General features: G+C 39.8%; 5 protein-coding genes across 8 annotated transcripts in view; 3 read left to right on the forward strand and 2 right to left on the reverse strand.

Moving 5' to 3' along the window:
• Nucleotides 1-5,765: 5,765 nt before the first annotated feature.
• On the reverse strand, nt 5,766-48,438 carry LOC130904458 (double-strand-break repair protein rad21 homolog A-like). Of its 3 annotated transcripts, XM_057817224.1 has the most exons (15): nt 48,084-48,438; nt 43,597-43,664; nt 43,211-43,382; nt 43,003-43,129; nt 42,755-42,854; nt 35,402-35,478; nt 30,068-30,157; nt 29,889-29,987; nt 29,053-29,139; nt 27,377-27,594; nt 14,025-14,085; nt 13,837-13,943; nt 13,673-13,768; nt 12,487-12,564; nt 5,766-6,217 (listed from the first exon to the last, which is right to left on the reverse strand). In XM_057817224.1, exons 3-15 carry the CDS (start codon nt 43,358-43,360, stop codon nt 6,032-6,034), a joined length of 1,476 nt encoding a protein of 491 aa, XP_057673207.1. In that variant the 5' UTR covers nt 43,361-43,382; nt 43,597-43,664; nt 48,084-48,438; the 3' UTR covers nt 5,766-6,031. The 3 variants fall into 3 exon arrangements, with proteins under 3 accessions (XP_057673207.1, XP_057673200.1, XP_057673215.1); XM_057817217.1 differs by lacking the exon at nt 43,597-43,664 and having other exon boundaries at nt 48,084-48,435; XM_057817232.1 differs by lacking the exons at nt 12,487-12,564; nt 43,597-43,664 and having other exon boundaries at nt 48,084-48,431.
• LOC130904506 (sterile alpha motif domain-containing protein 10-like) lies at nt 48,156-85,576 on the forward strand. Its single transcript, XM_057817299.1, has 5 exons — nt 48,156-48,205; nt 78,478-78,599; nt 78,670-78,857; nt 82,207-82,375; nt 82,435-85,576. Exons 2-5 carry the CDS (start codon nt 78,587-78,589, stop codon nt 82,737-82,739), a joined length of 675 nt encoding a protein of 224 aa, XP_057673282.1. The 5' UTR covers nt 48,156-48,205; nt 78,478-78,586; the 3' UTR covers nt 82,740-85,576.
• On the reverse strand, nt 60,302-67,055 carry emilin3a (elastin microfibril interfacer 3a). Its single transcript, XM_057817289.1, has 4 exons — nt 66,937-67,055; nt 66,743-66,862; nt 62,180-62,565; nt 60,302-62,037 (listed from the first exon to the last, which is right to left on the reverse strand). Exons 1-4 carry the CDS (start codon nt 67,053-67,055, stop codon nt 60,302-60,304), a joined length of 2,361 nt encoding a protein of 786 aa, XP_057673272.1.
• Nucleotides 85,577-90,032: 4,456 nt separating the features above from the next.
• Nucleotides 90,033-104,921, forward strand: ttpal (tocopherol (alpha) transfer protein-like). Of its 2 annotated transcripts, none has more exons than XM_057817266.1 (5): nt 90,033-90,438; nt 91,663-91,900; nt 100,151-100,344; nt 100,406-100,516; nt 100,854-104,921. In XM_057817266.1, exons 1-5 carry the CDS (start codon nt 90,259-90,261, stop codon nt 101,097-101,099), a joined length of 969 nt encoding a protein of 322 aa, XP_057673249.1. In that variant the 5' UTR covers nt 90,033-90,258; the 3' UTR covers nt 101,100-104,921. The 2 variants fall into 2 exon arrangements, with proteins under 2 accessions (XP_057673249.1, XP_057673240.1); XM_057817257.1 differs by having other exon boundaries at nt 91,657-91,900; nt 100,854-104,919.
• A 4,299-nt stretch (nt 104,922-109,220) lies between these two features.
• The window catches only part of pkig (protein kinase (cAMP-dependent, catalytic) inhibitor gamma), a 36,879-nt gene continuing 1,920 nt past the window's right edge, over nt 109,221-144,179 (forward strand). The window contains exons 1-2 of the mRNA XM_057817277.1: nt 109,221-109,496; nt 142,277-142,446. Of these exons, the coding sequence (XP_057673260.1) occupies nt 142,305-142,446 (142 nt within the window). The 5' untranslated portion in view covers nt 109,221-109,496; nt 142,277-142,304. The remainder of the gene's footprint in view (nt 109,497-142,276; nt 142,447-144,179) is intronic.

The raw sequence follows: 144,179 nt of genomic DNA on the forward strand, positions 1-144,179 counted from the left end.
ATATATATTTATTTTTTTGATTGAAGCAACTTTTTGGGGGACTGAATGATTTAGACACAAATGTACTACCCATAATATGGCCCAAACACAAAAAGGATTGCTACAATCAAAGAAAACTCTTTAAATGAAAGATTAAGTGTCCAAATGCAAATTTTTGAGTCTCAATTATTTTTTTTCGCATTCAAAAACTTTTATTTTATTGAAATGTTTCTTTTTTTGATTGAAGTGATTTCTCTTTTGAAAATATATTTTTTTTGTGTATGAAGCAACTTATTTTTTGATTGATTAATAGACACAAATGTCCTAGCCAAAATGATGCCCAAACAACATTACTTCAAAAAAGTTGCTTAAATCAAAAAAAAAAAAAAAAAAAAGACTTCTATAAAAAAAAAAATTCAAATAAAAATAGCTTTCAAATGCATTTTTTTTTAGTTACAAATTTATTTTTGCATTCAAACACATTTTTTGGATTGAAGTGACTTTTTAATTGAACATATACTGTATATTTTGATCGAAGCAACTTTTTTTGATGGAAGCAACTTTATTTTACATAAGGCTCCGCCCAGGGGATACAATTTTCAACTGAGGTAACTACATTGGCACGACACCAGCGGGCGTACAATATTCAATGGATGATGATCTTGGCGAAAAGTATAGCTGTCCTGCCAGCAGCCTGATTTTGAATTCCCCTCAAGAACGATGGGAAACAAAATAATGCTCATTTTCAACTTATTATAAATATTCTTGTAAGATAATTTTATTGCTGACACTGTGTTTCAGGGTCATCAACATGTTGTACCCCCCCCGCCCTAAAAGTTAAACTCCGCCTATGACTATGAATGGAAAAAAAAAACACTCAGAGTGGAAAGAAGTACCGCAATTTAGTGTTGAAAGTACACTTTAGTGTGTTATTCAAAAACACTGACAGTGTCAAATATTTAACACAAATAATGAGTTAAAATATTAACACTTTCCAAGGTGTAACTTTAACTCAGAATCCGTGAGGATTATATAAACTCAGAAAAAGTGTTGATTTTAACTCCATCTGAGTTAAATTTACAGGCAGGGTTCCAGCTACCCTCCTCAAAGTGAATTAGCGCCGGTGAAAGCGATACAGACCCCTTCAAGATTAAAAAAAAAAAAAAAAAAAAGGTGTCTTTCAACTAGTTGTCAGTCGACATATTATCACAAATGTTATGAAAATATTTTATCGACGTTGAAAAGTTACCTAGTGTTCAGGTCATTTTTGGGGTGTCAAACGAAAGAGCCTGCGTCGTGAAGGAATTCCCAACGTATTGGCGTTTGACCGATGGCAGGTCAAACAGATTTGGCTTGGAAGAAATGCCATTGAGAAAAAACATAGGTCCTTCTCAAAAAATTTGCATCTTGTGATAAAATTCATTATTTTCTGGTTTTTCTTGACTTTTTTTTTTTTTTTTTACCCAAATCATCAATATTAAAACAATGAAAGGCTCGAACCACTTCAGTTCCGTGTAATGAATCTAAAATATTTGAGTCTTATGTTTATCTGTACATTAAAGAAAATAATGAACTTTATCACAATATGCTATTTTTTTAGAAGGACTACTACATTGTATATTTTGCATTTCATTCAAAGCTATAAATGGCATAGACGTATTTGGCATGGATGTGCAATCGTTAGCCAACGAGTTATTAAAGCATAAAAATATAATGAACATGTATTTAAAACAAAAAAGAAAAAAAGGCTATCGGTGCCAACGTGTTTTTGTTTTTATGGTCTGAGGAGCCGCGTGAAAACGCTCGCTCACGCGTGCGGGGAGGGAGAAGGAGGGGTGAATATAGGTCAGCCCTGAAAACAAAAAGCTCGCCGTCCGTCCGTCGTCGTCACATCGCAACACTTTGCCCAATTTTCATTGGCGGCCCTGTCTCCATGGCAACACGCTAACCTCCAGGCTCACTCGCTGGGCAGGAAAGTGAGCGAGCGAGCGCGCATTTGCCTAAACGCGACCCGTCCGCGATTGGCTACCGCCCAGTCCCGGGTCAGCCGGGTTCAGATAAGGCGCAATAAATGCAATTGTCAAATCAAAAGAAGAAAGAACCGGCTTCGCGTTGTGGTTGGGGGAAACGAAAGGGAAATAAGCCTGGTCAACACTGAACCCTGCAGGCCATTAAGTGTATGACAGCAAAGCCTTCTTTCGTGTGGAAAAATTAGAGCAGGAGTGACCAAATGAAATAAAACTAATGTCGGATTCAAATGTCAATATTTCAATACTTAAATATTTATTAGGGCCCGAGCACTAGGCGTTCGAAGGCCCTATTGTTTTGCAAAGGATTATTTATTTATTTATTTATTTTTCAGGGCAAATGAAAACGGCCAATTTGGAGGCCTGAACATGCACGAAAAGTCACCAAAATTTGCACATACGTGCGGAAAATTGTAAATTTTGATAATTTTGCAACATTGAAAAAAAATGTTACAAAATGGCTCAGTGGCGCCCCCTTGAAATTTTTAATTTGGCCTATAACATTAGGGTTTGTCAGCGTAGAGCAATGAAATTTGGGGAGTCTATACCTTGTCTAAAACCGCTCCAAAAAAGCATTTACACCCATATTCCAAACCCAACAGGAAATCGGTTATTTTGGATCGAATATGAAATTTTTATCGATTTACAGGGTGCACATTTCCGACCTTTTCGTCGAGGGAGTTAGTTGGATCATCTTCAAAATTGGTGAGACTGTTCAGGAGACATATGAGATCTTAAGTTTTTTAAATGGTGCGTTTTCATTCACGGGTCTGACCTGGGCGTGGTGCCAAAGTCGGCCATTTTTTCGGCAAAATGACAAATTCAGTAAATGACTAATAGTTCCATGACACAACGTTCAATTTTTTTCATATCTGGCATGTATGTGCGGTATCCCACCCTTAACACGAGTGCATTGAAATATTACCCATTAGGCCTAGCGCCCCCTCGTGAGAACAGGAAATGCCTTTTTTTATGAGACAGGTTCCTCCTCCAAGGGAAAAAAATCTGTTGACCTGAAACCTGCATCAGGGGAGCCTTAAGACCTATGTTCAGGTGCCTGATGAAAAATATTGAGGTTTCGTTGAGGCGGAGGGGGTCCAAACAGGAAAGTGAAAATGATCGTCACCAATTTGTCTCGCAAAAAACTTTGAACAGTCATAACTCAGCAGATATACAACATATCTGCGCCAAACTTCCCGTGCTTGTTGAGAGTCATACCCTGAAGGGTCTTGTAGGGGTCATTTGCATCAACTCTACAGTGCCAACTAGTGGCGACAGAAAGGAGTTTTTAAAAAAGGCCTTTCCTATTGGGTTTTTTCAACGTAAAGCAATGAAATTTGGGGAGTAGATACCTTATGCCTAACTGCTCAAAAAAGCCTCTTGCACCCATATTCCAAATCCAACAGAAAATCGGGTATTTTGGATCGAATGTGAAATTTCTATCCATTTGTAGTACAGTTTACATTTGGAGGCCTGGACATGCATGAAAACTCACCAAATTTTGCACATACATGCGGCTTTGCGTGGACTTTGATAATCTTGCAACGTTACAAAAAAATGTAACAAAATGGCTCAGTGGCGCCCCCTTGAATTTTTCAAAAAGGCGTTTCCTATTAGGTTTTTTTAACGTAGAGCAATGAAATTTGGGGAGTCGATACCTTGTGCAAAACTGCTCCAAAAAGTCTCTTGAACCCATATTCTGAACCCAACAGGAAATCGGGTATTTTGGATCGAATGTGAAATTTTTATCAATTAACAGGGTGCACACTTCAGACCTTGTCACAGAGGGAATTAGTTGGATCATCTTCAAAATTGGTTAGACTATTCAGGAGACATAGGAAATCTAAAATTTTCAAAATAGTGCGTTTTCATTTATGGGTCTGACCTGGGCGTTGTGCCAAAGTCGGCCATTTTTTCGGCAAAATGACAAATTCAGTGGGAACAGGAAATGCCTTTTTTTACGAAACAGGCTCCTCCTCCAAGGGGAAAAAATTTATTCACCTCAAACCTGCATCAGGGGAGCCTTAAGACATATGTTCAGGTGCCTGATGAAAAATTCTTGGGGTTGGTTGAAGCAGAAGGGTCCAACAGGAGAAGTAAAAATGACTGAAGCCATTTCGTCTCACCACAGGTTTTGAACAGTCATAACTTCTACAACATATCTGCGCCAAACATATCGTGCTTGTTGAGTCATAGTCTGAAGAGTCATGTAGGGGTCATTTGCATCAACCCTACAGCGCCAACTAGTGGCAATAGAAAGTCACTCATTTTTTTTTTATATATACAGTGGGGAGAACAAGTATTTGATACACTGCCAACAAGTATTTGATACACTGCCAATGGGAAAACCCATTGGCAGTGTATCAAATACTTGTTCTCCCCACTGTATGTCCAGTTCTTTTCAGGTTGGTCATTGCAGTTTCAAGACCTTTTGTAATACTTATTTTACGGCCCATGTCCACATGTCTCTGTCTGTTGCCATGACGACCCTTAGCCATTAATATATAAACCCCTAGCAACAAAAGTGAGTACACCCCTTAGAAACTACCTTAGTCCCTAAATGTCCAAATTGAGTACTGCTTGTCATTTTCCCTCCAAAATGTCATGTGACTCATTACAGGAGTGCTGTCAGCATTGCTGCAGAGATTGAAGACGTGGGGGGGTCAACCGGAAATACATCTAGCCGACAATAGCACCAACATATTAATAGTAAGTGTAGGCGTTCAATGTTTTTTTGTTGTTGTGTTTCATTTGTTTTTTTTCTCGTGTTTCTTTTTTTCTGTCCCCCCATAACCCCTTCCTGTTCGCTGTCTTGTCATAATAAACGAGATATGTTGAATGAATCACAACGGGAATGTTATAATGTGAAACATTAAAACTGTTCAGACCAACCCGACACTTAGACTTCCATTCGCCGTCTCAAACAGCTGTACAGGACAGGTTAAAAAAAAAAGAAGAAGAGGTGTGGGGTCAGCCTGTTAGTGCTCAGATCATACGCCGCACTCTACATCAAATTGCTGTGCATGGCTGTCACCCCAGGAGGAAGCATCTTCTGAAGACTGTACACAAGAAAGCCCGCAAACAGTTTGCTGAAGACATGTCAAGAAAGCAGATGGATTACTGGAACCATGTCCTATGGTCTGATGAGATGAACAATATTAAGATGCTCAATTTTTAGGTCAAAAATGCCTCTAAAAATAAAGTTTATTAATAAAGTTGGCTTTAGTATATTTTTGAGGGGAAAAAAATCAAATGTTATTTTTTTCAAATTCAAGAAGGTAAATGATAAAAAGTGAAACAGAAAATTAAAAAGATCATTCCCATCTCTGTAATTTTTGTTGTTGTTGTTGTTGTTGTTAAATCATTTTCACTAAAAATAGAATATTTCCTACTATATAAAATAAATATTACAGAATATTTTCTTATGCTTTTTTCAGATTTAAAAATTAAATGGGTAGACAACCTTTAGGTCAGCACAAAAAAAAAAGATATTTACTGTTCCTGTGGGTTTAAAATATCTACTTTTGGAAAGAAATAAAGGAAACTATTGTTTTTTTTTTGTAGAGCACATCTGCTGTTTTATAATATACAGTATGAGGTTAATTTAAAAAACAATGAATTAAAAATTAGAATATATACTATTAGGAGGTTGAAAAAAGAGGACAAGGGACACATTTTTTTGTCAACAATTTATCGCTAAGTCGCTACTCCGCCCCTCTCATTTGAAAAGGATTGGAAGAATAAAAGCGATCACGTCTGAACAATCATTTAATATTTCAACACTTGTATGTACTTTGTGCTTAGAAGGCAACCGTAACAACTTTGAGTTCGGCAAACATGCCAAAGTGACTTTTCCAATAGAATGAATAAATAAATAAATAGATAGGTAGGTAGATAAATAAATAAATATATGAGCTTCTACTGGAAATTGAAGCATAAACTCCTGAAGGCATAACTGACAACAGTGTCATTGAATAGTTAAATTAACTTATAGAATAGTTTTATTTTTCTTACAGCATTCTGGTCTACTGCCAAGTGAAGAAGGTGGGACCGGGTGCGGCAAAGATGTCCTGGTAGGGGGCGCTCTGGCTCAGGGTGACGGCCCCTCGGTTGTGCAGGATCAGGAGGGACTGGAAGGTTCGTGCCACCTGCCAGCGGCTGCTTCCGGAGCACAGCGCGGCCAGAGAGAACGGCGAGTCCCCCTGAAGCTTCTGCGCGACAAAAGGAAAAGCACCGCGCACGCTCGTATTAATTCGCCGGCCGCTGAATGTTCCGTCCTTTTTGAATGATGAATGAACCCTCCAGGTCAAAATTAACTGGACGTCCATTGTCGTCAATGGCACTGAGAGATGAGTATTATTCACAGCCCACTTTACATGAATTGGACATCTACTATTGCCAATGTGGAACAAGGAGTTTGAGACTTTTGACTTTTTGGGGTCACTGAATGATTTTGGACATTCCCGGAGAACTTTCCCGTGATTTTGGGTCGCTATGTCACTTCTTGCTAAAATCGGGTGCCTTTCTGTGCATTTTGGGGCATTCCGGGTTCATTTCCTGTACATTTTGGTACATTTCTTCTACCTTTTTGGGCATTCCGACATCACTTCCTGCACATTTTGGAGCTTTGACGGGTTTTCCCTGTTGAGTTTTGGAGCTTTGACGGGTTTTCCCTGTTGAGTTTGGGTTAGTGAACAGGAAGTGACCTGAGAATTTCCCAAAATGAAGTGACTGACTGTACATATTTGATCCTCCCATGGCGGATTATCAGAAATGAGCGTTTTACTACAGAGCTCGTCTCCCGCGTTGTCTCCGATCAGCCAGCAGCGGGCCTGGCCCCTTCCAACTAAATGCTGACCGACCTGGAGTATATGAAAATGCATAGAGGAAAATTAAACCCCGAAAAGTGAACTGCGTGGTACCCCAAGTCACAGAGACGCTAGACCAGTTTCATTTTGATGACATTTCCGCCTGTCAAAACCAGGCATGAAAATGGGTCAGGGGAACCCTCAATCTCATTTCCCTACGAGGCATGTCTATGTAATAAAATATAAATATTTAAAAAAAAATTTTTTTTTTTAAAAACAGCCTCCCCGGTGGCTTTTAGTTTTAAAGCTTTCTTAATTTCTTTTTCTCTCAATAACGATGGAGGTAGATTTGTGTTTTTGTTATTCAATCAAAAAACAAAGTTACTTCTATCAAAAAACAAAGTTGCTTCAATCAAAATACAGGATATACTTTTAATCCCCAAAAAGTCACTTCAACAAAAAAAATTGTTTTTGATTGCAAAAATAAATTTGAGACAAAAGAAAGCATTTGAAAACTATTGTTCTTGACTGAAACAAATTTTTCCATTGAAGTAATGTTGTTTTGCGTTTGGGCCACATTTTGGCTAGGACATTTGTGTCTTTATTATTCAATCAAATAAGTTGCTTCAAACAAAAATATATATATAAAAAGAAAAACTTTGCACATGTGTCAATCACCGTTTAACAAAGCCTGAGAGGGTTTGAGTAGACTCACTATGAAGCATTTAATAAAGCCAAGCATTTTCTTACAACTTTATTCTTGTTTAAAAAATAATTCGGTGGGGCAGTAACATGTTTAAAACTTATCTTAATTCTTACATTTTGAAGTGCTTGAAACCCATTTATAAATGATACTTTGGTGAAAAAAGTGAAAAAACATGTCTTGTATATATGTATCTTTTTTCCAATGTAAAATCTGAATAAATACATTGAACACGCACAAAAAAATGGGGGGGGGGGGGGCGCTACTTCGCGGTTTTCACTTATTGCGGCGGGTTCTGGTCCCCATTAACCGCGAAAAACGAGGGATCCCTGTATTTCTGAAAAGCTTTAAGAAGCCAGAGTCATTCCCACCACTCGTCGGGCCGGTGTTGTGCCGACACCGGCCGTCAGCTCAAGTCCCAGCCGAAAATAACGTGTCTCTGGCGGACGACGGGAGCGATGCGAGGCGCCCCACTCCATCTGAGAGCATGCCGCTTAATTTGACTCAACAGTGCGTTTCTTCGTTAATATTACCGCTAAATACACGAGCTTGACGCCAATTTAACGGGAGCTATTTTTTCACGGGAGATTTGGCTAGCTCTGGCAGTGTTCAACGCAAGCTGCAACGAATAGCAGTAACTTTATTATATCGCAAAATATGAAAACGATTGAAAGCATTACTCACCAAATTCAATCTGCTGGCAAATACAGCCAAGTGTGTATGCTGCGCTTTTGTCTGCCCCGCTCTGGATTTGCAATGCAACCAAAGGCTCTCCAAGCACTCCATGTACACGTAAAGAGTGCGCGCGATTGGAATAATGGAACGCAGTTTGGGCCGATGATTGGTTCTCGTCAGTGAAGCATCTAGAAGGATTTGCTGTCTGGATTTCTTAAGTGCTCAGTTTACGTACTAAGTTAATCACATGATGATAATAATAATAATAATTAAATAAAACCTCCCTTATACAGCAAAGAGCACTGGAGATTTAAGGAGCTAAGACGAGGAAATATGACAAAGCATATGAAGCGTTCGGCTTTTAGCTTTGACTTTTGTAGGAAACAGGTAAAGAACAGTCTGTTGTTTACTGTGTCTAAAAATATTTGCCGCAGACAGCAGGAAGCCAAATCAACTAAGACATCTCTTAAAGACATTAGATCCAAATCAAACTGATAAGCTGATTGATTTGATTTCACCGAAAACATGCCGAATGTTGTCAGCAATCATCCCGCTTTGTCAGTTTTACAATCTACATCAGTAAACCAGCGAGGATTGTTAGCATCATATAAGGGGACATACCAAGTTGCTCGGTGCAAAATAACCTGACAAAATAGCAAATGACTCCTTTGCTATTTTGTTGCCTTTTGCTCCTCTGAAAGGAGCTGATACTGCCCGTAGCAAAAATATAAACTGTCCCTTTGTCCAATGACACGGTCAAATTGTTTGCCATATTGTCCTCACTTAATGTTGCTAATCATTTTGAATTTATTATTATTTATTGATTTTATTAATTATTATTTTTCAGCATTAAATGATGAAAAATGTACCTTGAGTGTATTATTACAGTTTGGATATGACTTTTGTTATATTAAAGCTTTTTAGTCTTCTCTGTTACAAACAAAACAATGTTAATCAAATTATACTTTGTTGTAAGTTGATCTACATTGCTATTTTTGCCTTCAATATTAAAAAGGTCACAATGTTATGCAGATGTGTACTTATAATAATAATTTGATAGACAAATTGTAAGATAAGCTTGTTTTTGGGTGCCAAATATACAGTATTATGCCAGTTTGCTCTTCCACAGCTATTATACGCGCACTCCCAAGCTATTATGAAGAATACAGTTTTAGCCATCATCATGTGCTTAGAGGTGATTGTTCACATCCTGCTGATGAGTAGATACACACACATATATTGATTCATCACACAACGTCTCAGTACTTTTCCACCAAGCTACAGTACTATGAGTACAAATGTGTGTTTAAAACAATGTTATCTTGCCTGCTCAGGTAATTCAATCAGGAAGTTTTAATCAGGAAGTGTGACTGTTCAATCACTGACTAGAATACTGCCACGCTGGACAACAGCGTTGTAACTGTACTTTGCTCATCAACAAGCCCTCAATAAAAGTTAGCAGCGCGGGAGAGTTCAGAGAGAGACTTACTGACGTTGCAAAGGAAGCGCACAGCACTGTTCAGTTCTCTCCCTGGCGGCCGCCGGTAAAAACATATCTCCGTTTATAGTCTGATCTTCACCTGTCCTTCCCTAGGTCTTTAATTAATTACAAAAGTGAGTTTAGACCTAACACAAGTGATACTATATGCAGTGGCGGCGGAGAGTTGGGGGGATGCACGAAACATTTACGTATTCCTAGCAGGGGCGTAACAGAAAATGATTGGGAAGCACTGCCTTAAATCAACAGGAAAGACCCCAAAAAGACAAGAAATGACACAGAGATGCCCCAAAATGTACAGGAAATGACATAAATGTCCAATATTAACAGGAAGTGACCTGAAATCAACAGTACGTGATCTAGAAATGCCCTTAAAGGGAACCACGGATAGAAAGACATGTAGTCCTTAAAAGATAAATAGAGTTAAAATAATTTGATATTAAAACTGCTCTTAATGTTTTCTTTTTAATAAAATTTGTAAAACATTTTTAACTAGTAGGTCGCCAGTACGTCACATGGCCACACTGATGGATTTCCACTGTGTCACTCTTTAACCATGTATGGTAGTGATTTAAATACGCCACAAGGTGTAAGTGGTGTAAGAAGAGATCAAGTCAATGAGTCGCGCCATTTATTGGCATTAGCTTTGAATAATCCTCCTTCTCAACGTACAATTGAACAAGTATTATACAGTGAAAATACAACAAAAATAATATTCATATCTCTCAAAAAAAATAATGTTCACAAAAAGAAAAGTGCTTCAATCTGTGTTAATGAGTCCCTATTCTCACACAATTAAACAACAATACAAAATGTATTTTACTCGGACTTTGGTCAAATTCTATTTCAACGCTTTAGCAACTTGTTTAGCTCAACAAATACACTGGATGGCAATAGTCACCATCAGAGGGTGCGCTAGACTTTTTCATTATCTGTCATTTTGACTGACAGGGTCATAAAAATCCGGTCATAATCTATTTTTACCCGTCACTTAAATTTTTAAAACGATGATAATGACATTGTGGTGACCCTTTGTTTGGCATAATTCACCTTCCGTACTTGTGTGTCCATTTGGCCGAGCGCGTTACCGGCTACGACAGTCACGTGACAGAGACACTTAAGAGCCGCGCGCGGTCCCCTCGCTAGCCACTCGCTCTCGCTATATGATTGGCCGAAGAGTCGAAATGCTCTCCCGTGAAATGCCTGTTTAAAACTGTTCCCGTTGTTACTTCTTGCGTTCGCTTATAAGTGCCCATTTAAAAAGGAAAAGCGATGGATGATACTACACACAGAGCGTATTATTAACAAATGTTAAAGTTGTATAATCATATAGCGAGAATAGGATAGTGCGCCTACAGCTAACAAGACTCTTAACATTGCATACCGCTTCAACATATTCAATAGTATTTAGTTTTCATTCATTTTAAATTAATATTCTGTCCGAACAAGCTTAACAGAGAATCCACACCGTGCCATCACACATCAAGCAGATGAATATGTAACTTTTTCTCCGCAGTGACAAAAACAGCTGACTGTGGCCCCAGTAGGTAGGTAGCCTACCATATGTAGCATATGGAACAATGAAATTAACAGTTCACCTGCTGTGGCCTGAACGTAGTCTCACACTTTCCTCCTGGTGCGCATGGACTTGAATTGCGTGCCCGCTTGTGCAGTCCCTGTTTTTTCACCTCTTTTATCAACACCATCGTCGTTTTGGGGCTTTTTGAAGAAACTTCGGACACTCAGTTGCCTTGATATTTTTCAGAGTAAGGCCAATGACGTCATGCATCAAGAGAGACAATAGCTAATTAATATGCTCACTCGCCACCCTGTGGTCTGGGGTGTGAATTGCAACCGGTCAAAATGACGGATGGACTTCAGTTTTTTCCGTCACCGTTTTAAAAAATCGGTCAACAACGGAAAATATTCAGTTAACGCGACCCCTGGTCACCATATACATACTATGATGCTGGGAGCCATTATCAGGAGTCTCGTATGTTGTGAAGACAACATACAATTGAACATAAGGCACAATGGACCCACACTAAAAAGGAAACTACAGTGTCAGTCAAGGGACAAAACGCACTTATTGGCTTGATCTCTAATTAATTTATAACTCGCCATGGACACCTTATGGCGTATTTAAATAACAAGCTTACATAGTTAAAGCGTGACATTGTAGAAGTACGGCAGCGTGGCCATGTGACGTCACCGCCCTGCGACGTCAACAACGATGGCGACCTACTAAGTAATTTTTGTTTTAAAATTTTACAAATTTTACTGAAACGAAAACATTAAGAGGGGTTTTGATATCAAATTATTGTAACTCGTACTGACATTTATCCTTTAAGAACTACATGTCTTTCTATCCGTGGTTCCCTTTACATTAACAAGAATTGCCCCAAAATAGGTAAATAACTCAGAAATGCCCCGAAATCAATAGGAAGTGCCCCTAAGACAACAGGAAATGCCTCAAAAAAATGAACAAATGACCCAGAATCCCCCAAAATCAACGAGAAGGGATTCTTAACGCCATGGACGGTGCTAAATGTCCAATTCATTTGAAGTGGGAGCACTGGCGAATGTTCATTCGCTGAGAGCAAGCAAAACCATTGCAATGCAACTCAAATGTTAAACCCAAAGCAAATATAAACACTAACATCAAATGGAATGAGCCAACGAGTGGACTCGTCGCATTGATAATTGGTGATTAATCGACTATCAAATTAATTGTTTGGGGCAGCCCTAACAGTCATACAGCAAAAAAGTAGTATTCACTGATGGCAAGTGTCTTACTTGAAGGCATTTCAGGAGCTCATACGCTTGATTTTTGATTGACGGCTGCTCCGCAGAATTTTGGCTACCCGGGAACGACTGCAAAATTGCAAAGGGAGTGAATGCCTGTCACAATTGTTATGAAGCTGTAAAAAACATCTCGATTGTCAACAAGTACAAAAATGTAGTGTCGTATGCAGAGGTTGCGCTAGACTTTTTCGTTGTCTGTCATTTTGACTGACAGTGTCATAAAAATCCGATCATAATCTATTTTTACCCGTCACTTACATTTTTAAAATGATAATAATGACATATTCAATAGTATTTAGTTTTCATTCATTTTTAATTAATACTCTGTCCGAACAAGCTTAACAAAAGGCAAACAGACAGCGGAGTGCACCAATCAGCGACAGGCAGACGTGCCGTTAGCAAAGCGACGAGGGCAGGACGAGGGACTTGCGCGCGGAAGTAAACATACGAGGAGAACGGAGTTTATTCAACATGGCTAGCGCGAGACAGACTGTTGTCAATGTCTCGTGTCGATGTGTTTTAGCTCATTTAAAACTGAATTTACCGCGGATTGGAGCATATTCTCGGCTCTCCCCTTCGCTATCCATGTTGTGGTAGAGACGACTTTCGGCGCGCAAGAGTGACGTTGCTCGTGAAGAACACGTCACGCAAATAAACAAATCTGATTTGTCAATTGATTTTGTACCTACTCGAGAGGCTGTGTCCCAGACTTTTCTCTCAGTGTTTGAAAAATACAGGGAGAACAGTCTGGCCGTGCCAGGCAAACACTCAGTTGCCTTGACATTTTTCCGAGAAAGGCCAACGACGTCATGCATCAAGAGAGACAATAGCTAATTAATATGCTCACTCGCCACCCTGTAGTCTGGGGTGTGAATTGCAACCTGTCAAAATGACGGATGGACTTCAGTTTTTTCCGTCATCGTTTTAAAAAACCGGTCAACGACGGAAAATATTCGGTTAACGCGACCCCTGCCGCTACGTGTCATTTCGGGATATTTAGCAAAAAGCTGAGGAAATGAGCTATGTCATGTTTCAAGCCATTTCTGACCCTCCAAAAGGTGATTTCAGAACCCTATCCGTCTCATTCATGAGAACGAGGCCTGGATTGATAAACTAGGCATTTTCTCAAAGGGTTCCTTTGAAATCCGGAATAAGGTAGGAAAACATTTTAAGCCACCTGACTGCGTTGCTCCTCGAGAGACGGACAGATAGACACCAAATCCACCGGTGGAAGCTCTGGACTATTGCTAAGGTCCAACGTATGATCCATCACCTATAGGAACAGAGTTGTAAGAGGATTGGGAAGGATGAGGCAAATGACCAGAAATAGTTCGGGCTTACTTGCAGGATCTCCGAGTCGCTCCACTTGTCGCTGGTGTCGGGAATGTCTGCGCGCAGGAGTTCCGGAGACAGATCCGTGAGGCTTTCGGAGCCCACACTGCTGCCGCCTGCCAACGTTGGACACAATAAAAGCTTATGGAAGCCAAACGAAAGCCACTCTTTTATGCATGCAAAAAGACCCTATCTACCTCGGGAATGACCACACCAAATCTCGTCAATCGTCTGCGGGCTAACATCCTTCGGAAAAGCCTGCAATGACATTCAACGAATAGCTTTCAAGTGGCTATTTTGACAACTTAACAGGGAAATAATGGACTGACTGTTCGTGTACTAAATTGGCAGCTAATTTAGCTAATTTACTAAATCCGGGATCAAACAAATCGACAACTAATCTGTTAGCCAATGAGTTGTTCATCGCACAGGTGTCAAACTTCCAGTTGGCTATTTTTATAACTGGACAGTAAAATAAAGCACTCTTTGTTGGTGTACTGTATTTTCTGGACTGTAAATAAAAACACTTTTTTCATACTTTGACCGAGACTTGTACTCACGGGCGACCTTTATTTTTGACGAGTATAAAAATCTAAGTGAAGATGTATTTATTGGATTTGTCCTTGGACGTTATCAATGATACAAATTAATTGACAAATAGTTTGATAGTCAAGGGATCATCAATGACTTAAAAATAGTCCCGATTAGTGCTACAACGATGAATCGATTAACTCGAGTAATTCGATTAGAAAAACGCTTTGAATCAAATTTTAAACCAGCTGGTCCCTGTTAAATAGTAATAAGGTCAGTTTTTGTTTGAGTTATTAAGTTTTCTTATGCATTCGTAATTGAGTTTATAGGTATATTTAGCAGTTTATTGTTGGAATATGCGTTTGAACGATTTGTTAAGAGCATTGTTTAAAAAAAAAAAAAAAAGTTAGTATTTTATAGCATTTAAGCTCGCAGACTTTTGCTATGCAAGTTAGTTAATTGTTCTCTTGTTGTCCTGTGATCCTCATTTATTTTATTTATACCGTTTGAGGCAAAGCTCAAGTATTTTATTTTTAAATGAAAGTGCAATTCTGCACAGTTTGAAGAAACAATCGGGAATTTTATTTTGTTTTGCATTTATTGCTCTTTTGAAAGTGCAATATTGGCAAGCCTTTGTTTTACATCTCCTAAAATGTATTCTGCAACACATTAAACGTTCCTTATCTGATTACTCGATTATTCGAACTAACTAGTTGATAGATTAATCGACCACTAAAATAATCGATAGCTGCATCCCTACTTACATGATTTTCATTAAACATTTACAAGACAAAAATGCGCTGTAGTTTCCATCATGTGATCACAATTTGTGACATTTCCTTATTGTACATGTAGTCAGTCAGCCTGCATCGTGTCACTCATGTGACATGTCCTGCACCCCCACTGGGATGGTTAATTCATTTAACACCAAAGACAATGATGTTCTTCAAGCCAGGCTGTGCTCCTGGCCTGCTTGTTTGTTTTGAGACACATGGTAAGATTTGTTGTCTTATCCTGGCAATGTTGCTTTAGCCTTTTAAGATCTGTGCTGAGTGATCATCGCACACTAAATATAACTCATAGTGTTAGCATAGCATTGAGTATTAGTATTTAACTTTAGCGGACTGGGCGTCCTTTTAAAATAAATGCGCTTCCGGTTGCAAATAAAACCATTGCAAACCCCTCACAGTAAGGCTGCAACAACTAATCGATTAAATTGATTAATAAATTAGTTGTCAATGAATTTGAGCATTGATTTTGGCCGGCAGCTATGAGAACTCCCGTTATGGTCCTTGTATGTGTGTTGAGGTGCAACAATTAATCGATGAGCAAATTAATCGACAACTATTTTGATAACCAATTAATCATTTAGAACCTTCTTTACTTTGTCGAAATGATAACATACATATAAATTTGGAGTTGTAAATATTATTAGTAGGGCTGTCAAACGATTAAAATTTTAAATCGAGTTAATTACAGCTTAAAAATTAGTTAATCGTAATTAATCGCAATTAATCGCAATTCAAACCATCTATAAAATATGCCACATTTTTCTGTAAATTATGTCTATATTCTGTAAAATAAATTGTTGGAATGGAAAGATAAGACACAAGATGGATATATACATTCAACACCGGTACATAAGGACTGTAGTGGGCATTTCACTCTACTGTCATTTAAATCTGTCTATGCTGTCCTCACTCCGAAGCGTCTACTTTTTCCAAAGCTAGACAGCTAGTGAACGACGCCTTAATAATCAGACTTCTTCCTTTTTCATCTGATTTATTAATAAAATGGCCTCAAACCATTGTCCTCTTTAGACTGTCGTAAAACTACAAAAAAAGTACACAAGCATTGCATTAGCAACAATGTTAGCTTAGCACGCTATACAGGTTCACTAAACATAAACATAAAGCGTCTCATACAAAAAATATAACATTTCGCTTACTAACATAATATGTACATTCTTTACAACAACCATACTTACGGACAAATCTTGTCCAAGGATCATACAAGCACAACATTACAACGCAGGCGTCAGCCCAAGACGTCGTGCAGCCATATCTGCTGAGATGTTGGCTATATTGCTTAAATCTAGTCTAGTTAAAGGATTGGAAGTTGGGGATAAACAAATAGTGATCAGTCAGTTGGCGGATGATACAACGCTGTTTTTGAAAAATGAAAGTCAAATTCCATTGGCGTTGCAAATTATTAAATTGTTCTCAATGGCGTCGGGATTAATATTAAATATGAACAAATGTGAATTACTGACTTTGCATGATTGCCCTCTACTAACAATTAATGAAATTGCTGTCAAAACAGAGGTTAAATATTTGGGTCTTGTTGTCACGAAGGATAAAAAGATAATGGAAAGCCAAAATATTGTTAATAACATTGATAAATGCAAACTTATGTTTAATAGATGGCTTCAGAGAGACATTTCTATTTTGGGGCGAGTGCTTTTGTCAAAAACCAAAGGTCTATCTAGGTTGATCTATCCAGCTTTTTCCTTGTCCATTTCACCCAAACGGATTAAACAAATTAATATTGTTAATTTTAAATTCATATGGCGCAATAGGTGCCAGTATATTCGGAAAGTAGACATGGTGAAAAATGTTGAAGAAGGAGGGGTGAATGCTATTGATTTTGAGGTAATGAATGGGGTGTTGAAATTAAAATGGTTGATCAACTTTGTCAAATATGGACAATCCTTTTGGTATATGATTCCTAATGCGATTTTTCAGAAATTGGGGGGAGTAGGATTTTTGTTACGCTGTGACTTTAATGACCGCTCTCTGCCGATAGAATTGTCAGATTTTCATCAACAAGTGCTCCTCTACTGGAAGATGATTTTCAAACATATTTTTTCTCTGCATAATACACCTATATGGAACAACCGGTATATTCAGTGGAAAAGAAAATCGATTTATTTAGAAGAGTGGAATACTAAAGGAGTTTGGGCAATTGCTCATCTTCTGGATGAAAATGGAAATATACTACAGTACGAGGAGTTTTGCACAAAATTTAAAGTTAACTGTTCGATTAGGCAATTTATTAGGATAACAAAAAACGTTCCTTCTCCTTTGATTTCGATGGTCAGGGAAGGTATTTTGCACTCTGATGTCTCCCCTGGGTTGAGACAGCTCCGCATACAAGGTGTTGATTTAAGTGATATTAAATGCAATAAGTTTATAAGGATGCTTTTGTGTCAGGAATTGTTTCCCAGTCCAACAAAAAGACATGTTTTTCTGAGGGACTTCAACAAGGCGGAGATTAAGGACTTCAGGACAAAATATCTTTCATTTCCGATTCCGCCAAAATGTAAAGAAGTACAATTTAAGATCCTAAATGCAATTTATCCCACTAATGACTTTTTGAGACTTAAATTTAATTTTCAGACAAATTGTTGTGTGTTTTGTGAAAATGACATTGAGGATATTGACCATTTGTTTTTTCATTGTGACCTAGTGCAATTGTTCTGGAAGGATCAGGCATGAAAATGGGTCAGGGGTTAAAAAGGTGAGAAAGGTGTGTAGGAAATATGTTCCGGCGTTCTGCCAAAATGTCCGCCGTCGGCAAAACGTCCTACATGTGGCGAATTTGACCATTTTAATTTTTCACATAAGACTTAATATTCGAGTTAACGGGGGTTTAATTAGTTGAAGGAGTTGATTTCAACCACCATTGACTCGCGCTAGCTTAGCCACTCCGGAGCCCTGAAACTAACAAATAACTGTCAAACTGCACAGAATTTGTTCAATCATTTTCAACGACTAATTAAACCCCGGCTAACTCAAAGATTAAGCCTAATGTAAAAAATTCTGAACTTCCCCTTTAAAATAAAGACCATTGAATATGGCCCTTAAAATGTTGTCTATAAAAGTTTTAGAGCAATAAAACAACACAAATGAATAAAATGAACAGGAATCCTTCAAAGTATTTCATAATGGGTCCAAATTATTTTTCGAACAGATCATGTGACTATAGAACCTTAGAGACAGCCGTTTGCATTGCTTAGCCAAAACTACAGCTGAGGAGGCAAGATGGATATTTAGAATTTCTTTAAACCTAAGCTTTCAAAACCCTCAACAACAACTGAGCTTGAACCGAGGATTGAGCACGGGCAGTATCAAAAAGTCCTGGCTGTCGTGTTACCTGTTGTGCTGTAATTCCAAGTGGTGCTTGAATTGGATGCTTATAGCGGTGGACAGTCTTTTTGAGCCAGTGCAAAGTTTGCAGCGCACGGAGATATTTTTGTTATCTTTACTGGACAAAAATGTGAAGTAATGGCTGTGTTTCCAGTGTGCAAATGCAGCCGTTTGTAGTATATTTCATTGCATCCTGGCGAGGTAGCAAGGCTATGTTGTTTTGGCCGCAAACTCCCAGCGCTCACGCATCATGATAATACACATGACCCTTTTTGTTCCATCCCCGATTAAAAAATGTGACATGTGATGTCACTCCCATGACTACAGTATTCTTCATTCTACACACATTATGGGGCAATAACAAAATAGTAACGCACAGGCATCAAGGAAAGTAATTTTACTCAGATTACTGATTTAGAAAAATGAACGCGTTAGATTGTTCTTTACTGAAAGAAAGTAATCAGATTAGTTACGCATTACGATACCGCGTTATTGACAACACTGCTTTTATATTACTGTTAAATACACAAGCTTGACGCTACCTTAACGGGAGCTATTTTTTCACCGGACGCTCCGGCAGTGTTCAACGCAAGCTGCAACGAACGGCAGTAACTTTGTCATATCACAAAATATTAAAACGAAAACCATTACTCACTAAATTCAATATGCTGGCAAATGCATTCATCTAAAAACAATTGGGAGGGATACTTTACCTCCTCCAGCGAATGTGAATTTGTGCTTAGTACAAGATCATCTGTCGCAATTAGCGATCTTTGACGCTCTTTTTTTTTTTTTTCCTCCCCGCATACAAACGTGTTTCTCTCTCAGCGGCTGTGATTAACCTCAATGAAGTTGCTGTCCTAGCTAAGCCTTGCCTATCATTCGTCTTTGTAAGTTTTTAGTAACTTTGTGTATTGAATTTGAAAGGAAAATGTGTGTTTTGTTTTTGACGAACTTTTTCATGAAGCTAAACTGTTGAAGCTACTCACATGTGGAAAAATACGAGTGTACAACGTTTTAAATGTATTCATTTGGTATATTTCAGTTACCACGATTTGAGAGATCAATAAATTGAAGAATTTACGCGTTGCGTTTGGAGTGCTTGTTTTTGGGTTTGCTGGAATAGCGTCACTGACACACGCAGCATCAAACAGGGGAAGGGGTAAGCGCTGCCGCGCCAAGCTAATTCTGGCTGCATTTTCGACACATGAAAAATAACGAATACGTATTGTATGACGGAAAATTTTAGTGGTTTTGTAACCGCGACGTTTTCATAGCATGGTAATCTGTGAAGGCAACTGGCACATGCCTACAAACGACCCCCCCCCCCCTTAAAATTTTTCTCCTCGGATCTACACGATTCACGTAGGTCATCCTTTTTTACTTCAAAACGGCGAATTTCGCCGAAAGGTGAGAGATTTTCATGCCTGAAGGATATGCGGAGCTGGCTTCAGTCCAAACAAATTGATCTTTCAACGTGGACGGTAGAGTCTATCAAGTTTGGTGTGTCTGGCATAAATATGGATTTGGTTTTTGTTGTTAATGTGATTTTACTACTTGGAAAATTCTTTATTCACAAATGCAGGTATTTTAAAACAAGACCTTGTTTTAAACATTGGATGAATGAGTTTCATACATGGTATAGATCTCTGAAATTGATAAAGCAGCAAAAAGCTCTCAATTTGGTTTCATTGTTTGAGAAAGTTAATATTTCTTTGTAAAGCCCTATGTTCGAGTGTGTGTGTGTGTGTGTGTGTATGCTGTGTAGTGACGCGTGTGTATGAATACAAACATGGCAAACAAGTAGAAATGTGTATATTATGATGAAGAGTGTTATTTGTGGTTTCTTGGTAGAATGTTGATCATGTGGGAGCCCGTTTTTGTTTGTAAATGTGTATAAATGTGTAAATAAACAAATAAATTAATTAAAAATTAAAAAAAATTAAAATAAAAAAAACGTCGTGCAGCCATATTGAACTGGCAAGAAAACAATAAACCATGTCGCAAAGCGACCACAAGAGTTCGCCGTTACACAGCACAAAAAGCCTTACTGTAACACTTACCAAAAGGCAGAATACTGCCTGAGCGGGACATGTGCATTAATTGCGTCAAATATTTTAACGTGATTAATTTGAAAAATTAATTACCGCCCGTTAACGTGATAATTTGACAGCCCTAATTCTTAGATTTCTTCATTATATTTTTGTTAAGTCAAAGTAGGACATGAACAAAAATCTGCTTTTGCTTTGGAAAACAACAACTCACAGTTTTGCCAATTTTCAGACATCTTACTGTCTAAACTAGCTTCTTAAAAAGGATGCAAGAACGAAATGATTAAAATCGATTAATAAGTTATCAACAAATTTGATAATCAATACAGTTGTAGACTACAGTTAAGTCAGGAAGCTGTAATAAAATATTTTTGACGGAAATAGTCATCCATTTTGTCTTCATTGTTACTTACAACATGCCTAAAACAACTTTAAGCAGGCATGAAAATCTCTCACCTTTCGGCGAAATTCGCCGTTTTGAAGTCAAAAAGGATGACCTACGTGAATCGTGTAGATCCGAGGAGAAAACCTTTAAGGGGGGTGGGGGGGGGTTCGGGTGTAGGCATGTGCCAGTTACCTTCACGGTTTACCATGCTATGAAAACGTGGCGGTTACAAAACCACTAAAATTTTCCGTCATACAGTAGTACGTATTCCTTATTTTTCATGTGTCGAAAATGCAGCCAGAAGTGGCTTGGCGCGGCAGCACTTACCCCTTCCTCTGTTTGATGGTGCGAGTGTAAGTGACGCTATTCCAGCAAACCCAAAAAGAAACACTCCAAACGCAAGGCGTAAATTCTTCAATTTATTGATCTCTCAAATCGTGGTAACTGAAATATACCAAATGAATACATTTAAAACGTTGTACAATCGTATTTTTCCACGTGTGAGTCGCTTCAACAGTTTAGCTTCATGAAAAAGTTCGCCAAAAACAAAACACACATTTTCCTTTCAAATTCAATACACAAAGTTACTAAAAACTTACAAAGACGAATGATAGGCAAGGCTTAGTTAGGAGAGCAACTTCATTGAGGTTAATCACAGCCACTGAGAGAGAATCAAGTTTGTATGTGGGGAGGAGAAAAAGAGCGTCAAAGATCGCTAATTGCGACAGATGATCTTGTCCTAAGAACAAATTCACGTTCGCTGGACGAGGTGAGGTCTCACTCCCAATTTTTTTTTTTTTTTAGATGAATGCATTCGCCAGCATATTGAATTTGGTGAGTAATGGTTTGAATCGTTTTCATATTTTGCGGTATGACAAAGTTACTGCCGTTTGTCGCAGCTTGCGTTGAACACTGCCAGAGCGTCCGGTGAAAAAATAGCTCCCGTTAAGGTAGCGTCAATCTTGTGTATTTAACGGTAATATAAAAGCAGTGTTGTCACTAACGCGTTATGTGAGTAATGCGTAACTGTAATCTGATTACTTTCTTTCAGTAAAGAACAATCTAACGCGTTCATTTTTCTAAATCAGTAATCTGAGTAAAATTACTTTCCTTGATGCCTGTGCGTTACTATTTTGTTATTGCCCCATAATCTATGTAGAATGAAGAATACTGTAGTCATGGGAGTGACATCACATGTCACATTTTCTAATCAAGGATGGGGAAAAAAAGGGTCACGTGTATTACCATGATGCGTGAGCCGTGAGCGCTGGGAGTTTGCGGCCAAAACAACACAGCCTTGCTTCCCCTCCAGGATGCAATGAAATATACTACAAACGGCTGCATTTGCACACTGGAAACACAGCCATCACGTCACATTTTTGTCCAGTAAAGATGACAAAAATATCTCCGTGCGCTGCTAACTTTGCGCTGGCTCAAAAAGACTGTCGACCGCTATAAGCATCCAATTCAAGCACCACTTGGAATTACAGCACAACAGGTAACACCAAAGCCAGGACTTTTTGATACTGCTCGTGCTCAATCCTCAGTTCAAGCTCAGTAGTTGTTGAAGGTTTTGAAAGCTTAGGTTTAAAGAAATTCTAAATATCCATCTTGCCTCCTCAGCTGTAGTTTTGGCTAAGCAATGCAAACGGCTGTCTCTAAGGTGCTATCGTCACATGATCTGTTAGAAAAATAATTTGGACCCATTATGAAATAGTTTGAAGGATTCTTGTTCATTTCATTCATTTTTGTTGTTTATTTTATTGCTCTAAAACTTTTATAGACAACATTCTAATGGCCATATTCAATGGTCTTTATTTTAAAGGGGAAGCAGAATTTTTTACATTAGGCTTAATCTTTGAGTTAGCCGGGGTTTAATTAGTCGTTGGAGTTGATTTGAACAAATTTTGTGCAGTTTGCCAGTTATTTGTTAGTTTCAGGGGTCCGGAGTGGCTAAGCTAGTGCGAGTCAATGGTGGTTGAAATCAACTCCTTCAACTAATTAAACCCCCGCTCGAATATTAAGCCTTATGTGAAAAATTAAAATGGTCAAATTCGCCACATGTAGGACGTTTCGCCGACACAGGACATTTTGGCAGAACGCCGGAACATATTTCCTCCACACCTTTCTCACCTTTTTAACCCCTGACCCATTTTCATGCCTGTTTAAGGAAAATTGTGAAGATCAATGAAAAAAGTGACATTTATCCGATAAATCAATTAATCGTTTAATTAATCGACCGATTCAATTATCAGAATAATCGTTAGTTGCAGCCATATTTGTGTATAATGTGAAGCTGGTCGCGCACGACAGTGATTAGAGCAAAAGAGAGTTCACTGCTACACTCAGGTTGGATTGCTGCTGAATCAACAATATTACAAAGTGTCAAGAGTTGGGATTGTCTTGTGTGTTGTTGTCAGAGGTAAGTAAATGAAGCTAATTTTATTGTTTGTATTCTTTGTTGTTAAGACGTTACTACTTAGCACGGCGCACTAAGATAGTTAGCGATTATGCTAATCACTGTGTTAAGTGTCCGTTTGTATTGCGTTTTGGAGAAGCATATTAGCACTTGAGTTATTGTTAGATAGTAAAGTTGTCTTATTTCTTTTTATAAAGAAACCACATTCATATAAGAGCTTTCAACACAAACTCCAATTCAAACTGTAAATTGTTTGCCTGGCAGAGCCAGACTATTCTCCCTGTATTTTTCAAACACTATGAGAAATAGTCTGGGACCCAGCGCATTAACGGCCTCTCGAGCAAGGTACAAAATCAATCGTCCAATCAGATTCGTTTATTTGCGTGACGTGTTCTTAACGAGTAACGTCACTCTTGCGAGCCGAAAGTCGTCTCTACAACAACACAGATGGCGAACGCGAGAGCCGAGAATATGTTCCAATCCGCGGTAAAACCAGTCATTGACAACAGTCAACATGGCTCGCACTAGCTCTGTTGAATAAACTTCTCCATTCTCCGCTCACGCTAATTACTTGTCGCTTTAACAACGTCACGTCTGCCAGTCACTGATTGGTCCACTACGCTGTCTGTTTGCTGTGGCTTGCTCCGCCCTCGGAATGTGATCCGCCGGACGGTCGCCAGACTCAATCGCTGGAACAGCAGTGAGTCTAGTGTACCAGGCAAGTAAACTGTCATACAAGAGAGAGTGCTTTGAAATTCGATTTGGATTGTTTTTATAAACAACTGTTTGAAAAAGTAAACAGATTCATTACATTCTGCTTCCTCCCTACTCGATTTTGTTGTTTAGTTTATGTAAAGAAAATAAATGAGACCTTGACACAATTTATATCAGCACTGTGCCCACAAGACAAAAAATGTCAATCAGCAACACTTTTTTTTATTTGAATGAAGAGGACTTTTTGCCTGACTACTGAGAAATTATATTGATGTTTTATCTTCAGAACCTTTATTAAAAACATTTATATACTTAAAACAGTCAGGAAGCTGTAATAAAATATTATTTTTGAACGTAACAGGCATCCATTTTGTTTTCATTGTGACTTACAAAATGCCTAAAACTACTTCAAGTTAAATTGTGAAGGTAAATGAAAAAAAACAGAAATTTATCCAATGAATCGTTTAATTAATCGTCAGATTAATCGATTGTAAAAATAATCATTGAAGCCCCACCTCACAGGGGTGGCATTGTCCTTGTATACGCTACAATATGTACTCGTCTGTCAATGTTCATCCCAAATTGATGGAAACCTTTTTCTTTTTTAATTATTTATTTTTGGAATGAACCCTTTGAATTTCTAGAGACAAAAACATTTTGAGTATTCGTTGACTAAAACTACACTGCTCACAAAAATTAAAGTAAAACTTTGTTCCTTTAATTTTTGTGAGCGGTATAGATGAAGACTTACACATTTTGAAATGATTCAAATTAGAGATGTCCCGATCCGATATCTGGATCGGATCGGACCCGATATAGGCAAAAAAATGCATATCGGTATCAGATCGGCCGACACGGAAAAATTCCGATCCAGACTTCCGATCCAGTTTTTTTTTTTTAAAGTCCGGTCCGGGTTTTCCAGTGTGCCGACTTACATAATCCATTCCAGTTTTTGCTTCGGTTTCCCTAAAATTCAGTCTGCATTTTACGCACACCTTCAACACACTACATTACCGTCTCCCAAATGACTGAGAGACTATCGGTAAAAATGTCAGCTGTGTGGGATTATTTCACTTTAAAGGACGACAAAGACGAAGAGGCAGAGTGCAACATATGCCACAATAAAGTCAAGCGTGGTGGTAAAGCTGTAAGAAGTGTTAATACAACCAAACTAATCAAGCATTTATAGAAATACCACCACAAATAATACAAGGAGTATGAGGAGTATATGAGGAGTATAAGGAGAAAACCGAAGACAGAAAGAAAGGTTATACGCAACCAGAGGTCGCGTTAACCGAATATTTTCCGTCGTTGACCGATTTTTTAAAACGGTGACGGAAAAAACTGAAGTCCAGCTGTCATTTTGACAGGTTGCAATTCATACCCCAGACCACAGGGTGGCGAGTGAGCATATTAATTAGCTATTGTCTCTCTTGATGCATGACGTCGTTGGCCTTACTCTGAAAAATGTCAAGGCAACTGAGTGTCCGAAGTTTCTTCAAAAAGCCCCAAAACGACGATGGTGTTGATAAAAGAGGTGGAAAAACAGGGACTGCACAAGCGGGCACGCAATTCAAGTCCATGCGCACCAGGAGGAAGGTGTAAGACTCCGTTCAGGCCACAGCAGGTTAATTGTGAACTGTTTTTGTCACTGCGGAGAAAAAGTTACATATTCATCTGCTTGATGTGTGATGGCACGGTGTGGATTCTCTGTTAAGCTTGTTCGACAGAATATTAATTTAAAATGAAGGAAAACTAAATACTATTGAATATGTTGAAGCGGTTTGCAATGTTAAGAGTCTTGTTAGCTCGAATTGCTGTGTCCAGCCGCTGTAGCTCTGCTGCTCTCTGTGAACACTCTATTCAAGCCGGAACGCGCGCGGCTCTTAAGTGTCTCTGTCACGTGACTGTGTCGTAGCCGGTAACGCACTCGGCCAAATGGACACACAAGTAAGGAAGGTGAATTATGCCAAACAAAGGGTCACCACAATGTCATTATCATCATTTTAAAAATTTAAGTGACGGGTAAAAATAGATTATGACCGGATTTTTATGACCCTGTCAGTCAAAATAACAGACAACGAAAAAGTCTAGCGCAACCTCTGTACGCAACGAACACTGGCAGAAACTTTTGCTATGTGTGACAAACTGGCACTTGACAGTCCCAAAGCCCAGGGAAGAGTCATTGCCGAAGGAATCATTCTGGATGACGAGCCATTATCTCTCATGAGTAAAGTGGGATTTAGACGCATCGGGCAGACTTTTTTCAAAAAATATATATTCATATATTTATACTAAAACGATGTATGTATGTATGTACTTTTCCAGTGTTATTTCGCTGTGTAAATGCATTTATAATGATAAAAATATGTACAGTATTTAAACATTGAGAAAACGTTTTTTTTTCTGCCAACTCGAGGAGATTAAAATAAATGTCAAATCCACTATCTACCTGTTAGAACACACATGCAAATATAAAATATATAAATGTTTATTGAATATCCATCTTACAGTCTTGTTTAACTGGGAGAATTTGTTACAAAAGACAGGCTATAATTTGTTATCATTATGCATATATGCACTGGCGTCACCAAACGATCACACAAAACGTAACCACGCATCGCTCCTGAGTCCTCAAAAAATAAAGCATAAAATTTTGTTTTTTTCGGGCTCGTGCCTACAAATAAAACATAAAATTTTGGGTTTTTTCGGGCTGGGCAAGCAAATCAAAGGGAGTGTGTAATAGTTAATAGTTTAAGGTTGTTTGTGTGTTTTGCTTTTTTAAGACAGTTTACAATATTATTAGCATGTTTTACTGTCTGAATATGTCATTTCTGTTTGTTATTTATAATGTTTTGTGTTTATCATTTATTAAACAGGTCAGTTACTTGTTACCAACCATTATGTGTCATTCCAACTCACCTAATTCAGCTGGCAAGTTGTTATCAAGACTACTAAAACCCTTTTCAACATGAGTCTGACAACTAAGTAAGGAGGCTAAATAACTTTAAACTTTAATACATGCTCAGAGAGGCCGGTATCGGTATCGGCCAGTATCGGTATCGGATCGGAAGTGCAAAACAATACCGGTATAGGATCGGAAGTGCAAAAACCTGGATCGGGACATCCCTAATTCAAATATGACTAATAAGTATTTTGTCCAAAAGACTAACACGAACATTAAAAGGGCTGCCAAAAACATTGTTCATTCACCTTCTGACCATTATGCTCACAAGGGTCGCGGGCGTGCTGACAGTAGGTGGAGTACACCCTGAATCAGTCGCCAGCCGGATTAGCGTACCTCCAGTATCTCCATGGGTAGAAAATCAGAGCAGGGCCGCGTCAGCAATTTAAACGCAGATGTGTTTTCTTTCCAGTAAGCCAAGCGTCGAATCGGCGGCGAGCCGATGACCAGATCGGAGTCGTCCCGGAGCTGCAGCCGCATGGCTTCGTCCGACAGCGTTGTGATTTGGTCCACGATCAACTTGCATTTGCGCTTTCCTCTCTTATTTGCTCTAACTGAAGGGAAAGATGTGACATCATCTTTCTTACATTAAATATTACAACATACATACTGTACATTAACAATGGCTGCCACCAATCCATGATAGAATCAATCCACATCTATTTTGATAGTCAATAAATCGCTTTGAGGCAGTTGAACTCAAAATGCTCCAAATCCTTTTTCGAGCCTCTAAACAGTAATTATGATCTGAATATTTTTTATTTGATATATTTATATTTTTTAATGAAAATAGAAAGATTAGAAAATGATTTTAAAAAGGTTGAAAACAGTAAACATCTTTGATTTTTAAAAATTTCTATTATTTCTTTTCCATATAAGTATTTTACCTATTATGGGGCACTCATATAATTTTTTTTTTTTTTTTTAAATTTCATTTTTATTTTTAAAGTTAACCGTCATATAAATGCCCCAAAATCAACAGAAAGTGACTTAAAAATGCCCAAAAGTTAACAGTGGATGACTCAAAAATGACATGAAATGGCCCAAAATGTACACATTTCCTGGCATTGGCTACCACTGACGCCCATAGACGTCCAATCCATTTGAATTGGGATTCGCTGCCACTCTGCCAGTTCAAACGGATTGGACGTCTACTAGTGATAAAGTCACTGTTATTCATAGCAGAAGGACGAAAATAGTAGGAGTGTGCCATATTAGGCACCCTACGATTCGATTCGATTACGATTCAGGGTGCTACGATTCGATTATTGAACGATGTTTAAGGTATTGGCGATGATCACGGTTATCACGATTATCGGTGCATCGTACATTACTAATTAATAAAGTAGCCAAACAAATTTATGTCCATTATTTATTTAAAATATCCTAATGATTCAACAGGAACGATGGAAACATGCCCATACAACAAAAAGCTGTCCTTAAGCTGCTTATTTATTTATTTATTTATTTATTTATTGTTTACAAGAAAGTGCAAAAACATTAACCATTTTAAAGGGTATACTTATTTCTCTCAACAATACAATGACATTTACACAGGTGGAATGAATTCCACATTTTCTGGAAACAATTATTTAGAATTAAGACTTCTCTTAACCAATATACTTTGTTTTCACAGATTTCTGTACTATTTCGCATGTTTGTAGTGTTACCACTGTACTTAATCATGGTTTTACACGTTCTGCATATGAAATGCACGTTAGAGAATTAGGTAATTAGCTTAGCGCTTGGCACTTACTATTAACACCTCAAAAACAACAACAATAAAGGCTAAACAGTGCAAGAGGGTTGTTTTTTGTTTATTAGTTGCTTTGTAAAATATCCGAGAAAGATTTCCTGACCAATGCATCAAAAATTGTTGTATTGCCATATCGTGAGCTCATCCTTATCGTGAGCCTTGTATCGCAAATCGTATCGTATCGTGAGCTACCCAGAGGTTCCCACATCTAGTGTAGATATTGTAGTATTGAGTAAAGAAAGATGGTTGTGCATACCCGTGTCAGGCATTGGCGGTAGGACGAAGCTTGGCTGCTGCTGTGGACTCAGGGACTTTTCCTTTTCAATCTCTCTTCTGTTAACATCTGAAGAATAAACAGATGGAATGTCTGAATGTCCTTTTGGTACTACATACTCTCTTGAACATAAAGTCATTGTTATCATGGCTTGGTCAGACACTGCTCAGCTTATTGTCTGCCATTGACGGCGCTAAACGTCCAATACATTTGAAGTAAAAGGGATGAACCAACATTCATTCCCTGCCACCGTCCAGCTTCAAATGGAGTGGACGTCTACTTGTGATGAACTGATTGTAATTCTCAGCAGAAACAAGAAAAAAAAAAAAACTTTCATCGCCCCTACCAAAATGGCCTCAGGGTAGGACAGCCATGTTGGTAGGGGCAACATTTCCATTAAAGTCAATGCATTAAAATTAGTCATAACTAGCTCACACCCATTTTTTAAAAGATTATTTTATCAACGTCAAATAATCTGGTATTTACCCAGTTTGTTCATTCGCTGCCAACCTTTCCAATTCAAATGGATTGGATGTCTACTAGAGTTCAACTCATTTCAATTCACGGCAGGAGCATGAGAAGACCTTGATTTGTCTCTACCAAAATGGCCTTTGGTCGGCCATGTTGTGCAGGGGCCATACTATCATCAAAGTCAATGAATGCAATGACATTGAAGTCAAGTCATTACTAGTTTATTTTATCAATGTTATAGTATCTGCTATTTACTCATAGGTTGCTATTGACAGCAGTGGACGTCCAATGCATTAGTACTCGCCGATACCGCTCATGTTATTTTAGTGCCTTATCAGTAGTTTTACCAGGCTGTTGGTCGAGGGAGGCGTCTTGACCGCACGTTTCGTCAGGATTTTCCATGAGACCTAAGTCCAAATGTTGAACATCAATGTCCGTCAATAAATCTGCGGGATTAAAAAGTGCAAATATTTCTAATCTTGAGGAATATTCACAGGTTGTAGAATTGCAAATGCGGGAAACCCACCCAAAGTGCTTGCCAATCCGGTGCCCTCATCGCCAAAAAAGTCCTGAGGTTGACCCGCACTCTGGAAGATCTCGTTCTGGTATGTATTGTCTGTACCATAATAGAGGGAGAGAGATGCAGAAAGTTGCGAGTTAGTAATGAGGCCATCTTGAATATGATAATACAGTGTATCAGAAAAGTGAGTACACCCCTCGCATTTCTGCAGATACAGTATTTAAGTATATCTTTTCATGGGACAACACTGACAAAATGACACAATGAAAAGTAGTCTGTGTGCAGCTTATATAATTTATTTTCCCCTCAAAATATAGCCATTGACATCTAAACCTAAACAAAATCTAAATCTAAACATACGCCGTACTCTACATCAAATTGGTGTGCATGGCTGTCACCCCAGGATGAAGCCTCTTCTGAAGACTGTACACAAGAAAGCCTGCAAACAGTTTGCTGAAAAAATATTAACAAAGCACACGGATTGCTGGAACCATGTCCTATGGTCTGATGAGACGGGAGTGTATGGCCATCCTTTGTATCCCAAAAGGTTATTGATATGCTCCAATAATCAAAATATGCCTTCAAAATGAGTCACTGTTAAAAAAAAAAAAAAAAAAGAGCCAATAGGTGGCTACCAACATTTACCACTAGACAAGTGTCTCATAACTAAGGGTGTAACGGTACATGTAATAGTATTGAACCGTTTCGGTTCGTGGTGCTCGGTTCGGAACGGACGCGTACCGAACGAGTTTCTGACATAATATAACCCTTACTTTTTGAGGCTGTGAGTCGATCAGGTTACAGTTTCTTTGTGTAGATTATGTTTACTCCGTCTTCTCTACTATAATGAGGACCAACACGGTAGGCCAGTATAACACAGAAACGTTGTGGCGCCGCGAGAACACGGGCGTTAGAGTCAATCAGCCAATGCACACCAGTCGCAGTGCGGCCGCGTGTTAGATGCGTCCCAGAAGCAGCTCAACGCGACGCACGCGAAAAGAACGGCAGAGTTTATTATTTGACGCGAGACGCGGCCCTCCTGCATCAATACTACTACTGGTAGCTAGGATCGGGCCGGAAGTCACTCGTGTAAAAATACAGTGGATCCGGTCGATTTTCAAACTAATATGCAATCGTAACCTACTTTTTGAGTCCATCAGATCTCTTGAGTGGTAGATCGGGGCACAGTTGACTTGTCTTTGTTGATTTACTGCGGTCTTCTCTGCTATAATAATAACCAACACGGCCCCGTGTTCAACACAAAACCCTCCTACCACAACAAAACAAGTAGGAACTATTATTCACATAGGAACTAAAGTTATACAACATTAAATATACAATATAAACAGGGGTGCACATAATTTTTTTGCCCAGGTTCTCAGAGGAGGACCTGGAGATGTGACTTGGTCCTCATTGAGCTTGAGAGCCGACCCGCCTGATGCAATAAATTTATGACAAGCTTTACTTAGAGCCAATTAACTTTAATTAATTACATTAACAATTAATGCTTGATTAACATCAACTGGCACAACAAAATTGCCATTACTTTGAAGTGAAATGTAAAGAAATAAAAAGCACCAATTCAAAATAAAGGGCATTATGCGGCTCCCACATTAACACATTAAGTGGGATGTCCTCCTCATAAGACCTTATTGAACGTGCATGTTTAGCTTTGTAAAATGCGAGCAAAAACACGTTTGTCAGTGCATGTCGCTGTTCATTACCTTTATTCCGCCACTTGTCCATAGGGCGAGCGGGGTCCTGTTTGACATCGATAGTTTGCTTAATAGGGAATGGGACGTACTACGTCATTGTTTGGACCCGCCTCCATGCTGGCAATATAATTCACTTCCGGGCCGGCAGAGTCAATGCGGATTGTAACGTGTGGTAGTGCTAAGCTAACTCTTTCGGTGTTTTAGAAAGAAAATATGGGTGCTTATTGTTGCGTTACCGGGTGCAACAGCGTCTCCTACGACAAAAAAAGGGGTTAGGAAAAATGGACTCACTTTTCACCGTTTTCCTGCATGGAGGACCAAATATCAGATCACGAAGGTACGACGGATGGCTGGATTGCAGCGGTTCGTCGGAAAAGCATTTCTTATGATCATATTTCTGCTGGAATGAGAGTGTATTCCCCTCATCTCTACTCTTGTAAGTTGAACGATTTATCCGTTTTGGTTTCAATACGTTTTTTGTTTTTGTTTTTTTCTTTACTGTTGTGTAAATCTGCCTCGGTAGCAATGCTAACCTACTCCTCCTCATCACCTACCTGTTGTGTTACTAGGAAAACCTGCATATGAAATGCTGACAACACATCCCGATTGGTCACCATATCTCTTCTTGGGTTATTCTGAGGTCAAGCGCACCACATCGGAGCGTTGAGAGGTTGGAAAGGCGAAGAGTGCACGCTGAAACTTCAGTTTGCTCTGCTCTTACAAACACGATCCCAAGTGTTATGAAAAGTCAATAAAATATGAATACCAAAACATGACTTGAACAACTTCTTGACAAACTGTAACTGCTTGTTGTTTACTTCAGGTCTTCATAATAAACAGGTGTAATAATTACAAAGTCAGGTGACTTAATTTTGTTATTCTATTTGGAATATGCATTGACAATTTTTGGACAGTGTTGTAGACAAGAACTGGGACTGATAAGTTGCAATAGATTTATTTCAAGTAATGCAATTTCTCCAATACGATATTTGAATTGACAGTTTAAAATCTTTAAATTAGTGCAAACAAGGCCCACCCTCTGACGGTGGCAGCAAATATTATATAATTATAAGTAATACACAAATACAAGATCACAATAAACGTGTCTTTGTCAAAGCAGTTTAAAACACTATTTACTGGCCTTGGGTAAATTGCCAGACAGGATAAATATGTGCTTTAAAGTTCTTGCATTTCCATTTTAAGTATTGCAAGTACTAGTCTCCAACACAGTATTTGAACTGACAGTTTAAAATCATTTTAGTACAAAATGGCCCACACTCTGGCAGGGGGCAGCAAATATTATAATACATAATACATTATAAAAAGCTATATACTATATAAATACAAGATCACAACAAAACCTGTATTTTTCAAAGCAGTTAAAAAACATCCAGTGGCCTTAGGTAAATAAAGGTGTATAAATATGTACTTTACAGTTCTTGCATTTCTATTTTAGGTATTGCAACTTTTCCAACACTATTTGAATTGACAGTCTAAAGTCTACATAAGTGCAAATAAGAATATTATAATTTAAAAATAATAATAGAATATATAAATTCAACATTACAATGAAAGGTGTCTTTGTCAAAGTGGTTAAAAAAAAAAAAAAAAAAAACGTCACTGGCCATAGTTAAATAGCCAGGCAGAATAAATATGTGCATTAAAGTTCTTGCATTTTCACAAGTTAAAAGCCCGCAGTTCATCGACGAGAAGGGCAGACCCAGATGGCGTCTGCTGCAGGGGCTTGTTTGAGTCCGACACAGGACAAATGGAACCACTCCATTGAACAAATTTTCTTTGTCAAATGATCCAAGAAGAGAGATGGTGACCAATCGGGATGTGTTGTCAGCAGGTTTACCTAGGAACACAACAGGTAGGGGAGTCGTAGTAGGCGAGCATTGCTACCGAGGCAGATTTACACAACGGTGTAAAAAAACAAAAACGTATTGAAACCAAAAGTGGATAAATCGTTCAACTTACAAGAGTAGAGATGACAGGAACACACTCTCATTCCAGCAGAAATATGATCATAAGAAATGCTTTTCCGACGAACCGCTGCAATCCAGCCATCCGTCGTACCTTCGTGATCTGATATTTGGAAAGCAGGAAAACGGTGAAAAGTGAGTCCATTTTTCCTCACCCCTTTTTTTGTCGTAGGAGACGCTGTTGCACCCGGTAACGCAACAATAAAGCACCCATATTTTCTTTCTAAAACACCGAAAGAGTTAGCTTAGCACTATCACACGTTACAATCCGCATTGACTCTGCCGGCCCGGAAGTGAATTATATTGCCAGCATGGAGGCGGGTCCAAACAATGACGTAGTACGTCCCATTCCCTATTGCCACATGCTCTGTTTTTTTCGTGCTTTTCAAAGTTTGGATGGCTGAAATTCTTTGTCCCTACATAAAATGCGCTGCTCTTATCGGCGACATTGGGATTCTCACGGCACATTTTGTACCGCATTTCCGTGCGAGCATCATTTGCTTCTAGCCATGGTACCTCCTACTTTTCAGCAAAAGTCCTTTTTTTCGGTAGCTCCGGTGACGTCTCTGTCGTCTGTCTGTCTTTTGACGGAGGTGGGGGAACACGGAAGTAATTACTCAGTGTGGCCTGCCTCTTTGACATTTTGAGAAGTTATTTTCTCGTGTCCGCCGCAAATACGGTGGTCAGCCATCGGTACGCAAAAGCGTATGGAAGTCGTTGAGGGCCAGCGCGTTTGTCTACGTCCGGTACGCATGCGCGCATGCGGACCAATTATGTGCACCCCTGAATATAAATGAATACTACATCACATTTGTAAAATACAAACGCAAAATAAAATAAATAATAGACCATTTAAATAAAATAAATTGAAATGAGCTAAAACACCTGTAATTAAATAATAAGAATAATACACACATCCTGTTTACACAATTAAATGTATCAATTTCTGTGTGACGCTTTAACCTGAGAAAATCCACCAATAAAGCTTTTGAAAACCGTTCATAAGAAAAAAAAATGTTTCATTGAGGCATTTCATTTGTAAAATACATGTTAAAATCTTTGTCATTGGGATTGCTTTTCTCTTTAGCACAGGACTTTTTTTCTTCTTTCTTTCAGAAAGAAAGCTGACCAATACGCGGTGTCTGAAAGGCAAATTGTTTTTGGATTATCTTTACATACCCGCTACTTTTTGAGTAGAATTCTAGCTTTGTATAGGCTAATGTTCCTATTGTTGAAAGCACAAGTGTAATAAAAAACTAGCACATTTATATTTTGCATTTTGTTTACTTACTGTACCGAAAATGAACCGAACCATGACTTCAAAACCGAGGTACGTACTGAACCGAGATTTTTGTGTACCATTACACCCCTAGTCATAACTCATTGGTTGCCATTGATGGCACTAGACATCCTTTATTTTGATTGGGAGTGGTTGAATGAACATGGGTCACTTCCTTTTCATTTTGGGACATTCCTGAGTCGCTTTCTGTTCAGCAACCCAAAATAACTGATATGGCCAATAAATACCCCACAAATCAACAGGAATTGACCCGGAAATGGCCCAAATTAATAGGAAACGACTAAAAAACAACAAAAATGAACTGAAATGCAAATGATGAAATACAAATGGTTACTTGTACCTGAAAATTCTTTCAGGGTGATATCCTCTGGGCGACTTTGGTTTTGTGAGAAGAAATCCCTAGTTATGTTGTCACTGCTAAAGGAAAAACGGAATGGATAACAATATGTAATAGTAGGGGTGTGTATTGCCTCGTATCCGGCGATATGATTCATATCACCATTCACAGATCACATTCACAGGTCACAATTCGATCCCGATTAAACCCGATCCTACACTTGAAGACTATTATTGTTCCGATATTTGTATTTGACTTTAGAAAAAAAATCAAAATGGACATAAAAGCATAAAGGCGGATTTTGACTTTTGTGTGTGTGGGTGGGTGGGGGGGGGGGGGGGGGGAACATGAAACAAAGAAATTCCAAATATCCATCTTGCCTCCTCAGGTGTAGTTTTGGCAACGGACCGTCTCTAAGGTGCTAGTCACATGATCTGTTTGAAAAATAATTTTGGCCCATTATGAAATACGATGGAGGATTCTTGTTCATTTCATTCATATTTGTTTTTGGTTGCATTGCTTTAACACTTTTATTATTTTACCAGCTAGGTCTTTATTTTAAACTCCTATATAAAGGTTCCCGAATTACGAACAAGTGACGTCACCCGAATCTCAGCGTAAATCGGAAATAATCCTTTAAGTACCCTTAAATCTAAAAAAAAACGATCCGAAAAAACCAAAAATATTGTATTTTGTTTATTGATGGAGGATACCCTCTGGTGGCAGCGTTGGGTCTGGCTGGCCTGTCACCTTGCATGACTGAGGAGCAGACACAGATGACTGACATGGATAAAGGATAGCTGCACTCTGGTTTGGCCAACATAAGGTTGTAAGTTGTTTCAGCTAATACAGTATATGTTTGTGTATGCATTTGTAATTAAGTGTAGAGCAATAGTTTGTGGAGTAATGTGTGAACGATTGGAAATATCCATCCATCCATCCATCCATTATCTTCCGCTTGCTCTGGGGTCGGGTCGCGGGGGCAGCAGCTTTAACAGGGAAGCCCAGACTTCCCTCTCCCCAGCCACTTCAACCAGCTCCTCCGGCGGGATCCCAAGGCGTTCCCTGGCCAGCCGAGAGACATAGTCTCTCCAGCGTGTCCTGGGTCGTCCCCGGGGCCTCCCGCCGGTGGGACATGCCCGGAACACCTCTCCAGGGAGGCGTCCGGGAGGCATCCGAACCAGATGCCCGAGCCACCTCAGCTGGCTCCTCTCTACGCGGAGGAGTAGCGGCTCGACGCCGAGTCCCTCCCGGATGACCGAGCTTCTCACCCTATCTCTTAGGGAGAGCCCGGACACCCTGCGGAGGTAACTCATTTCGGCCGCTTGTATCCGGGATCTTGTTCTTTCGGTCACGACCCAACGCTCGTGACCATAGGTGAGGGTAGGAACGTAGATCGGCTGGTAAATCGAGAGCTTTGCCTTTCGGCTCAGCTCCTTCTTCACCACTACGGACCGGTGCAGAGTCCGCATTACTGCAGACGCTGCACCGATTCGCCTGTCGATCTCCCGCACCCTCCTACCCTCACTCGTGAACAAGACCCCAAGATACTTGAACTTCTCCACTTGGGGCAGGATCTCATCCCCGACCCGGAGAGGGCACTCCACCCTTTTCCGACTGAGGACCATGTTCTCGGATTTGGAGGTGCTGATCTTCATCCCAACCGCTTCACACTCAGCTGCGAACCGCTCCAGTGAGAGTTGGAGGTCACGGCTTGATGAAGCCAGCAGCACTAAATCATCTGCAAAAAGCAGAGATTCAATGCTGAGGTCACCAAACCGGACCCCCTCAACGCTTCGGCTGCGCCTAGAAATTCTGTCCATAAAAATTATGAACAAAATCGGTGACAAAGGGCAGCCTTGGCGGAGTCCAACCCTCACTGGGAACGAAGTCGACTTACTGCCGGCAATGCGGACCAAACTCTGACACCGGTCGTACAGGGACCGAACAGCCCTTACCAAGGGGCTCGGTACCCCGTACTCCCGCAGCACCCCCCACAGGACTCCCCGAGGCACACGGTCGAACGCCTTCTCCAGATCCACAAAACACATGTAGACTGATCGGGCGAACTCCCATGCACCCTCGAGGACCCTGCCGAGGGTGTAGAGCTGGTCCACTGTTCCATGGCCGGGACGAAAACCACACTGCTCCTCCTGAATCCGAGATTCGACTTCTTGGCGGACTCTCCTCTCCAGCACCCCTGAATAGACTTTACCAGGGAGGCTGAGGAGTGAGATCCCTCTATAATTGGAACACACCCTCCGGTCCCCCTTCTTAAAAAGGGGGACCACCACCCCGGTCTGCCAATCTAGAGGCACTGTCCCCGATGTCCACGATTGGAAATATGAATGATATGAAAATTGTAAATATGTTAGCTTTCGTAGCATTTAAGATTGCGGAATTTTGTTCGGCTAATTAGGCTAATTAGACCTATAGTACTAAATGTACATATTGATCAGACTAGATGGATGTTTGAACACCAAATGTTTTGTGTTTTATTGTTAAAATGTGTTTCGTTTTGAACATAAAGGCCATAAAGGCCTTACAGCTTTAAAAATTGTCAAATGTGAAGAAGTAAAAAGTTTCGAAAAGCCCAAATGCCTTGTTTGCCGTCTGTAAAGCTAAACAACTTCACGTTTAGTGAGGACAGAACACGTCATAAATAAAGTAAAAAATAAGATACTGTGAAGTAAAATACAGGCATGAAAATGGGTCAGTGGTTAAAAAGGTGAGAAGGGTGTGGAAGAAATATGTTCCGGCGTTCTGCCAAAATGTTCTTCGTCGGCGAAACGTCTACATGAGGCGAATTTGACCATTTTAATTTTTCACATAAGGCTTAATATTCGAATTAGCGGGGGTTTAATTCGTTGAAGGAGTTGATTTCAACCACCATTGATTCGCGCTAGCTTAGCCACTCTGGATTCTGAACTTCCGAAACTTCTGAAATTCTGAACTTCCCCTTTAAAATAAAGACCATTGAATATGGCCATTAAAATGTTGTCTATAAAAGTTTTAGAGCAATAAAACAAACAACAAAAATGAATGAAATGAACAAGAATCCTTCAAAGTATTTCATAATGGGTCCAAATTATTTTTCGAACAGATCATGTGACTATAGCACCTTAGAGACAGCCGTTTGCTTTGCTTAGCCAAAACTACAGCTGAAGAGGCAAGATGGATATTTAGAATTTCTTTAAACCTAAGCTTTCAAAACCATCAACAACAACTGAGATTGAACCGAGGATTGAGCACGAGCAGTATCAAAAAGTCCTGGCTGTCGTGTTCCCTGTTGTGCTGCAATTCCAAGTGGTGCTTGAATTGGATGCTTATAGCGGTCGACAGTCTTTTTGAGCCAGCGCAAAGTTCGCAGCGCACGGAGATATTTTTGTTATCTTTACTGGACAAAAATGTGTAAGTAATGGCTGTGTTTCCAGTGTGCAAATGCAGCCGTTTGTAGTATATCTCCTGCCTATTTCATAGCATCCTGGCGAGGTAGCAAGGCTATGTTGTTTTGGCCGCAAACTCCCAGCGCTCACGCATCATGGTAATACACGTGACCCGTTTTTTTTCCATCCCCGATTAGAAAATGTGACATGTGATGTCACTCCCATGACTACAGTATTCTTCATTCTACATACATTATGGGGCAATAACAAAATAGTAACGCACAGGCATCAAGGAAAGTAACTTGAATCAGATTACTGATTTAGAAAAATGAACGCGTTAGATTGTTCTTTACTGAAAGAAAGTAATCAGATTACAGTTACGCATTACTCACATAACGAGTTACTGACAACACTGCTTTTATATTACCGTTAAATACACAAGCTTGACACTAACTTAACGGGAGCTAGTTTTTCACCGGGGATTCGGCCAGCTCTGGCAGTGTTCAACGCAAGCTGCAACGAACGGCAGTAACTTTGTCATACCGCAAAATATGAAAACGATTGAAACTAGTGCTGCAACGATTAATCGATTAACTCGAGTATTCGATTAGAAAAAAAGATTCGAATTAAATTTTGCTGCTTCGAGTATTCGGTTAATTAAAGTGGCGTTGTAATGGTTTCTTTTCGAAAGTGTTTGCATTTAGTTTCATTGATTTGGGTGGATACACTGCCCTCTAGTCTACCTCATTTTACATGGCCAAATCCAGCTGCTCCCTGTTAAGACCAACATAAGCTAGGTTAAAGGTATATTTAGCCAATTTTTGTGGGAATATGTGTCTGAACCATTTGTTAAGAGCACTGTAAAAACAAAACAAAAAAAGTATTTTATAGCATTTAAGCTGGTGGACTTTTGCTATGTAAGTTAGCCAATTGCTCTTTTGTTGTAAATATGTAAATCCTTATTATTATTTTTCTTTATACCGTTTGAGGCCCAGCTCAGGTATTTTAATTTTTTTCATGTTTATCCGATTACTCGATTATTCGAACTAACTAGTTCATCGATTAATCGACTACTAAAATAATCGATAGCTGCAGCCCTAATTGAAACCATTACTCACCAAATTCAATATGCTGGCAAATGCATTCATCTAAAAAAAATTGGGAGTGAGACCTCCCCTCGTCCAGCGAACGTGAATTTGTGCTTAGGACAAGATCACCTGTTGCAATTAGCGATCTTTGGGTCCCCCCCCCCCCGGCATACAAACTTGTTTCCCTCTCAGCGGCTGTGATTAACCTCAATGAAGTTGCTCTCCTAGCTAAGCCTCGCCTATCACTCGTCTTTGTAAGTTTTTAGTAACTTTGTGTATTGAATTTGAAAGGAAAATGTGTGTTTTGTTTTTGGCGAACTTTTTCATTAAGCTAAACTGTTGAAGCCACTCACACGTGGAAAAATACGATTGTACAACGTTTTAAATCTATTCATTTGCTATATTTCAGTTACCACGATTTGAGAGATCAATAAATTGAAGAATTTACGCCTTGTGTTTGGAGTGTTTGTTTTGGGGTTTGCTGGAATAGCGCACACGCAGAATCAAACAGGGGAAGGGGCAAGCGCTGCCACGCCAAGGCACTTCTGGCTGCATTTTTGACACATGAAAAATAACGAATACGTACTACTGTATGACGGAAAAATTTAGTGGTTTTGTAACCGCGACGTTTTCATAGCATGGTAAACCGTGAAGGTAACCGGCGCATGCCTACACCCGACCCTCCCCCACCCCCCTTAAAAATTTTCTCCTCGGATCTACACGATTCACGTAGGTCATCCTTTTTGACTTCAAAACGGCGAATTTCACCAAAAGGTGAGAGATTTTCATGCCTGAAAATAAGGTACTGTTTCTGTGATTTAAAAAAAATATATATATATACTGGACTGTCTCAGGAAATTAGAATACACAATATTCTAATTTTTTGAGACAGTCCTGTGTATATATACAGGACTGTCTCAGGAAATTAGAATATTCTAATTTCCTGAGACAGTCCTGTATATATACACAGGACTGTCTCAAAAAATTAGAATATTGTGTATTCTAATTTTCTGAGACAGTCCAGTATATATATTAGGGCTGTCAAAATTATCGCGTTAACGAGCGGTAATTAATTTTTTTAATTAATCCCGTTAAAATATTCAACGCAATTAACGCAAAATGCCCCGCTCAAACATATTAAAAGGACAGCAAAGTGAAAGGTGTACTTTTTGTGTTTTTTGGAGTTTTGCCGCCCTCTGCTGGCGCTTGGGTGCAACTGATTTTATAGGCTTCAGCATCCATGAGCATTGTGTAGGTAATTATTGACATCAACAATGGCGGGCTGCTAGTTTATTTTTTAAATGAAAATTTTACAAATTTTATTCAAGCGAAAAAATGAAGAGGGGTTTTAATATAAAATTTCTATAACTTGTACTAGTTATTATCTTTTATTTATTTTTTCTTATAAATTTTTATAAATATTTATATATTTTATTTATTTATATATTTATATATTTTATTTATTATTTTTATTTATCTTTTAAGAACTACAAGTCTTTCTATCCATGGATTGCTTTAACAGAATGTTAATAATGGTAATGCCATCTTGTTGATTTATTGTTATAATAAAGAAATACAGTACTTATGTACCGTATGTTGAATGTATATATCCATCTCGGTCTTTCCATTCCAACAATAATTTACAGAAAAATATGGCATATTTTATAGATGGTTTGAATTGCGATTAATTACGATTAATTAATTTTTGAGCTGTAATTAACTCGATTAAAAATTTTAATCGTTTGACACCCCTAATATATATATATATATATATATAAACAACTGTAGACAAAATGGCAGACAAGACTCCGGCGTCGTAAAGTCGAAATCGCGTAAGTTGAGTACGTCGTAACCTGGACTAACATTGAATTACATTTTTCGGCCACTAGGAGGGGGGCGCTGCCCCCCCTGCCTCCCCTCAATCTCCACGTATGGATAAAGGTACATTTATATCAATTTATTCCTGAAACTTCATCCATCACTCAAGTAAACATGTTTTTGTTTTATGTTTGATAAACATATGGCTTTCATCATAAAATTGTCTCTTTTTTTAGTGCAAAACTGCTTCAATGCAAGATTCTAAATACTCCTTGCCCCCGTTTTTGCAGTCAAAGCCAAAATGAGCCCAAGTTTCAGACTTATTAAAGGTGCTTTGAGGCATCGCATATCTCCATCTCTATTAACTAATCCAAGCAAAACGACCGGAAGTACTCCGTCAGCCATTGCTGAGGTGTGCCGCCCGCAGCACTACGCTAACAGGAGCTAATGTTACTGTTTACATTGACTGATGTTAGGCTGCTATAGTGTGCAAACACCCCAGTAATGGCGGCCAATCACCAGAGGGCGACGGACACAAATTTCTATTCGGATTAGTCAACAGCAAACTGCAAGGCAATGCTTCTGCGCGCTGCCAACTAGTGGATGGGAGTAGAAGTGCAACCACTGATTTGTTTATTTGCACCAAAAACACCTGTAAGGATTGATACAGATGGATTTTGAACTGATACAAGAATTGCGTGACGTAAAATTGTGATTTATCTCGGAATCAATTTTTTTAACACCACTGAAAGTACAGACATTTGGTGTATGTGCTTGGCTGAGGAGCCAATGGTGAGAGGGTACCATCTGTAGGATTATGACTGAACGCCACTTAGTCAGAATCCCGCCTAGCTGCTACGATACCGTAGTGCCGTGGCACTCTGGTATGTAATAGCATTCAGATGGTGTTGTGGCATTTAGTAAAAGAAGATAGATTATAGTCAGAAGAGTCATCCAAACCATTTGGACTGAAAGGGCTCGCAGTCCAAATAGATTTGATGTCTATCGCTGTCAACAGTGGACAGAGTGTTAACATTTTAAGTGCCGAAAAGATAAAAAGGTACCTTAAGTCTGGCAAGAAAGACAAATCATCCCACAAGGGGATTTCTTCCACGCAGACTTCAAGCCCTTCATAAGAGCTTCTACACTGACCGTCTACAGTGACTAGAAGAAAAAAAGGTTAGAATTTTAAAAAAATTAAAGTCATATTAAATGGCCGAGCCGATGGACTCATAGCCCACATTACGCATCTGCCACTACTAGTATATACGAGCGATATCCGTGACCCGACGTGTCCCTTAAAATGTCTTACCTGTCCGAAATGACACCTTGAGTATAGCCAAGGCTTGATTGCAGTCTGTCAGGAGATATTTGACTTTTCTGGAGAAGATCTGGGCCATGCCAAGGAGCAAAGATCCAGAAATGCGCAAACCAAACATCTGTTAAGACATAGCGCAACCATTATCTCACGTGCATTTGACAGAGTATACGAAGTTGGCGGCCGATTTACAATTGTTCACCTGTGGCGAAGTTACAATATCTTCTATTGCCGTTTGCAGATCACATTGAACGACATGGGTCTTGGTGAGCTTCTGCTTCCAGTGGACCGATAACCAGATGTGGTTAAGACTTTGGTACTTGGACAAGAGGGAGGTCCAGCAGTTGAACATTTTCGTGAAGTTATCTTGTCACCTGAAATGACAAAATTACAAGAGACAATTTCTGGACAAATCAGGTGGGGACCCCTCCCCCTCTGGTTGTTGCTCTGTGCTATGTCTGTCGGTGACACTACACCTGAGCCCCCCCCCCCCAAGAAAGACTAAGTCACTAGCATGGGAGTAGTTCGGCTACCGAAAAGAAAAAGGCGGCCGCGGCTTAGAGGAAAAAGGACTGTCGACATGCTTACGGAGGGTGGTTGCCAGGGGAAGCAGTAACTCCAACATGATTTCACATTTATGTGACCATCATTCGTCACTGCAGACAAAATTGAAGGTAAATAAACGATGTCATGAACGTTTCCCACCAGCTACGAGAGTTCACTCCAGCGCGTTTAGTGTGTCTAACGATAGTAAAACAAATACTATAATGTAAGCTTGTTTACGAGGCAGATAAGGTGGCTAGTTAGCATGCCAAGACGGCTAAATAGTTTCCTATCAACCATTAGCATACTTTTATAAAGTCTCCCGCCCTTGTAAACACCTGTTCAAAATAACATTTTCATAATACAGCCTGTGGTATTTTTTCCTCTAGTGACTTTCTGTGTTGAGAGAGGGGGTGTGTGTATGATGTGTAAATAATGAGACGAGTCATACACACGTGGGCTGTCTCTTACTCTCACTCACCATTATAATTGCAATACCATGATACTGTGAAAATGCGGCATTTTTGCTTAAGTTTATTATACTGTCAAAATCTCATACCAGCATGAGGCTATTTACAAGTCACATCTTTGCCACATTTTGGGGCATTCCCAGTGTCACTTCCTGTTCAGTAACCTAAATTACAGGAAATGACCCATAAGTGCCCCTAAAATCAATAGGAAGTGACACAGAAAGGGCTCAAAATCAACAGGAAGTGAATGAAAATTAACAAGAAATCACCCGAAATGCCTCCAAATTAACTCATTGGCTGCAATTGATGGCACTAGACATCTAATTCATTGATTGAGAGTGGGTGAATGAACATGGGTCATTTGACTCACTTCCTATTCATTTGAGCATTTACGAGTCAATTCCTGTTGATTTTGGGCCATTTTTAAGTTACTTCCTGTTCGTCAGCTATTGATTATTTAGGTAATCGATTAATCTATCATTTAGTTAGTTTGAATATTCAAGTAATCGGATCACGAACATTGAATGTGTTGCAGAATAAAGTTTAGGAGATGTAAAACAAAAATTATTGCAAGCATAAGCACTTGTTTCTTTATTTTGGCTTGCCAAAATTGCGCTTTCAAAAGAGCATCAAAAGCGAATACAAAATACCGTACATGAGTGTTTTTTGTTCTTACATTTCACAAGAGCAATAAATGCATTTAAAATAAGCTAAATAAATACCTTACTTAGCTTAGCCTCAAAAAGTAAAAGAAAATAAATAAGGATCCTAGTATAACAAAAGAACAATTGGGTAACATGCATAGACAAAATCTATTAGCTTAAATGCTATAAAGTGCTAACACTTTTTATTTTTACAGTGCTCTTAACAAATTGTTCGAACACATATTCCCACCCAAAAAATTCTTAATAATATTAGCTCAAACAAAAACTTACCTTATGTTGACCTTACCAGGGAGCAAATAAATTGAGCCATGTTAGAGCAGTTATGTCAATTTAACTGTTGCCACTAGGGGGCATTGGATCCACCCAAATCAATAAATCTAAATGAAAACACTTTCAAAACAAACCATTACAATGTCATTTTAATCGAATCCTCGAAGCAGCAAAATTTAATTTGAATCTTTTTTTAAATCAAATTACTCGAGTTACTCAACTAGTCGTTGCAGCACTATTTTAGAGCATTTACAAGTCACTTCCTGTTCATTTTGGATAATTCCCGGCTCACTTCCTGTTTAGTAACCTAAAATAACAGGAAATGACCCGTAAATGCCCAGAAATCAACAGGAAGCGAGCAAAAATAAAAAATAAATCATCTGAAAAGCCCCAAAATTAACTCATTGGCTGCCATTGACAGCACTAGATTTCCATTTGATTTTGACTGGGAGTGGGTAAATTAATGGGTTATTCCCTGTTCATTTTATGACATCTACAAGTCATTTCCTGTTCATTTTAGGACATTTGCAAGTCACTTTCTGTTGATTTTGAGTCACTTGTTATTCCGATTGGGGCATTCCCAAGTCACTTCCTGTTCAGTAACCCAAAATAACATGTTATGTGTTTTTAGACATTAATCAACTTGAGATTGTATTGTAAATAAAATAAAATATTAGACAGGTCAAGCTGTTGATGAAAAGTCATCATAGCATTCTTCTATTTTATGCTAGTCTTAGTAAATGTACTTGATAACCGGAATGCATGGCTTTAATGTGAATCACCGATATGCGTTTACTGCCGTCAAAGGCAGACAATCAGTTAATAGCAGGGGTGAAGGTGGGCCAGAACGGTCAGGAACGCAGTTCCGGTATAAGATACAGGGCCAGAACGCAGTTCCGGTATAAGATTCAGGGCCGGAATGCTGTTCCGGTACACGGTGCTTTGATTCCGAAAATATGACGGCAACTGTCAAAACGCTATGTAAAAAAAAATTAATTAATCAATTAATTTTAAAAATGCTAAGCTGCAACACAAACATTTCATCGCCAAGAAGAAAACAATCTACCAACGTCAGATTTATATACACATGTGTTAACAACAAGCATAATAAAGTGCTTGTGTAGTGTAATCCGTTTCCACCAATATTTGTTATTTATTTTATTCCATGAACGGCATGGAGGTTTCCCCAGCTGCTGCAGTTTTCTGAGTCTGAAAATGATGAGTCATGTCAATGTGCAATTACACGCAGCAAAGCAAAACGCCTGGACTCATTTATCCGTTCAATTGGCTGTCATACTGACATGCGATCAGCAAAGATAGTTAGCTCTGATTGGTTCAAATGTGCATGTTTTCTGGAACAGCAAAAAAAAAAAAAAAAAGGTTGAATTGATGCGACAAAAAAGGGCAATGCAACATAAAATGGATCAAATCTATAAGAGTAACAAAAGACATGAGGCTTACTTATCATATTTAGTTTTATTTGCTCTGATTGGGAGGTTCAGAACATCTCAGCTGTCAATAAGCCCTTTGGACTTAAATTTGTTCATTTATGTTAGGCTATTTATTCATTTCGTTATGATTTTAAAAAGTCAATGTTTGCGCGATCTTCAAAATATATTCCATTTCACTCTGCATTATATGTCATTTGTACTTACTTTGAATGTATGTTGCTCATATCTTTATCTCTCCAAATAAAAATTTGGAGCTGGAGGTTGGGGTTATTGCCGTTTTTGTTTAAAAAAAAAAAAAAAAAAATAGAATTTTGAATGAACATCAGTTTTTGTATGTGTTTTAGAAATAACTGTGTTAAAACAAAGAGGTTTGATCCCCCTCCCCCCAAGAAAAGAAAAAATATAAATAAACAAAATTTCTGGCTCCGTGGCAACCTTCGCATCGGGGAGTTCCGTCAAGAAATTCTAGCCACTTTCACCCCTGGTTAATAGGAATAAAAAGTTGAAGTAAATGGAATAATCTAATGCTGTCTTCACGTGCTCTGTGAAAGATGAGTTTTAATACTCTCTCGGGTATCAAATAAGGCCACCTTCATGTGGTGTCATATTTATGGTATAAAAGAAAAAAATTACAAAAATAAAAACACTTGTACAGTCCAAAAATGCACGTGATCGCCCCCTCAAGTGATATTTTGGGAAATGGGATCTTATTATGATAGAGTTTTTGAGATAGGATGACCTTTTAGTTTTGAAATGGCGGCGCATAAACAAGTTGTCAATGGTAAGAAACCATAAGGTTTTTAAGAAGATTTTTATCAATTTGTTTTTAACGCCAGAATGATAATGTAAGGTACACATTTATAAAACAATTTTAAATCTAAAGCGTTTGCTGAAATGCCACGTTATAAGTAAAAACTTCCTCTGTTCTTGTTGTAATAGAGGAATTAAAAGGTGTAAAACAGTTTTACCCCACAACAAAACAAAATGAAGTCCGTGTCTGCTGTTTTATTTTTTGCTACGACAACAATAGCACATGAACAGGACGTACTCATAATATATGGCACTGGTACTCATCAATACCAATTAGCAAGTAGTGAGCATCATCTTTCCTAGAGCACCTGAAGGCAGCTTTAATTCGCAGTTCTCCAGCAGAAAATGGGACTTGAGGGGGGCGTTCACTCGCAATTTTCCACTCGACAAGTGGCATTTAAAGCATAATGACGACAGTTTGACTACATTTAAGAAATACTTCTTATTAAAATGTTTTTTTTTTTAAATCCAGTGTAGCGAGATCAGGTGACGAAAACAAGTCAAACCTTGTCACCAAAATGGCTAAAAATAGACTCAGCTAGTTTAGCAAGTCCCCCTTTTCGACATACAAGTGTCCAAAAAATTGTCTCTCTGGGAGAATATTATAACCTGAAATAAATAACTATTCACGTGACTTTGGTAAAGTTAAATTATGCAGTAAAGGCAGAAAAAGTTTACATTTGAAGCGAGCTGTGGTGACGAGGTAGTTGTAAACAACAATTAATTACAGCAGGTGATGAAATGGAGATTCCAGCGTCCTAGCCAAAATAACTTAAAATAAAAACTGACGGTCAAGTAACAGAGCAATGTCCAAAATAAAGTTGACTTCCTGGAATAATAGTGTGACCTGGAACGAAAATACTTACCCAGTAAAATGAGTCTTCAAGTTCTTTCTCTTATGTCAAATGAATGACGCACTTCAGCCGGTGTTCAAATGTGACAGCTTCAACCGAACCTAAGCGCGCTTGCAAGGAATTTATTGAACCAGGTAAAGCTGCAGGCTTACTTACCGACCAGTTACGGGCAGTTACCAAAACGGAAAACTTTTTTTTAACATTTTGCAATTTAAGCAGAGATATAAAGACTTGTCAATGGAATTGCCTCGAAGTTGAAATTCCCGCTTTTTTCCTCGGCGAGTGACTTCGAGAAACGAAGCAATGCGACTTGTGTGGAACTTTTTTATTATTATTATCATAATTTTATTTTACTTTGTATAGGATGTTTATACTTTATTTGATTAGCTTGTTGTGAAATGAAAAGACAAATATTATTTAAAACAACGATTTTGCCTGGTGCCGTCAGGACAATGTTTGGCTAGTAGCCCTGTTTTTCTTTCATGCAGATTCGTCACATACTCGTGAAAAGAGAAACTCGTCAAACACATTAACTCTTTTTTTTTTTTTAATGATGATACGAATGAAAGTAAAAAATTAAGATATTTGTAGTGTTTCTTAAACCCATGAACGGAATAATTTAAAAGTAAACACATTTAATCCCTTTCATGTACAAATTATGATTACAAAACAGGGGTCCTAAATGTGCAGCCCGCGGGACAATATTGTGCGGCCCGTATTTGACATCCACTTGTTATCTTAGTGTTGGCCGCATGTATTTTGCCATGAGCAAAAAGAATAAAATAAATAAATAAATAATTTTAAATAAATTATATTAATCATTTGTCGGATCAATTTTGGGAAAAAAAGTTAAAAATTAAAATTGATTTTAAAATGCAAATGAAAAAGCCACAAGTAATAAAAAAATACATCTAAATCATATAACATTAAAAACAAAAATTCAAATTTAACGCAACACTTGGTAACTTGTCAGTTCTGGTCGATTTTAGCGACGCCGGTAGACAAAAGTGGTAGTGTTCTGCCTTAAGAAAGACTGCGTTTCCCATGAAGACCAGCGCACACCCGGGTCGCCTGCAGATGGCTTAAATAACATTTTTGTTTCCAGCGGCTGTGTGAAGGATGAAAAGTAATAAGGTCATGAATCCAGTTCTGGCCAAACAATACTATATGACAGTTAGCAACCACGTGGCTGAGTGTGGCTAACCCCCCACTCCACTCGAACTCGTCAACGATGACGAGTTTGGTTGGGGGGGGGCGTCACGCCAGAGAGTGAAAGCCTGGCCAATGTTTATTCTTGAGTATCCTTTTATCCTGGTAGATGGTAGTCGCGCAAAACCGTTAGCATCGTCTTCCGTCTTTAATGAATGGCGAAAGTGACATATGCCGTAAAGCAGTCAGCACATTCGTAGTTTTTTTTTTTTTTTTTACGTGGCAGGTTTTTCGTATGAAGAAGAAATGCTACTATTACTCCTCTACTTTGGGCTACACTAGTCGCTAAATTTTTCCTCTTTATTCTACATATTAGATGTCATGTTTTTGTTTTTTTTGTTTTTTTGCCAGCGACGCCAACAGTGGCACTACTAGTTTCACCAATGAGACATCGCAACAATAATCACATGACGCCATTATACCAATGAGACTCAAGCTTGCCGTTCTATCATCATGCCTGCCTGTTCAATCACATGGTGTCTTTAAAGAACCGTAAAAAATTAAGTATTTGACATAGCTGTCAACATGACTGAAAGTGCATATTTTAATCTCCCTCCCAGTTTTTATTTGGCACTGATTGACCACGGAAAACTGGAGATATGATCTTTTAGTTTCATAATTGGAAATATGTCACTCATGCTCTTTGGACAAATGATGCTTCATTTCTGTTGATTTTTTTTCTTTCGCCGGAATTCAATGATTGTTTTTTTTATTTTTTGGGGGCTTGATGTGGTTATATAACAGGCTATAATACAGTATAATATTAACAGTTCATATAGATAACTTTGTGCTGAGAAAAAAAACCTACCCTTGTTTGAAAAATAAAATCAAGCATTTTAAGCAGTTACTCACAATGTTACTCATTAATTGAGTACCGTAATTTTCAGACTATTAGTCGCAACTTTTTTCCCTCATTTTGAATCCTGCGGCTTATAGTCCAGAGCATCTTATTTGTCCGTCAAAATTATGACGTGACACTGTCATTGCATTAATGAATGCTTATGACAGATAAGTTGATTTTTTTTTTTTTTTTTTTTATCACAGACAAACGTTTTAGGTTGTTTTATTTACCTGAGATGTTTCGGTGTGTATGACAGATGTCATCAACTGTCATCTGGCAAATTATGTCACTTACTCCATTTATGTCCAGCTCAGATCTTTTACATCCATTCAAAAGTGAAATAATTTGCTGGATGACATCAAATGACATCCGTCATAAGCATTCATTAATGCTCATTGCAGTGTCATGTCATAATTATGATAGTCTTATGACAGTCTTATGGCGCCACTGTCAATTTAAGTGTTACCAAATACCATAACTAACAATTAATGAAACAACTAGAACAGTAACTGAAGAAATAATTAGCACAGAACATGAATTTTGATTGTAATTTACATCTTTAGCACTGCAACGCATGTTGGATGACAACAGGTGGCAGCAGAGGTTGACTGTCTCCCCCAAGGGAGTAGAGATGGCCAAATGAAGCTTTGAGAAATTTTGCAACCAATTGGTTCAAAGCGTCATTGTTGTTCATTTGACAGTCTTATGATACCGCTGTCAAATGAGGTTTTACCAATTAATTTTTTTTTGGGTGTAAATATCCCATAATACAGTGAGGACAGCTGCAGTTTATAGTCCAGTGCGGTTTATCTATAAACAAGGGCCGTTTTCATGTTAAATTTGGTGGGTGGCAGCTTATGGTCAGGTGCGCCTTATAGTCCGAAAATTACGGTATTCTTTTCACCAAATACTTTTTTTACTTGTATGGAGTACATTTATTGGATGACTACTTTTACTTGAGTAATATTATTTTGAAGTAACACTACTCTTACTTGAGTCAAATTTTTGGCTACTTAATTTACCCACATCTGATGATAACCATTGAATAAATGTCTCATGGACTGCACCATAAGTGGACAAGAGAGCTCCCATAGACATTGCGCCACACTTTCCCGTAGGGGGCAAGCCCAGGCAGAACATTGAATTGGCTTTCACTGTGATAAACTCAAACACACGCTGCGTTCTAACGCTGGATTTACTGTAGGTGGAAACAGGACAAAGGTTTTACTGTATACGAGCAGGCAGGAGTCAAGAGTGATTTGGTCGAGGATTCAAGGTAATTATTATATTAAATAGCACCATGAATGCACTTTGAACCTGTGTGAAAAAAATCAGTGGATAAAATTTGTGTAACTTTAGCTTGAAATGTTTACTTAAAATGAAGATAACTTCCTGTTTTTTGCTTTTAACGAAGAATTTAGACTGTTTTACGTTCATATCTATAGAAATTCCCCTATCTAAGCATTTATTTACAAGAATTTCAACTTAAGGTGTTTGTTTTGTGACGGCCGCCATGTTGGATTACATAATGCTGTAACTTTTGCTTGAAATATTCACGTAAAATGAACGATAAATGTCCGTTTTTTGCTTTTAACCAAGAATCTAGACAGTTTTACGTTTATATCAAAAGAAATTACGCGGTTTGAGCATTTATTTACAAGAATTTTTAACTTAAAAAGCTCTTTGTTTTGTGACGGCCGCCATGTTGGATTTTGTATCTCTACACATTGACATTTTTGTTGCTATTTTTGGCAAAAACTTGTGTGATATGTTAAATCTTGATTCAGCTCAAGCTGTGTGCAGACGCACCCTTCCAAGCTCCCACGATCAACTTATCTCAGCCAATAAGCGCTCAGGGCCAGCAAGCTCGACTCCCAGTATGGCTCCAAAGAATTTGAGATCTGGAGACTTGGATGAAATAAAATCCTCCATACAGAAATTGGAGGTCTCCTTGACTGGCTTGATTCAAAGCCAGTATCAAGAAAATCAAAGGAGAAATCAAGAACTCGTCAGAGAGCTCCAGTTAATGCCATGCACAGCCCATCCCTCCTCCCGCCGCCCAGCAAAGGAGCCATCGTCCCCCCCCCGGGACCCAGGGTGGTCCCCCGGGCCACCCGCGCGCCCATCAACCGGCCTTCAGGGATGGCAGGAGGGGACGCATCACCAACCCCATGCCTACACCCACCCCCGCCCGCCCACCCGGGCCACGAGCCACAGCCACAGCCCCCCAACCGGCACGGCACGCCACGGGACCCCCAGCGGCCCACCAAGCCCCAGGCAAGGCAGGGTCCCCCGCCGGTGCAGGCGACACCCCGCTGATACACCAGCGCCCAGCCAACAACCCGCGACTGAGCGCAGGGCGGATGCCCAGCCAGAGAAGAGAGGGGAAGGCGGAGGCAGGAGAACGCCCAGGAACTGCCACGGGGCGATGCAAGATCGGAGACCCGACCCCCCAACCCACTCCCGCGGCCGGCAGCCGAGGCAGAGGGGAGGCCACACCCCGGGAGCCACGCCATATAGAAAAAGTGTGGGACCCACCTACCACCCTATTACTGTGGCTGCCAGGTTCCCGACTGGCAGCCATCACCCAGCACCGTGATGGGGGTGTGAGGGGAGGGTAGTGCAATGTATGCATTAAAATAGGAGAGCTTGGCTTGGGACAGTGGGACCGCAGCATGGAGTTTCTGCCCAGTCGTCCGTCCCACCGCCCTTTGCCGGAGCTCTCCTGTGGAGTATGATGTGTGTGGTGCATTTAAAAAAGGTGCAGGGATGGCGGGGCCTGTGGTGAGGAGGTGGAGGTGAGTCGGGCTGGGACTGTAAAGCCCCTTCCCAACTCTCCCCGGAGAAATGTATGAGCATGTAAGTGCCAGGGTGAAAAATATTTACAGTGCCGAAGTGAGAAGTGCGTGAGTTAAGAGGCAGGCTCCCGCGGGCGTGGCCCCGTCCACCAGAACCACCGGCCCCAGGGCGGAAGAAGCGTCAGGGCCCCGATCAATCCCCGCCCCAGACCACCCACGGCGCCGCCGCAACAGCCCACCCCCCTCCCACCCACCGAGCACCCACCCCGCACCCCGAGCAGGCGCCACACCAAGCGCCGGCGACCAGGGGGCGTCCACCCCACCGGCAAGGGACAGCAAGCCTCACCCTAGGCCCGCGGGCCCCAAGAGGCCCCGCCAACGACCCCGCCGGCTGGGGGGCAGCGGCGGCCGCCGCGGCCCAGGGAGGCAGACAGGGCCGGAAACAGACCAAGGGGAGGGAAGCGCACCCCCCACAACCCACCCCCGGGCCAAGAAGGGCGCGCGGTATGGCACCAGAGGGCACCTCCCCGGTACAGGGAGACGCGGCTCCGGCCGGGCGGACCTGGGAGGGAACCATGGCTGCCGCATACACCCCCCGGCCCCCACCCCAACTCCACCCCACCCCGGCCGGCCGGGGAAGGGCCGCGGCCCCGGACCGGCACCCGCGCGGCCCCCCCACCCGCCCACGACACCAGCGCGCGCCCGACGGGACCCCCCGCACAGCCAGACGCAACCAGACAAGCCCCGGCCGAAAATCCCAGGGGCCAAGACCGGCGGCGGGACGGCCCAGGGCAGGACGCCAACAAACTCCACCTGTAAAGCTGACTGAAGAAGAGGTTTATCAAACACCATTAGATGTATGCCAAGGACCAGTGAAGTGTATTATTTACGCATAGTTCCTTAATTGTTCCAAGTCTGATAAGTAATATATAGGGTGTTCCAAAAAAAGTTGCATATGTTCCCCAGTAGCTGGAAACCAAATTGTCTATGAGTATCCTTGTAAAATAAGCCCATTGACCAACTAAACTGTGAAGGAAGAAAAAATATTTATTACATGCTGTTGGGAGAGTATAAAACAGTTCGGATTTAAACATGTCCAGTTTCCAGCTGAAGAAGGATGCATACAACTTCCCTGGACATTTATGTATACATTTTTATTATTTTTGTGGCATTCCTTCGCAGGTGAGAGAGAATCCTTATTCTATGTTCATCATTCTTGCGACCGTTTCCCACTGTTGTTCGTATTTGTCCATTTTATTTGTCTGTTTGGCAGATATTTTCTCTAATGTTATATATTCAATGATAAGATTTAGCCATTGGTTAATGCTAATGTTTTGTTTGTTTTTCCAATTCAACAATATTGTTTTTTTGGCTATCGTTAGACTTGCTAGTAGTGGACGGGTTTGATGGATAGAGATATTCACTGTATTCAGATCGCCAAGCAGACAAAGAGTTGGAGACAATGGAATCCTGCAGTTCAATAGGAAAGAGTTTCTTCGTTACCTGTGCCCAGAAATCTTGTATTGGTTTACATTGCCAAAGAGCATGAAAGTATGTATCTGAAGTATCTTCGTTGCAGCTTGTACATTTATCGGATTGGGAGAACCCCATTTTGTGCATTTTAGATTGAGTAATATGCCATCTGTGCAGTATTTTGAACTGTATAAGCTGAAGGTTCTTATTCTTTGTCATTATAAATGTATTTTTACAGATGTTGGACCAATAGTTATTATCTAATGTTACCGAAAGTTCGTTATTCCATTTTTCGATTGGTAGGCAAGTAGAGTTGTTACATGAAAGGGCTTTATATACTTTTGAAAGTATTTTTTTTTGTTGAGGATGTATATTTATTATTTTATTTACGAAAGGTGGTGGGTCTAACGTACCCGTTAGTGATGGAAATTTGCTTCTGATTGCTGCCCTGATTTTATTGTATTGGAGGAAATTGAGCCCTTTGATCTGGAAATCTTGTAATATTTTTTCATATGACATGAATGTATTATCTTTAAACAAATGCTGTAACTGGTTTATTCCCGTATCATTCCATGTGCTGAAATAAATAGGAATTTTATTAACTCCAAAGTCTGGGTTGTGCCAGATTGGTGAGAATTTACACAGGGCTTGTTGTGATTGCGTAATTTCCATACCTCTCCACCAGGCTTTCAAGGTACATGCTATCATTGGGTTTTTGAAGCAGCTATGGTGCTTAATACTAGAACTAATAAAGGGGAGGTTTGCTATGGTGCTTAATACTAGAACTAATAAAGGGGAGGTTTGCCAATTGTATTTGGTTGCAGTCTGTTTGCTCTAATTCTAGCCATGACTGTTGTTCAGTGTTAAGATATAACCACCTAATAAGATATTGTATTTGATTTGCTATATAATAGTTTTGGAAATTAGGGGCCTCTAGACCCTCCTCTGGTTTATTTCTTTGCAATTTGGCAAGGCTAATTCTGTTTTTCTTGTTTTTAAAGTAGAATTTTGTGACGGCTGAGTCTAGGTCTTGAAACCATTTTTGAGTGGGTTTAAAGGGGATCATTGAGAACAAATAGTTTATTTGTGGTAATACTTTCATTTTGACTGTTGCTATCCGGCCCAAAAGTGAGATGGGTAGATTATTCCAGTGTGTCAAATCTTCACATATTTTTGCTAGGAGGGGTGTATGGTTTAGTTTAGTTAATTCTGTAAGTTCTGGTGAAATGTTGATTCCAAGATACTTTATATTCCCTATTGGAATATTGTGATTTTGATTTGCAGGATTCCATGAGTTTGTTGATAAGGGCATTATAATTGATTTTGACCAATTTATAGCATAATCTGATATTTGTGAAAATGTCTTTATTAGTTCAAAAGCCTCATGTAGGGAGGATTCTGGTTTTTCTAGATATAAAAGTATATCGTCTGCGTATAAGTTAATTTTGTGTTCCGATGTGTGCGAGCAGATCCCTTTGATATTAGCGTTTTGTCTTATTGCAATTGCTAATGGTTCAATAAATAGAGCGAATAATAGGGGTGAGAGTGGACAGCCTTGTCGAGTTCCCCTTTGAAGGCAGAAACTTTGTGAAATGACCCCGTTTGTGTTTACAGTGGCTTTTGGGGCGTTGTAGAATATTTTTATCCAGCGGATAAATGGCTCACCGAAGCCAAATTTTTCCAAAACTTTGAAGAGAAAAAACCAGTTGACTTTGTCAAATGCTTTTTCTGCGTCCAAAGAGAGGATAATTGTTTTCTGTTTATAATTCTGTGCAATATTAATAAGATTTAACAAGCGTCTTATATTGTTTGTAGAGTTACGTCCTTTAATAAAGCCGGTCTGGTCTTTATGAATTATAGTGGGGAGAGTTTGTTCTAATCTAGTAGCTAAAGCCTTTGCAATAATTTTAATATCTGTATTCATTAAGGATATTGGTCTATAGTTTGCTGGTTGGGTTAGGTCTTTCCCTTCTTTTGGCAGTAGTTTGATTACTGCAGTGTTCATATTGTCTCTAATTTGACCCTTGGCACTGATTTATTGAACCATTCTATAGAAAAGTGGTGCCAGCATATTCCAAAAGTGTTTAAAATATGATGTCGAGAACCCGTCGGGCCCCGGTGCGCGACCTATTGGCATGTCCTTTACGGCATTCCATAATTCAGCGAGGGTAAGTGGGGTATCTAGCAATTGTTGGCTTTCTAAAGTTATTTGGGGGATGTCAAGATTATTAACGATAGGTCAATGTCTTCATTATGATCGTTTGTCCCCGAGTATAAGTTTTTGTAGTAGCTATAGAAAGTTTCGTTAATTTTTTCTGGTGATTGTGTTATTATGCCGGCTGAATCTTGTATTGTTGTAATTAATGTTTTTTCTTTGTTACGTTCGAGTTGGTTTGCTAAATATTTCCCGGATTTGTTATTATGCTCAAAATTGGTATATCGTAGTTGTTGTAACAGAAACTGAGTTTTTTTAGACAGAATACTATTGAGCCGTTCTTTGGCGCTGAAAAGTTCTTTTGTGGTATTGTCTGTGGGATTATTGGCGAATTCCTCCGTCAGTTGTTTGATTTTCATTTCTAATTCGTTTTCCAACTTCTGTTCTTGTTTTTTTTAATATGATGAATATGAGATAATCTTGCCTCGAATTACGCATTTTCCTGTTTCCCAAAGCAATGACGGTGAGATGTTTGGGGAATCGTTAAGTTCCATAAAGTCTTTCCATTCTTTCTTAACGAATGTATCAAATGCTGGGTCATCTAATAAGGAGTCATTACAGCGCCAGGTTGCGTGGGGTATCGTGCGGGAGTCAATTTTAAGGGCTAAAGAAATTGGTGCAAGTGTGGAAGTCTGGGGAACTGCAAACTCTAACTATTCTTCAAAAAAGAGCAATACGTGTTATTCATAAGAAAGGATATGTGGACCAGACGCATTCACTTTTTTTTTTATTCAAAGATTTTTAAATCCGCTGATTTGGTTGATTACCGAACAGTACAAATTATGTTCAAGGCAAAAAATAATAAATTGCCTGGTAATATTCAACAATTGTTTAATTTAGAAGACGCGCATTATAATCTAAGAAGGATATTTAATTTTAAAAGGATTAAGAACAGAACAACAATGAGAGGTTTCAGCATATCAGTTTGTGGCGTAAGGCTATGGAATGCTCTGAATGTACAGTTAAAAGAATGTCAAAATATTTAACAATTCAAGAGAATGTTTAAACAGTCAAAATTCAGTGTTACATATGTGAACCTGTGCAATGATGGTTTTGAAGTTTGTATTTATCTTTTTGTTTTTATTTACATACTGATTATTTTGTTATATTGATATGCATGTACAGTTTTGAATTATCTGGAGGTACGTCTTATGTATAAAATTAATTGTATCTTGAATGTGAAGGGGTGGGGACCTTATAAGCTATGCTTCTTCTCACTCCTTTTCAGATGTTTTTGTTATTTCAATTAATAATTTTTGTGTGGAATTTTTTGTCTTAACGCCTGAAATCAATCAATCAAACCGATAACACTTTATTTGACAGTGGCATCATAAGACTCTCATGATAAGACCAAATGTACCACAGTCTTAAAGCTTCTTCATTGCTTTAAGAAGCTTCATTTGGCCATCACTGCTCCCTTGGGGCAGACAGCCAACCTCTGCTGCCACCTGTTGTCATCCAACATGCCTCCTAGCAAGCATTGCAGTGCTACAGATGTAAAAAACAATCAAAATTCATGTTCTGCACTAATTATTTCTTCATTTATTCTTCCAGTTGTTTCATTAGTTGCTAGTTATGGTATTTAGTAACACTTTTTTGTTTGAGAGTGGCGCCATAACACTGTCATAAAACCATCATATTTATGACATGACACTACCGTGAGCATTATTGAATCCTTATGGCAGGTGTCATTTTGTGTCATCCACTTTTGAATGGATGTAAAAGATCCGAGCTGGACATAAATGGAGTTAACGACATAATTTTCTGGATTACACTGACATGTGTCATGAGCATTCATTAATGCCCATGATAGTGTCATGCCATAATTATTACGGTCTTATGGCAGTGTTATCATGCCGCTGTCAAATAAAATGTTGCCTATTAACGCAAATAAATCAACAATTAAACAGTACTAGACTATAAGCCACAGGATTCAAAATGAGGGGAAAAAGTAGCGTCTTATAGTCCGAAAATGACGGTACTTATATAAAAAAATGAATTAATCGTGGTTTTATTATGGAACGACTTTGAATTTTTTATGCTGGTGCTCATGGAGACTCATAGGCTATGTTCATACTACAGGTCTTAATGCACGAATCCGATTTTTTCGTGTTTTTCCGACTCGAGTGAGGCATTAACTTGACGGTCTGAACGTGACAAGTCGCATAGAACGGGACCATTTCAAATCCGATCTGGGTCACTTTCGTATGTGGTCTAAATCCGATCTGGGCCACATTTTTACAGACTGTCGCGGCGGTCTGTACTGTCCAGTCCCGCAAATCGGATTTAATGCAGCAATTACGTCATCAAATAGCGAGAGAGTCATTACCGTAGCGATGCACCTGTGCGTTATTAGCGCCTAGCTTGCAGTGAACACGGCTTTTGAGGAAGAGCTGAGCTTGACAACAGTCATAAAATATAAAAATGGGTTGAGGATAAGCCTGAGGATGCTCAGTTTTCTCTCTGTTCCAAGTGAGCAATATTTCAACATTGCCTCCACGGCCGAGAGTCGGGACAAACTGCCCGTATGTGTGTGTGACGTGCACGGACAGTGCGTGCATGCTATCGATCCATATAAACTTTGAATATTTGCCTAAACGGGGATTATTTATGTCTGTTATTTGTGTCCACCTTTTGAAAAGCAAAATATGATATCCTTGGAATGACGGATGACATCTGTCATTTGTTTTGATGGTTCTGTGCATGCGGGTCTTCTTGCTTAGCGGGTGTCGGACTGCGAATTAGTGCGCATGCGTAATACTTGAACGGTCTCAATGGATAAAGGCAGTCTGAACGGGCACGCCAAAAAAACGGATATGACAAAAAATCGGATTCGTGCATTAAGACCTGTAGTATGAACGTAGCCATATATGCCTAAGGGAGGTGCCTGTTTTGGTTTTAGGTCGCTAGCGGCTTTGATTTTTTATTTTGGGTTTATATTATTTTATCTTTATTATTATTATTTTATATACGGTATTTCAATATTTCTTAAAATCGCCCCCTACGGATCGTCCCCGAACCCTGTGTCCCGTCAAGTGATAATGAAGTCTATGGATGTCCACTGTAGTGACCACTGTCCCTGAAAGGGTTCATTTAAACAAAATTTTTAAAATATATACAATTGTTATTCAATTACTTTAATTAAAATATTCTTTTAACCAAGAAAAGACATTCACATGAGAAAGTTTATTTCAGTTCAGGCAAAGTACAAATACACCAGGAATATGCAATAATATAAACAAGTATGACATAAAGTATAAAAATGTAAACATTTTGAAATAACAGTGCCATTGACGATGATAGATGTCCAATCATGTAGCTCTTTAAAACCGAAGGAACTGAATGAAACTCTTGTCAGTAGTAGGTGTCCACTCCATTTGAAGTGGAAGGGCACTTCAAATGGATTGGATATCTATCGCCCGGTGATAGTCACTTTTAGTTGATTTCGGGGCATTTCCGGGTCACCTCATATTAATTTTGAGGCATTTTGGATTACTTTTTGATGCATTTCACTTCCTATTTATTCTGGGTTACGTACTGTGACAATCGGCGCTAGCCCCCCTCCATTTAAATCAATTGGATGGCTAGTGTCGTAAGTTGCAACCGATGGGCCCAGCCAGAGTTAGTTGGCAGGTGATTTGGATTGTATATCAGTGCGGGTTTGAAAACTACCAAAAACAAAATGGCACCACGACTACTCTGGGACAAAAGTATCCCCTCGCTGCGACTCCGGCACTAAACTCGGTTGCACCGACTGGTCTTTGGTGGCACAGTTTCCGATTTGGTCTTTTAGCCGGGACAACTGTCGGGAATGCTCGGAGAGGGTCCCGTTGAATCGCTGGAGAAACCCGTGGGATTGGCGCTCCGCTTCCTCCTTGACTTTTTCAAGATCTTGGGCTAAATAAGCCAGCGCCTCACAGCGATCCTCCACGTGAGCAACGCGCCCGCTGACCTCCGCAACCTCCTTCTGCGTCCCCGCGGCGGCACTCTGGCAGCTTCGGACTTCATCGGAGAGTCGTCTCTTGGCTTCCTGGAGCTCCCCCTTGAGGCGGGTGAGTTTGCGCTCGCCGGCGCCCAGCATGGCAGCTTGATGTCCCGCCAGCTGGACCAGGCCCTTCATCTGCCGGGCCAGACGCGACTCCCTCTCGTGCCACGAGCCGTTGACCAGTCCCAACTGCTGGACCAGTGACCCTAGGGACTCCTCCAGTTCTTGCAGGGTGTGGTTGACCAGGCCGACGTCCCGCTCGAGGGTCGCCAGTTGTTCCCGTTCCTTGTCTCGGCCCTTTTTGTCCATCAATTGACTCGGCGACTCCCGCGGCGTGACGTCGAGGCCGTTCAAGCGCTCTGTGTGCCTTTCAGGCGAATCCGTCGGACTGGAAAGCGATTCCCGCCGAACAACTTTTTGGGAAGAGGAACAGGAAGAAGAACAAAGAATTTCTAAGTCCCCCAGATGTTTTTGCACTCTGTCCACGTCCATCTCCAGTCTCCCTCGCAGGGACTCCAGCTCAGTCTCCAGCGTGGGAACGGCGTGTCCCTCCAGGAGTGCCGGCACGGTGGCATTCCCCAGTTCCTCCAAAGCCGTCAGAAGACGTTCCTCCAGTTCCCTCAGCTTACCATCCATTCTGGCCTCCAGGGAGACGCTGCTCCTCTTGACGGGTTGCCCCGTCAGGTTAAGCTTGCTCTCCACGTACTTCAGCCTTCCCTCGAGCATACCCTCCACGTGGTCTCTATGAGCTCCTAGCGCCACTCTTAGATGTTCCTGAGTCTGATTAAGGCCTGCCACCGACGTCTCCACCGAGTGCATCCTCCGGCTCAGTTTGCCGGCCTCGGCACAGCAGCTTTCCGCGGCGTCCAAACGTCGAATCCGCTCCCGAAGGCTCTTCATCTCAGACCTCAGGTCGCTCGTCCGTTCTTCTAGCGCGTCTTCTATCCGTTCCTGTTCTTCACCGTGCTCCCGCCGACACTGACGGCGTACGTCTTCTGCTCTTTCCTCGCAGCGAGTCTCCGCGCTCTCCACGCGCTTCTCCAAGCCGTCCAAAATGTCCGTCCTGGCCGCATCAAGTTTGGAGTCCAGCAGTTGCTCCGTCTCCCGGCTCGGGATGCTCCCCAGAAGCGTCTCGGCCGGCGGATCGCTCCTTAGCTCTTCTGCCCGGGTGTTCGCTACCGCCGCCCCCGACACTCCGGCACTAGGGTCGCCCCCCGGAATCTCGCCGAAACCGACCGCGGAGGGACCTGAGGCGGGAGCGGAAAGAGGAGCGGCGGAGAGCAGGGCCGACAGCATCCTGTTGGCGTCCTCTCTGAGTGAGGCTCGCAGGCTGCCCTCCAAACCGTCAATTGTCCCCCTCAGGGTCTCCAAACCCTGGTTCAGACGTCGTATGTCTTCTTCCATTCGATATATTCTCTCCTCTGTCTCGCTGCCCAAAGCCATGCCTAAAGAAATGAAGGAATAACCTCATTTATATAGATGACAAATATCATGATACGAAACCCCATGAATTTGTTTCGTATCTTGAGGTACCGCTGTATTTGATATCTACTGTATGTTATGCTCCTTAAAGGGTTTTGGCTCTACCTTCAGTCGCTCCTCCGTCAGTGGGGGGTCTACGTTCCGCTGCCCCCGGATGGCGGTCGCGCTCCTCTTGGCTCTCGGCCGTCTCCGGAAAGGCTAAAAAAGAGGCGTCCGGATAGTCAGAGGAACGCGGAGGTCCAAAGTCTGGCATCGGGAAAGCCTGATGAAAATCTCTGGCGGAAGGTCCTTTGACTCCATTCCAGGGGTGAGTGCTGACGAAAGGCTCGAAGGGCGGACTCTTAAAGGGCGGCATGCTTTTAATGGAATGCGGATAGGAGGCGGGTCCCTCCGCGCAGCCGTAGCCAGAGTAGCCGGGACAACAGCGCCACTCCAACTCTGTCACCGTCTTATGGGCAACCTTATACATGGGTTTGTAGATCAGACGGTACCTGCGGAAAACACAGCTTGTTTGGTTGACATTGACGTCCAATCCATTTCTAGCGCTCCCAGAACTCTCGCTTCAAATGGATCGGACGTCTACTAGGGACAAATGACAGCACGAGAATGGTTGAATCAGAAGTTAGTTAGTTTGTAGGTAAGCTGGTGGAGAATTTTTTAATTTTCTTGAGTATAAAAATCGAAGTGAAGATGCATTTATTGGAATTGTCCTTGGACATTATCAGCAATCAAATTAATTGAAAAATAGACAGTTTGATAGTCGTTGACTTAAAAATGGTCCTGGTTTGTGCTGCAACGATTAACCGATTAACTTGAGTAATTTGATGGGAAAAAGCTTTGAATCAAATTTTGCTGCTTCAAGGATTCGTTTAATTAGAGTGGCGTTGTTATGGTTTGTTTTCAAAATGTTTGCATTTAATTTTATTGATTTGTGTGGATACACTGCCCTCTTGCGGCAATAGTGAATATGTCCCAACTCATTTAACGTGGCTGAATCCAGCTGCTCCCTGTTAAGACCAACATGAGGTTGTTGTTTTTTTTATAATGCTTTTGTAATTTAGCTTAAAGGTATATTTGCAGTTTTTTGTGGGAATACGTGGTTGAACGATTTGTTAATAGCATTGTAAAAAAGAAAAAAAAAGTTAGCATTTTATAGCATTAAAGCTCGCGGACTTTTGCCATACAGGGTGACCCAAAAAAAAGTTTACACTGCCATAATACAACTTAAATGCCATGTTTATTCAGTTTAGAATTAGAATTTAATCACAAATTATACATGATTGTAAAGAACATGTACAGTACACTCTATTTTTCAATGTGTCCTCCCTTAAGTGTCACAACAGCCTCCAGGCGCCTGCGGAACGCTTGACAGGTCTTCTTTATGTAGGATGCTGTCATCTTTTCCCAAGATCTAACAATGAACTGCCAAGGCTGCCACAGAAGTTTGTGGCTTCTTACAGGCACTGTCCTCCACAGTTGCCCATATGCTATAATCCAAGGGATTGAGATCTGGACTCTGGGGTGGCCACATATCACCTTGTCAATCAACTTTTTGGTCCGCACAGATCGGCACTTCCAGACCCAGGTTTTCGTGAGGCTGTTCCAGTCTCTTTCAGCTTCTTTTTAACTTTGTAGACTGCACATCTGGATATTCTCAGATTTGCTGCAATCTCAGTAGGTGTCAGACCGGCACGCAGCAATTCAGGTACAGCTAAAGTTTTCTTCATTTTCAGCAGAAGCACAGGAATTGTAGAGACGAGAGATTACCAGCTGCATTGAGTGACCTTAATGAATCACTTAAGCATGACAACCTATTTAGATATGTTTCAATGGCTTTTAAACAAGCAGTCAACTGAGTGTAAACTTTTTTTTGGGTCACCCTGTACAAGTTAGCTAATTGTTCTTTAGTTATACTTCGATCCTCATTTATTTTTGCAAATGCATTAATTGCTCATGTGAAATGAAAGTGTAATTCTGCATATTTTGAAGAAACACACGGGAATTTTATTTGGTATTCGCATTAAATGCACTTCTGAAAGTGCAATCTTAACAAGCCTTTGTTTTACATCTCCTAAAATTGATTCTGCAACTAATTGAATGTTCTCCATGCCATGACTTGATTATTCGAACTAACCATTTGATAGATTAATCAGTTACTTTAATAATCGACAGCTGCAGCCCTAGACCCAATCCTCCATTTAAAGTGTCTCCGAAGCAAATATTCTCCTATTTATTAAAATGAAGGCATGTATTCTTTATAAAAATAAAAATAAAAAAAAAGAAATACATTTTAGCAATACACAAAAAAATATTTACTAAAATAGTATATAACAATAAATGGAAACACTTGGTAACTTTTCAGTTTTGGTCGATTTTCGTGACGGCGGTGAACAAAAGCGGTAGTGTTTTGCCCTAAGGAAGACTGCGTTTCCCATGAGGACCAACACACAACTGGGTCGCCTGCAGATGGATTAAACAACATTTTTGTTTCCAGTCGCTATGTGAACGATGAAAAGTAATAAGGTCATGACTCCAGTTGTGGCCACACGGTTAGCAACCGTGTGGCTGAGTTTGGCTAACACCCCCAACCCACTCAAACTCACGCAAGCGAGTGTAAGCCGGTCAATGTTTGTTCTGCATATCCCGTCGGCCTGCCTTTTTTTCCCTCCTCAAACAAAACTTTTTGTCTCTTTTGTTGCTCTGCCATCTTTGCAGAATTTGCATGAAATCGTTCGCGTCGACTTCCGTCTTTATAATGAAAGGGGAAGTGACGTATGCCGTAAAGAAGTCAGCACATTTGTGGGTTTATTATGTAGCAGGGTTTCTGCCACCCTCCTCAAAGTTAATTAGTGCTGGTGACAGCGATACAGACCCCCTCAAGATATAAAAGTGGTGTCATTCAACTAGTTGTCAGTCGACATGCAAATGTTATGAAGATTTTTCATAAAGGTTGAAAAACTTTTTGAGGAAAATGTAATTGGAGTAGTTTTACCACACATTACTTTTTACTTTTACTTGAGTAGATTTGTGAAAAAGAAACACTACTCTTACTCCGCTACTTTGGACTACACGAGAGTCATTACATTTTTTTCTCTTTATTCTACATGCCTACAACGGCTGTCTCACTTTTTCACCCATGAGACGTCGCAACAATACCAGCATGACTCCAATATACCAATCAGAAGTAACAATGTTTTTCTCCCCTAGAGGGCGCTAATAATCTTGGGATGGGTGATGTTTTAGGTGTTGTTCTGATCTGAATTTGATGATTTTTGTGGCAATGTTTTAGGTTATAGTACGAGTATAATGATGCCAGTTTATATAGATGAAGTTGTACTGAAAAAGAAATATAACATTTTTTTTTTTTTAATCTGACATTACAAGCAGTTACTCACAGTGTTGCTCATTACTTGAGTATTCTTTTCAATGATTACTTTCTTACTTGTACTTGAGTAAAATTTTGGATGACTACTTTTACTTTTACTTGAGTAATATTATGTAGAAGTAACTAGGGCTACAGCTATCAATTATTTATTAGTCAGTTAATTGATGAACTAGTTAGTTCAAATAATCGAGTAATCGGATAAGGAACATGAAAAATTAAAATACCTGGGCTGAGAATAAAACGGTATAAAAAATAAATAAATAAATGAGGATCTATGTACAACAAAAGAACAATTGGCGAACTTAAAAAGCAGAAGTCCGCTAGTTTAAATACTATAAAATGCTAACTTTTTTTTTTAACAATGCTTTTAACAAATGGTTCAGACACATTCCCACATAAAAACAGCTAAATATACCTATAAACTAAATTACGAATGCATTAAAAAACAGTTAGCTCAAACAAAAACTTTGCTTATGTTGGCCTTAACAGGGAGGAGCTAGATTTTTTAGCCATGTGAAATGAGGCAGACTAGAGGGCAGTGTATCCACCCAAATCAATTAAACTAAAGGCAAACACAATAAACCATTACAACGCCACTTTAATTAAACGAATACTCGAAGCAGCAAATTTTAATTAGAATCTTTTTTTTTTCTAATCGAATTCTCGAGTTAATCGATTAATCGTTGCAGCACTAGAAGTAACACTAGTCTTACTTGAGTAACATTTTTGGCTACTCTATCTACCCATCTCTGATCATTAGACAAGATAACAATACAGTAACAACATTCAATTTTTTCATTAGAAATAATAATTGAACGTATTATTTATCAATAGCACTTTTGCATTTTTTAAAATTGAACACCGACAAAGGAAAAAAACGATATATTTTCAATAAAAATGTTTTAATTCATCAAAATAAAAAATATTGTACCACAAATGATCATTAAATAAAATAAAATATAATGACTGATGTATCCTTCATGATTATTTTTTTTTTACGTGTATTATTTTTGTATTTGTATTAATAAAACCAGTCAATATATTTTATTCATTAGAAAAAATCATAAATAAAATTCATTACAAAACAATAAACAAAACATAATTCAACTATAAATGCATATATAGGGAAAAAACAGTAAGAAATAATAAACAAATACAACAATATATTATTTTTATTTTAAAATGCAAGGCAGAAAAATCGCTACTATGTCAGCATTTAAAAGCAATGCTGTTGCTGTTGAATGAAGGCAAGCGAAGAGTTTTAAAAAAAAGGGAGGACTCACATAAGAGTTGGACATTTTTTATGCCAGGAACACTTGTTGTACTCAGCTTTGACGTAGGGAGCCGCTCCATCTTGCAAAGTGAAGGACAGCGTCTTTTCAATGACGTACGCACAGTGGTTCCTTTCAGAGAGCAAAGCTTCCTAATGAGTCACTTTGCAAAAAAAAAAAAAAAAAAAGAGCCTAAACTTACTTACTGGTGTCTAGCCGTGGCTTTCCCCATCATCATTCCGGATCGGCGCAATGACTTGGCGTCTCCCGGTGACCAACGCAGCATCGTTGCCACCGCCAGCAAAAGACTCGCCGAAAAATTCATGACTGACCCAAACACAAAAAAAAATCAAGTCCCCTGACTGGAAGTTGGCTTGCCACTAAATGGAGCCCCCATTTAAATAGCTCCTCCCTCCTTCTCACAAAGCCTCCCTAATATGACACCAGGGTGCGACTCAAATTAGCCCTCACCTAATATTTGGAAAATATGCCATATTCCTAACCAAAGGTGAAATCACGACACGCCTGAGAGGGGAAATAAAAAGGGAGGAATCAGTGTGGCTCTCCTCCTTCATCATGGATTTTCAAGGGAAATCATTTTCAACATTAATGTTTTGCGTACACTGGCCGGTACAGTAATTGGCCAGCATTAGGTGCCAACCACCATAATAACATTTTTTAACCTTTCCCAGAGGAAAGTCATTTAAAAAGATACTTTTAATATCATTATTATGACATTAGTATGACGTTATTTGATATTGTTCTTGTTAATAAGTACATTTATAAATAGAAAATGCAGTTTCTGGAGAAATTGCGATGGTAGCTTTGCTTTCGCAGGTAAACCCCTTAGGCTCACGCCCTGCTGATTTAAGGTCACTTCCTGTTGATTTGGGGACATTTCAGGGTCACTTTCTGTTATCTCATATCAGGTCACTTCCCATTGATTTGTAGACATTACTTCCTGTTGACGTCAGGTCATTTCCTGTCGATATTTTGATGTACATGGCCGTCAATGGCATCGACTCACACATGCGTCAATGGAATCCAAGTACATCGGTGTCAATAGAATCCACATATATATCAAATCAATGAATGGATGTGCCAGAATTTTCTCCAGCTAAATGTGGAGAGAACAGAAGTGATCATTTTTGGGCGAAAAAAGGAAAGGTCAAAGATAAGGAGGCACCTTAGCACAAGTCACTTACAGCTATAAATCAAGTCAGAAATCTTGGCGTAATTATTGACTCAGACCTAAAATTTGATAGCCATCTGAAGTCCGTCACTAAATCTGGTTATTACCACCTAAAAAATATAGCCAGAATTAAGAGGCTTCTGACTCAACAAGACATGGAAAACATATACATGCATTCATTTTCAGTAGATTGGACTATTGCAACAGTATGTTTACAGGTCTTGGAAAAAATCAGTCAGGAAGCATCGGCTAATACAGAATGCTGCCGCCAGAGTCCTCACAAATACAAAGAAACTGGACCACATTACACCGGTTTTGAATTGGTTACACTGGCTTCCAGTGAGTCAAAGGATAGACTATAAAATACTACTGCTCGTCTACAAAACGCTTAATGGCCTTAGACCATAAATACATGCTTGATTTGTTAGATTCCTATGAAACATCTAGACCCCTAAGGTCGTCTGGAACCGGTCTCCTGAATGTTCCAAGAATAAGAACCAAGCAGGGTGAGGCAGCATTTTGTTATTATATGCCTCACCTCTGGAACAAGTTGCTCAAATGGTTAACTCCTTTAAATCAGGGCTAAAAACGCTCCTGTTTAGAACAGCATATCCATAACTGTCTATATATTTCAAGCTACAGTATTTGCTTTCTATTCCTCTTGTGCTTTATCTCCATTGCTGAATTTAATTATTATTATTATCATTAGTAGCAATAATTATTTTTTTTCTTTCTTTTTTTTTATTATTGTAGTCGTGATTAAATGTGATTTTTCTGTATAATTTTAGTTCCTCTTTCGATTGTCTTTGTTTTTACGTTCTATTGATTTATTGTGATTTTTATGATCTTCATGTGATGTAAAGCACTTTGAATTGCCTTGTGTTGAATTGTGCTATATAAATAAATTTGCCTTGCCTTGCCATATATGGCTGTCAATAGCAACGACGTACATGGCAGTCAAAGGCATGGACATACATGGCCGTCAATGGCATGGACGTACATTCGTGTCAATGGCATGAAGGTACATGGCTGTCAATGGAATCCAAGTACATTGGCATCAATAGAATCGAAATACAGTACATGGCTGTCAATGGCATCGACATACTGTACAAGGCCGTCATTGGTAAGGACATATATGGCCGTCAATAGCAAGGACGTACATGGCAGTCAATGACATGGACATAAATGGCTGTCAATGGAATCCAAGTACATTGGCATCAATAGAATCGAGATACATGAATGTCAATGGCATCGACATACATGGCCGTGATTGGTAAGGACGTACATGGCTGTCAATGGCATGGACATGCATGGCTGTCAATGGCATCAACTTACTTAGGTGCCAGTTAGTTGAATGTCAATGCGCTGTAATTGCAGGTTTTTTGTCAAAAATCACAACCACCCATGTTTTTCTGCCATTCAAAATGAATGGGAAATGTTGGCCATTAGAAATGAATGGAACGACTTACGCGGCAATGGCATACCATTAGAAAGACATGTTTTTGGCAAATTTTGGTGGGAACCGTAGATTTTCGACAAATTCTGTTCACAACTTTTATGCCCCTTACCTTCCTGAAATATTTGATGTATGAATTGTGTGAATTGAATAAAAAATGTAGACTAAATTCATTTTGAAAAAAAAAAAAAAAAATTTTTCAAAAAACCCAGGTTTTGGACGAACAGTCATTTTTGGGGGGTCATTTGAAAGATTCCCTGCATCGGACAGGAATTCCTGTCATTTCGGTATTTGAACAGTGTCGATGGGTCAAACAGTTTGAGCTCTACGGCGCGCCAAGTAATCGCCATTCAAAAAAAAAATAAATAAAAGGAAATATCAGGTCACTTCCTTTCGATTTGGAAAAATTATATCGTCACTGTTTATATCAGGTCACTTCCTATTGATTTGGAGACATATAGTCACTTCCTGTTTATATCAGGTCATTTCCTGTTGATATTTTGATGTACATAGCTGTCAATAGCATCGACGTACACTTCTGCATCAATGGAATCCAAGTACATGGGCATCAATAGAATCAATTTATGTGGCCGCCAATGGCATTGAATTACCTGGGCGCCAGTTGAATGTCAATGGGCTGTAATAGTAAGTTTTTGGTAAAAAATCACAACCACCCATGTTTTTCTGCCATTCAAAATTAATGAGAAATTTGGGCCATTACAAATGAATCGAACAACATACATGGCAATGGCATCCCATCAGAAACGAATGGGAAACATTTTGGCAAATTTGGGGGGAACCGTAGGTTTTTGGCAAATTCTGTATACAACTTTTATCCCCCTTACCCTACTGAATTTTTTTCATATGATTTATGTGAATCGGGTAAAAAATGTAGGACTAGATATATTTTGAAAAAAAAAAACTTTTTTTTTCAAAAAACCCACGTTGTGGCGCGAACAGTAATTTTTGGGGGATTACCTGCATCACACAGGAATTCCAGTCATTTCAGTATTTGTATGGTGTTGATGGACCAAACGGTTCGGGCTGTGCGGTACGCCGAAGAAACGCTATTCATGAAAACAACAAAAAAAGGAAATATCAGGTCAATTCCTGTTGATTTGGAGACACTACCTGGCCACTTCCTGTTGATATCAGGTCATTTCTTGTTGATATTTTGACATACATGGCCATCAATGGCCACGACTTACATTGTGCATCAATGGAATCCAAGTACATGGGCATCAATAGAATCAACATACTGTATATGGCCGTCAATGCACTGACATACATGGGTGTCAATGGCATGGACGTACATTGGTGTCAATGGCATCGACTTATTTGGGCGCCAGTTTAATGGTAGGTTTTTGGTCAAAAATCACAACCGCCCATGTTTTTCTGCCATTGAAAATGAATGGGAAATTTTGGCCATTACAAATCAATGGAACGACATACATGGCAATGGCATTTTATTAGAAACGAATGGGAAAGTTTTGGGCAAATTTGGGGGAACGGTTGGTTTTTGGCGAATTCTAAAAAAAATATATATATATATATATATATATATATATATATATATATATATATATATATATATATATATATATATATATCATTAAAAAAAAAAACATAGATGGTTGCGTTTGCATTACATGCTAAGCTACCATCAATGAATAAATCTGTTCATAAAAACTATCTGTTGATTTTGGGGCATTCGTGTGTCAGTTCCTATTCATTTCAGAGCGGTTCCTAGTAATTTAGGTTCAATTCTAGGTCGCTTTCCGTTGATTTTGGGTCATTTCCGAGTCACTTCCTCTTGATTTGGGGGCTTTTTACGTGTCATTTCTTGTTTAAGTCATGAAAATGCCATCATTAAATGGCATGTTTTTAAGCTTTCAATGAATGTATCAAATATTTTGAATCAATCACTCTCGGTTTTATTGGATCGTTACCTGTACACTGTATAGGCGATATGATTGGCTTTGCTAGCCCTTCAATTGAAAGAACAGTTGCAGTGCACAAAGAGCGGCCTCATGCAGAAGGTGCGAGTGGAGGGGGCAGGGAGCCACTGGCACCTGTTAAGTCTTTAAGTGTTTGTTCCAGACCGTGGAGGTTTACCGTCAGCTAGTTTGAGCTTGACGAGCCGTCGCTGTGCACAGACGTGTTAAGTCCAAGGTGGCTAAATGGCTATTGAGAGCCAGTGCCTGTCTTCATTCACCCCCTCGCTCCCTCCTAGCCAGGTTGGCAAAAGGGTGTGCATTGTTTGAGTCCAATAAAACATGAACTCTTTATTGGGAAGTTAATCACTATGAAGTATAGAGTGGATATGCCCAAAAATCAGTAGAAAGTGACCCAGGAATGCTACAAAATGAACAAAAAGTGACCCGAAACCAACAAGAAGTGACCTGGAATTTTCCCAAAATCAACAGGACGTGACCTGGAATTGAATCAAGTGTGTGCATTTTATTTATGATGCATAACCGGTATATTTTGCTTTGTTGTAAAGCACTTTGAGGACCTCTCAGGTTTTGTAAAAGTGCTAGAAACTGCAATTTCTGGAGGAATTACGATGGGGCTTTGTTGTGGTAGATACAGACCTTTGGGACATTTCGGGGACACGTACTGTTGGTATCTGGTCACTTCCTGTTGATTTGGGGACATTCTATTCTATTCTATTCTATTCTATTCTATTCTATTCTATTCGTCCTGTTGCATGGCTGTCAATGGCATCGACTTACTTGGGCCCCAGTTGAATGTCACTAGGCTGTAATGGTAACGTTTTGGTCAAAAATCACAACCACACAGATTTTTCTGCCATTGAAAATGAATGGGAAATTTAGACGTACTATACATGGCTGTCAATGGCATTGACCTACTGTATATGGGCCCCAGTTGAATGTCAATGAGCTGTAATGATAAGTGGTCAAAAAACACAATCACCAATGTTTTCCTGCCATTGAAAATGAAGGGCAAATGTTTGCCATTAGAAATGAATGGAATGAAGTACATGGCTGTCAATGGCATCCCAGAATCATGGGCAATTTTCAAATGAATAGGCCAGATTTCCAAAGTGCAAATAGCGGCGCCTGTGTAATGCACGGAGGGACGGGTCCTCGGGCGTTGTCGCCGGGCGGAATAGAGCCGCGCTTGTTCCAGCGGGCCAGAACCGCACCCGTGTTCGGCGTCACACAACGGGAGCTTGTTTAACCCCGGAGAAGAAAGGCATGGGAAAAAGTGCGCTAAAAATAACCTGGTGCGAACGACTACTTACAACGGGCCGCTCTTGTTAGCGTGCTAAATGAGGTGAGTCGGGGCACAAACAGGAAACGGGAAAGCAGATATCGGCAAAGAGCTGGTTCCGTCTCTAAATTGTTATAGAAACATAACTTTTCAAGCGAGAAAAGTTGAAATCGCCATCGATCCGTTCCCATCATCACGTTCATCCAAAATGATTTTGATTGGTGACCTCTAAATAAAGGCCGTCAAACTCATTTGACCACCGCAGGTTCCTCGGGAAGGGCAGTGTGTTGGCCAATCAGTAAAAATATGGAACTCATTTGTCACTTCCAGTTGATTCCGCTTCACTTCCTGTTCATTTTGGCACATTTACAGGTCACCTCTTATCATTACCTCATTATTATTTTGAAATTTGAAATGGAGACATTTTGAACTGAACATCTTAAATAATTATATGCCCCAAAATTCAAATGAGGTGACCCAAAAATCATCAGGAAATGACCTGTAAATATGCCAAAATCAATAGATTGTTGTTTTGTTTTTTTAACCAAAAATGTTGAGCCTCTTGTCCCACTGTCCACCATTGAGACGTTAGACATTAGATGTCCGGCACGGTCAACGGCAGCCAAGGAGTAACATTTACATTTGACGTTGACTCGTTTGGCCGCGTGTGTTTGCGCATCTGGACGACACACCCGGACGGAGTTGGCTTCTTTTGCTAGCTTTTCCATCATCTGTTGCTGGATTTGTTTCCAGGACTGACTCATGTAACGCAATCAAATGCGTGAATGGATTCACAGCGGCAATCCTACGTCTTGCTGGCAAACCAAATTGTAACGCCGTCTGTTTGCCACTTCTTGTCGTTCGTCGTTGAAAACGCTGACAAGAAAAGCTGATAAGTTCTTTGAGTGACAGCGTAGCACCCTATTGATCTCCGGTCATATTCGGGTGACTTCCTGTTCATTTTGGGCCACTTGCTGTTGATTTTTGGGCATGACTGCATCACTATAATTCATTTTCGGTCACTTCATGCTGGTTTTGGATTATTTTGGGTCACTTCCTGTTCATTTTGGATCCCATCCTATTGATTTTGGATCATTTTGGGTGATTTCCTATCAAGGGCGTAGGTTTGGTCTCAACATTGGTAGTGATGATCTAACAGCATAACCTGCATGTACACTTTTTGCTGGAGATGGGACATTAATAAGACCAAACTGATTGGGTGAATAGGGGTCAGGGCTACATTTCTCACAAATATCAACCTAATTAATTGATAGGCTAATGACCATATAGATAAAATAAAAATGAACATTGGGGAGAAGGTTTAATTAACGTGAACAATAGAAAACGCCAGCACACTTCTCCCTAAGCAGCTTCCTACTCGAGTTTTGCAGGCTAGCAAATTCTCACAGTTTGTTATTCTAACTCAAATTCAGGTCAGACTTTCAGTAGGAAAATTTGTGGTGTGTTCCCCAGCTCCACAACATTGACGTGGCTGCTGCTGCAGGCCGAAAAAAACTTTTGATTTCCCTCCTCTCTGAAGAGGGTGGAGGAGGCGACATGCTGTCGACATGTTGCATTTCTATCGGGGGGGTGAGTGAATGTGTGTGTGGGGGTGTTTCAAGTCATCAGCCAATCAAACGTGCGTTTGAGGGGAAAAACTGGACTGCCACATTCAGGAAGTGAAAAGGGGTCAATGTAAGCCTGAACATAATGAAAATACTTCATTTAATAATTGTGGGGTCAATTTTCATTGAATTGTCATTATATAATGCAAATAAGGTTATTAAAAGTTGATGGGGACAATTTGAGCATTCTGAAAAGTTGGTAGTGTTACAGTACGTATGTCCCTACCGTCCCTATGCAAACCTACGCCCTTGCTTCCTATTCATTTTGGGCCACTCACTGTTGATTTTTGGTCAAGATTGCATCACTTTTAAATAAAGTTTGGGTCACTTCCTGCTCAGTTTGGATCATTTCGGATCACTTCCTGTTCCTTTTGGGCCACTCCGGGGTTTTTTTTGGGCATGACTGCATCAAATATAATTTATTTTGGATCACTTCTTTTTTATTTTTGTGCAGGACTGCAATATTTTTTTATTCATTTCGGGTCACTTCATGCGAATTTTGGATCATTTTAGGTCACTTCTTGTTCATTTTGGGTGCCTTCCGATTGATTTCAGATCATTTTGGGTGACTTCCTGTTCATTTTGGGCCACTCCCTGTTGATTTTTAGGCATGACTGCAACACTTTTATTTCATTTCGGGTTACTTCCTACTAATTTTGGATCATTTAGGGTGGCTTTTGGATCATTTCGGGTCACTTCCTGTTCATTTTTAGTCTCTTTCGATTTCAGATCATTTTGGGTGACTTCCTGTCCATTTTGGGCCACTCACTGTTGATTTTTGGGCATGACTGCATCACATTTAAATGATTTTGGGCCACTTCCTTTTTATTTTTTAGCATGACTGCAACATTTTTATTCATTTCGGGTCACTTCATGCTGATTTTGAATAATTTCGGGTCACTTCCTGTTTGTTTTGGGTCACTCCCTGTTGATTTTTGGGCATGACTGCATCTCTTTTCATTCTTTTCTGGTCACTTCCAGCTGATTTTGAATCCTCTTGGGCAGTGCTTAATTGTAAATCATAAGTTGCTGGATTGCAAAGCACATACTGTATGACAGCGCAGAGATGAAGATACGGGCACAGGTGCCGGAACATACGCAGAAAATGGTGCTGAAAACAACACGCAAATGCCCACTTGCCATGCTGTGGGACTTACAGGCCTCAATTTCAGATGATATCCATGGTATAAATGTTATGACAACAATTTAACATTTATTTAGGCTATACTCTGCACAGCACAGGCAATGGCCCACATAACCACAGGTGGGACTTACAGTACACAGTCAGCAATTAGTTTCTCAACAATTAGTTTCTAACTTGTAAAACAAAAAAAAATCAGAGATTACAATAAATAACACAAACCCATTCTTTTGCTAGGTTCATCTCCCCCGTCTTCTTTGGCCACAAAGTTCCCAAAGTGGGGTTGGTGGTGCGTCCCCTCTTCCCTGAAGGCCGGTTGATGGGACCCCTGGGTCCCGCGGGGGGGGGGAGGGGGTTGACTAGAGGTGTGCAAAATTTCCGATTCTTAGATTATTCGCGATTCGGCCGTGGAAGATTCGAGAACGATTCACAAACATCCAAATTCCGATTATTGAAATATGCCAAGTAAAGCGGAAGTACAACACACTCAGCGCGCCGCGCAGTCAATGAGCAACAGAGCGAGAGTAGCTAAACATCATGCTTTTCATTACCCGGCCCCTCGGGTAATGCCAATGCTCAACTCACGGCTCTAGCTCAACTCATGCCACGAGATAAAAAAAACACAACAACATACCTGAAGCTGCTACAGAAGTACGTCATCCACATAATGTTACGGTAGATATCATTTATATAAGACTAGATGCACTACGGTAGCGGTAGCGTATGCAGCACATCTACAAAAAGCTAGATGCAGACGTAGTAAACGGCCGCCATCTTAAAGCAGTACACTTCTCTGCAAGGCTGTTGTAGCGAACCTTCCAAGCAAACCTAATTAACTTTTTATCTAAAATACTCCTAAATCAGTAAAATATTGACTTGAATCTATCTTTAATATAGTTTTAAAACTTTCACATGTCGAAAGTTGACAAAAGGGAAATTATGGATTAACGGGAGCAATTTTAACAACTTTAACGGTTGATTCACAACATTAAATTAATTGAATGTAGTTTAAAGCTGCTGATACAGAATGGGGACTGGAGTTTTTTATTTACTGTTATTATTGTATACAGTATTTGTTTACTGCTATATGTTAACTTGATACTGAAATAGTAGTTTGGTTTAGCCTGAGAGTATTTTTGAACAATTTTGGAACTAATGTACAAAACATTTATAAAAAAAAAAAAAAAAAAAAAAAGGGGGGGTGCATCAATAATCGTTTTAGAATCGAATCGGACCATCTGAATCGTAATCGTAATCGAATCGTTAGGTGCCCAAAGATTCCCAGCTCTAGGGTTGACGATGGCTCCTTTGCTGGGCTGTGGGAGGAGGGATGGGCTGCGCTACCCCCCCCCCCCCTCACGTGCGGCTGGTTGTGATTGGGCGCGCTCGGGTGGGGGGTCCTGGTGCCGGGATTGGCGGTGGGGCGGCGTAGGGTCAGTTGCCAATGGGCTTACACTCACAAGGGATTCACACGATTACTGGGTTCTAGATCACAGTGCTGATTTGTGTATACTCTACCCCTCACAATCACTTAGCTTATAGTCTCCCCCACCCCCCTCCCCTTCTTTTCCTGGTCAACAGGGCCCCCCCACATGGTGTCAACCGGAAATACATCTAGCTGACGATAGCACCAACATATTAATAGTTAGTGTAGACGTTCAATGTGTTTCTTGTTGTTGCTTTTCTTTCTTTCTTATGTTTCTTTTTTTTTTATGTTCCCCCATAACCCCCTTCCTGTTCGCTGCTTTGTCATAATAAATGAGGTATGTTGAATGATCACAAAGGGAGTATGTCATACTTTCAATGTGAAACATTAAAACTGTTCAGACCAACTGGACACTTAGACTTCCATTCTCCGTGTCAAACAGCTGAACAGGATAGGTTTTTTTTTAAAAAAAAAAAAAAAAAAAAAAAAGTTCCCACCGCCTTACAATTGTGCAGCCCAAACCCGAACTTCCCATAAGGGTAATGGTAAATGGTGTTATACTTGTAGCGCTTTTCCACCTTTCAAGGCGCTCAAAGCGCTTTATACTACATCGCCATCCACCTACTGGCGATGCAGCACCAGGAGCAATGTGGGATTCAGTATCTTGCTCAAACTGGCCTGTTACTCCGGCTATTGGTGGTCCGCCTGGCTGACTGCTGGCGCTGTAGCTGGCTCCCCACACCAGGTGGTGCTGAACCTGACCAGCTGCGGCCACGGTAGCAGCCTCCTGCCCCAGCATGGCTGGCTTGTCCGTGAACCTGGTTAGCTGCTGCGGCACTAGCCTCCTGCTACACCTGGTCCTTCCCATTAGCATGATTGTTGCAGCTGCCCTCATCGCCTGTTGTTGCTTTTCTGACTCATTTTGAACCATCTTCCTTCTTTTTGAAAAAAAAAGACAGTAATGCAACTGTCTTTTTGGCATGTAAAAATACCGTTTGATCCTGGCTGCTTGCTCCTGAGATGCCGCAAATTTCCTTTCCTTTTTTTTTTTTTTTTTCATGTCAGGTGTGTCATTTGTTGGTCCAGCTTTTCAGTGCATCAACAAATCAAATCTCTGACTCTTTCAAATGACGTTAAGTTTTTATTAACATGTTATTCTTGGGATTTGTTCTGTATATGAATTTATGCATATTATTATTCTATTTTATACATTTTTTAAAAATGTTTTTTAATATTATTATTACTTTCTATACACGAGAGGTGCCAAATCTGCCCAAATAAGTCCCGGAACACAGGGAAGCCAAAATCAAGAGGTGCCGGATCTTGTTCCGGCAGGATCCAGCACAAATTAACCCCTGTCACTTCCTATTCAATTTCTGTCACTTTCTGTTGATTTATGTTCAATCCCAGTCTACTTTCTGTTTATCTTTGTCTATGGAAATAGTTTTGGACTCATTTGATTGTGGCGGAATGGATTCACGGCAGTCGGTTAGGCGTCACGCGGGCAATTCGTTTGCCCCTAGCTACGGTTCGTATTTGAAAACACTGACAAGAAAAGCTAACACGTGTTTCTTTTATGACGGCCGGGCGGCGTACAACCCTCTGGCTGCATTTTACTTGCGAGGAGGCCCTTCTTTGTCACTTTCCACTAGCTTTTGCCCTAATTACAGGCCGCCCGAGCCTGAGGCAGCACTCTACGGAAAGTGTCACGTGGAGAAAGAGAGAGCGAGAGACACTCTGAAAAGGAAGCGGGACGTCGTCCGTCCAGTCCCGCGCGGCATGGCTGCGGACGGTAGGTGTCCGGCCTCCTTTCGGCTACAAAATAGGATTCAGGAAAGCCGATTTGACCTGTATCTCCGCAGCGGCGTCCAGTTTCACCTTCTGCCGGCCCGCCGCCGAGTACCAGGTGCCGCCCAACGAGCGGAAACGGCAGCCTGGCGGCCGGACGGGGGGCAACCTGACCTGGCACGACGGACGGGGGCGCGGAGCGACAACGGAGGGAGGCCGCGCCGTCAAGCTGCTGCGGCGGCCCGGCACAGAAGCCCGGCAGGTACCGCGTTCATTGTTCAGCCCATCTTTGGCAATCTTTTATGTCTGTTTACATGTGTTGCTCCATCTTTGGAGGTTTGGCAGCAAATGAAGGAATTTTCATTGTCTGTCAACCCTCCCGCTACGATTGATAAACTCATTGAAATTCACAGCAGAAGGATAATTGAACACCACACAATTGGACATCTAGCACCGTCAATGGCACTTCATTCACAAGATACCTTTTTGACCAAAAAATTCCTTTCACTTACAAAATACTTCACCTTTTTTAGCGAAAATGGAGATTTGGGACTGATCTTTGTGATTGCATTCACAAAGCAATTTAGATAAAAAAGGAACCGTATTTGATCAAAAATGTAATGATGATTATGCCATTTTGAGCCGAATTTCACATTTTTGACCAAAAAATCCTCTTCAGATCCAACGGACACGTTCGACATCACACATCATTTTTAATAATTTTGCAGTGCATTGACACGTTTGCATTTGAACACAGGTTGAAATATTTTACATTTTTGAGCAAAAACAGAGACTTTGCGACCCTGAAATTCAAGGGCGTAGGTTTGCATCGGAATGGTAGGGACATAACACCACCAACTTTTCAGGATGCTGAAATTCTCCCCGTCAACTTTTAAGCAACCTTATTTGCATTATATAATGACTTCAGTTATAGATTGTCTTTCCATATGTTGTAAGAATAGAATTGGCCCGGTCATTATTAAATGAATTACTTTCTTTATGTTCAGACTTACATTGACCCCTTTTCACTTGCTGAATGTGCCAGTCCATTTTTTATTCTCAAACGCATGTTTGACTGGCTGATGACTTGATCCCCCCACCCCCTCCCACACACACACACACACACGCAATCACAGCTCGAGTCCCAACACAAATGCAACATGCCGCCTCCGCCCCTTCGAAGACGAGGAATATCAGAAGTTTTTCCACTAGCAGAAGCCACTGTAACCACTAACCACTAATTTTGCTACTGAAAGTCCGACCTGCATCAGAGTTAGCATACCATTAATTTGTGTGAATTTCCGGAACTCAAGTAGGAAGCTGCTCTGAGAGGAATATCCTCCTGTAGGCTGTATGTGTTTTCTACTGTTAGCGTTAATTAAACTGTGAGAAATGTAGTGAATCGAGGTTTACCGCCTTCTCCCCAATTTGCATTTTTATTTCATTTATATGGTCTTAAAGCAGCCCAAGGAAGATTTCTTTTTTTTTTTTTAAGTTTGGCTGTGCTTGTGGACAAAAGCTGTAGTGTTTTACCTGAAGGAAGGCTCCATTTTTATTTATTTTTGTCATACACTAAGAAGTTTTTTTCAGTTATATTTAATCTATTTATTTAGATAGGCAATGTTGAGATGTCTTTAGACAAATGTTTATTTTTTTGCATTCCTGGATAGTTAAGAGATTATTAACAGGTTTGTATTTATTGTGTCTGTTATTATAATTTAAATTATGTTCAAATATTGCAATTTACATTAGCTGATAAAATCCAGACATTTATTCTGGAAGTTTTCAAAATGTCTCTTTAGTAGTTTTTGAAAACAAAGGTTTCACCTATTATCACCTGAACCAACACATATGCACTGCAAAAACACACCTCCTTAAAAAGAGTTAAATTCCCTTGTTTTCAGTGTAAATCTAGAAATAAGTTAAAGGATCTGCCAGTGCTTCAAGTAAATTTTACTCAGATTTCTTGAAATTAGGAAAAATAGCTAGCTGAAAATAAGCTTAACAGATTTATTTTAAGCAAAAAGTTAGTGTGTTTAATGATAGAATTCATAACGTATTGACATGACACGGGAAACGAGGTCGATTCGTAGGGGGCCTATTTTCAAAAACATCAAATTCAAATATTTTCAAAACCAAAGCTTCTACCGACCTAAACAGGCACCCACCTTAGCCATATAGGAGTCTCCATGAGCAGCGGCATCAAAAAATTCAAAGTCGTTCCCTTATAATATCCCAATTAATTATTTTTTTTATATAAGTATTACACCACTTAAAATGACTATAAAACTCCGATTTTACACTAGATGCACAAAAATCACCAAATGCAGAGATAATCACCTATATTTTCAGGATCAATAAGCAATATTTAACATATATAAGTTTTTGATCAAAATAACAACTTTTTTTTTTTTTTTTACTGCAAGTTTTCAACAGCTAATAAATCACTCAATCTAACTTTAACGGTTGATTCACAACATTAAATGACTTCCAAACATAGCAAAGTTTACGATGTTTTTTTGCTTTTTTTTTTTTTAATGAAAAAAAAAAACATGAAAGGTTACACCAGTTACTTTGACAAGTAACTAATTACTCTTACATTCAGGTAACCTAGTTACTAACTCAATAATTTTTGGGAGAAGTAATTTGTAAGTGTAATTAATTACTTTTTAAAAGTAAGATTAACAACACTGGTCATAAAGATGAAGTCTGCAGAATGAAAAGTGATTTAAGCGGAGATTTTATTCTGCCAGTTTGTTGCTGAACACAATTTGCCCGCAACTATTGCTGATCACCTTTCAGAATTAGCAAAAGAAATGTTCCCTGACTCAAAGATTGCATCGGTAAGTTAATTTTATCAGTTGACCTTTTTAACTTATAATTGGATGCACTAACGAACCACCTTCAAGTCAAACTGAATTGCAAGCTGACGTGCAGCCATCAAAAGACATGATAGAAATTGCCAAAAGTGCTACATACAATTATAACAAAAGTCAATGTTAAATGTAATCATGAAGTAGCTGAAGATATTGATTGTTCTATGATTGCACCAAGTTATATGTTACAATATTACCAATAAATTCATATTATTTAAAAAATTGAATTTGATTTTTGTTTCATATTGCACGCTATATACGATGTTGTAAGATAAGTCACCAATTTGTAAGGGCATACGTCACTGTTTGTAAGATTGCCAACGGCCTCGGGTTGACAGGTATGGATTAAGACGTCTAAATTTGCAGTGTGAAAGATAGTATAAGTCAATATAGATGTATTTTGCAATGATCATTTAGCCTATCAATTAATTAGATTCATATTTGTGAGAAATGTAGCCCTGTCCCCCATTCACCCAATCTGTTTGGTTTTATCAATGTCCCATTCCCAGCAAAAAGTGCACATGCATGCTATGTTGTGACATCGTCCCTACCAATATTGAGACAAAACCTACACCCTTGCTGAAATCCCGTTGTCACATTGAACATTAGATTCAAATCCTTCCTGTTCATTTGCACGTTCCCGTTTGGACCAAACATTTCACGTTCTTCCAACTTTTCACATTTTTGGACGGTTATCCTGGAGCAAAACCTTCCCGGTTTAATCACGTCGGTCAGTACGGTTGCGACGACAATTACGGCGTGTACAACACCAGCCCGGCGCCGCAGAGCCGGGCCCGGCCAGCAGTGCTGTGGACGCAGCAAGACGTCTGCGGGTGGCTGAAAAAGCACTGCCCTCACAACTACCTGGTGCTGGTGGAGGTCTTCTCCCATCACGCCATCACAGGTAAGGGCTGTCGATGGGGGCGGCAACAGGGTCAGACTTTTTGACTTTAACGGCGTCAGGTCGGGCGCTGCTCCGTCTCGATGCCGACAAGCTGAAGAGGATGGGCCTGGTGCAGGACACGCTCAGGCGTCAGCTGCTCCAGCAGCTTCTTCAACTGCAACTTCGGGAGGAAGGTCGCAACCTGCGACTGCTCACCTCGCCTCCAGGTCAGGGGATAACCCTTTGCGAAACCATGAACGTTTCGTGCCATTATCGGCAGGCCAACTTGGGCCGACGTGAATCATTGATGAAACTAGCTCTCCTTCTATTGATATCAGGTCACTTCCTTTTTATTTTGGGGAATTTACCGGTCACTTCCTGTTGATATCTGACCACCAAAAGTGGGTAGTAACGCGTTACATTTACTCCGTTACATTTACTTGAGTAACTTTTTGAGGAAACTGTACTTCTAAGAGTAGTTTTATTAAGCCATTCTTTTTACTTTTACTTGAGTAGATTTATGAAGAACAAACGCTACTCTTACGCCGCTACTTTGGCAACACAAGGGGCGGACTGGTAGGACATTCACTAACCTTGGCCAGAACTTAATTAGAACTGTGGATTTACAGTACCACAAAAATGAGAACTGTAACCTAAACAAAGTGTGCATGTAGAACTTTTAATTCAAATGGTCTAAACTTAGGTACAGTAAAAATGCATCAATTATCTTAGTAGTCGATTAAACGGTGAACTAGTTAGTTCAAATAATCGAGTAATCACATTAGAAACATAAAAATTAGAAATACCTGAGCTGAGCCTCAAATGGTATAAAAAAATGAGGATCTAAGTGCAACGAAAGAACAATTGGGTAACTTACATAGCAAAAGTCCGCTAGCTTAATTGCTATAAAATGCTAAAAAGTCCATTTTTTACAAAGCTCTTAAAAAATGGTTCAAACACATATTCCCACAAAAAACAGCTAAACATACCCACAAAATCACAAATGGATTAAAAAACCATTAACTGAAACAAAAACTTAGCTTATGTTGGTCTTCACATTCTTAACAGGGAGCAGGTGGATTCAGCCATGTAAAATGAGTTATATCATACTCATTGTTGCCACTAGAGGGCAGTGTTCCCACCAAAATTAATTTAAAACGAAATGCAAACGCTTTCAAAACAAACCGACGGCACTTCAATTAAACGAATACTCGAAGCACCAAAATTTGATTACTAATCAGAGAGATCCACTATGAATATTCAACAACCTTGGCCAGAACTTATTCAGAATTGTGGATTTACAGTATTACAAAAACTGAGAACTGTAATCTAATTAAAGTATGCATGTAGAACTTTTAATTCAAATTGTTTAAACTTAGGTACAGTAAAAATGCAGAGTTTTAAGTAGGGTTACAGCTATCAGTTATCTTAGTAGTCCATTAAACGGTGAACTAGTTAGTTCGAATAATCGAGTAATCACATTAGGAACATAAAAATTAGAAATACCTGAGCTGAGACTCAAATGGTATTAGAAAAATGAGGATCTAAGTACAACAAAATAACAATTGGCTAACTTACATAGCAAAAGTCCACTAGCTTAATTGCTACAAAATGCTAACATTTTTTTTTTACAATGCTCTTAACAAATGGTTCAAACACATATTCCCACCCTAAAAAAAAACAAAACAGCAAAATATACCCACAAAATTATGAATGGATTAAAAAAAAGATTAGCTGAAACAAAAACTTAGCCAATGTTGGTCTTAACAGTCTTAACAGGGAGCAGGTGAATTCAGCCATGTGAAATGAGTTATATCATACTCATTGTTGCCACTAGAGGGCAGTGTACCCACCAAAATTAATTTAAAACGAAATGCAAACACTTTCAACACAAACCAACGCCACTTGAATTAAACGAATACTCGAAGCACCAAAATGTGATTACTAGTCACAGAGATCCACTACGAATATTCAACAACTAACATACAACAGCTAACGTATTTACAGTTCTCATTACAAATCGCTCACACATAACTCCACAAATTGTCACCCTAAACTTAATTACAAATGCATACACAAACATATATTAGCGGAAGCAACTTACAGCCTTATGTGGGCGAAACCAGGGCACAGCTATCCTTCATCCATGCCAGACATCTGGGAGTTCCTGGATGGAAGCATTATTGAACGACAGTCCAGCCAGACCCAACGCTACCACCAGAAGGCAGTGTATCCTCCACCATTAAATATAATACAATACTTTTGGACGTTTTGGATAGTTATTTTGAACGTGTAAAGTGAGTACAATTTTTAGCTCTACCAGCCTCTGCTGATCACTTTTTATGTTGGGACACTTCTGGGTCACTTCCTGTTGTTTGTGGGTCACTTCCTTTTTTATTTTGGGGCATCAACAGGTCTCTTCATCTTGATATTGGGCAAATTCTGTTTGATTTTGCGTCATTTCTGCTTCACTTGCTGTTGATAGCAGTTCACTCCCTTTTTATTTTGGGGCATTTACAGGTCATTTCTTGTTGACATGGGGTCAATTCCTTTTTATTTTGGGGCATTTCTGGGTCACTTACTGTTGCCATTGACAGCAACAGACGTCCAATCCATTTGGCACTTAGACACTATTGCGATGAAGGTTTCATCTAACCTAATATCGTCTCGTCTAATTGAAAGCCAAGTCAGCCATCCCAATTAAAATGGATGGGATTTCTATAGCCTAAACTTGGCCTTTGCTGAATTGCTCTCTGCTCTGGTGTTTCACAGGTTTCAATGGGAAGAGGTCGTAAATGGACATTTTTCAAGAAGATCTCTCCACTTGTCATTCATTGTCATGTATTTGTATGATTTTTAACTTTGAATTTAAATAGAATCCTCAGAGGTTTTGCTTATGTCTACTTTGATCCTTTCAATGTCCTACTTTGTCAAAACTTTTTTTCCCCATTTCAATTGTCTACCTACGAGAAATCTGGGTGACATGTGGGATAGCACAATCACAATGTAAAACCTGCCCAGTCGAAAAAACAAGCAGCCCAAAAAAATGTTTCCCTTAAGCAACTCAATCTACGTTTTGATATTATAACCAGAAAAAATAGGAATCAACAGCTAGACACATTGTAGAGGAATAATTGCTGTTTCATCAATAAGCATCATGGGAAATGTAGTTGGAGAAAAAAAGTCGAAACTAATGTGTTATTTTGTTTCAATAAATACATGAATGAAGTGTATATCTGTGAGTTTTTAAACATCCATTGGTGTGTGAATGTGTGCGTGAAAGGGTAAATTTGTGCTAATGTAAAGCGCTTTGGGCATCGTAACAATGTAGATAAATGCACTATATAAGTACTCTCCATTTACCATTTGTTTCCATAAACACAAAAATGAATAATTAAAGTGTATATCTGTGAATTATTAAACATTCCTTGTTTGTCAATAGAAATAGAGGCAGTCGAACATCCGGGCATTTAATGACGTCACCAGCCACAACAAAGCGTCGCCATATTGACAATGGGGTAAAAGACGAGTCACTTATAATAGAAACGCATTGAACTTTCGTCTTATTTGCCGTCTTTTGTCCGTCGGAATGGCTAAAAGTTGCTGTGTTGCGGGTTGTCACACAAGGAAGAGTTCGGAGCCGCATTTGAAGTTCTTCACTCTTCCACGTGAGAAAAAAAGGAGAAACAAATGGCTGAGCGCAATTAATCGAGGAACAGTAAAAGACGACGGTTCCATGGACTATTTTCGCCTGTGGGAACCTAAATACAAGCACATTTACATTTGCAGCCGACATTTTATTACTGGTGAGTTTAATCGATTATTTTTTGCCCCAATTAGCTGCTACGATTCAATAGACTAGGCAGTGGTTATTTTTACCTTAACCGGCAACTCGCAAAGCGTTTTTTTTTTTCTTTTGCCGTGAACTGCTCTGATTAGTCAATCCCTGGTGGGAATTGATTATTATGCCGTGACGTGTTGACGGCTAAATAAAGCTTGGAGGCGAATTACTGGTAACTGCAGAAATAATCACTTCGTATATACGACCAACTTTCTCAGTTCCACACAGTACATATTCCACGTAAATGATAAAGGTCAACTTACTGGGTGACTTTATGAGGTAGTTGTACATGTTTCCGAACTCCACTGCAGGCCATTCCTTTGTTTATCCAGCTATCAGCTGCGATTTTGTATTGGCAGCTTTGTACGCCAATAAACGCAAATTTTAAATTGCATCGACTCCTCGCGTCTGTCGGCAGTTACTCGTGATAATAGTAAGCCACGTTTAGGACGTTTTTAGGAAAAAAGACGCAAAACACACCTGAAATATATGAATCTCAGACGTTTGTCTATGGAATGTTTAGCTGTGCGTACCCCCTTCACAAAATGGCGACACGTTGCTAAGCGAGGTGACGTCATCGTGACATCATGCCGACTTCCTCCATCCAGTGCTGCCAAGGAGTGCGTTGTAAGGGTTAAAAAAAAAAAAAAAAAAAAAAGAATCATAATTCGTGCTAATGTTATGTTATTTTTCGAATAATTTTGTTTGTGTACCTGTAAATCAGAATCGTAGGATTGTTTGCAGCAAAATCTGCGAATCAGGTGACGCCTGTCAGCCAATGGGAAGGTAGTTGTTACAACTGATTTCTTCAGCATTGGCTAAACTACATCTTTTGCTCGAGCGATCCTAGATCCTATATGAATGAAGCCTAGATGTCTTTGGTGTACTATGAGCCAAAGAGGATTCACATTTCTAACAGTAGGGTCATTATCAATATAAAGTGCCTTTTGGTGTCCTCATCAGAAACACCCAGTTATCATGAAAATGTATACAAATAATTAAAATCTTATGTCTTATTATGGGAGAACAAAGATTTTCACACATATCTGGACAACAATATGTCTCTTAAAATCTGTTTCCTTTATTTTATGTGTACGTTTTCCATTTGATATACTCCATTTTGGCATGTCCCACACACTGCACTGCTAACTTCAGTGTGTGTAATAAATGGTTAAATGTTAAAAAATGAAACGTTTTTACATATTAACTTATTGCCACAGCAAGTTATTTGATAGAATTGGTCATTTTGACCATGCATATCCTTACTTTCATGAAAATATTTAACATTTTCCCCCAAAAATACAATGTCCCTGAAAAAATTGTCCTCCCTGTCATTTAGGGAAAACTACCTCTTTAGAAAACCTGCTGATTTTTTCAGTGATGTCACAAGACCAATTTTGTCTTCCTTTATCGGTGACTAAAACAGAGGCTAGTTGCTGAGTATGTATTTACACTTATGTTTCGCAATTTTTGTCATATTAGGTGTGTAGTCAGATGTTGTCAAGCTTAACCTGTCCACTCTGTCATTATAAAATATCAATTATTATAAAAACATTTGATATATTTGAAAGCTGTATGTAAATACGTCCACAGTCTGCTTGCTAATTTAACCATTTTGCGCACTGAAGGTCCACCATGTGGTTAATAAATACCAATATTAGACAAAAATCTCCACCCTGTCATTGTCCTCCCTGTCAGCAAAGCTTCCATGACAGGGTGGACAGAGTTCTTAAAAGTTTAAGCCACATACTGATAATGTCAACGTGCTAATATGATAAGAGTTATTACGTACATTTTATAATGGGTCATGCTAGACATGGTAAAAATGGATCAGAGCAGCACTACAGAAAGCCTAGTTTGATTGGGCAAGGCAGATTTACTCCCCATTAAATTGGTTAAGTTACACTTTTTGTGTTGAAATTTTCAAGGTAAGAGATCAAAAGGAGCTAAGACAGTAAGGAGATAATCAGGAACGTCGTGGTGCTGACACTGAAAGAAGAAGAGAATATCTGGAAAAAGAAAGGGCTTCCAAATGACCCTCCGAAAGACATGATCCCTTGTCAGTCTGGGCCCACCTCGATCCAGTTTTGAAGGTAGTGAGAGAACGACACCTACACGTCACAATAATTTTATCAGTTATGGGCCTGCTATGCGGTATCGACAAAGGACATATAACTTCCCTCTCAGCAAAGCCCTACTAGTATGGATTCAACGAAATGACATGGAATTACTTTGCGGCAAGTCATGGCAAAGGGGCACCAGATGCTGTGGGTGGGGTCCTCAAGAGCTCAGCAGATACAGATATCCCTGATGCTCAGACCTAGTATGACAAGCTGAAAAGCCTTGACACATCTATCGAGTTGCTCTTCATCTCAGAAAAGGATATTGTATCCAAAAGTGAAGTACCTGCAATAGCTGCCATAAAGGACACCATGAGAATCCACCAAGCATTTAAGAGGTCACTCCTGCTGATTCATCTAACGAGTCCCCATCATGTGGAAAGACATCAGAAAATACTTGGAGACCAAATATGATTGCGGTAAAACACATTGGAAACTGGTGTGTCGTTAATAATGACAATGAAGCATATTCAGATGTCATCAGAGAGGTCTAAGGGCACAGTGTGAAAGTTCAGTGCATGCACCGCCATGGCATAAACAAGTTCTATTGGCCAAGTACCTGGGATGACATTTGTTGGTACCATGACTGGCAAGTACTTTGCCGAATACCAGAACCAAAGGGTGTGAACAAGCGCTCTGTACAGATTGAACCATCTTGAGCCATGCCTCTGCAGAAATAAAATTTGTTTATAGATGTGCCTCATTGGTGTTCAGTTATGTTCATTTGTTTCTCTTCAGGTCAATCATTATTCAGCAATTTACCATCTCATTGTACAGTTCAATGTTTGGCTGATTCAGCAGAATCATCCATGGAGTTAAGTTGTAGAATGCCACAATTATGGCTCATTTTGGTGTTTTGGTAGGTTCTGGTAGTTCCATCTGAAGGGGATAGGACCTCTGGTATATATATTTACATTTAAATTATTTGATTCATTCAACGATCTTTCACAATTTGTCCACTCTGTCATGCTAGGTCAACCCTGTCAGTTTACTGTCCACTCTGTTATTTTTTATATTCTAGGAAAATAATGCATTTTTTTTCACAATTTAGCAAACTTTTTGTGCGATTTCTGCATGAACAAGTAAGGGCCTTATAGTATCAGCTGAAAATTTGACCACATATCTTTGTTGACAGATTTTATTAAGAAAAGAATGTAGAATTTTTGCTGATTTTCAGGAAAATCAAATAATTTCCCCTAATTTAATTATTATCCAAATACTTTTCCAATTAAACAAAACGTAGGCTGTAGATAAGGACAAAAAACCTTCCTGAAAATATACATTTTATAATCACTATGCAATTAGAATATATTTATTCTGCTTTGAATTTGTCCATGACAGAGTTGACATAATTTGCTGTTTACGTGTACTTTGTCTGCTTGTAGTTATTATTAAAAAAGTGTGGGAGCTTGACCGACGTGCATTCCTAACAGTACAACAGGTAATTGATACTATAAATGTGAAGTTGAATGGAAAATCTCAGCTTTTTTTTGGGCAAGTTGGAAGTTCTCAAAGGCACCGTATATTGATAATGACCCAGTAAGTCTGTAAGTAACACAATAACTTTGGTTGACAAAAAGAATTCTGACGCAAGATGGCCGTCAGCGACCTACGCCGACGACTCAGGCAGCCTCCTTCGCCCGAGATGCGCACATGCGCAGACGGGATTGTTTGCAGCAAAATCAGGCGCCCGGGTCGGCGAATCAGGTGACGTCAATTAGCCAATGGGAGGACACCAATTTTCTACCCGGAACTGAGTTTTGCCGAAAGCTCGCTGGTTGGCAAGTCTTGTTTTCCCGTTCGGAATCGTCCTTTTTCCTTCAGTTCGACCGACCAAGCAGAGCGCATCGTTTGAATTTTTTCATGCTAGGGTGAGACTAAATGAGCCATGGAGTCAGTGGAGTGAGCCGAGCAGCAGCAGTGGTAGCGAGGCCGCAAAAGCAATGGCCGAGTCGGTCGGCGAAGGTGACGGTGGCGGTGGGAGCTGGTTCCCCGCGCCTCCACCGCCCATTTACGTGTGCACCCTGAGCCCCGAACTGGTGGCCAAGGCGCGGGAGGAGCTCCAGGAGAAACCCGAGTGGCGTCTTCGGGATGCGCAAGCCCTGCGAGATATGATCCTCAAGGTGTCCTCACTTTCCTAATACAGGGTTTATTAAAAAAAAAAAAAAAAAAAAACATTAAGAGTCATACATTTTGTCCAAATTAAAAAGCATTAAACTAAATGTTTGAGGCATTAAAAATTATGTAAAATTGATGCTTTTGAAAAAAAAAAAAAAATCACATTTTTTCGAGTTGTCCGATAATATCAGGTAGCTGGAATAAGAAAGCTGATACGATCAGCTACCTGATTATATGCCGATAAACGATAAATCTCATAATACCAACATCGGTTTTGGGCCGACAAGCATGTTTTGAATAGTTTATATATTCATTTTTTTAAACATGTTTTTATGAGTTGACATTTCAAGATTTTATTCATTTCAACTTTATTGACTGTTTATGTTCATTTTTAAAGATTTCATCCATCTAGGGCTGCAGCGATTACTTAGGTCATCGATTAATCTATCAATTCTAGTAATCGAGTCATTGGATTGCGAGCATTTAATGAGTTGCAGAATAAATCTTAGGAGATGTACAACAAATAAGTGTTTATGCCTGCAATAACATACAATATTAGCCTAGCCTCAAACGATATTAAAGCAAAAGTCCGCTAGCTTAAATGCTATAAATGGTAAATGGTGTTATACTTATATAGCGCTTTTCCACCTTTCAAGGCGCTCAAAATCCTATTTTTTTTTACCTGCAAAGTTGTTAACAAATCGTAAAAATACATAATGTCACCAAAAAAACAGCTAAATATAGAGTACTTCGAAACCAAATAACAAATGCATAAACAAGCATATTCAAATAAAAACACAATATGAGAGCAGCTGGATTCAGCCATGTTAGACGAGTTATGACACATTCACATGTTGCCACTAGAGGGCGGTGTATGCACCCAAATCAATAAAACTAAATGCAACGTTTTCAAAAGAAACCATTACAACAACTCTAAACAAATCCTTGAAGCAGCAAAATTTGATTCGAAGCTTTTTTCGATTAAATCGATTAATAGTTGCAGCACTACATTCATTCATCATCAATTTTTTAAATTGATTTATTTTACATTTTGTTGATATATTTTTTAACATACATTAAATTTTACTTGGAAGTTTTTATTTGAACATGCATCTTTGTTAGATTTCTATTTTTGACTTTTGTCATTCATTTCAATTTTGATTTCAACCCGAGTGCCGCCTTTTTGTAAGCATGGGATTTTTATGAATGTTCTTGTTGTTCAGGAGCAGCCGGATCTGCGGACGCGTCTGGACGACGCCTTCCTCCTGCGCTTCCTGCGGGCAAGGAAGTTCGACTACGACCGGGCCTTGCGCCTCTTGCTCAACTACCACGCGGGACGGAAGGCCTGGCCCCAGGTCTTCCAGGGCCTCAGGCCGTCCGCCGTCAAGCACGTGCTGGACTCCGGCTTTCTCACTGTCCTGCCTCGACCAGACCCCGACGGAAGGTACATCCTCTGTCTGCGCCCAGGTTGGTACTTTTCAAAATCCTTCCATCCATTTGGATGTGAGAGGATGACCAACTGACACTATTTACACAAAAATACTTGCAAATCCACTGAGTCCAAGAAAACTCATTCAAAACTTGAAGATGCCGTGGCTTACTCGCTTTCATTTTCAGTCACACGTCTTCATTTTGGCTCACTTCTTCTAGATTTTGGGTTTGTTTTGTTTTATTCGTCAGCTTACAAGGGACTGTTTGTTGATATTTTGACAATTTAGGGGCGTTCTTGGGTCACTTATATGTTCATAGTCCTTCAAACGTTCGTTCTATAATGAATTATTTTGAGAAAAATGGAAACAAATACTAGCAAATCCACTTTCAAACTACAGGTAGTCCCCAGGTTCCAAAAGAATTCCGTTCCTACGCTGGCGGCGTACCTTATTTTTCGGACTATAAGTTGCAGTTTTTTTCATAGTTTGGCAGAGGCACTGGTGCGATTTATACCCTGGAACGACTTACAGTGGGGCAAATAAGTATTTAGTCAACCACCAATTGTGCAAGTTCTCCTACTTGAAAAGATTAGAGAGGCCTGTAATTGTCAACATGGGTAAACCTCAACCATGAGAGACAGAATGTGGAAAAAAAAACAGAAAATCACATTGTTTGATTTTTAAAGAATTTATTTCCAAATTAGAGTGGAAAATAAGTGTTTGGTCACCTACAAACAAGCAAGATTTCTGGCTGTCAAAGAGGTCTAATAAGGCTCTACTTGTTACCTGTATTAATGGCACCTGTTTTAAGTCATTATCGGTATAAAAGACACCTGTCCACAAACTCAGTCAGTCACGCTCCAAACTCCACTATGGCCAAGACCAAAGAGCTGTCGAAGGACACCAGAGACAAAATTGTAGACCTGCACCAGGCTGGGAAGACTGAATCTGCAATAGGTAAAACGCTTAGTGTAAAGAAATCCACAGTGGGAGCATTTATTACAAAATAGAAGGCATACAAGACCACTGATAATCTCCCTCGATCTGGGGCTCCATGTAAGATCTCACTCTGTGGCGTCAAAATGATAACAAGAACGTTGAGCAAAAATCCCAGAACCACACGGGGGGAACCTAGTGAATGACCTACAGAGAGCTGGGACCACAGTAACAAAGGCAATGCACCGCCAGGGACTCAAATCCTGCACTGCCAGATGTGTCCCCTGCTGAAGAAAGTACACGTCCAGGCCCGTCTGCAGTTTGCTAGAGAGCATTTGGATGATCCAGGACGACTGATCTGTATAAAGGAAAGAATGAATGGGCCATGTATCGAGAGATTTTGAATGAAAATCTCCTTCCATCATGAAAATCTCCTTCCATCAACAAGGGCATTGAAGATGAGACGTGGCTGGGTCTTTTAGCATGACAATGATCCCAAACACCTAGCCAGGGCAACAAAGGAGTGGCTTCGTAAGAAGCATTTCAAGGTCCTGGAGTGGCCTAGCCAGTCTCCAGATCTCAACCCCATAGAAAATCTTTGGATGGAGTTGAAAGTCCGTGTTGCCCAACGACAGCCCCAAAACATCACTGCTTTAGAAGAGATCCGCATGGAGGAATGGGCCAAAATACCAGCAACAGTGTGTGAAAAGCTTGTGAAGAGTTACAGAAAACGTTTGGCCTCCGTTATTGCCAACAAAACGTACATAACAAAGTATTGAGATGAACTTTTGGTATTGACCAAATACTTATTTTCTACCATGATTTGCAAATAAATTATTTAAAAATCAAAACTATGTGATTTTCTTTTTTTTGTTTCCACATTCTGTCTCTCATGGTTGAGGTTTACCCATGTTGACAATTACATGCCTCTCTTATATTTTCAAGTGGGAGAACTTGCACAATTAGTGGTTGACTAAATACTTATTTGCCCCACTGTATGTGTGATTTACGGTCGGGTCGGGCCGGACTTCTCTCTTGCCAACTATTTTAAAAAAAAAAAAATATATATATATATATATATATATATATATATATGTATATTCATATATTTATACCAAAACGACGTATAGATGATAAAATAAATAATTTGGGTAAAGCAGAGAAGGAGCTACGCATGCCTGCGCACGTGAACGCCGTGGCCCCGCTCTTTTCAATCTTCCCCTCCACGAGCATCCTGGTATTTCCCTTTCGATATGGAGCAGCTATAGGAGTGAAAAACAAACTAAAGACTGGAATTGAAAAGCAAACAACTGCGGTAGGAGTGGGGTATGGAAAGGATTCAAATTGTTAAAGATGCTACACAGAAACCTGTGTCGGCTTCGCTGAATGTAAACGAATGTGGCGCTGTGGTCTCATATGGGAAATATATTTAACAAACTTTTCCAGCGCTATTCGTTGTGTAAATGCTTTTATAATGATCATAAAAATATGTAGACTATTTCAACTTTCAGAAAACTTTTTTCGTTTTTTTTTTTTTTTTCTGTCAACTCGAAGAGATCGGGCTTGCAAATCAAGTTCATTGATCGGGGGGCTGGGTCGGGCTTTAATACACCCTGGGCTGGTCGGGTCGGGCTGGATTTTTTAGGCCCGATCTAACTTCTAGCCTAGCCTAACCTAACTTAACCTAACCTATTCAGCTTGTTGTTCTCTATTGTATTTTAAATGTGACTTATACTCCGGTGCGACTTATGTTTTTTTCCTTTTCATTGCGCATTTTTTGGCCGGTGCGACTTACACTCGGGTGCGACTTATAGTCCAAAAATACGGTAACCTGAATTACCGCGTAAATCAGAATTAACAATTTGGTACCCAAACATAACTATCCAAAAGTCCAAAAGTATTGTATTTTGTTTAATGATGGAGGATAAACTGCCCTCTGGTGGCAGCGTTAGGTCTGTCTGGCTGGACTGTCACCTTGTATGACTGAGGAGCGGACTTAGATGTTTGACATGGATAAAGGACAGCTGTGCTTTGGTTTGACCCACATAAGGCTGTAAGTTGTTTCAGCTAATATATGTTTGTGTATGCATTTGTAGTTAAGTTTAGAGCTACTGTGTGTGGAGTTACATGTGAGTGATTTGTTATGAGAATTGTAAATACAATACCGTTTGTAGCATTTAAGATAGCCGACTTTTGTTTTGCAAATTAGGCTAATTTAATCTGCTAAATTTACATATTGATCAGACTGGATGGACATTTGAAGACCAATTGTTTTGTGTCAAGTGTCTTATTATTAAAATGTGTGTCGTTTTGAACATAAGTGTACATGTGTGTGTTTTACAAATTGTCAAAAGTGAAGGAAGTAAAAAACTTCAAAAAACACAATTACCTTGTTGGCTGTCGGTGAAGCTAAACAACCTCACGTTTAGTGAGGACAGAACACGTCATATTAATAACGTATTGTCAAAAATAAGATACTATGAGGTAGAAAAAGGTTTTGTTTATGCGACTTCATTTTAAAAAAAAAAAAAAAAAACTTGAGACAAAATGGCGCACGAGACTCCGGCGTCATAAAGTCGAAATCACGTAAGTCAAATACGTCGTAAACTGGGGACTACCTGTAATTGAAATGGAGAAAAATCATTCAAAACGAAACGAAAGGAGCATGGATGAGTTCCAAGCACAACCACAAGATGGCGCCAAAGGCCCGCCTCATTGTCATCTTGCCTGATTAGGACTTGCCTGTTAGACGGTATTTTGGTGCCCTCGTGTGGCATTAGGAGTGGGAACCTCTTGGTACCTCACGATGCGATACGATTCGCAATACAAAGCACACGATAACGATGATCTGACGATATGGCGATACAACAATTATCGATACATTTGTCAGGAAATCATTCTAGTATATTCTACAAACAACTAATAAACAGAAAACAAGCATCTGCTGTGAATTGGAAATAGTTTATCACTAGTAGACGTCCAATCCATTTGAAGTGGGAGGATGGCAGCGAATGAACATCCCACTTCAAACGGATTGAACGTCTATGGCCGTCAGTGGAAGCCAATGCCAGGCAATGATTAATTAATTTTGGGCCATTTAAGGTCATTTACTTGTTGATTTTCTGTTGCTTCCTGTTGATTTTAGAGTATTTTATAGGTCACCTCCTGTTTATTTTTAGTTACGGAACAGGAAATGACCTAGAAATCACCCAAATGAATAGGTGACTCAAACTCAACAGAAAATGACCTGTGAATGCCCTAAAATGAGCAGCAATACCCCTTTCCCACTGGCCAAAAAACCTGTGTCAACCCGCTAACGATCGGCTTTTGGTGGCAGTGGGAAAGGTGCAGCGACCCGCCTCGACCCGTGTCAATCAACCCGCCAAGCGACCTGCGTTAAAATCACTTCGGCTCTGATCGCCATGCAGTGTGAAAGCAAAACCCCGGGTCAACAGTCAACACCCTAATCTACGTGGTGACGTAGGCTAATACGTGATGCGTCATAACAAAAAACAAAAACCATGTGCTCTAGCCCGGATCCACATACGGCGAACAGTCGGTGTTGCAGCGTTAGCAATAGCCATAACAGATGAAACAAAGGCTCTTCTCCTCCTTCTGTGACGTACACGACTCCTTTCAATTTCAAACCAAAATTTACGTCGCCTACGTTGCCTCAGCACAAGCACAGTGTTCATCCTTTGCTGCATTTCGACCATTTTGCGGGCAGTAAAAAGCATGAAAACAGAGAACACAAACGGAAAGGAGGCTTCCATGTTGCTTTGCATTGTTAACTTCCTTGAACTAAATGAATTCGGTCGCAGTTGTCTAAGCGCATCTTAGCGTTGTGACGTCACGCACCTTACGCACGGCTGAGGAGGGGTGGGGGTTAGACGGGTGAAAAAAAACAAAAAAAAAACACGGCTTTTTTCGTCAATGGGAAAGGTGCCAAATGCCAATTGCTAGTGGGATGCATCGGCTTGGAAAAACGCGCGTTGACCCCATTAGTTTCAGTGGGAAAGGGGTACAAGTGACCTGTAAATGCCATGAAAATCGGACAGAATGATTGTGAATGCTCTGGTTTCGAATGAACTAACATTCCAGTACAGGTGAGAATCTTTGGGCACCTAACGATTCGATTACGATTACGATTCAGAGGCTACGATTCGATTATAAATCGATAATTGACCCCCCCGCTCAGAGGTTGCGCTAGACTTTTTCGTCGTCTGTCATTTTGACTGACAGGGTCATAAAAATCCGGTCATAATCTATTTTTACCCGTCACTTAAATTTTTAAAATGATGATAATGACATTGTGGTAACCCTTTGTTTGGCATAATTCACCTTCCGTACTTGTGTGTCCATTTGGCCGAGCACGTTAGCGGCTGCGACACAGTCATGTGACAGTTTTCATTCATTTTAAATTAATATTCTGTCCGAACAAGCTTAACAGAGAATCCACACCGTGCCATCAAACATCAAGCAGATGAATATGTAACTTTTTCTCCGCAGTGACAAAAACAGCCGACTGTGGCCCCAAGTAGGTAGCCTACCATATGTAGCAAATGGAACAATGAAATTAACAGTTCACCAGCTGTGGCCTGAACGTAGTTTTCACACCTTCCTCCTGGTACACATGGGCTTGAATTGTGTGCCCGCTTGTGCAGTCCCTGTTTTTTCACCTCTTTTATCAACACCATCGTCGTTTTGGGGCTTTTTGAAGAAACTTCGGACACTCAGTTGCCTTGACATTTTTCAGAGTAAGGCCAACGACGTCATGCATCAAGAGAGACAATAGCTAATTAATATGTCCACTCGCCACCCTGTGGTCTGGGGTGTGAATTGCAACCTGTCAAAATGACTGATGGACTTCAGTTTTTTCCGTCACCGTTTTAAAAAATCGGTCAATGACGGAAAATATTCGGTTAACGCGACCCCTGCCCCCGCTATTAGCTGCTTTTAATGTTTTGTACATTAGTTACAAAAACTGTACAATTCAGAGGCTACGATTCGATTATAAATCGATTATTGACCCCCCCCCCCCCCCCGCTATTAGCTGCTTTTAATGTTTTGTACATTAGTTACAAAAACTGTAAAAAATATAAAAAATAAAATAAAAATAAAAAAAGCCTCGCAGGCTTAAATAACCCACTATTTCAGTATCAAGTTAACAGTTAAAAACATTAATTAATATACTCATCCCCATTCTGTATCAGCAGCTTTAAACTACATTCAATTTAATGTTGTGAATCAACCGTTAAAGTTGTTAAAATTGCTCCCGTTATTTCATAATTTCCCTTTTGTCTACTTTCGACATGTGAAAGTTTTAAAACTATTTTAAAGATAGATTCAAGTCAATATTTTACCGATTTAGGAGTATTTTAGATAAAAAGTTAATTAGGTTTGCTTGGAAGGTTCGCAACAGTAGCCTTGCAGGGAAGTCTACTGCTTTAAGATGGCGGCCGTTTACTAACGGCAACATCTAACTTTCTGTACATGTGCTGCTATCGCCACCGGGTCTATTTTGCATCTAGTCCTATATGAATATGATATCTACCGTAACATTATGTGGACGTATTTTGTAGCAGCTGTCGGCAGCAGTCAGGTAAGTTGTTTTTTTTTATTTTGCGGCATGAGTTGAGCTCGAGCTGTGAGTTGAGCATTGGCATTACTCGAGGGGCCGGGTAAAGACAAGCATGATGTTTAGCTACTCTCGCTCCGTTCCTCATTGCATCCCGAGGACCGCGCGGCGCGCTGAGTGTTTTACTTCCGCTTTGCTTGACATATTTCAATAATAGGAATTTGGATGTTTGTGAATCATTCCCGAATCTTCCACGGCCGAATCGCAAATAATCTAAGAATCGGAAATTTCGCACACCTCTAGTTCCCAGTCTAAATGGATTGGGCGTCGAGCACCGTTAATGCAGTTTTAGAGTTACCAAGTTAACAGACACTGTAATGGTAGAAGATTTTGGTAGCAACTTGTTGGTTCCTTTTTATTTAATTTTTTTTAGACATTGACACCTTTTTAAAACGATCTCTCGATTTTGGGCAGGAGCATATCGATAACAAAGTATCATGATATATCACCATTTCGATATTTTGTCACACCCCTATCATCATTTGCTTTTTCAGAAATTGATGGATTATTAGAAATGCCTCATACATACGACATGTCTTGTTAGTGCTGCAGCAATCGCTTATTTAAGTAATCGATTAATCTATCAGTAAGCTTGTTTGAATAATCAAGTAATCTGATTACAAACATTTAATGCGTTGCAGAATAAATTTTACGATCAGTCAAACAAATAGACAAGTGTTGAAATAATATTTGTTTTGGCTTGCTAAGATTAAGCTTTCAAAAGAGCGTTAAATGGGAATACAAAATAAAATTCCCAAGTGTTTCTTCAAACTATGCAGAATTGCACTTCCATTTCACAAGAGCAATAAATGCATTTAAAGTAAATTAAAATACCTGAGCTTAGCCTCAAACAATAAATAAATGAGGATTTAAGTACAACAAAACAACAATTGACTAACTTGGATAGCAAAAGTCAGCTACCTTAAATGCTATAAAATGCTAACTTTTTTTTTTTGCATCTCTCTTAAAAAAATAATTCAAACACATATTTCCACAAAAAACTTAAATATACCTATTAACAAAATTACGAATGCATAAAAAAACTATCTCGAACAAAAAACTTACCTTATGTTGGTTTTAACAAGGAGCAGCTGGATTCAGCCATCCTAACTGAGTTATGTCATATTCACTGATTCCGCTAGAGGGCAGTGTATCCACCCGAAACAATAAAACTAAATGCACTTTCAAAACAAACCATTATAACATCACTGTAATTAAACAAGTCCTCGAAGCAGCAAAATTTTAAGTCGAAGGTTTTTTCTAATTGCATTACTCGAGTTAATCGATGCAGCACTATTTCTTATGTCAATATTTGAACACTTATATTTCAAATTGGATTTCTCTTAAGTTATTACTCATTTGTTTCATAACGGAACGTTGGCCTCCCCTCTCAGTCCAAACGGATCTCGGGTCTCGGGCCGTCAATGGTGACCAAATGAACTGACTACAGTAATTATATGCTAGGAGCAGTTACGATACCATTTACGATAACGATTGTCTCAGGATACAGTGACGAGCTCTTTTTATCTTGCTGCTGCCTATTTCAATGAGTTTATCACTAGGAGCTATTTGCCACTCTTCTACTGTAAGGGAAAATGTTGCTAGCTAACTTCTAGCTAGCTTCGGTATCGCTGTTTAGATACGTCCCTGTTACATTTAAGGGGTCCTCCCTATATTTGGCATGATGACGGAAAGGTGTGTTTTGCGACGCAGGCCGATGGAAAGCGGAGGATTACCCCTTTGTGGACAACGTGAGGGCCGTGTACCTGACGCTGGAGAAGCTGGTCCAGCCGGAGGAGACGCAAGTCAACGGCATCGTCATCTTGGCCGACTACAGCGGCGTGGGCGTGTCGCAGGCCTCCGACCCGGGGCCTTTCCTGGCCAAGAAGCTGGTGGCCATCCTTCAGGTGGGTGCAAAGAGCTCCCGGCCGCACGGGACTCTTTCCTGACTTGGACATTTTGTCGCAGGACGGCTTCCCCATCCGCATCAAGGCCGTCAACATCGTCAACGAGCCTCGTATTTTCAAAGGCATCTTTGCCGTCATCAAACCCTTCTTGAAGGAGAAGATGGCCCAAAGGGTAAGCAAACCAAACCCTCTTTCTTGACTGTCCGTTAACAGCATTTTTTTACTTCAAGTCAATAAAATGCTTTTTTTTTTTAAATAACTAGATAAAGTATATAAAGTGATATATTTATCTTGACTGTTCATTTTATGCAACATAAAAAGACAATATTTAGTTTCCCCCTTTTTTAAATAAATTACATTTTGGAATAACTAGGGAGAAATAAGAATATTTAGTTTTGTCTAGACCGCGAATATAAGACGAGCCCCACTTTTTCAGTCTTATTTCAATGCAAAAAACACAGCCTTATTTGCCATGAACTGAATATGCCTTTTTTCACTGCGGACGGCAGTACACGCTCCACAGCTCGGATCTGCGCTCGCTGCATCGTAAGATCCCCCGCTCGGTCCTACCCGAAGAGTACGGTGGCACGGCGGCGCCACTGGACGTGCACGCGTGGTCTGGACTGCTGCTGGAATCGGAGGAGGACTTTGTGGTGGAGTTCTGTCAACCGCTTCCCCCCCAAGAGGAAGCACCCTCAGACCGCGACGCTGATGCCTTCAAGGGCTCGCGCTCGCAGCTCTACTCCTGTTACTGATATAATATTTCCAAATTGGAAATATTATGCCAGCAGGAAAACAGAACAACGATGCTGTACTGTTGTTTATTACCCTCGTTTCTGGGGAAAATATATCATCCTACGGAAACTGTTATTGTGACAAAGCTATTAGGTGCCAAAAGCAGAGATTATCAAGCTAGCCAGCTATCCATCTAGCTATGTAATTATCAAGCTAGCTATCTATCTAACTGGTCAAGTCGGGTCGCCTGTAGCTAGCTAAAGGCAACCTGACTTGACCAGATTTTTGCGGTAGAAGCCACAAATGTGCATTTTGTTTTGCTATGAACACAGATTTATTTGTATTGGATTGTTCTTTCAAAGTCTTGTTTTTTAATTGTAGTGTCATTCCTTGTTTTTGTGAAAAGCCACATTCGACACAATATACGCAAATGTTTTTGCTTTCGTGCCGTTGCTTCAAAGTGTGCCATATAACGCTGCCACCGCTTACTGCTAGCTGGATTTGTGGCGAGCAGCACGGAAGACTAAGCCAAAATTGATATAACGTAGCCCACGTGGTCTCTTGTCACAGGAGGAAACATGTAAGCTTGCAATAAGTCAATCTATCGCAGGGTAAATAAAAATGAGGGCGGGAGGGATGGGGAAAAAAGACGATGTACTAACCACTTTAGCCCGCTATAAAACATTGCCAGTCTTCTCCTAAACACAAAATTGCGGTGAAAAGGTGACACTTCAAACATGAAAACTCGCTGCTTTCCAGCATTTGCAAATGACGCGGGAATATCCACCATCTGCCGCTTGCTCCGGGGTTGGGTCACGCGGGCAGCAGCTTTATCAGGGAAGCCCAGACTTCCCTCTCCCCAGCCACTTCAACCAGCTCCTCCGGCGGGATCCCAAGGTGTTCCCAGGCCAGCCGAGAGACATAGTTGTCCCCAAGGCCTCCCTCAGGTGGGACATGTCCAGAACACCTCTCCAGGGAGGCGGTCAGGAGGCATCCGAACCGGATGCCTGAGCCACCTCAGCTGGCTCCTGTCACACGGAGGAGTCGGGCTCATCGCAGAGTTCTCCTGGATGACTGAGCTTCTCACCCTGTCTCCGAGGGAGAGTCCAGACTCACCAGACACGAAACTCATTTCGGCCGCTTGTATCCGGGATCTTGTTCTTTCGGTCACAACCCACAGCTCGTGACCATAGATGAGGGTAGGAACATAGATCGACTACAAGACTATGGACCGGTGCAATATCCGCATTACTGCAGATGCTGCACCGATCCGCCTGTCGATCTCCCGCTCCCTCCTACCATCACTCGTGAATAAGACCGCAAGGTACTTGAACTCCTCCACTTGGGGCAGGACCTCATCCCCAACCCAGAGAGAGCACTCCACCCTTTTCCAACTGAGGACTATTGTCTCTGATTTGGAGGTGATGATCTTCATCCCAACCGCTTCACACTTGGCTGCGAACCGAACAAAATTGGTGACAAAGGGCAGCCTTGGCGGAGTCCAACCCTCACTAGGAACGAATTCGACTTACTGCCGGCAATGCGGACCAAACAGCCCTTACCAAGGGGCTCGGTACCCCGTACTCCCAGAGCAACCCCCACAGGACTCCCCGAGGCACATGGTCGAACGCCTTCTCCAGATCCACAAAACACATGTAGACTGGTTGGACGGATGCCCATGCACCCTCGAGGACCCTGCCGAGGGTGGAGAGCTGGTCCTTGTTCCACGGCCAGGACGAAAACGACACTGCTCCTACTGAAGCCGAGATTCAACTTCCCGACAGACCCTCCTCTCCAGCACGCCTGCATAGACTTTACTGGAGAGGCTGAGGAGTGTGATCCCTCTATAATTGGAACACACTCTCTGGTCCCCCTTCTTAAGAAGGGGGACCTGGTAAAAGGGGGACCAGGTACCCCTTTTTAAAAAGGGGGACCTTCTTAAAAAAGGGGGACCACCACCCCGGTCTGCATATCCAGAGGCACTGTCCCCGATGTCCACGCGGCGTTGTAGAGGCGTGTCAGCCATGACAGCCCCACAACATCCAGAACCTTTCGGAACTCCGGGCGGATCTCATCGACCCCCGAGCCTTGCCACCAAGGAGCTTTCCAACCACCTCAGTGATTTCAATCCCAGAGATCGTATAGCCCACCTTGGAGTCCCCAGACTATGCTTTCAATGACACAGGAATAAAAATATGTTACTGACACCACATGCATGACGGGAAGAGAAGTGCACTTTTTATTTTTTTACGGAGTGTAAAGTATATGGTTAGTGGATTAGCGAATGTACTTCTGGTGAACATTTCAAAATAAAAGCACGTAATGTTTAACATGTAAATAAAGATTACTGTAGTTAATCTCACTTCAGATTTTACACTAAGAATAGTTTTTAAATGACATCCATTATGAAAAATATGATTGGCAATGAATCATTTGGCTTCAAATTTGCTAACGTGCACTTTGCAGGACAAGATGGCAGTTATTTTGGATCAAAAACTTCTGATGGGTTCTAAATTTCATGTTCTGCACTTAGCTAGCTTTCAAATGACTCGTTATGCATTGCGTAGGTGTTTTTTATTTGTTATTTTTATTTTGAGAATAACATTACTGAATTCGCATCTGAATAGGTGATTTATTAGGATGTATTGTCATTGAATTAGTGGTTACATTGGTTTAAAAAAGACAATAATATTGCATAACGGCAATAATTATGAGAATATATCGCCTACTAAAATTTGTTATCGCAACAGGCCTAGAAACCTGATCCCTCACTGCCAGTCCTTCCAATTCAAATGGATTAGGTCAATGATTTCAAAGCTATATCAAATATATTTTGAAGCAAGGAAACACGTCTGAGATCAGATTTTTAAAATGAATCTTTTGAAGTATGAATTAATTGACGGTCAAATGGGATCGGACGTCTATCGCCGTCAATGGCGGTGGAACGTGATCACACGTACTAGTTGAAATGGACGTAAAAAACTCATTGGCAGTCAATTAAGAGCTACAAGCTGCAAAATAAGATCTATTTATACACAAAATGATGCAGAATAAAATTCCAGCGACTGCAGGAAAAGCCAAATCAAGACCCATTTATCACATTGGATTACTTTCGATGTACTGTTAATGAATTGATGTCAAAGTCCAATTGTACAGTTTCCTAGATTCCAAGGTGACAGGTTTTGAGTACTTGACTAGCTCCATGTTGAGTTCAAGCTGAGAATCTCTGCGTTTGATGGATGAATATTCATTTTGGGGTATTTCACATCATTTATTGTTGAGTTTTGAAAAACGAAGATGTATTCGTTTAACAGTAATTTAATAGGAGGAAATATGTTTTTCTCCACTAGAGGGCAGTCATATGGACAGATGTTTCATTTCTGTAGATTTTTGTAGTCTGACAATTTCGGCATTCTTTTGGCCTAATATTGTCATGTAAAAGGTTATAGTACAGTATAATAATTACAGTTGCTATAGATGACATAGTGCTAAGGGAAACAAATATTTTGTTTGAAAATATCAAGGGTGTAGGGTTGGTCTCAATATTGGTAGGGATGATATGATAACAGCATAACCTGCATGTAAGCGTTTTTGCTGGGGACAGGACATTAATAAGACCAGTCAGATTGGGTGAACGGGGGTCAGCACTACATTTCTCACCAATATGAATGTAATTAATGGGCTAAGTGTTCAATGCAAAATAAATCTGTACTAACCTGTACTTTTACTTACTGTACTTTTAACTTTTACTGCAAATTTATAACGTCTTAATCTGATAATTTTTCTTAAAGATATTTGAATCATTTTCTCTGTCTTGTATTGAGTGTAAGACTAGTTAACAGATTTATACGTCAGATAATTGCACTTTAATAAGAAAAATTAAGTAAATATTACTATTTTAACTCATACATCTAAAAGTTGGTCATTTTTCACCTAAATCCAGAAAAAAAAATGCTTTCCAATGTTTTGAACAATATCTTGAACAATATCTATTCTTGAATTAAGAACATGTCTGACATACAAGTTTTAAAAATAATTAATAATTAAAAAAAAATATATATATATATATATATATATATATACATACAAGTAACTTCTCCCACTTGAAAATATTAGAGAGGCCTGCAATTGTCAACATGGGTAAACCTCAACCATGAGAGACAGAATGTGGGAAAAAAACAGAAAATCACATTGTTTGAGTTTTAAAGAATTTATTTCCAAATCATGGTAGAAAATATGTATTTGGTCAATACCAAAAGTTCATCTCAATACTTTGTTATGTACCCTTTGGTGGCAATAACGGAGGCCAAACGTTTTCTGTAACTCTTCACAAGCTTTTCACACACTGTTGCTGGTATTTTGGCCCATCCCTCCATGCAGATCTCCTCTAGAGAAGTAATGTTTTGGGGCTGTTGTTGGGCAACACGGACTTTCAACTCCCTCCACAGATTTTCTATGGGGTTGAGATCTGGAGACTGGCTAGGCCACTCCAGGACCTTTAAATACTTCTTATGAAGCCACTCCTTTGTTGCCCTGGCTGTGTGTTTGGGATCATTGTCATGCTGAAAGACCCAGCCACGTCTCATCTTCAATGCCCTTGCTGATGGAAGGAGATTTTCACTCAAAATCTCTTGATACATGGCCCCATTCATTCTTTCCTTTACACAGATCAGTCGTCCTGGTCCCTTTGCAGTAAAACAGCCGCAAAGCATGATGTTTCCACCCCCATGCTTCACAATGGTTATGGTGTTCTTCGGATGTAATTCCGTATTTTTTCTCCTCCAAACACGAGAACCTGTGTTTCTACCAAACGTTCTATTTTGGTTTCATCTGACCATAACACATTCTCCCAGTCCTTTTCTGGATCATCCAAATGCTCTCTAGAGAACCGCAGACGGACCTGGACGCGTACTTTCTTCAGCAGGGGGACACGTCTGGCAGTGCAGGATTTGAGTCCCTGGCGGCACATTGTGTTACTGATAGTAGCCTTTGTTACTGTGGTCCAACTCTCTGTAGGTCATTCACTAGGTCCCCCCGTGTGGTTCTGGGATTTTTGCTCTCCGTTCTTGTTATCGTTTTGACGCCACGGGGTGAGATCTTGCATGGAGCCCCAGATCGAGGGAGATTATCAGTTGTCTTGTATGTCTTCCATTTTCTAATAATTGCTCCCACAGTTGATTTCTTTACACCAAGCGTTTTACCTATTGCGATTGAGTCTTCCCAGCCTAGTGCAGGTCTACAATTTTGTCTCTGGTGTCCTTCGACAGCTCTTTGGTCTTGGCCATAGTGGAGTTTGGAGTGTGACTGACTGAGGTTGTGGACAGGTGTCCTTTATACCGATAATGAGTTAAAACAGGTGCCATTAATACAGGTAACGAGTGGAGTCTCGTTAGACTTCATTAGAAGAAGTTAGACCTCTTTGACAGCCAGAAATCTTGTTTTTAGGTGACCAAATACTTATTTTCCTCTCTAATTTGGAAATTAATTATTTAAAAATCAAACAATGTGATTTTCTGTTTTTTTTTCCCACATTCTGTCTCTCATGGTTGAGGTTTACCCATGTTGACAATTACAGGTCAACAAGTAGGACAACTTGCACAATTGGTGGTTCACTAAATACTTATTTGCCCACTGTATATATATTGTACTTTTTGCTCAAAATCAGTTTGTTAAGCTTATTTTTAGCTCGATATTTTTCGAGTAAAATTGAAGCACCGGCAGATAGTTTCACATATTTCTGGTAGATTTACACTTAAAACAAAGGAATTTAAGTCCCCCCCCCCCCCCAGTTTCAAAGAGGTGCGTTTTTGCAGTGCATATGTATTGGATCAGGTGATACACCGTTCGATTCAAACCTTTGTTTTCAAAAACTACTTAAGAGACAATTTGAAGACTTCCAGAATCAGTGTCTAGATTTTATTAGCAAATTTAAATTGCAATATTTGAACATACCGTAAATTATATAGATATACACAATAAATACAAACTTGTTGATAATCGCTTAACTATCCAGGAAACAAGAAATAAACATTTGTTTTCAGACCAATCAGCATTGTATGTAAAAAAAAAAGGAAATTAAATATAACTCAAAAAACGTCTTAGCTGGGGAATAACAAAAATAAAAATGTAACCCTCCTTCAGGTAAAACACTTCTGCTTTTGTCCACAAGCACAGCCAAACTCAACAAAAAATGTAAACTTCTTTGGGCTGCTTTGAGACCACATAAATAAAATAAAATAAAAATTGGGGAGAAGGGGGTAAACCTCGGTTCACTACGTTTCTCACAATTTAATTCCCATTAACAGTAGAATATTTCTCTCAGAGCAGCTTCCTACTCAAGTTCGGGAAATTCACACAGATTATTGTTATGCTAACGCTGATACAGGTTGGACTTTTAGTAGCAAAATTAGTGGTGTGTTCCCCACCAACACCACATTGACGTCTCTTCTTTACATTACTTAGAGTGGCTGCTGCTGGCGGGAAAAAAAACATAACATTCCTTGTCTTTGAAGGGGGCGGAGGAGGCGGCATGATGTATTTGTGTTGGGGCTGTGATTGGGTGTTAAAGTTAAGTGTACTGGTAGACCGGTGAAGACATCCAAACGTCATGACAAACAACTAAAGGCCATATGTCTTGAAAACAGAAGATGTACAACAAGACGAAGAAGAAATGGGAAGAGGCTAGAGTCAAGGTATGTGACAGAACTGTGCAAAATCGCCTAAAGGAAATGGGATTTTCATACAGGAATGCTAAAAGGAAACTATCATTGATACTTAAACAGAAAAGAACAAAACTGCAATGGGCTAAGGAGAGGCAACCATGGACTGAATGACTGGATGAAGCTTATTTGGACAAAGTGATGATGCTGGAACTTTTGTTTGGTGCCGTTCCAGTTAGATTTACAAAGATGACTGCCAGAAGAAAACCTCAAAATTCCCTCAATTCCTTAATGATATGGGGCTGCAAATCAGGCAAAGGCAGTGGGGGGATGGCTGTGGTTAAATCTTCAATAAATGGACAAGTTTACATTGAAATTTTAGACAGCTTTCTTATCCCTTCAATTGAAAATATGTCATTTTCCAAGATGACAATGCATCATGCAACAGAGCTAAAACTGATAAAGCATTCCTTGGAGAAAGACTCATCTAGTAAATGTCATGGCCTGCAAATCGCCCAGATCTCAACCCTATCGAAAACTTGTGGTGGAAATTGGAGGGAAAAAATGGTCCATATACGACCTGCAAGGGTGATCTGGCAACTGCAATTAAAGAGAGTTGGCACCAAATTGATGAAGAATACTCATCAAGTCCATGCTTCAGAGACTGCAAGCTGTCATAAAAGCCAGAGGTGGTGCTACTAAATACCAGAGATGTGTTTTGATTGTTATTTCTTTGTTTCTCATGATTCCATATATTTTTCCTCAGAATGGAGTGATTCTATATTTATTTCCCTGCACTTGCTCTATAAAAGTAACATTTACTGACCACCATAATGTTTTTTATTCATTTCTCTTAGTGTTTCTGATTGCTTAAGAGTTGCTCTTTTCAACTAATTCATTATTTTTCCAAATTTTTTATCTGAGTTTGTTTTACATAATAAAATGTCTGAGTGAGTGCTCGGCCGAGACTTGTGATTCCATACTTTTTGCTAGGTGTTGTACAAGCTGTACCTCACAATGTTGATTATTCTATACCAAATACTTGTACCTGTGGAATCACAGGAGTGCCATAATTTAAGAAATAAACAAATTAAGATATCAATAAATAAATATAAAGAGAAATTAATTAATAAATCAATAAATGAAAGTATAAAAGTATATTTTGTCATTGAATTACTTTTTCCTCATTGAAAATCCCACACGGAAAAAACAATGACAATTTTTTGTCAAATTCCTTTTTTTGGGTGGGGGCTACTTCGCGGTTTTTCACTGATCGCGGTGGGTTCTGGTCCCCATTAACCGTGAAAAACGAGGGATCATTGTACTCCTATTTGGGCACTCTAGCTAAGACACTATTCTAGAGGGAAATGCTTGTAACAACAACCTGTTGGTTCCTTTCTGATCAACGACGTGTGAAATTTTGGCAGCAGCATCTGGAGAAGCAATCGGGATCTAAAGTATCGCGATGTATCAGCGGCTTACGGATCTCCAGTATTGTCCCGTGCACTCCTAGTGTAGAGGGAGGCAGCATCCAGCCTACGGAAGAGTGGGAGCCTCCTCGCTTCCATTTTAGAAGAAGAGAGAACAGCTGTTGGACGACGGCGAAGACAGCGGGGAGCTCTTGTTTTCCTTCCGTCGCTCATTTTCAGCTTCGGCTTCTTTGACTAGCTTCAACTTTAAGCGGGGAAGGGAAGGGAATCCATGCTGGAGAAAAAGGGCCATTGGAACAAGTGGAGAAGAGGAGGCCGAGGGATCAAGGTTAGTCCTTTCTTTTTCGCCCGTCAGCCAGCTTGCCTGTTCCAAAGCAGCCGTCTGACCATTCGTGCTCTTTTGTTTTTCGTCCACCTCCGCAATTCGAAACCTTTCGTGACGACGTTTCAATACATCGATGGTGCGTGCGTGCTAGCTTAGCTCCCGCCTCGCCTAGACTATATTCCATCCGCAGTAGTTGGCGTTCTGTTTTGGCTCGAGTGGAAAAAGGGGGGAGAGTGGGAGGGGGAAGCACTCAGAAAAGGCCAGCCAGTAGGGACTCCCCGCTGGTGGTGAGGCGAGACGAGGCGAGGCTGCCATATGTGGAAAAGATGTCGCTTGGACAAACTGTTGCACATGGCAAAGTGCTTGGATGCCCATTTGTATCGTGCGGCTGAAAAGGTGACGCCAAGGACAGGCGGACAAAAGGGGCTCCTACACAGACGGTCGTTTGAACGGATTCCTCCCGTCCTGCCTGGATCTGCATTAGGGTTTATGCAGGTCATTAAAAAGCATTTAACCCTCTGATGCATTAATTATGAAACCCTTGGTCAACATTTTTTTCCTGAAGTGTTTCTATTCTTCTTAGGACATGGAAAAAAATGTTCCATTTTTTTATTTTTCAAAAATCTATTTTTTTCCCATGAAGTTACATTCATTCATTCATTCATTTTCCATGCCGCTTATTCCTTACAGACATGTCCAATCCAGTGGACTCCATGCATTTGTACACTAAGGCTGCAACTATTAATCGATTAATGAGTTACCGTATTTTTCGGACTATAAACTGCTACTTTTTTCTTGCCGTTACTACCCTGCGGCGTTTATAAGGAAGCGGCTTATTTATGGATCAGCCGCTACACTAGCACCGATAAAACTTGCCAGAAGCATGTCAGATTTACTCAAAAACTCAAGATTGTATAGATGAATATGGCTCCATCTGATACTATAAGCTGCTACAAAAGAAGAATTTTCAATGGATGGGCATCCACTATTTGCTACGACAAGAGAACGCAATGCTTGCGTTGATTAGCCATTTTAAACTGGCACTCTGAGGACTTTATCGCTACAGTATGCTACAACAAAGCTGGAATGTTAGTGTTAGTAGAGGTGGGAATCTTTGGGCACCTAACGATTCGATTACGATTCAGAGGCGCCGATTCGATTATAAATCAATTATTGATGGCCCCCCTGCTTTTAATGTTTTGTACATTAGTTCCCAAATTGTTCAAAAATCCTCTCAGGCTAAACCTAACTACTATTTTAGTATCACGTTAACAGTTAAAAACAAAAAATAAAATACTCAAGTCCCCATTCTGTATCAGCAGCTTTAAAGCGCGAACGACAGGGGGAAAAAGTCTTAATTAGCATTATTATGTGAATTAGAATCATATTTTGAGATGATTCAACTATATACAGTACAACGATTTAGCAAAGCGCAGATGACGAGAAATTCATCTTTTAATCTGCCGGTTAGCCACGCCTACCATTATAGGGCTCTAGCGTCCCCAACAGGTGGATGACGTCAGCGGGAGAATGGGCTCATCTGTTTTACTATTCAGCCCACTGAGGGGAAATTATTCAGAATGAGGAAAATGAGATGAAGAGAGCCTCAAAACATCATTGTTTCAGTCCCTCTACTCCAATATTTTTACAAGATATTCTTTTTATCCAAGTATTTTTCCCCAATAGCTAAATAAGTGGCATGGTCATGACAAATAACAGTCTTGTACTAAATATGAAATTTTAAAAAATGCATTTATTCAGGACGACATGGCAAAATTACTCCATAATGGTCAAAACTGTCGACTTCACCTTTACTGTCGCACCTCCCGAATGATATTTTATGCCACCTAAGTCGGGCTTATGTCATTTCCCTTCCCCGGCTTCGGAGGATGTAAACAAACCAAGAAGTGTGACAGCTAGCCGACATGCTAACCCGAACCGAGTGATGTTTCAAAGTCTTCGAAGTGGAAAATCACACATAACTAGCTCGGATCATTTCACATGACGACTGGGTTGTCGATTGTGTTCGCCGATCGGCAACCCGCCCGGCAGCGAACAAGTTAGAGCTCGTAGTTCCCCTGCTAAGGGCAGAGGGCTCGTTTGCGGGGAAACAGCTGGACAGTGACCGCCGGACAAACCGGCGGACGTCGGAGGAGCGTGTAGCTGCCAAATGGTTAACACGAATATGCCAAAATAATGCTTTACTACATGGCGAAGTCGTAAACAACGAGAGACTCATAGGGGGGTGGCTGCAGTTGTTATGCAGCTAACATGACACATATGTGTATGAGGAGAGCTTTTTACATGCCCATCCGTGATCAAATGTAAGTAGTCCTTTATTTAAAGAAAGTTTGTAGTGTTTACTTTGTAATGGCTGTATTCGCGGCTATTTTTAACACAAAGTTGCAATTTCTGATCGGTTGGAAAATTTGACAGAACACCGAGCACATGAAGAGGGAAATGAGCGGAGTATAGTACTCTCCCGGCGGGGGGATGTGCGACGAGCCGCCGGTCGTCGGACGATGGGACAAGGAGCATGTCAGCCACAAAATGCAAGCCACCTACATATTAAAATGATTCCAGTATTTGAAATAATACAAAACACGATGTTTACTCACTTCCTCGTAAGTCCCATGGTCGTAGGGCTTGTTTTGGCCAATATCCATGATTTCACATACAAAATTAAAGGTTAGTAAACACTGTCATGAACATTTCCCACCAGCTACAATAGTTAACTCCAACGTGTTTAGTGTGTCTAGTGGTGGTAAAACATGTTTTTTTTTCTCTCTGGCAACTGTCTGTGTTGAGAAAAAGAGTGTGTGTAGGTTAACATGATACGAGTCATAAACATGTGCATTTTATGGAAATAATTCAGTTATTTTTGTTCTGATGGTAATAATGTTGAGCTGTGGCTGTGGGTTTAGGCTCACCTAAAGGACTACATTTATTTAAATTTTATTGCGAATATATACGTATGTTTTTTTTTAATTAATTTTAACTTACATATGTTCGAATTTGCTACTATGTTTTGAAAAATGGGGAAAAGTTTTTTTTTTTTTTTTTTAACCTAGATATGTCAGAGTAACACATTTTAGAGCTGTAATTGCAATACTGTGAAACCGTGATATTTTGGCTTATCATACCATCAGAATGTCATACCAGCACATGCCTAGTTGTAAGTAGCAATGAAGACAAAATGGATGACTATTTCCTTCAACTGTATCGATTTATCACATTCGTTGGCAACGAATTTATTCATCGATTAGTTTTTGCAGCCTTATTAAGAAGCTAGTTTGGAAAGTAAGATGTCTGAAAATTGGACAATATGAATTGTTGTTTTCCAAAGTAAAAGCAGATTTTATTTCATGTCCTACTTTTACAACTGAGAAGTTAAATGTATGTTATAATTTCGATAATTTAGACAAGTTTAAGGTGAAGAAAGTCCTAAACGATTAATTAGCTAATGGATTAGTTGTCAGTTGATTGATTAATGGTTGCACCTCAATTTTTGCCGGCAGCTATGAACAGTCCCCTTTGGGTCCTTGTTTGTGTGTAATGCGATGCCAGTGATTAGAGCAAGAGAGAGAGAGAGTTCACTGCTACACTCACGTTGGGCTGCTGAATCAATAATATTAAAGTGTCAATAGTTGGATTTTCTTTTGTGTTGTTAGCAATTATGCTAATCAGTGTCTTAAGTGTCCTTTTGTATTGTGTTTTAGAGAAGCATATTAGCACTTATTGTTAGATCGTAAAGTTGACTCATTTCTTTTTATAAAGGAACAGCTTAGAGTCTCCTTTCACTTTCTGTTCATTTTAGGGCATTTACAGGTCACTTCCTGTTGAGTTTGAGTCACTGCCTATTCATTCCCAGGTCACTTCCTGTTCTGTAACCCAAAATTAACAGAAAGTGACCCATAATTGCCCTAAAATCAACCGGAAGTGCCTGAAATGATGACCTGAAATGGCCCAAAATGACCTCATTGCATGGCATTGGCTGCTACTGACGGCTATAGAAGTGGGAGGGGCCTTTTTGCCTGATGAACTCACAGCAGAAGGATGACTATAGCTTGTTTTTCTGTTTATTAGTTGTTTTGTAGCATATCCTAGAACAGGCATATCCAATTCTGTTCCTCCAGAGCACTTATCCAGCTTGTTTTCCATGTCTCCCTCCTTTAACACACCTGAATCAAATTATCAGCTCGTTAGCAAGCGCTGCAGGAGCCTGATAACTATCCTGATTATTTGAGTCAGGTGTGTTGGAGGAGGGAGACATGGAAAACAAGTTGGATACAGTTTCTCAAGGACCGGAGTTGGATACCCCTGTCCTAGAATGATTTCCTTACCAATGTATCGATAATCATTGTATCGCCATATAGTGAGATTATCATTATCGTGAGCTTTGTATCGCAAATCGTATCGTATTGTGAGGTACCCACTCGGACAGTATTTTATACCTGTTTTCCGAAATTTCCAGGTTCGCGGTGAATCCGTAACAGGCACACTTTTGCAAAATAGACAATGTTTATTCATTAGAAAATGCAGAATAAATGAGATTTATTGATTACAATCCCACAAAAGCAAGCAAACAAGTATCAAAAATAAGCATAACAAGGGTAACGATGACACTAGATTTGAGTTTGTCAATTCCAGAATCCCCGCGAAACCGTTACAGCACAACCAGGCGTTCCTTTAGCAATGAAAATCGCTTACCGTGACAAATGAGCGGGAGCCAACGCTCCGGTAAGGCGGCGAAGTAACAAAGCCAGGCGATCCGTACGAAGTCCGCCAGCGGGTCACTTGGGCCTGTTACTGATTCACCGCGAACCTGGAAATTTCGGAAAACAATACCTATCTGCACTATATTTAAGGTCTAAAAAGAGCAGCAGGGAAACCGCATCTTTGCCATTCGCCACAAAATTTTCTGCATCTACTGAGTAGAGGTGGGAATCTTTGGGCACCTAATGATTCGATTACGATTACGCTTCAGAGACTCCGATTCGATTATAAATCGACTATTGATTGTCCTCTACCCCCATTTTTTTTTTTTTTTTTAATGTTTTGTATATTTTTCCAAAATTGTTCAAAAATCCTCTCAGGCTAAATAAACCAAACTACTATTTTAGTATCAAGTTACCGGTTAAAAACAGTAAATAAAATACTCAAGTCCCCATTCTGTATCAGCAGCTTTAAACTACATTCAATTAATTTAATGTTGTGAATCAACCGTTAAAGTTGTTAAAATTGCGCCCGTTATTCCATAATTTCCCTCATGTCTACTTTCGACATGTGAAAGTTTTAAAACTGTTTCATCATATAAAGATATTCAAGTCAAGATTTTGCTGATTTAGGGGTATTTTAGATAAAAAGTAATTAGGTTCTCTACAACAGAGCCTTCTAGAGAAGTCTACTGCTTTAAGATGGCGCCTGTTTACTAGCGCGGCAAAGTCTATCACTTCACATCTAGTCTAGATATATGTGATATATACCATAGCCGTATGTTGCCGTATGTTTGTAGCAACTAGCAACTGAGCGCTGTTTGTAGCGGCTGACGGCCAGTCAGGTATTATTGTTTTTTTTTTTTTACCTAGCGGCATTAGCTGCACATGATATTTACTAGAGCTGGGAATCTTTGGGCACCTAACGATTCGATTACGATTACGATTTAGAGGCTCCGATTCGATTATAAAACGATTATTGATGCACCCCCCTCCTTTTTTTTTTTTTTTTTTTTTTTTTTTTTTTAAATGTTTTGTACATTAGTTCCAAAATTGTTCAAAAATACTTTCAGGCTAAACCAAACTACTATTTCAGTATCAAGTTAACATATAGCAGTAAACAAAATACAAAAATAACAGTAAATAAAAAACTCCAGTCCCCACTCTGTATCAGCAGCTTTAAACTACATTCAATTAATTTAATGTTGTGAATCAACCGTTAAAGTTGTTAAAATTGCTCCCGTTATTCCATAATTTCCCTTTTGTCTACTTTCGACATGTGAAAGTTTTAAAACTATTTTAAAGATAGATTCAAGTCAATATTTTACCGATTTAGGAGTATTTTAGATAAAAAGTTAATTAGGTTTGCTTGGAAGGTTCGCTACAACAGCCTTGCAGGGAGGTGTACTGTTTTAAGATGGCGGCCGTTTTAAGAACGCTACCGAATCTATATAGCATCTAGTCCTATATAAATGATATCTACCATAACATTATGCTACTTTGTAGCAGTTTTTCAGCAGCAGTCAGGTATGTTGTTGTGTTTTTTTTATCTCGTGGCATGAGTTGAGCTAGAGCCGTGAGTTGAGCATTGGCATTACCCGAGGGGCCGGGTAATGAGAAGCATGATATTTAGCTACTCTCGCTCCGTTCCTCATTGACCGCGCGGCGCGCTGAGTGTGTTGTACTTCCGCTTTACTTGGCATATTTCAATAATCGGAATTTGGATGTTTGTGAATCGTTCTCGAATCTTCCACGGACGAATCGCGAATAATCTAAGAATCGGAAATTTTGCACACCTCTAATATTTACTCTCGGTCCGTTCCTCATTGCGTCCCGAAGACCGCGCTGACTGCGTTTTTTTCCACTTTACCTGGCATAATTCAATAATCGGAATTTAGATGTTTGTGAATCGTTCTCGAATCTTCCACGGCCGAATCGCGAATAATCTAAGAATCGGAAATTTTGCACGCCTCAACTACTGAGTATTCGGATTAAAATGATGACATGATGCACTGTTTTCACAGACAGTAGGAGGTCTTGCGTGTTCATGCGTTCTCAACTGCAGTCGGAACCCATTATTTTGACCTGCGCTGATTAACGCTGCCTTCATGTGGTGTCATAAATATGGTTTTTAAAGATTTATCATCAGTTTGCAGGTTTTTTTTTTTTTTTTTTGACACCATCATCATATTGTAATGTACACATTTATAAGTGTGTTCGCTAAAATGCTCAAACAAAAACTTGCCATTTGCATGAATGAGTTATGTCTAAAACAGTTGTTTTCCACGCAACAACCCAAAACAGATGTCTGTTTCTATGTTTCTTTTCTGCTACGACAATAAAAGCATATGAACAGGATGTACTCAGAATTACCATTGTGCAGGCATGAAAATCACTCACCTTTCGGCGAAATTCACCGTTTTGAAGTCAAAAAGGATGACCTACGTCAATTGTGTAGATCCGAGGAGAACATTTTTAAGGGGGGTTTGTAATTCCATCTAACTAATGTTTTATTGAAGTTGCTAAGCCTTTCGCGAAATGCAATGAGTCAATTTATCGCAAGGTAAATAAAAATGAGGGTGATAATTTTCACGGCTGCGTTTTATCTCCGCATGCGAGCATGCATACATTTGTGTGTGCTATAGATGACATATGAGACTCCAGTTCATTTCACAGATGTTTATTGGTAATCAACACACCGTAGAATTACAGTTCAGACATACAAAATACGGAAACACGTATTTTAAACACTGTAAACGTTAGCATTGCTACATCGAGACTAATGTGAAAAAAAAGACAACCTACTTTAGCCTGCTATAAATCATTGGCAGTCTTCTCCAAAACGCAAACTTCCGGTTAAAAGGTGACACTTCAAACATTAAATATCGATGGTTAACAGCATTTGCAAATGAAAAAGTGAAAAGAAAAAAAAAAATCTATGAGTGACACCACAAGCAATGACGCAAAGTGCTTTTTGCGGAGTGTGAAGCTGTTAGCGGTGTAGCGAACGTACTTCCGGTGAACATTTCAAAATAAAAGGACGTCACATTCATATAAATAATGATTTCTGGAGTTAATCCCCCATACTTCAGAATTAATACTATAATATGTAAATACTATAGTAGTACAGAATTCAGATTCTACACTAAGAATAGCTTTAGAATGACACCCTTTTTTAAAAATATAATTGGCAATGATTATTATCATTTTTATAATAATATTATATCAGGGGTGTCAAAATTATCGCTTGTGCGATACATTTATTTATTATATATTTTTAATTAATCACGTTAAAATATTTGACGCATTTAACGAACATGCCCCGCTCAAACAGATTAAAATGACAGCACAGTGTAATGTCAAATTGTTACTTGTTGTCGGTGTTTTGTCGCCCTCTGCTGGCGGTTGGGCGCGACTGATTTTAGGGGTTTCAGCACCATGAATGAGCGTTGTGTAATTATTGACATCAACAATGGCGAGCTACTACTTTATTTTTTGATTGAAAATTTTAAAAATTTTATTAAAACGAAAACATTAAGAGGGGTTTTAATAAAAAAATTCTATAAATTGTACTAATATCCATCTTTTAAGAACTACAAGTCTTTCTATCCATGGATTGCTTTAACAGAATGTTAATAATGTTAATGCCATTTAGTTGATTTATTGTTATTATAAACAAATACAGTACTTGTGTACCGTATGTTGAATGTGTATATCCGTCTTGTGTCTTATCTTTCCATTCCAACAATAATTTACAGAAAAATATGGCATATGTTATAGATGGTTTGAATTGCGATTAATTAATTTTAAAGCTGTAATCAGCTCGATTAAAAATTTTAATCGTTTGACAGCCCTATATTATATATAGTAGCATGCTATAATAATAATGCTAGATATTGTTTAAGAATTGTTTTGAATAATTTTGGAAAGGCGAAGTCAGTGCTCTGAATCTTTTTACATTCCATTCTTTTGAACTAGTAAATGCTATCAACATTTGACATCAGTGTTTATGATATTTATATCAGTGTGATTCATTATTGTTATTTACGTTGGTTATTTCTGCTTTAATAAAAAAAAAATTAAGTGTTCCAAAATGTTTGTGAATTAATAAGCGTAAACAAAAATTTCATTGCTAAATTAGTAGAAGAAAATTTTTTTATTTATTTATTTTTATTAGTCGCCTAATCGTAAAAATAGTCGGCTGAGTAATTGGGACAAAATTAGTCGTTTGGGACAGACCTACCGGAACATATTTTTTCCACACCATTCTCACCTTTTTAACCCCTGACCCATTTTCATGCCTGCATTGTGGTAAGGGTCATCTTTCCAACAGCAATCGGAGGGAGCACGACCAAATATATCGGAAATGGTAGTGGAAGAAAACGACGTACTGACCTCCGCAGGGTTTCCCCTAGAATTTTTTTGAAGCTGTGGTGGTGATGGGCTGCATCGGAGTCAGACAGCCCCACCATGTCATGCCGCGGAGAAATTAGCGTAATTTTCAGACTACAAGCCACTACTTTTTTCCGTCATTTTGAATCTTGTGGCTTATTTGTTGATTTATTTGGGTTAATGGGTAACACATTGTTTGACAGCGGTGTCATAAGACTGTCATAAGACCATCATTATTATGACATGACATTATCATGGGCATTAATGAATGCAGATGTCATGAAGTGTCATCCGGCAAATTATGTCACTAACTTCATTTATGTCCAGCTCGGATCTTTTACGACCATTCAAAAGTGAGATCATTTGCTGGATAACACTAAATGACATCTGTCATGTCATGTCATAATTATGATTGTCTAATTACAGCCCTATGGCGCCACTGTAGAATTAAGTGTTACCAAATACCATAACTAGCCGTAAGTGAATAAATAATGAGGACAGAACATGAATTTTGATTGTCAGTTACATCTGTAGCACCGCAATGCATGCTAGGAAGCATGTTGGACAACAACAGTTTTGACAGCAGGTGGCAGCAGAGGTTGACGCAGCATGGCCAAGTGAAGCTTTGCAGCCAATTGGTTCAAAGCTTCATGGTGGTTCATTTGGTCTTAGGAGAGTCGTTTGATGCTGCTGTCAAATATAGTGTTGCTGGTTAATATCTTTTGGTGTAAATATCCCATAATACTGTGAGGACAGCTGTGGCTTATAGTCCAATTTTGGCTTATCTATGAACAAATGCCGTTTTCGTACCAAATTTGGAGGGTGGCAGCTTATAGTGAAGTGCGTCTTATAGTCTGAAAATTACGACACTCAGATTCCCATTCTCCATGTCAAGCAGCTGAACAGGACAGGTTAAAAAAAATCATGGGTTTCTTTGGTCCAATGACTAAAAGAATCATGGCCACAAATGCCAATTTTGAAGCTAAAAGTCTACCAATTTTTAAGTGTCAGTGGTAGCCAACGAGTTAAGCGCGCAATCTAACGTCCCTGCCGACTGGCAGAGTGATGAAAAAGAGATGAGCGGGTGCCGCGTAACAAACGACAGAGGTTAGACTAATGGAGTTTCACAGGCGTAATGCTTTTCTGCCGTCGCTGCTGAGCTGATTTTATTAGCGGGGCCAAAAGATGCAACGAGCGCACCTTTTGTTCATCTTCCTCTTTCTTTAATTCTGCACCCCCCCACCACCCACCCACCCACACACACACACACACACACCTTGTTCTGTCCCAAGGGTGACAAACTGGAGCCCGTCATAGGAAATTATTAATGGAAAAAAAGCACATACTTAGTGTTTTGGCCTTGTTTTGTTTTGTTGTTTTTTAAATTAAATGCAAATATGAAAAAACTGAATTTTTTTAACCATTTTTTTTTTTTAAGATCAAAAATTGAAAATAAAAAATAATCATGATAAATGAACAATAAATATGTGTTTTAAGAAAAGAGAATTTGTTTTTCTTTCTTATTCTTTTTTTTTTTAAATAAAACTAAAATTTTAAAATTAAAAATCAGTGAAGAGATTTGTTACTATTTATACATAAATTGTTAAGAGGCTGAAAGAAAGGATTTGGACAGCGTTGTTAATAATCACGTTAGACTATAACGGCGTTACTAACGGCATTATTTTTTTTCAGTAGTGAGTAATCTAATTAATTACTTTTCTCATCTTGGCAACGACATTACCGTTACTGAGGCGGGAAAGGCGTGCGTTACTATGTTGGTTGAATGACGCGAAAAAAGTCTTAACAGAGATGGACTCACAGAGACGAGAGAGAGCAGAGCAGGAGTGGGGAGGAGGTAAGGGAGTTGTGACACCTTTGCAAACGCAATGCTAGGTGGCTTTAATAATACTTGACTGTAGCCGATAGCCTACAAACTACGCCCACGTGATGCTACTGTAGATATCACATATATACTGTATAGAACTAGATGCAAATTATAGGCACGGCGGCATTAGCGACATGTATAAAGAACTAGATGCGTTAGTAAACAGCCGCCATCTTAAAGCAGTAGACTTTTCAGGAAGGCTCTGTTGAAGAGAACCTTCCTAGCGAACCTAAGTAACTTTTTATCTAAAATGCTCCTAAATCGGCAAATTTTTTACTTAAATCTACAGTGTTTCCCACTAATGGACGAGACTGTGGCGGCCCGCCACAGTCTCGTTTGGGCCCGCCACAGTCTCGTTTGCGCCCCCCCCCCCCCCCCCCCCCCCCGAAAAAAAAAAAGATACTAATCAGATGCGTCAGTCAGCCGATTACACAGCTGTAGCCCACTCAACTCTACTACCCGCGCGAGCGAGAGCAGCATTTTAGAGCAGTATTTTATTTATTTATTTATTTAAGAGACGCAAGGGGAACGAGTAGGAAGAATGGGAGAACGAGCGAGATAGCGAGAGATAGCGGTCGCATGTCGTAGCAGCCCGCTGTTATTTTGTTATTGTTTCTCTTTATTATTGTTACCACAATCGAGTGGTTAAGCAAATACAGACTTCTCTCCTTCTTCCCCATATCCGGGGCATTACAATAGTTTCGATCGGACTTTTCGGCGAAAGTGAGCGGTGGACGGAAAGAAAACTTTGATTGAACTTGCGCGGAGAGGCGGGGCCCAAAATAAAGCCTTGCTCTATTTTCAGAGCGTTGGTCACAGTAAAGTATTTATTAGTTCAAGCAGAGTAAAATGATACATATTCACGGTGCAAGAACGTCGTTTCCGTGTCCATCGATTGGTAAGAAAAGGCTGTTTGTACGAGTGACGTGTGGGCGCTCCCGTCGGGGGGACATTTCGCGTGGAGTGGCTATTTTTCGGCACAACACCGACGCGCCAACTTCAGACAATTATGGCTGACGAAAGTTGGATAAATGCGCCCCCCCCCCCCCACACACACACAATTTCGCGAGCTCTGGGACACTCGAAAAATGACTCTCTTACCTCTCCTTGCTAAGTTAATGGTACCTCGATGTGCGTTTGTGTGGAAATTTAGTTAACGAACAACGTGGAAAAAACTATTCACCTTCTCACCGAATCGAGAAAAACTCTTTACACGGCCATTAGAATTCCCCCTGTCCTGTAAATGGGTCAGTTGACAGAAGGACTGTTATTGTTGTGGTAATGTAGTACTTATGAGGGTCAAATAAAAAGAAAAAAGGAGGACTACGACGGCGGTCTGAAACCCGCGGCTCTTGGGCCGCATGCGGCTCTTTAGTGCTGCTTCGGAGCTTTTTTTTTTTTTTTTTTTTAAATGGAAAAAGATGGGGGAGGGAAATATATTTTTTGTTTTAATAGGATTTCTAGGAGGACAAACATGATACAAACATTCTTTCAATTCATTAATATTGTAATGAAGTTAAACTTGTGGTGTCATCGTACAACAGAGTAGTCACATGGTGCGCTATAGGATCCACTGCAGGGAAAATAAACATTTAATCATGAAGGCTAATTATGTATTTCTAGCCAACTTAGTCATTTTTATAGTAGGCTAATATTGCTAGTATTGATAATTATAAGGCTTGTACAAGGCTTTTAATTTTTTGCTGCTCCAGACATACTGTATCAGTTTTTCTTTGTTTTTTTTTTGGGGGGGGGGGGGGTCAAATATGGCTCTTTTCAACAGTTTGCCAACCCTGAGTCACTACGAGATGTAAGTCGTACTATTGCTACGAGAAAAAAAGTCGCATTATTACATAGGGTAACGTAGCTGTACTCAGCAACGCATTTTACATACATGTACCGTAGCTGAGAGCTATAACATTAGCCTAGCTAATGAAATATTTCAAATATATCGTTGTTATGGTTCTTCTTGGGGGGAAAAAATAATGGAAAAAAAAAAAAATCGCCGTGGCATGACATGGTGTGGCTGTCCGACTCCGGTGCAGCCCACCACCACAGTTTCAAAAAATCCTATGGTCAGAGACCCTCCCACCACAGTCTCCTAAAATCCTGTGGGAAACACTGATCTATCTTTAAATGATGAAACAGTTTTAAAACTTACACATGTCGAAAGTAGACAGAAGGGAACTAATGCGATAATGGGAGCAATTTTAACAACTTTAACGGTTGATTCACAACATTTAATGACTTGCACATAGCAAAGATTACTATATAGTATCGCAATATCCGCAATACCCCTGTCTCTAGTTAAGTTTAGGGTAAAGAATTGGGCTAGGGCCAATTGTCCCAAAAACCCTTTAAACTTCACATTGTGTGACCTGTTTTTTGTTTTTTTGAGGAAAAAAAACCCATGAAAATTATCACCAGTTACTTTGCCAAGTAACTAATTACTCTTACATTCAGGTAACTGAGTTACTAACGCAATTACTTTTGGGAGAAGTAATTTGTAGCTGTAATTACTTTTTTAAAGTAAGATTAACAACACTGGTTTTGGACAATTTATCTAGAAATGATTTAGTGACTATCAAAATGGATAAGGACTTATTTACTCATTGTGGCAGTTTTATCTTAGTTTGCCTTGTCGTGGACAACCAATCTATTTTGAATGGGAAGGAGGCAGGGAGGAACAAATGAACCATTCTAAGGCTATTCCATTAAATTTCCATTAAAACTATCCATTAAAACGATGTTAAAAACGTTCACAAACAAAAATGTTAAAAAATTATACTGTGAGTTATAATCTTGCCGTATCGGACGCCCTGACAGAAGCGTCGCGCTGGCGTATCGAACACACCAATAGGAGTGTCGCGCTGACACATCATAGCAGTGCCAACAATTTTCCTAGTCGTGTTGGCGTATCGAACACACTGATAGGGGTGGCGCGTTGCCGTATCGAACGCATGCAGCGCTTTGAAGTTTTGGTTTCCAAGCGTCTTTGACAAGATCAAAACCTTAACGTCTGTCAATCATCGTGAACTCCAGTGCACTGCCTGACCAAGAAAAGCGGTAGGAGCGAGAGTGAGAGACTACGTGATCGGATTGGGACAGCTCTATAAAATACTGTATTTATGTATTTTTAATTGGAGAACAAAAAAATCCTGTCAAATCCTGTTTTCCTGTCAAGATTGCTGCTACTAGATTACATTAAATAAAAGCATGCCATGTTGTTTTTGTTTTAATACTAGGGATGTAACGGTACACAAAAATCTCGGTTCGGTACGTACCTCGGTTTTGAGGTCATGGTTCGGTTCATTTTCAGTACAGTAAGAAAACAAATGCAAAATATAAATGTGCTAGTTGTTTATTACACACCTTTGTGCTTTCAACAATAGGAACATTAGCCTATCCAAAGCTTGAATTCTGCTAAAAAAAAAAGTAGCAGCTATTTAAAGATAATCCAACAAGAGTTTGCCTTTCAGACCCCGCATATTGGTCAGCTTTTTTTCTGAAAGAAAGAAGAAAAAAGAAGTCCTTTGCTAAAGAGAAAAGAAATCCCAATGACAAAGATTTTAACATGTATTTACCTTGGTCTTTCCAAGGGAAAGAACAAGGTAATGCTGTTCTGCAACTTTATCGTACTTATTTTTATTATTATTATTATTCATCTTATTCTCCGCGTTTTTTCGGCGCGCCGCACAGCCCGAACCGCTGCACCGATCGGCACCGTTCAGATATCGAAACGTCCGGAATTTTTGCGCGACGATGGCTTTTTTAAAAAGGGCCCCGAAAAATTTTCCGTTTTCCCGCAAACGGCAATTTTCCAGATTTTTTTTTTTTTTTCAAAATGTATCTAGTCCTACAATTTTTGACCAAATCACATAATTTGGGTATCAAAAATTCCGGGACGGTGAGGGGCATAAAAGTTGTATACAGAATTTGGTAAAAATTTACGGTTCCCCGGTAATTTGCCAAAAACTATCCCATTCATTTCTAATGGGAAAATTTCCCATTCATTTCAATGGGATTTCTATGGAATTTACATTGCATTGATGCCATTGACGGCCATGCATGTCGAATCTACTGATGCCAATGTACTTGGATTCTATTGACTATATGGATGTCGATGCCATTGACGGCCATGGACGTCCAAAATTTTTCCCATTCATTTTCAATGGGGAAAAAACTACATTTCCCCAAATCAACAGAAAATGACCAGATATCAATAGGGCGTGTCCCCCAAACGTCCCCAACTCCATTGACGCTTATAGGGGGTGCTGCCATTGACGTCCATGGACGTCCAAAATTTTTCCCATTCATTTTCAATGGGGAAAAAACTAAATTTCCCCAAATCAACAGAAAATGACCAGATATCAATAGGACGTATACCCCAAACGTCCCCAACTCCCTTGACACTTATGGGGGGTGCTGCCATTGACGTCCCTGGAAGTCCAAAATTTTTCCCATTCATTTTCAATGGGATTTTTTTTTTCTCCCCCAAATCAAGAGAAAATGACTAGATATCATTAGGACGTGTCCCACAAACTTCCCCAATTCCATTTACGCTTATGGAGGGTGATGCCATTGACGTTCATGGACGTCCAAACTTCCCATTCATTTCCATTGGCATTTCTTCATGTTTGTTCATTCTATTGATGCCAATGTACTTGGATTCCATTGACGCTTATGTAAGTTGATACCATTGACGTCCATGGACGTCCAAAATTTTTCCCATTCATTTTCAATGGGAATTCCCCCCAATCAACAGAAAATGACTACATATCATTAGGACGTGTCCCCCAAATGTCCCCGATTGCATTGACGCTTATGGAGGGTGCTGCCATTGACGGACATGGACGTCCAATTCTCCCAATCTTTTTCTAATGGCTTTTACATTGTTTAGTGCCATTGACTGGCATTATGGTCCATTCTATTGATAGACCTGAGTGGGGCTAAGATCTGTATCTCCACAGAGGAAAGACCAAGGTGTGTAATTTCTCCCGAAATTGCAGTTTCTAGTTTACAAATGAAATGCCTCAATGAATCATTTTTTTCCCTCATGAACGGTTTTCAAAAGCTTTATTAGTGGATTTTCTCAAGTTAAAGTGAGACACAGAAATTAATACATTTAATTGTGTAAGCAGGATCTGTGTATTATTCTTATTATTTAATTACAGGTGTTTTAGCTCATTTCAATTTATTTTATTTAAATGGGCTATTATTTATTTTACTATGTGTTTATCTTTTACAAATGTGATGTAGTATTCATTTATATTGTATGTTTTATGTTGTCTAACTTTAGTTCCATGTGAATATTAGTTCCTACTTGTTTTGTTGTGGTAGGAGGGTTTTGTTTTGAACACAGGGCCGTCTTGGTTATTATTATAGCAGAGAAGACAGCAGTAAGTCAACAAAGACAAGTCAACTGTGCCCCGATCTACCACTCAAGAGATCTGATTGAGTCAAAAAGTGGGTTACGATTGCATACAGTATTAGTTTGAAAATTGACCGGATCCACCTTATTTTTACACGAGTGACTTCCGATCTGCCCGATCCTAGCTACCGGTAGTAGTATTGACGCAGGAGGGTTGCGTCTCACGTCGAATAATAAACTCTACCGTTCTTTTCGCATGCGTCGTGTTGAACCGCTTCTGGGACGTGTCTACCACGCGGCCGCACTGCGACTGGTGTGCATTGGCTGATTGACTTTAACGCCCGCGTTTCACTGCGTTCTCGCGGCAGCCACGTTGTTGCGCCGTTGACGTTTCTGGGTTATACTGTCCTACCGTGTTGGTCCTCATTATAGTAGAGACGACAGTAAATATAATCTACACAATGAAACTGTAACCCGATCGACTCACAGCCCCGAAACATAAGGGTTACATTACGTCAGAAACTTGTTCGGTACGCCTCCGTTCTGAACCGAGCACCACGTACCGAAACGGTTCAATACAAATGCATGTACTGTTGCACCCTCATTTAATACTAGGGATGGGAATCGAAATCCGATTCCAATTCGGAACCGGTTCCGAGTGTTTCGAGGCATCGACATCACAATGAAAAAGCCTTAACGATCCCTTTAACGATCCCTAAAGACGCATATTGCGTCGTGACGTGTCTTGTTGTCCAGACGCATCAAACTAGCATGGCGCCAAGAACCACTCGCTCCAGTTTGGCTACACTTCACCAGGAAAAAGGGTGAAAATGAAAGGTTACGATAGTTTAGCACGAGCGTTGCCGCCAAAAACATAACAATGACGTAGGTTCGAACGCTCGAAAGTGTGTCTTCACTTCACGAGGAAAAATTACAACAAAGTGACTAGCAGTAATTGCGAGATGGAAATAACTGCATCGGGAGGGGATAGACTGCACTGTCCTCACCGAGACGCTAAGGCTCAGTCCTGGCTATACAGCTAGCTAAACTCCCAAATGACGATGCAGAAGACGTTGGTATAATTTGCTGACTTTATTCAACCATCACTTGAAACTAAAAATAGTAATGAAACAAATCAATTTCGTCCCCAATAACAAACAGGTTCGCATCAACGTAAATCAGCGATGATTAGCTGCTATCACAGTCATAACAAACAGTTAGCATGCGTTCGCTAGCATTAGCACATCGTTTACTTTAAACCACTACACAACTGGATTTAAGTGTCCGATCGCGAGTGGAAACACACAACAACAACACAGAAGATGATACATACAGGCGTTGGCTCTGTGGATATTTTACAAACATTAACAAAGAACGTAGGCTCGTGGCAGTGTTTCCCTTTCTCACTAACTCGCTCACTAGCTTGGATGCGGCATTTCTTCTTCTTCGCGCTCTTCTTCGCGTGAAGAAGCGCAAGGGCGCCACCACTTGAGCGTGAAAGCGCTATAAAAACTAAAAGGCATGCATTTCAATATACTGGTAAATAAAAACAGGGGTCCCCAAACTACGGCCCACGGCTCCATATTTGGTCCGGCCCCCTGAACAATTCCAGAGAGCATTTTGAATTTTTTGGGTTTTTTTCTCCCTCAGTAGTGTTATTTATTTCCTGGCCTTTTTCAGTGAAGAACTCAGAGAGGGTTATTTGGTTATTATCTATTTAATTAATAGTGCTATTATTATTTATTATTATTATATTATATATTTTTTTTTATTTTATTTACTTTTGTTCCGAGAAGAATCCACAGAGGGTTATTTGATTGTGGCTTTCTGAAAAACAATAATTTTTTTACATTTCGCACTCCTGCAATCGTCACACTTTTTCTGTTACAAACTGACCCCGGCCTCTCATCAGAGAAGGGAAAAGTTATTTGGCCCTCACAGGAAAAAGTTTGGGGACATTGCCAAAGGCAGAACAATGACCTGTATACCAAAATATACCAATATTTTTTATTTCTATTAGAAAAATGTTTCAGTAAAATGTTACACATTCTTGTGCATTTGCCACTTATTGCCACAGTTATCATTGAGGCTTTGGGCCTCTTTTGACCTCGTTGTGAGTTTGTAAGGTTGTGACTTCTGATTAAACAAACTTGATGCCAATCAAAATCTTTGTTCTTCTTTTCCCCGAAATTAGAATCGATAAGAGAATCGATAAAGAATCGTTAAGCAATATCGATAATGGAATCGGAATCGTAAAAATCGTATCAATTACCATCCCTATTTAATACCATAATATATTTTACCAAAATACATAGGTCTACATTTGAAATTGAATTTATATGCACATTGTTCATTAACCAATTAATGTGTTTGACCTGGCGTCTTTGTAAAGATGAGGTGCTCATAAACAGTGTTGTTAATTTTACTTTAAAAAAAGTAAATAATTACAGTTACAAATTACTTCTCCCAAAAAGTAATTGCGTTAGTAACTCAGTTACCTGAATGTACGAGTAATTAGTTACTTGGCAAGGTAACTAGTGATAATTTTTTCTAAAAAAAAAAAAAAAAAAAAAAAAAAAAAACAGGTCACACAATGTGAAGTTTAAAGGGTTTTGGGGACAATTGGCCCAAGCCCAATTCTTTACCCTCCACTTAACTAGACACAAGGGTATTGTGATAACTAGATAGTAACCTTTGCTATGTGTGGAAGTCATTTAAAGTTGTGAATCAACCATTAAAGTTGTTAAAATTGCTCCCATTATTGCATTAGTTCCCTTCTGTCTACTTTCAACTTGTATAAGTTTTAAAACTGTTTCATCATTTCAAGATAGATTTAAGTCAAGATTTTGCCGATTTAGGAGCATTGTAGATTAAAAAAAAAAAAAAAAAGTTACACAGGTTCGCTAGGAAGGATCTCTACATCAGAGCCTTCCTGAGAGGTCTACTGCTTTAAGATGGCGGCTGTTTACTAACGCATGTAGTCCTTAAAACATGTTGCCAATGCAGCCGTGTCTGTCATTTGTATCTAGTTCTATAATATGTGATATCTACCGTATCATGTGGGCGTAGTTTGTAGGCTATGGCTACAGTCAGGTATTATTGGAGCCACCTAGCATTGCGTTTGCAACGGCGTCTTCCCCACTCCTCCTCTGCTCACTCGTCTCCGTGAGTCCGTCTCTCTCAGACTTTTTTTATTCAACCAACTTAGTAACGCATAGTAACGCACGCCTTTCCCGCCTCAGTAATGGTAACGGCGTTGCCAAGATGAGAAAAGTAATTAATTAGATTACTCATTACTGAAAAACATAACGCCGTTAGTAATGCCGTTATAGTCTAACGCCGTTATTAACAACACTGCTCATAAACCTAAGGGGTCCTTCTTCTACTTCACTGGGGTTCATATTTGTGTTTATTTAGGCAAGGTGATTGCCACCTTGCATATTGTTATTATTGAGTGAGTTTTGCACTCATCATTAATTTTGTAAGTAAGACCACAGAGAAATATGACAGCACATCACACTGAGCCTGGCTGCCTACCTACTTGATTAATCCTAATCCCTAATCTAGGGATTGTTCTGAGTGTATTAACAGAGTTAAATTCACTAGCACTTTCAGTTCTTATAGAGAAAAAAATAAGTGTAAATAGAAGACATTCCGAATTCTTTATTTGTCATTATTTTTAATTTTGCCCAGACATAGATTTCGGAAAACAGTTCGAGAGTGGATAATCGGGATTTTCTTGTTAGGCAAAATCTAGCAGCTCTAAACCAATGTCAATTGAAGTCAATGGGTTATATATTTCTACTGCCTAACTACATGCCAAGATGACGCTCACTCCCTGGCGGAGCCATTAGCTCCTGCCTAATCAGGCCACGACACCCCTGCTGGGCCACGTGTGCCGACACAGGGAAGGATTGGCCGTAAACAAAGCGGCCACCTGCTTCCCTCCCAAGTGAGGCCACTCCTCTTTCCTTAATGTGCGGACGTAAATAGAAGCCTTCGCTAGAATTAACGCGGCGGGCCGGGCCAGAAAGAGAATAGAAAATCCCGCCTCACTTTTAGGCTTCACGAGGAAATCTTCCCTTGTCCGCCCACTGTCTATGTTCATTTCAAGCTTTTAGTGTGGCGCAGTGTTGCTTTTGCCAGCCCTGTTTATCTTGCCCTATGTTAGCCAATCAATAACCTCTTCTGGGACGCGTATGAGTGAGAACAGCCATTTGGACTCCGAGGCTAGCATGAGAGCACAAAGCTGTCAACTGAGGACATCACAGAGAGCAGCAGAGATGTCTGTAAAATGACAGATAGACTAACTGCGCCGCAGGGGGAAACTGACTAAATTGGAGCACGTCATACGGGGCCCCTAAAGGGACATCGACAGAAATAAAATAAATTTAAGCAATCTAGTGAGCACCAGTATTATATAGCATATAGGCTGGTGGACTTTTGCTATGCAAGTTAGCCAATTTTTGTAAACATTAGCATTATAAAGCATTTAAGCTAGCAGATGTTTGCTATGCAAGTTAGCCAATTGTTGTAAATATTAGCATTATATAGCATATAAGCTAGCATACTTTTGTTAAGCAAGTTAGCTAATTGTTGTAAACATTAGCATTATATAGCATTTAAGCATACGGACATTTGCTATGCAAAATTGGCTAATTTGCTAGGCAAACTTGGCTAACATGCATAGCAAAATTTTGCTAGCTTAAATGCTATATAATGCTAATATTTACAACAATAGCCAAGTTAGCCAATTGTTGTAAAATTGTTGTAGCCGACTTTTACTATGCAAAATTGGTCAACTTTCATAGCAGAATTCCGCTATCTTAAATGCTATATAATTTTAATGTTTACAAAAATTAGCTAACTTGCATAGCAAAAGTTCGCTAGCTTAAATGCTACACAATGCTAATGTTTACAATAATTGGCAAACTTGCATAGCAAAAGTCCACTAGCCTAGTTAGCCAATTGTTGTAAATATTAGCATTGTATAGCATTCAAGCTAGTGGGCTTCTGCGATGTAAAACTGGCTAACATGCATAGCAAAATTTTGCTAGCTTAAATGCTATATAATGCTAATATTTACAACAATAGCCAAGTTAGTCAATTGTTGTAAACATTAGCATTATATAGCATTTAAGCAACAATGGGTTAACTTGGCTATTGTTGTAAATATTAGCATTATGTAGCATTTAAGATAGCAGACCTTTGCGTTGCAAAATTGGCTAACTTGCATAGCTAAATTCAGCTAGCTTAAATCCCAAACTTGCATAGCAAAAATCTTCTAGCTTGAATGCAAATAATGCTAATATTTACAATAATTGGCAAACTTGCATAGCACAAGTCCACTAGCCAAGCTAGCCAATTATTGTAAACTTTAGCATTATATAGCATTTAAGCTAGCGGACTTTTGCAATGCAAAATTGGCTAACTTGCATAGCAAAATTGACTACCTTTCATAGCAAAATTCCGCTATCTTAAATGCTATATAATTTTAATGTTTACAAAAATTAGCAAACTTGCATAGCAAAAGTCCACTAGCTTAAATGTTACACAATGCTAATGTTTACAATAATTGGCAAACTTGCATAGAAAAAGTCCGCTAGCCAAGTTAGCCAATTGTGGTAAACATTAGCATTGTATAGCATTCAAGCTAGTGGACTTTTGTCATGTAAAACTGGCTAACTTGCATAGCAAAGTTCTGCTAGCCAAATTAGCCAATTGTTGTAAGTATTAGCATTATATAGTATTGAGGCTAGTGGACTTTTAACTTGCATAGCTAAATTCCGCGAGCTTAAATGATATATAATGCTAATGTAAGCAACAATTGGCTAACTTGCATAGCAAAACTCCGCTAGCACCCAACTGCAGCAAACGCATCAACAACCTCGACAGCTCGATTGACATCCAGTTCATTTTCGTATGGCGAGGCTTTCAATTTGAGCGCTTAGGCAGAGGTCTGCTCTCTCGCTCTTTTTTGTTTTCCGTCAACACAAAATGGACGTGTTGTGACTTTAGGAAAGCATTTTGGGCCGCCAATCAATTGATGCACTAATCTACAGATGAATGGCTCACAAGCGGATCCAATCCCATTTTCTAAAGCCGCTCTTAATTTATCAGCAACCGTGAGTCATTCCACACCTGTGGGGAGGGGAGCTCTTCCGGCCGACTGTAGCTATCGCCTATATAGAGAGCTAGATGCCAAAATGTGGCAGACATATGGTAAACATGGTGATGGTGAAAGGTGATGATGATGATGATGATACCTGCAAACAATCTGATTGAAGGACTTGATCCAAGCGAGTGGGCACAGTGTTGGCACAGATGGCAATCAAGCCACGTGGACAGCGGGACCTTCAGGGCTGTTAACTCATCTTTGTCAAGGCGTCGTTCCCTGGGCCAAAGCTTGAAAAGATTCAACTCATTTGGTTGCCATTGACGGTGCTCGACGACGGCAAGCGTCGTGTTTAGCACTGAAACTTGGGCCACCACGATGAATTCACTCAATTATTAGCAGAATGACGTGGCGGTCGTATTTGATGCCTGCGACCAACGGGACGAAAGGCGCGGCAGAGAATGAGGCGACGATGGGAGCCGTGGGAATTTTCTCAGTCCTCCTTGGCCTCCTCGTCCCGTCTTTGCCATCTGCCTGCCAGGCTAGTGCAAGCCCGGATTAGCAGCTGCCAATACCGTATTGTGTGAGAAGAAACGCCTCCGTCCCCGCTGAGAGCGTCGAGTCAACTTCACCGCTCCATCGCATTCGAGCGCCAAAACCCAGAATTAGCACATACACAGGGAGTTGTCGCTAGATGCCAAAAGTTGGCCATCTTGAAACAGTGCTGCAGTGAGTGTAATGTGGACGATGCTACTGCCGTTTGCAGGGTATCCCCGGGGGTCTTATTATTATTGATATAGATAATGATCAGAGATTGCGCTAGACTTTTTCGTTGTCTGTCATTTTGACTGACAGTGTCATAAAAATCCGGTCATAATCTATTGATTTTTAAAATGATAATAATGACATATTCAATAGTATTTAGTTTTCATTCATTTTTAATTAATATTCTGTCCGGACAAGTTTAACAAGAGGCAAACAGACAGCAGAGTGCACCAATCAGCGACGGGCAGACGTGCGGTTAGCAAAGCGACGAGGGCAGGACGAGGGACTTGCGCGCGGAAGAAAACATACGAGGAGAACGGAGTTTATTCAACATGGCTAGCGCGAGACAGACTGTTGTCAATGTCTCGTGTCAATGTGTTTTAGCTCATTTAAAACTGAATTTACCGCGGATTGGAACATATTCTCGGCTCTCCCGCCATCCGTGTTGTTGTAGAGACGACTTTCGGCGGGCAACAGTGACGTTGCTTGTGAACAACACGTCACGTAAATAAACAAATCTGATTTGTCGATTGATTTTGTACCTACTCGAGAGGCTGTGTCCCAGACTTTTCTCTCAGTGTTTGAAAAATACAGGGAGAACAGTCTGGCCGTGCCAGGCAAACACTCAGTTGCCTTGACATTTTTCCGAGTAAGGCCAACGACGTCATGCATCAAGAGAGACAATAGCTAACTAATATGCTCACTCGCCACCCTGTGGTCTGGGGTGTGAATTGCAACCTGTCAAAATGACGGATGGACTTAAGTTTTTTCCGTCACCGTTTTAAAAAACCGGTAAACGACGGAAAATATTCGGTTAACGCGACCCCTGATATTGATATAGATTATTTAGAACAGTCTTGCTTATAAATGTTTCGAAATTTTGGAAAGCAAAATATGATGACCCTAGAATAGGGGTGTGACAAAATATCGAAATGGTGATATATCGTGGTACTTTGTATCCCAAAAGGTAATCGATATGCTCCTGCCAAGAATCGAGATATTGTATTAAAAAGGTGTCAATGTTTTAAATGTTATCAAAATCTTCCACCATAATACAACCTCTAGCAAAAAGTATGCAATCACCAGTCTCAGACATTTTATCATGTAGAACAAACTCAGAAAAAAGCATGAAAAAATAATAAGTTCAAAAGTGCAACTCTTTAGCATTCAGAAACACTAAAAGAAATGAATAGAAAACATTGTGGTGGTCAGTAAATGTAACTTTTATAGAGCAAGTGCAGGGAAATAAGTATAGAATCACTCCATTCTGAGGAAAAATATATGGAATCATGAAAAAACAAACAAAGAAATAACAATCAAAACACATCTCTAGTATTTAGTAGCACCACCTCTGGCTTTTATGACAGCTTGCAGTCTCTGAGACATGGACCTGATGAGTATTCTTCATCAATTTGGTGCCAACTCTCTTTGATTGCAGTTGCCAGATCATCCTTGCAGGTCGGTGCCTTGCTGTGGACCATTTTTTTCAATTTTCACCGCAGGTTTTCAATAAGGTTGAGATCTGGGCTATTTGCAGGCCATGAGATTGACTGGATGAGTCTTTCTCCAAGGAATGCTTCAACAGTTTTAGCTCTGTGGCATGATGCATTGTCTTCTTGGAAAATGACATATTTTTAATTGAAGGGATAAGAAAACTGTCTAAAATTATAATGTAAACTTGTGCATTTATTGAAGATTTAACCACAGCCATCTCTCCAGTGCCTTTGCCTGACATGCAGCCCCATATCATCGGGGTTAGGGAATTTTGATGGCTTCCTCAGGCCATCATCTTTGTAAATCCCACTGGAACGGCACCAAACAAAAGTTCCAGCATCATCACCTTGTCCAATGCAGATTTTTGACTCTTGACACCCTGTCGAGTGCAGACTCTTGACAAGATGATGATGCTGGAACTTTTGTTTGGTGCTGTTCCAGTGAGACCTTAAATGGCCCAAAATTACCTAATTGCCTGGCATTGACTTCCACTGACAGCCATAGACGTTCAATCCGTTTGAAGTGGGAGGGATGGCAGCAAATGAACGAATGTTCATTCACTGCCACCCTCCCAGTTCAAATGGATTGGACATCTACTAGTGATAAACTAATTCCAATTCAAACTAGAAGCTGTTTTTTCTGTTAATTAGTTGCTTGTAGAATATCCTAGAATGATTTCCTGACCAATGTATCGATAGTCGTTGTATCGCCATGTCGTCAGATCATCGTTATCATGAGCTTTGTATCACAAAACGTATGGTATCGTGAGGTACCAAGAGGCTACCACTCCATGACCTAGAGCCATTATGTGTAGTCATTTGTTTCGGTGCCTCTGCGCATGCAGTTTGCTTGGCTTCCAAAAAAAGGACACAAATAACAGACATAAATAATCCCCGTTTAGGCATATATTCAAAGTTTCTGTGAATCGATAGCATGAATGCACCATCCGTGCATGTCACACACACGTACGGGCAGTTTGCCCCGACTCTCGACCGTGTAGGCAAGCTTGAAATATTGCTCATATAGAACAGAGAGAAAACCGATCATTTTCAGGCTTATCCTCAACCCATTTTTATTATTTTTTGACTGTTGCCAAGCCCGACCCTTCCCCAAAATCAGTGTTCAAGGTGAGCTAGGCGCTAACGGACAGCTGCACTGCTACTGTAGTGCGCTGTCTCTCTCGCTCTTTGATGACGAAATTGCTGCATGAATTCCGATTTGGGAGACTTACCAGTTCAGACCGCCGCGACGTTTTTGAAAAATGTGGCGCTGATCGGATTTAGACCACATACAAAAGTGACCCTGATCATATTTGAAATGGTCCACTTCTATCGGACTTCCCGTTCAGACCGTCAAATTAATGCCTCACTCGAGTCGGGAAAAACACGAAAACACGTGCATTAAGAACCGTAGTATGAACGTAGCCTAAAAGTCTGGATGTTCATCAATCGACAGTCAGAGAAGTTGTCTACAAATGGAGAGAGTTTGTCACTGTATCTTCCCTTCCAAGGAGTGGCCGTCCACCAAAGATGACGCCAAGAGTTCAGCGCAGAATACTCTGAGAAGTAAAAAAGAACCCTAGCGTGTCTGCTAAAGACTTACAGAAATTTTTGGCACAGTCCAATATCTCTGTGCACACATCAACTAAATGTAAAATTATGGACAAGAATGGTGTTCATGGGAGGACTCCACAGAGGAAGCCACTGCTGTCTGGAAAAAAACCCATTGTTGCTCGTTTAATGTTCGCAAAAAGGCACTTGGACACTCCACAGAAGATTTGGTAAAATATTTTGTGAAACGATGCAACCAAAGTTGAATTTTGTGGGAGGAACACACAACGTCATGTGTACGGATGGGAATCGAAATCAAATTCCAATTCCGAATCGGTTCCTAGTGTTTCAAGGCCTCTACATCACAATGAAAAAGCCTTGACGATCCCTTTAACGATTACTAAAGACGCTTATTGTGTCATCACCTGACGTGACACGTCTTGTTGTCCAGACGCATCAAACTACCATGGCGCCAAGAACAACTCGCTCCAAAGTTTGGCTAAACTTCACCAGGAAAGAGGGTGAAAATGAAAGGTTACGATGGTTTAGCACGAACATTGCAGCAGTAAACATAACAATGACAACACGTAGGTTCAAATGCTCGAAAGTGTGTCTTCATTCACAAGGAAAAAAGACAACAAAGCGACTTGCAGTCATTCAGGCATGAAAATCACTCTCCTTTTGGCGAAATTCGCCGTTTTAAAGTCAAAAAGGGTGACCTACGTGAATTGTGTAGATCCGAGGAGAAAATTTTTAAGGGGCGGGGGGTCGTATTTCCATCTAATAATAACGACATGTTTTATTGAAGTTGCTAAGCCTGTTGCGATATGCTATGAGTCATTTTGACGCAAGGTAAATAAAAATAAGGTTGATAATTTTCACGGCTGCGTTTTATCACCGCGTGCGTGCATGCATACATTTGGCATTGCTACATTGAGACTAATGGGAAGAAAAAAGACAACCAACTTTAGCCTTCTATTAAACATTGGCAGCCTTCTCCAAAACGCAAACTTGCGGTTAAAAGGTGACACTTCAAACATGAAAAATCGCTGGCTAACATCATTTGCAAACGAAAAAATGAGGACACTACAAGCAATGACTAAAGTGATTTTTTTTTTGCGGAGTGTGAAGCTGTTAGCGGTTTAGTGAACGTACTTCCAATGTACATTTCAAAATAAAAGCACGCCACATTCACTTAAAAAACGATTTCTGGAGTTAATCCCACATAAATCAGAAATAATACTATAATATGTAAATACTATAATACTACAGAATTCAGATTCTACAGTAAGAATAGCTTTAAAATGACACCCTTTTTGAAAAATATGACTGGCAATGAATACTATAATTATTATAATACTATTATGTATAGTAGTATACTATACAATAATAATATTGCTAGATATTTTTTTAAGAATTGTTTTGAATCATGTTGGAAAGGCAGAGTCAGTGTTCTGAATCTGTTTACATTCCATTCATTTGCACTAGTAAATTGGCTATCAACATTTGACCTCATTGTTTATGTGTGATTAATTATTGTTATTTACATGTTTATTTGTACTTTAATAAAGAATTTAAGTATTCCAAAATGTTTTTGTGAGTTAATAAGCGCCGACAAAAATTTCATTGCTAAATTAGTTTAAAAAGAAAAAGAAAATTATTATCTATTAGAAAAATGTTTCAGTAAAATGTTACACATTCTTGTGTATTTGCCACATATTGCCACAGTTAACATTAAGGTTTTGGGCCTCTTTTGACCTCATTGTGAGTTTGTAAGGTTGTGACTTCTGATTAAACAAACTCTGTGCCAATCAAATCGTTTGTTCTTCATTTTCCCCAAATTAGAATCGATAAGAGAATCGGTAAAGAATCGAATCGTTAAGCAATATCGTTAATGGAATCTGAATCGTAAAAATCATATCATTTCCCATCCCTAGTCTTGTGTGGAGGAAAAATGGAGCAGCTCACCTACATCAACACCTCATCTCCACCGTGAAACATGGTGGAGAGAGCATCATGATTTGAGAGTGTTGTGCTGCCTCAGGGCCTGGACAACTTGCAATCATTAATGGAAGAATGAATTCAAAAGTTTATTAGGATGCTTTGCAGGAAAACCTGAGGCCATCTGTCAGACAGTTGAAGCTGAAAAGAGGATGGATGCTGCAACAAGACAATGATCCAAAACACAGAAGTAAATCAACTTCGGAATTGTTTCAGAAGAACAAAACACATGTTCTGTAGTGGCCAAGTCAAAGTCCAGACTTGAACCCCATTCAGATGCTGTGGCATGACCTAAAGTCAGTGATTCATGCCAGACATCCCAGGAATCTGACTGAACGACAGCAGTTTTGTGGAGAAGAATGGGCAAAAATTAGTCCTGATCGATGTGCCAAGACTGATCTGCAGCTACAGAAAGTGTCTGGTTGATGTTATTGCTGCCAAAGGCGGGGGCACAAAATTTTAAAAGTGATGGTTCTCTTACTTATTTTCCCCCCTTTTGTCATTGTTTGCATACTATCCTAATTAAAATATGAAAACCTATAAACGTTTGGGTGGTTTTAGTTAAAGCAGACAGTTTTTTTCATCAGTGTGATTTTAACAAAGATCAGCTCACACTTGATGGTGATTTTATATAGATATGTGAGAAATTCCAAAAGGTTCAGATACGTTTTCATACCACTGTATATAGCAGGGGTCGGGAACCTTTTTGACCGAGAGAGCCAAAACGCCCAACGTATTTTAAAATGTGATTCCACGAGAACCATACAGAGTGTGTGTGTGTGTGTGTGTGTGTGTGTGTGTGTGTGTGTGTGTGTGTGTGTGTGTGTGTGTGTGTGTGTCTATATCGATACACTGTGTACATGCATGATGTATATTCTATGTTCTGTTGCCAGCCGAGTCATTTTTTTTTTTTTTTTTACCCTGACTCTTAAAAGAATCTGAATCGAGAATCGTTCGGAACCGGAATCGAAAAGTGGAATCTGAACCGTTTTTTTTTTTTTTTTTTTTTTCAAACGATGCCCAACCCTAAACATCGTTACTTGGGATGTGCCAAATTCTCTCCATTTGTAGACAACTGACTGTTGATTGATGAACATCCAGACTTTTAGAGATGGTTTTGTATCCTTTCCCAGCTTCATAAAAATCGACAGTCCTTGATCGCTGGTCTTCAGACAGCTCTTTTGACCGAGCCATGATGCGCACCAGACAATGCTTTTCATCAAGACAATTCTTACCAGGTGTGTGCTTTATAGTGGGCAGGGCAGCTTTAAACCACTCGTCAGCGATTGAGCACACACCTGACTTAAATTGTTTGGTAAAAATTGGTTTCAATTGCTGTTTAAGTGTCCTTAGGTAGAAGGTCCACTTACTTATTTGTCCACCTTCTGTCATTGTTTGCATGCTATCCTCATTAAAATATGAAGACCTATAAATGTTTGGGTGGTTTCAGTTAAAGCTGACAGTTTTTTCATCCGTGTGATTTCGACAAAGATCAGATCACATTTGATGTTGATTTTATACAGAAATGTGAAAAATTCCAAAGGGTTCAGATACTTTTTTATACCGCTGTATTTATGAATAAAAATAACATAAAATAAAAATGGGTAATAATAACAAGGCATAGCATAATAGTAATAGATGACATATGTGTTTTTTTATATTTTCAAATGAACAAAAATGGTCAATTATCCCCCCCACCCCACCCCTCAAATAATCAATAAATACCAATGTTACAAAATAACAGGAAGTGACAGGATTTTTTTTTATGTGTGGTTTCCGCTGCAGAAAAAATACCGCGACCTCCATCTGTGTGTGCGTTTGTGCGTGCACTTGACCCTGGCGACTTCCTTTTTTGGACAGAAAACAACCAACTGCAGGGATTTTTTTCCGCTCGATTGCAAAGGGAGCGTCTGGGAACAGAGCGACCGGGTCGACCGACTGGGTCAGCGTGCCAAAAGAGCCTCAGCCGGCTCATTTTTCAGAGCCCTTCCAATTGTGTCCGCTGACCGGGTGGCTTCCTTCTTAATTCATTGCCTGCCAATAACGGCACTAGAGGTCCAAGCCATTTGACGTTGTCAATTGCAGGCAATGAGCTCATTTCTTTGTTCATTATAAGGTACTTTGGGGTCACTTCCTGTACATTTTGTAGTCATAGTAGGGCATTTTCTATTCACTTCCTTTTCATTGATCTCTTCATGTCGATTTTGAGGCTTTTTCGTATCACTTACTGTTGTTGTACGACGAAAACGAGAATATTTCGTCGACGAACAATTTTTTTCATGAAGATGACCAGCTAAAAACGTGGCTTGAGAGACTGGAACATAACGAAACGAATGCCAGTTTTCGTCTGACGAGACCGCGATGAGATGAAAATGTGACATCATTTCTATCATATGTTCACGACGTGTGACATTTTCACATTGTACGTGGAGCACGTCAGCCTGCATCATGGCATGTGTTTGGGTCATGTCACTCATGTGATATGTGATGCGCCTCTATGGGGAGAGATTTGTCTCAAAATTATTCACACAAATACAGTGTATCACAAAAGTGAGTACACCCCTTGCATTTCTGCAGATATTTAAGTATATCTACTCATGGGGCAGCACTGACAAAGTGACACTTTGACGCAATGAAAAGTAATCTGTGTGCAGCTTATATAATAGAGTTAATTTATTTTCCCCTCAAAATAACTCAAAATATAGCCATTAATATCTAAACCCCTGGCAACCAAAGTGAGTACACCCCTATGAAAAACAACGTACGTCCCAAAATGTTCAAATTGAGTACTGCTTGTCATTTTCCCTCCAAAATGTCATGTGACTCGTTACAGGAGTGCTGTTGGCATTGCTGCAGAGATTGAAGAGGTGGGGGGGTGAGCCTGTTAGTGCTCAGACCATACTCCACACTCTACATCAAATTGTTGTGCATGGCTATCACCCCAGGAGAAAGCTTCTTCTGAAGACTGTACACAAGAAAGCCCGCTCGCGGGGTGACAGCAATTCAGTACACAAGTAGCCCGTAAACAGTTTGCTGAAGACATGTCAACAAAGCAAATGGATTAGTGGAACCATGTCCTATGGTCTGATGAGACCGGCGGGCTTTCTTTTGCCTGGCACGGCCAGACTGTTCTCCCTGTATTTTTCAAACACTGAGAGAAAAGTCTGGGAACCATCCCATTAACGGCCTCTCGAGCAGGTACAAAATCAATCGACAAGTCAGATTTGTTTATTTGCGTGACGTGTTCTTAACGAGCAACGTCACTCTTTGCGCATCGAAAGTCGTCTCCACAACAACACAGATAGTGAACAGGAGAGCCGAGAATATGTTCCAATCCAAGGTAAAATCAGTTTTAAATGACCAAAAACACATCGACACGAGTCATTGACAACAGTCTGTCTCGCGCTAGCCATGTTGAATAAACTCCGCTCTCCTCGTATGTTTACTTCCGCGCGCAAGTCCCTCATCCTGCCCTCGTCATTTTACTAACGTCACGTCTGCCCGTCGCTGATTGGTCCACTCCGCTGTCTGTTTGCTGTGGCTTGCTCCGCCCTGGAAATTGTATCTGCTGAATGGTGGCCAGACTCAATAGCTGGAACAGCGGTGAGTCTGGTGTACCAGGCAAGGCTTTCTTGTGTACGGTCTTCAGAAGATGCTTCCTCCTGGGGTGACAGCCATGCACACCAATTTGATGTTGAGTGCGGCGTATGGTCTGAGAACTAACAGGCTGCCCCCCCACCTCTTCAATCTCTGCAGCAATGCTGACAGCACTCCTGTAACACATCACATGACATTTTGGAGGGAAAATGACAAGCAGTATTCAATTTGGACATTTCGGGATGTATGTTTTTTCAAAGGGGTGTACTCACTTTTGTTGCCAGGGGTTTATATATTAATGGCTATATTTTGAGTTATTTTGAGGGGAAAATAAATTAACTGTATTATATGAGCTGCACACAGACTACTTTTCATTGTGTCAAGGTGTCATTTTGTCAGTGTTGTCCCATGAAAAGATATACTAAAATATCTGCAGAAATGCGAGGGGTGTACTCACTTTTGTGATACACTGTATTAACATCACAAAGGTGGCGTTGTCCTTGTAGAGGCTACAATATGTGCTCATCTTTTTTTATTCAAAATAGTTGGAAACCTTTATTTATGTTTGGACTAAAACTTTGAATTCTGAGTCACTGTCGACTAAAACTGGATAATATTTGAGATTTCATCAACTAAAACTAGACGACATTTGGAAATGATTAAAATATGACTACAACTAATAAGTATTTTCATCCAACAGACAGACCAAAACGAAAAGGGCTGCCAAAACCAACACTGGTTCTTGAACATTTTGAATGATTACATCAATTGTGAACCTTTGGACAAGTAGCATTTTGTTAATCCGATTTTTTTTTTTTTTTTTTTTTAATGTACCGCAAGAGGGAGTGCATGGCACTGAGCGATAGGTCTGAGCTCTCTGGCCACCTTCTCTCCGCAGGTGTAATGAGAGCACCGGTCACGGACAGATGATGGACGTGGAGACGTCGTACTCGGACTTCATCAACTGCGATCGCAGCGGGCGCAGGAACGCCGTGCCAGACATCGCCGGCGAGGGCAAAGCGGACGCCGTCACCCAGGAAATGGCCCGCGTTGACTTGAAGGATACAGGTCAGCTAGCGGCGGTCTTTTTTTTTTTTTTTTTTTTTTTGTCACAAAGTCATCTCATCTCGCAGACAGTTTAACTCAACTCCTAGCGCTCTACAGTACTGTATATTAGAGCTGAAACGAGTACTCGAGCAACTCGAGTAACTCGAGTTTAAAAACTGATCCGAGTGATTTTATTCAACTCGAGTAATCGTTTATTTTGACAGCTCTAAGCATCAGGTTTTGCTCGGACTACTTTTAATGCGGGACAACGCGCTGTCACGTGCGGAGAGGAAGAAGGGAAAAAAAAAAAAACTTACTGCAGCTGACAGCCGCCACAAACGACGCCGACGTTGCCAAATACTAGCCCGCACGATGCTACGTTGGTAACAGCTAGCGTCTGATGCGTCTCATAAAGATCACATGTATGTTGAACTAGATGCGCAATGACAGACTCGGCCGCGTCTGGGCAGCGTTATTAAACAGCCGCCATCTTAAAGCAGTACAGCGCTAAGCGCTAATAAAGAGCGCTTAGCGCTAATAAATAAGATTAACGTTACTGTCGCTACTAGCTCACGTAAAGTTAGCCCTGCGGAGGACTAGGTTTCAATTAATTATGACCACTGTCGTTGCGTGGCTAACGTGTCTTACATACAGGCTTTAACATAACATAACATTGTGGAGTGATGAGGGTGTAAAATAAAAACTTAATCATGCTAACTATCAATTTTAGCTCAGTAGTCATTGCTGGATAAAACACCAAGTAGCACTGGTCCCTAATGTGCTCCAGTACAGCCTGTATGATACATTTATTTTGAACACTGCAAAAACTCAAAATCCTATCAGGACTTACAGTTTAGACTAACTTAAAACTTAACTAGAACTTAAAAATGGCTTGACACAAAGAGAAATTCAATTGAAACACGTGGGAAAAAATCCTAACTTTTAAGTGATGTGTGTTGTCAAGCGTAACGGCATTTTTAGGTAATATATATATATATATATATATATATATATATATATATATATATATATATACATATTTTTTTTAAAAAATAAGATCTAAAAGTTTTTTGAGTGAAAGCAGTGAATTAGTCTTTTTTTTTTTTTTTATTCTAGCTACAATATACATCGAAAATAAAGACATTGATTGACTGAAAATGGTTCAAGATTAGATGAAATGTCTTGTTTTCTCATGTATATTTATAATTGCTCTTCACCTAAAAATATATTTGTTTTATCCGATTACTCGATTAATCGATAGAATTTTCAGTCGATTACTCGATTACTAAAATATTCGATAGCTGCAGCCCTACTGTATATAGCATTTTTCGGCTCAATACCAATTCCCGCACCCGGTAGATGCCGATAGCATGGGCGTTGCCAGACATATTTCACTGCGGCAGGTGGCCCAGTATCGATCTGCAGTGCCCCAGTAAAAAATTTCACTGGTAAAAAAATAAATAAATAACTGAATGAAATAAAATACTTTTGAGTTTTAAGTCTACATAGTATAATATACAGAACGTGCCTATTTAATATGGTCACTCATATTACTCTATTCACTTCATATTAGGCATGTGCCGGTATGAGATTTTGACGGTATGATAACCTTAAGCAAAAAATACCACGGTATCACGGTATTGCAATTATAGCTCTAAAATGTGTTATTTTGAGATGTATTGGTTAAAAGAAAAAATCCATTGAACAGGATTTTTGTATTTTTCACAACATACAGTGTATCACAAAAGTGAGTA

Source organism: Corythoichthys intestinalis, chromosome 2 (assembly GCF_030265065.1).
Source record: "Corythoichthys intestinalis isolate RoL2023-P3 chromosome 2, ASM3026506v1, whole genome shotgun sequence".
Taxonomy (NCBI): Eukaryota; Metazoa; Chordata; class Actinopteri; order Syngnathiformes; family Syngnathidae; genus Corythoichthys; species Corythoichthys intestinalis.

Coding starts and splice junctions, on each gene's coding strand:
- LOC130904458 (XM_057817224.1), bottom strand. CDS start 43,360: ATGTTCAACTGCTGGACCTCCCTCTTGTCCAAGTACCAAAGTCTTAAC. Junction 30,158..35,401: donor CACCCTGAAAGAATTTTCAG/GTACAAGTAACC, acceptor ATTATGGTACAG/ACAATACATACCAGAACGAG. Junction 29,140..29,888: donor CTCCCTCGACCAACAGCCTG/GTAAAACTACTG, acceptor TTTATTCTTCAG/ATGTTAACAGAAGAGAGATT.
- emilin3a (XM_057817289.1), bottom strand. CDS start 67,055: ATGAATTTTTCGGCGAGTCTTTTGCTGGCGGTGGCAACGATGCTGCGT. Junction 66,863..66,936: donor AAAGCCACGGCTAGACACCA/GTAAGTAAGTTT, acceptor GCTCTCTGAAAG/GAACCACTGTGCGTACGTCA. Junction 62,038..62,179: donor TGACGGAGGAGCGACTGAAG/GTAGAGCCAAAA, acceptor TCATTTCTTTAG/GCATGGCTTTGGGCAGCGAG.
- LOC130904506 (XM_057817299.1), top strand. Junction 78,858..82,206: donor CCGGCACAGAAGCCCGGCAG/GTACCGCGTTCA, acceptor CACGTCGGTCAG/TACGGTTGCGACGACAATTA. Junction 82,376..82,434: donor CTCCCATCACGCCATCACAG/GTAAGGGCTGTC, acceptor TAACGGCGTCAG/GTCGGGCGCTGCTCCGTCTC.
- ttpal (XM_057817257.1), top strand. CDS start 90,259: ATGGCCGAGTCGGTCGGCGAAGGTGACGGTGGCGGTGGGAGCTGGTTC. Junction 90,439..91,656: donor TGCGAGATATGATCCTCAAG/GTGTCCTCACTT, acceptor CTTGTTGTTCAG/GAGCAGCCGGATCTGCGGAC. Junction 100,345..100,405: donor AGCTGGTGGCCATCCTTCAG/GTGGGTGCAAAG, acceptor ATTTTGTCGCAG/GACGGCTTCCCCATCCGCAT.